Source organism: Tenrec ecaudatus, chromosome 6 (genome assembly GCF_050624435.1).
Source record: "Tenrec ecaudatus isolate mTenEca1 chromosome 6, mTenEca1.hap1, whole genome shotgun sequence".
NCBI classification, from domain to species: Eukaryota; Metazoa; Chordata; class Mammalia; order Afrosoricida; family Tenrecidae; genus Tenrec; species Tenrec ecaudatus.
Genome location: NC_134535.1, coordinates 108,969,474 through 109,113,652, shown reverse-complemented (window position 1 = coordinate 109,113,652; position 144,179 = coordinate 108,969,474). Strand labels below are relative to the sequence as shown.

Below are 144,179 nucleotides of genomic sequence, written 5' to 3'. Positions count from 1 at the left end.
CCCTCCATAGAAGTATGTGCTACAGAGGATAACACTGAACCTACAGGTTGGGGAGAGGGGCTGGCAAGCCACGCCCACAGGGAAGCAAACCAAGAAAGAAAGAGAGTGAGGGTCTGGACCCCATATCAGCACACCAAGCTCTCAGGACAAAGTCCCTGCTCAGGGCTGCTAAAGCATGGAGAGGACTGCAGGGCCGACAACAGCTCGAGACATGAGCGACCACCACTGGGGACACACCGAGGGGGAGTGAGTCCAGTCTGAACCCCACAGCGGGGCAAACCAAGAAGGGAACATAACAGATCAGCAACGGGAGCAAAGCCAAGTCTCAAAGCCCCTGAGGAGCTCCCCCAAATAGACTTCAAGCTAGGCGGGCCAGTTCCCAGAACGCCCCCCTCCAGGACTAGTGGGGAGATAGTCTAAAGATCAACGGCCAGACTTGGAGTTAGCTATGTTTTTTAGGGGGCGGGGAGTTTCTAGTTATTATTTTTCCTTGTGTATATTTTTTCTATTTATTCCATTTTTTGTTTTCTTTTTGTATTGTCTATGTTATTTTTGGTTAGGGTCCCTATATGAGATTGGCTTGGGGAAAAGCCCATGGAGAAAGCAACAGGACCAAAGGTTCCAGAGGGTCTCGGGGTGGGGAGGAGGCAGGGGAAGGGAGCAGTGAGCAAACAACGTCATAGACAGGTGAACAACTAGGAAATTAAAATCAATAATGAGGATGATGGAGAAATCCTGGGGGTGTTTGAGCAAGAGGAATTTAGCTGACAGGAATTACTAAGAGGCAGAAGAAGGTGATGGTGGGAGGAAGAAGGCAAAAAGAAACAGGAAACATCTAGGAAGCAAAGCTATTGATAGAGGTATAAACATAGGTGTGCACATATGTAAATATATTAATTCATAAAAATAGAAGTATTTGGCAGAAGCACGCATATTTATATGGCAATACATTAAAGTGAACAGACTTTGGACCTCTGCTCAAGCCCTCTTTCAATGCAAGAACACTTTGTTGTAACAACCTGACACTCTGTGATGCTCACCCTCCCAGCATGGTCTCTGAAGATAAAGCGGGTACATAAGCAAATGTGGTGAAGAAAGCTGATGCTGCCGGGCTATCAAAAGACATAGTGTCTGGAGTCTTAAAGGTTGGAAGTTAAACAAGCAGCCAGCTAGCAGGGAAATAACACGCCTACATGAAAGAAACACACCAGCCTGTGTGATCATGAGGTGATCATGAACACAGGAACAGCTAAAAACACAGGACACACAGAATCCAGGTCAGATAACGCCCTCAGGAAAAGACATGGGAGAAGTGCCAGGAGGGTAGGGAGATGGTGGGGCGAGAAGGGGGGAAGAAACCCACAGAAACTGGGGGAATGCCAGGAGGGTAGGGAGATGGTGGGGCGAGAAGGGGGGAAGAAACCCACAGAAACTGGGGGAATGCCAGGAGGGTAGGGAGATGGTGGGGAGAGGAGGGGGAAGAAACCCACAGAAACTGGGGGAATGCCAGGAAGGTAGGGAGATGGTGGGGCGAGAAGGGGGGAAGAAACCCACAGAAACTGGGGGAATGCCAGGAGGGTAGGGAGATGGTGGGGCGAGAAGGGGGGAAGAAACCCACAGAAACTGGGGGAATGCCAGGAGGGTAGGGAGATGGTGGGGCGAGAAGGGGGGAAGAAACCCACAGAAACTGGGGGAATGCCAGGAAGGTAGGGAGATGGTGGGGCGAGAAGGGGGGAAGAAACCCACAGAAACTGGGGGAATGCCAGGAGGGTAGGGAGATGGTGGGGCGAGAAGCGGGGAAGAAACCCACAGAAACTGGGGGAATGCCAAGAAGGTAGGGAGATGGTGGGGCGAGAAGGGGGGAAGAAACCCACAGAAACTGGGGGAATGCCAGGAGGGTAGGGAGATGGTGGGGCGAGAAGGGGGGAAGAAACCCACAGAAACTGGGGGAATGCCAGGAGGGTAGGGAGATGGTGGGGCGAGAAGGGGGGAAGAAACCCACAGAAACTGGGGGAATGCCAGGAGGTTAGGGAGATGGTGGGGAGAGAAGGGGGGAAGAAACCAACAGAAACTGGAGACAGCAGTTGGTGTAAGATATGAAAATTATAATTTATCAAGGATTCATAAATTATAATTTATCAAGGGTCGGAGGGGCAGAGGGAAGAAAATAGGAGCTGATACCAAGGGCTCAAATAGAACATAAATGCTTAGAAAATATTGATGGCAACATTTGTACAAATATGCTTAATATAACTGATGTATGGATTGATGTAAGAGCTATAAGAGCCCCCAATAAAATTTTCTTTTAAAAAATCACTTTCTTTAGCTTTGATGAAGAAAACTGTTGGACAGATGGAATGAACTCGCTAACCTATGTGCGATGCTTGCAATATCCATTTGAGTCAAAATCTTCCTAAGGCCAAATTATTTCCTTAAAATTGAAATGGCTGAACCATGTAAGATATTGCATCAGTGGTAATCTTACGATCTTCTTCCACCAGGTTCCAGGCTTTAGTTACTTCTATGAACTTCATCATGATCTTTCCTTTATTGACTTATCTTTGAGGTCTTTGCAACCTTCCTTAAAATATGGTCCATCTAAAATCTGTTGTTTGGTGTGGGGCAGCGTGTCCATAAACTTGTTGCAAAGTTTCATTTGGGATAATGGCCTCTTGAGTTTTGTTTAAAATTTTTCTATTAGCGCTGTGCTCATTAGGTTTCATATTAACTTGGGTGGGCTAGGATTTTCCCAGGAGATGATCTAGCATAGTATGGGCAACTCCAATTAGAGATCTTCTTTGAAGCAGCCAAGCAGTTGTGGGGAGCACGGACCTTTTTCATCTGGTCATGGGCTTGTAATGATTGAGAGAGGTTTCATTCCACTACTCGTAATACAAGCTGACAGTGTGTGGAAGCTAGCTGCTTTCTATTGCTGGATTTGGATCCTGCATCTGGTCCATTAAACTCTGGTTCTATCACCTGCCAATCCCAGGAGCCAACACCATTCATTCAGCACAGCTTCCTCCACCCTGGGGTCCTCCTGCTTTAGTTTCCTGCTTCCTGCTCATTAGCCCCTGCAGCTACAGGAGTCAGGAGAAGCCTTCAGCTGTCCTATGACCCATAGACTTGAACTGAATGAGGCTTACCCATTTCCACAATTGTGGTAGCCATTTCTTTATATAAATCATCTTCTATATACATATATATGTACAAACATCACATGTTTTGCTTTTCTTGAGAACCCAGCCTAAGAAAAGCCTCGACAGAAAAATAATTATTTTTCCATAGAATAAAAATATCCATTTTTTGGAAGACACCTTAACAGGACTGAGGAACCCTGGTGCCATAGTTGTGTGGCTAACAAATAAATAACTACATATAAATATCTATGTGAAGCCACCAGCTGCTTCACAGGGAAAAATGAGTTTTCTGCTCCTGTAAAGATTTGCAGCCTTGGAGACCCATAAGGGCCGAACCCGAAACCCTAAACCACTGCCATGAGGTAACTTTCTGGCTACCCACTTTGCCACCAGGGCCCCTTACACAGGTGAAGCTCTATTCTACCATAAACATCACGATGAGTCCGAATCAACTGAAGGGCAGCGAATTGGGTTTGATTTTTTATTAATGAGACTGACAGGTGTATTACTGAGATCGTTTGGCTTCGACCATACAGTGACTGCAGAGAGAGGTTTAAACATACCTTCGTTGTAATAAACACATGGCAAGTATGAACTGAAACATTAGTAGCAATATTTGTTTACTTACCCTGATACAAACTTTCTCCCTCTGACAAGCTTTCATGGGGAGTGGTATCATGGGTAGAATTCTAAGATGGGCTTCGAAGCGTGCCCATCCCTATGTTGTTCATGCCCTGCGACTAGGGATAGGGTGGGTTTTATGCTTCTGTATATGTTACGGAATAGGGAAGTGCTGATCTTTAAGAAAGGAGTGCGCCAAATCACTTAGTCACATGAGTGCTCTAAAAACAAGAGAATCTGCACTGGCCGGATATAGAAGAGGAAGTCAGAGAGAGTGGATCTGCCAAGGCCTGAAGAAAGCACGGGTGCCTTTTATGAACTGCCTCTGGGGACCATGGGAAGCAACCTGAAAACAGTCTCTAGGAGCTTAGAGCATCTCCAGGCTGACATTCAGCAAGTAAATAAAACCCACTGCCATTGAGTCCATGTCGACTCAGACTAACCCTGTGGTGGCTTCAACTGCAGTTTTTATAGTTAGCAGCTCAATGCTTAACTCCTATGCCGACAAGACTCGAGCAAGTAAATGGAAACTTCTATTATCTATCTACATGGAACTGAATTCCCCTCAGAGCCTCTAGGCCAGAGATCAACCCAGGCATCACCTTGATTTCAACACGATGAAACTCTAAGCAGAGAACCCAGTCACACCTGATGTAGTTCTAATCTACAGATCTGTGAGTGAATCAGTGGAGATTGTTTGAAGCCTGCCAAACTGCTGATATGACTCAGTACATGAAAAATGAATGCAGTAGGATTTGTGCATAGGTTCAGTTGGTGTGTGTGTGTGTGTGTGTGTGTGTGTGTGTGTGTGCGAGAGAGAGAGAGAGAGAGAAATTCAGGTGGTTCTGTAATGACCCCTCACAATACCATGCCAGCCTCTCACTTTCAGAGTCAGTGTCCTAAAATTACACTGTGAAATTAGGGCATTATAAATAATTACAACAACAGGAAATGGGAATAAAATGTCATGTGCCCTTGAGTCATCTCTGAGTCAGATCCAGTAGTAGCAGAGCCAGCACTCAAGTCGCCATTATTATTAAACAAGAACCTGTGACTGGCACACTGAGTTCTGAAGAACACTCTCGCTGCATTTCTTCCAGATAAAGAGACAGACTTGCTTCTGCTCCTGCAAGTCCACAGTACCTTCAACATTCTTTGCCAGCACCACAACTCAAATGCATTGATTCCTCAGTGTCCCTTATGCGTTGTCCAGCTTTTACATATATATGAGACCATTGAAATCTCTGAGGCTTGGAAAAGGTATGGCTGAATGACATTTTTGTTTTTTAACACTTTATTTTGCATCAATTTTGCCCAATGAACTGTATCATTTGATCTCTTGACTGCCATTCCCATGGGTGTTGATTGTGAACCCCTGTAAAATGGAATCTTTGACAACACCAATATATTCTCCTTTTATCATGGTATTGCTTATTAGTCAGATTGAGGATTTTTGTTTTCCTTGTGTTGAGGTGTAATCATACTGAAGGGCTATATCTTTGATCATTAATAAGTGCTTTATGAAGCCAAAGTGGGTGAACAAGTAAATGTGGTGAAGAAAGCTGATGGTGCCCGGCTATCAAAAGAGATAGTGACTGAGGTCTTAAAGGCTTCAAGATAAACAAGTGGCCATCTAGCTCAGAAGCAACAAAGTCCACATGGAAGAACACACCAGCCTGTGTGATCCAGTGGTCCCGAAGGGATCAGTTATCAGGCATCAAAGAACAAAAAATCATATAATTGGCTGCACACCTCCATGATAGGATCGCTGAAGACAAATGGGTGCATAAGCAAATGTGGTGAAGAAAGCTGATGGTGCCCGGCTATCAAAAGAGATAGTGTCTGGGGTCTTGAAGGCTTGAAGGTGAACAAGCGGTCATCTAGCTCAGAAGCAAAAAAACCCACATGGAAGAAGCACACCAGCCAGTGCGATCACGAGGTGTCAAAGGGACCAGGTATAAGGCATCATGAAAAAAAATTAGATATATGTATGTATATGTGTGTGTGTGTGTGTGTGTGTGTGTGTGTATATATATATATATATATATATATATATATATATATATATATATATAATATTGAATGAAGGGGGAAGTGCAGAGTGGAGACCCAAGGCCCAAGTGTCAGCCACTGGAGATCCCCTCATAGAGGGGTTTAGGAGAGGAGATGGGTCAGTCAGAGTGCGAGGTAGTACCGATGAAGAACACAGCTTTCCCCCAGATCCTGGATGCTTCCTCCCCCCAACTACCATGATCCGAATTCTACCTTGCAGGGCTGGATAGGGCAGAGGTTGTACACTGGTACATATGGGGGCTGGAGGCACAGGGAATCCAGGGTGGATGATACCTTCAGAACCAAGGGTGTGAGGGACGATGCTGGGAGAGTGGAGGGTGAGTGGGTTGGAAAGGAGGAACTGATTACAAGGATCCACATGTGACCTCCTCCCTGGGAGATGGACGGCAGAGAAGGGGGGGGGGCAAGGGAGACTCCGGATAGGGCAAGATATGACAAAATAACGATGTATAAATTACCAAGGGCACATGAGGGAGGGGGGAGCAGGGAGGGAGGGGAAAAATAAAAGAGGACCCGATGCAAAGGGCTTAAGTGGAAAGCAAATGCTTTGAGAATGATTGGGGCAGGGAATGTGCAGATGTGCTTTATACAATTGATGTATGTATATGTGTGGATTGTGATAAGAGTTGTATGAGCCCCTAATAAAATGTTTAAAAATAATAATAAGTGCTTTAAACAGTTTATTTCATCAAGCAAAATTTTTTCAAGTGCCTATCACAAGTTGTTAATGAGTCTTCTTCCCATCTTGATACTGCCTTCTTCATATATAGTCCAGTTTCTTGGATTATATGCTCAGCATTCAAATCAAATAAATAGGATAAATGGATACTCATATAATATTGATACACATCATTTCAAATTTTAAACCATGCAAGATCTCATTTTTGTGCTCAAAGGACTGCCTTTTGACCTATGTACAGGTTTACCATGAGCAGTCTGGAATTCCCCCTCATGATACTAGGATTTTATGTCAACTTCAAACCCAGCAGCATCTCTGAGGAAGAAGGATGAGGCTTTCTGCTCCTGTAAAGATATACAGCCTGGGGAACCCCAATTGAGCATTCTAGCCTATTCTATAGATCAAATTTAACCCTGTGGCAATGAGTTTGTTTGTTTGTTTGTTTTACCAAAACTATGGAGCAACCCTATATCATTGCTGGTGGGAGTCTAAAATGATATGGTCACTGTAAAAACTGAGTTTCGCAGTTTTTAAAAATGTTAAAACTAAGATTACCATCTGACTAAGCCAGCGGTTCTCAACCTGGTGGTCGAGACCTCTTGGGGGGGGGGGACGAACAACTCTTTCATGGGGGTCGCCCAATTCATAACAGTAGCAAAATTACAGTATGAAGTATCAATGAAAATAATTTTATGGTTGGGGTCATCACCACATGAGGCTCTGTATTAAAGAGCCACGGCATTAGGGAAGCTGAGAACCACTGTAAGCAAGTCTACATCTTAGCATATACCTAAGGCTGAAAGTGCATGTAAGTACACCATGTCCATTGCGGCATTATTCATAGTATGATACAAGTGTCCACCAATAGATGAATGGATACGCAACATGTGGTATATCCATAAAATGAAATATTATTCAAACATAACAGAAATGAAATTTGAATGTGTGCTACTATTAGGTAAACCTTGAAAATATTATTCCAAGTGAAATTAAATACAAACAGACATACATTGTATAATCCCATTTACATAATATATCTAGAATAGGCAAATGCATAGAGATAACAGTTTAACAGTGGTTATCAGAGGTAGATATCGTATTTGCTCCTGAAGTGGTACTGATTGGCTGATTAGGGTGGTGTGTAAGCATCTGGGTAGACTTGAGAAACAAATCCCCAGAAACTCATATGTATAAGAGAACGTTTTATATAAATGATAAGTGTACATTAAGAAAGCATCCCAACCTAGTCTAGTCCAAGCCCATATATCCGACATTAGGCCATATGTTTGACGCTAATCTACTAAGTCCTCTTAAAACTCACAAAACGCACGCAATGATGCGGACTGCAGGAGGAAGCTGAATCAGTGATGTGTACGCATCTTAGCGATGGCAGGGGTCTCCACACAGCTGCTCCAGCACCCAGGGCTGCATCGGGGTAGGTCCATGTTCTCCACAGGGCTGTCTCACAGGAAGTGAGCCTTGCCAGCAGAGGCAGACAACTAGCGAAGGCAGTTGCATACTGGTCTGACCTTCAGAGAGCAAGAGACTGAAAGGCGAGGCTCACCGAACCATTTATCTCTCTGCCCTTCAATTAATCGCACATGTGCTCATTGGCCTATCACAGGTGGTGTGCATCCTTAGAAACGGATGGCGGAACAACAAAGTAAATGTGATTGTTACGTGCTAGCATGTCAGTCCTGCCCCATACCTGCCTTATGAACAACGGAATGAAACACTGCATGGTCCTGTGCCATCCGCCAATTTCTTCTTGTGTCTGAGTCCGTTGTTGCAGCGCTGTGTGTCAATCCATTTCCTGGAGGGCCCTCCTCTTTTTCACTGCCCCTCCACTTTACCAAACATGAAGTCCTTCCCAGGGACTGGTCTCTCCTGACAGCATGTCCCAAGTATGTAAGACAATCTCATTAGCTTTGCCTCTAAGCCTGGGAGCACTCTGGCCATACTTCTCTCAAGACAAAACAGTTTGTCCTTATAGAATTCATGTCACTTAAAATGCCACTAAGGTCTCTTAAAATGACAAATTGTGTTGTACTCATTCATTTTAAATGTAGGAGGAGCCTTCAAAAAAGTTGTGGGAAAATAAAATTAAAAGATAATGGAATCTTCCTTGAATCAAATGAGAATGAAAACTGAAAGTGCTCAGAGAGCAATTTATTGCAATAAACATATTTTTTAAAAAGCACATTAACACAAAATAACAATGTATGGATTATCAGGGGCACATGAGGGAGGGGGGAGTGGGGAGGGAGGGGGAAAAAAGAGGACTTGATGCAGAGGGCTTAAATGGAGAGCGGGTATTTTGAGAATGATTGGGGCAGGGAATGTATGGATGTGCTTTATACAATTGATGTATGTATATGTATGGATTGTGATAAGAGTTGTATGAGTCCCTAATAAAATGTAAAAAAAGAAAAAAAGCACCTTAACCCAACATCTCCAACAATTAGAAAAAGAGCTGCAAAATAAGATGACAGTGACCAGAAGAAAAGAAATAGTAAAGAGCAGAAGTAAAACAGAAAAACATATGTGAAAGCAAGTGGTAGCTCTTTCCTTTTTCTCAGAGCCATTTCACATCAGTATATTTTTACCCTAGTTGTTCCTGGAGGGCTCATGTCATCAGCTGCATCAACCTCTGACCTGTGCCTATATTGTCACTTACTGACTTTTGGCCGTCTCTCTTTCTCATCAAAGACTTTGAGCCTAAGTACCCTACAACCTTTTTTATTACTTGGACGTCTTTCCTGCTGAAATTTAATTTCGAGCATACCACTGTAGGACCTTGATCTTCCTCTCAGTTTTTTTGCTCTATCATTCTGATGACCTCATTTCCTTGTGCACATCGAGACATGATAGCCCTTGACACACATTCCAACTGGCTGTCCCTCAGCTCCTCTTCACCTTTACATCCACTTCTGTCTAACTTACACTGTGGTGAGGTATCACGTTAGTCATTCTCCTCACAATATCCTCATGTTCATTCTTCATATCCTGATGTCATCGCATCCGACAGAACTTCAAACTGTGCCAGGACTACCACATAGAGGCTGAGCATTGTACAAGGGCACCCTCAGCGGGAACAAATGGAGTTCATGCCAACCTCTACACAGAGGACTGGGTTAATTATTTCCCAAGAGTGTGCCTTTTTCTAATCTGCCCATAGTTGAGTGCTAAGCCTCACAAACTTTGGGTCCATAGGCCAGATCTACCTGATACCTGTTTTCATAGGACTTGCAAGCCAACAATACCTTTTATATTAATATATACATATATATACACTGTGAATTTGGCGAATGTTTTCAGACAGATCAATGTTTTGCATTCAATAATTCACACATATTTTGTCTTATTCATTGCACTACTCAATATACTATCTTTTTCTCACTTTGTACATTTTAATGGTTGAAAAAAAGAATAATATTTTGTAACATATGGGAATTATTTTAAATAGAAATTTCAGAGTCCATTGATGGACTCGTTTGTCTACATTGCCTATGATTGATTTCAGATGTAGGGATATCAGTGCACATACAGACTGCAAATCCTAACATATTTAATATCTGGCTATTTAAAGAAGAAAAATTGCTTGCACCTGTTCTACCAGGCCTGTTGTTTTAGGAGATGTTTATATAGGAGCCCTGCTGTCATCGTGGGTTACAGTGTGTATTGTTATCCCAGAAGTCAGCAATTATAATCTACCCGGCACTCCTCAGGGAAAGATGAGGCTTCTGCTCCTGTAAAGATTTACAGCCACCAGGAGTCAGAATCGACTCAATGATAGTGAATTTGTTTTTGAAGTTTTGATTAATAGTTGCTGACCAGAAGGTCAGCAGTTCAAAGCCACCAGCCTTTCTTCAGAAGCAAGACAGGGCTTTCTATTCATGTAAGCAGTTAGCCTCAGAAACTCACAGGGGCAAGCTCTACCCTGTCCCATGGACTCACTGTAAGTTGGCATCGACTCGATGACAGTGAGACACTTTTACTGTAAGTATCATGGATTGACAGAAAACAAACCAATCTGTCTTAGAAGCAGAGCCAGAATGCTCCTTACAAATGAGGATGGCAACACTTCGTCTAACATATATTGGCCATATTATTTGGAGAGACTGGTCCCTGGAGAAGGATATCACGCATGGTAGAACAAAGGGTCAGAGAAAAAGAGGAAAACTCTCAAAGAAATGGGTTTACACAGTGGTTGCAAGAGTGGATCCAAGCATAGCAACAATTGTTGGGCGGCCAAGGATTGGGTAGGGTTTTTCGTTCGGTTGGATGTAGGGTCGCTATAAATTGGAACTGAGCTATGGCATCTAGAAGCCCAGATGGCATGGTGGTTACATGGTTGGCTGCTAATTGCAAGATCAGCATTTTGAAATCACCAGCTGATCCATCCAGAGGAGGAACGTAAGTCTTTGTGTCCCCTTTAAGAGTTATTGTCTCGTAATGGGGAATGGGGAGGGAGGGGGAAAAAAAAAGAGGACCTGATGCAAAGGGCTTAAGTGGAGAGCAAATGCCTTGAGAATGATTGGGGCAGGGAATGTATGGATGTGCTTTATACAATTGATGTATGTATATGTATGGATGGTGATAAGAGTTGTATGAGTCCCTAATAAAATGTAAAAGAAGAAAAGAGGTGGAAAAAAAGGATTAGGGCAAACAATGTACAGATGTGCTTTATACAATTGATGTATGTATATGTATGAAATGTGATAAGAGTTGTATGAGCCCCTAATAAACTGTTAAAAAAAAAAAAAGAGTTATTGTCTCCAGACGCAAAGGTGCAGTTCTAATCTATCCTATAGGGGCCTCAAAGAGCTGCCATCAACTCAATAGCAGTGAGAGTTTGATAACATCTGACAACAACAATAACAATCACAGGCTATTTGACAATAGTAATTTATACACGTATTATTCCCATGTGCGAAATAAACTCTCCCTTTCCCCCTGAGGATCTCATTGTATTGCTGTAGAGGCTCAAAGCCTAGGATGTTATTCATTTGAATCAGATCTAGATCAATATGAGGCTCCTCGGGTTCACTTCATCTTGATCTGGAGGCTTTTGAACTAAATGCACATACCATACCTTTCCACCCCCGCCATATATTGGTGAGAAAGATATAGGATAACAGCAAGAGATATTCATGTTGTTATAGATGAAGGACATGAAAGGCCTGTAGTTTCTGATCCATAGCAGTTCTGAAAGCTGACCAGTCCACTCCCTAATCATCAAAGACAGCTCCCAGTTCTGTTCTCTTAGAGTTTTCTTAATTCGTTCTTTTTGTGATTCTTGGCTTTGTCCTCTGTGGAAACTTGCTCTGCCAAAGCCACCATTCTTGTTCTGTGAGTTATCCTCATAATGTGCTTTCTTCCACTAGCAATTGAAAGTCCAAACCCTTCTTGTCAATGCTGGGCTCTCTGTCTCTCAGAAACAATGGTATGTTTGTTTAGACAAAACTCTCCAATAGTTGAGAGTTTTATATAAACATTTTTTAGGTTCACCTCATTCTGTAAAATCATATAGATATGTATTTTCCAAGACAATTTGTTCTCTATTTAGAATATATCAGACAGTCATTGGCAATGCTTTTATGATTCTTAAAAAATTGTCCCCATGTACTATAAGGATCTAAAATCTATCCCTACTCCACTGCCATAGGGTTGATTCTACTCAGAGTGACCATCTATAGGATTTCCAAGGCTGTAAATCTTGACAGGAGGACAGAGCTTCACATTTCTCCTGCAGAGCGAATGGTGGACTTGAACTGCCAATCTTGTGGTAAGCAATCCAATGTCATCTAACACATGGTATCTCCTTGAATCTCTCTGAGGTTTTAGCAACAGGCCTTATAATTGTACTCTTGGCATGATCTTGAGACCATATTTTACTGATCGAGCACTGGATTAAAACTATGCCCCAAGACGTTTCTTGCTCTGAGAATTTCTTGTTGCTTTTTCTTTTTTTTTTTTTTTTGCCAGCTGTAAACAATGTCCTGCTATGCAACCTCACTCTTTTAGTTTCCCACACCCCATCTTTCCCATGTAATATTCTATACTGCTAACACGTAAACAAACACAAAGACAATTGTTACTTTCAGACATCTATCTGGAAATCTCCATAAACAGACTCATGCTCATTCAGTTTTCTTCTCCAGTTTAGTACAGATGACAGCACTGCCATTACATACTTTCAGTCCCCTGCTCCAGTATCCAGTTACACTAGGGGGCATCCCCCCAAAACCAATGCTCATTTGGTTTTTGGTTTTTATGTGAGGGGGATAGTGCATTTGCAGTTTCTTCCACCAGGTCCAACTGCTAATCAAGCTTTCTATTTAGAAGTTCTGAAAAGATTGTTTAACAGTGTGTGACAAAAAAGGCCTGATTTGTGACAGACGGGGGACTGGTGTTGCCACCACAATACACGTGTTCATACAGTCATCTCAGTGCACGAGCTTTTGGCAAAAAACAGCATGCCTCTCTTGCCCCATATATCTTACTCACCTGACCTCGCTCCATGTGACTTCTCTTTGTTTCCGTGAATGAAGAAGGTCTTGAAAGGACAGCAACCCAATGAAGTAGAAGAGGTGAAGAAAAAAATGAGGGAGGTGCTGTCAGCCATCCAAACAGATGATTTAAAAATTGTTTCCAAGAATGGAATCGCAGATTTGACAAATGTATTAAGTATAATTGGTGAGTACTTTAAAGGTGACAAGATTGTTTAAAAAAAATTAAATGCATAACTTTAAAAAACAAATCCTTGGGGTTTGGGGGATACCCCCTTATAATTTGCTCATTGTCTTTCCAGTCCTCAGTAAATAGGACTTTTGTCCTTTCTGAAGTCTGTCAACAGCTTCATCTCGGTTTCCAATCTACTCTAACAATTTGAGGAGTTGGATTCATGCCAGGTCTGAAGTGTAATCTTTCAGACACAATTGAAAGGCTTTGCCTGGTAGACGCCTGTGAGAAAGCTGTCATCCCTAACCCAGACTTGGTGCACAGACACTACATTGTCAGCTTCTATGGTCATTTGCCAATTTGCATTTCTAGCCTAGGTACTTCCATTTGGAATTCTCTCTATGGAATGGGTTGGCTGGGAGGCTTTTCTCCATGCTGAGTATTTTTTCCACTCCTCCCGACAGTTTGGATCCCTAAAAAGGTAGGACCCTTTTGTTTGGGGTTCCCTGTCAGTGAGATAATTCCCTTACTCTAGCTTTGCTCTGCATGTCCTCTCACCCTTTCCTGATGCCTTTCTGGGGGGGGGGGGGGAATGGAGCACGAGGGAGTTACACCTTTTTATTTATTCATTGCCCCCTTTTAGTACTGTCATAATAAGTGAGCAAAGACCTAATTGTTATTTTCCGTTTGGCTCATTGCACTAATTGCTCTCCTTGACACCTGGCAACCAGACATAGTTTCCTTGCTGTCCTTTGATTGTCCACCATCCAGTCTCAAAGTCAAGTTGTGTATTTCAAGGTTTTTATTATGACTGAACTATATCCATTTGTGCCTGACGTTTCTATTGCTGAGTACCAAACCCTCTCAAAACATATTCTCTTAAAACAACACCATTCATAATTTCTCATTTCTAGGATTTTGATGAATTTCTGTGAGTTCAATAAGTTCGGGTGAATGACTTTTCTACTAATGATTTACTAGCTAGTGCCCCTCCACAATATAAGCGTTTTGGAACTTAACAGGCAGGAAGCACCAGAAGCTTTGTGTCTGCAGGTTATATATTGCTGCTTTAATAGGTAACCCAGAATGCCAGTGATGCAGGAGGACAACTGGAGAATTAGGTAAGGCACTGAAAAGGGGGGGTGCTACACTAATACAATCACTCAGCTCTCTCACAAATAGAAGTCTCAGAGTTGATGAATGCAAATGTAAGAGGTTAAGGAAATACCAGTTCTGAATCAGTTACAAGCTAGGCTCTCAGGACATTTGATAATATTCTTCTTTCTAAGTAAATGTTCCATCCAGCATTAGAGCAGATACCACATGTCTATTTTAGTACAGTGTTAGGAAATTATTGGTTAATCATTAACCATTCTTAAAGATGAAAAAGAAAGAAAGCAAAGGAGTCATGAGTGGCATGGATAGCCCCACAATACCCTGTATTCACCCCTTTCTACCTACATTGTCTAAGATCTACTTCTTTTTAGTAACAGCATTCATTGTAAATTAGTATGATTGCGGTTATTGGATGTTTTCAAGCTGGTCCTGACTTATAATGACCAATGTACAACCGAATGGAACATGCCCGGTTCTGCTCCATCCCCTCAATTGCTGCTATGCTTCCACCCACTGTTGCAGCCACTGTGTCCATTCATCCTGTTGTTTGTCAATTCATATTTCTCTTTTTTGCTGACCCTCAATTTTATCAAGCATGCTTTCCTTATCCAGGAACTGTGCCTTAAAGTACACGAGGCAATGTCTGTAACCATCCTTGGTTCTAAGGAGCATTCTGGCTATACTTTTTCCAAGACAAATTTGTTTGTTCTTCTGTCATTATAGTCCTCTCAATATTCTTCACCAAGCAAGTTGTGGAATGACATAAAAGACATCTTATATGAAGAAAGCAAAATCACTAAAAGTACAGGAAAGAAAACAGACCAGAATGAATGGCTGAAGAGACTCTGAAACTTGCTCTTGAATGTGGGGTAGCTAAAATGAACAGAAGAAAAGATACAATGAAAGAGCAAAGTAGAAGATTTTAAGGGTATCTCAAGAAGACAAAGTGTTTTAACAAAATGTGCAAAGACCTGGAATTGGGAAACCAAAAGGAGAGAAAAAGCCCATCATTTCTTAAACTAAAAATACAAAGTGAAGGAAACCCAGTTTTAATTGTGAAAGCTTCCATGGGGAAAATATTGAATGATACAGAAAGCATCGAAAAAAGATGGAAGGAATACACTGAGTCACAGAACTTAAAAGGATCGGCTGATGTTCAACCAATTCAGGAGATAGAATATAACCAAGATCCAACGGTGTTTCAATAAAGAAGTTTAAGATATACTAAAAGCTTTGGTGAAAAACAAGGCCCCAGCAATTGGTGTAATACCAATTAAGATGTTTTAACTGACGGGAAAATGCTAGAAATGCTCACTCCTCCATGTGAAGAAATTTGTGAGATAGCTACCTGGTCAACTGAGGAAGAAATCCCCAGTTGAACCCATTCCAAAGAAAGGTAGCCCAACAGAATGCAGAAATATAATTAATTTTTTTTACTTAGAGAAATTTAAATTTAGTATGGTTACTGTTGCTCGCCAGGGCTTGTGCAGTCATGTCCTACTCAAGAAATGAAACACTGCCCTGCCCTGCTCCATCCTCACCATTTTTGTTGTATTTGAGCCCATTGTTTCGGCTACTGTGTCAATTGATTGCCTCGATGAACTTCCTCTTTTTCATTCATCTTCTACTGTACTGAGCATGCTGTTCTTTTCCAGGGACAGGTCTCCCCTGTTAGCACGTCTAAAGTACATGAGGTGAAGTGGCCACATCAAGGAGTACTTTGTTTATACTGCTTCCAAGACGGATTTGTTTGTCCTTCGGCAGTCTACAGTGCTTGCAAAATCTTTGCTAACATCATGATTCAAGCTTATCTATTATTCTTCAGTCTTATGCACTGTCCAGTTTACACATGACTTTGAGGTGATTGGAAATACCACGCCCTGGGTCAGGCACACCTTAGTTCTCAAAGTAAAGTCTTTGCTCTTCACTACTTTCAGGAAGTCTTGTACAGCACTGTTGCCCACATGCACTACGCCATCTGATTTCTTGGCTGCTGCTTCCATGAGCATTGATTGTGGATCCAAGCTAGATGATTTCCTTTGCATCTTCAATCATTTCTCCATTTATCATGATATTGCCCATGGATCTAGTTGTGAGAATGTTGGTTTTCTTTACATTGAGTTGCAATTTATACTGAAGGCTACAATCCTTGATCTTCACCAGCAAATATTTCTAGTTCTCAGTTTCAGCAAGCATCCTTGTGTCATCTGAATGTCACGGGTTCATAAGCCTTCCTCTAATCCTGATGCCGTTTTCTTGATATAGTCCAGCTTCTTGGGCTATTTGCTCAGCATACAGATTGAATAATCCAAATCAAACTCACTGCCACCTAGTTGATGCTGACTCCTAGAGACTTTATAGGGCAGAGTCGAACTGCTCCTGGGAATTTCTGAGACTATAACTTTTTGTGGGAGTAGAAAGCCCTGTCTTTTTCCCAAGGAGCAGCTGGTGGTTTATGGTTAGCAGCCAAACATATAACCACTACACCACCAGGTCCCCTACAGATTGAATAAGTGTGGTGAAAAGATACAACCCTGATCTGCGCTTTTCCTGATTTTAAACCAAGCAGTATTCCCTTGTCGGTATGATTGTCTCTTGGTCTATGTGCAGGGTCTGCATGTGCACAATGAAATTTTTTGGAATTCCCATTCTTTTCCGTGTTCTCCATAGTCTGTTAGTATCTCCACAGTAAAAACATCAAACAGCAGTAAACATTTTCCTGGTGTTCTCTGCTTTGAGCCAAGATCCATCTGATATCAGCATCTGGTACCATGACCTATTCTGAGTCTGACTTGCATTTCTCATAGCTCCCTGTTGGTAACCTGCTGTAATTGTTGTTGAATTATCTTCAGCAAAACTTTGCTTGTACATGATAATAGTATCAATTTTCTTTGTAATGGGCATATGTGTGGATTTCTTCCAGTGAGCTGACCAGGTAACTATTTTCCAAATCTCATGGTATAGATGAGTTAGTGCATAAGGAACCCTCATAGCATGGTGGACTCAGTGTTGAACTGCTAACTGAAACGTTGGTGGACCACCAGCCACTTCTTTATCTGTAATCATAGCGATGTGCAATCTTGGAAATCCTAAGCAGTTCTTCTCTATCTTATAGGGTTGTTATGAATTGGAATCAATTCAATAGCATAGCAGTGGGTTCTTTTTACTTGGGGGCATTTTGTTCTGTTTTTGTTTCTTTGTTACAAGGTGCCCTGGTGATGTAGTAGATTATGTGTTGGGCTGCTAACTGCAAGGTCATCAGGGTAAACCCACCGGCCTCTGGAGAAAGATGAGGCTTTCTACTCCCATAAAGATTGACAGCCTTAAAAAAAGAAAAGAAAAGATTTACAGCCTCAGAAACACCTAAATTCAGTTCTACTCTGACTTTCATGGCAGTGATTGTTTTTATGTATATGCATCTTCATCAGGGTATATATGGATAATAAAGTGGGAAGGCTTCAGTTCTACAGATTTAGAAGAAGAGAAAGAAGATAAAAAACAAATCTGGCTGATTGTTAAGATTTGTTAAATCTGCCTTTTGTGTGTCTGCTTGGTTGTTATATCACTCTTGGTACCTCTCTGCATATCACCATCATTTCATTTTTTTCGAAGTTATGATATTAGCGTGCATGCCTAGTTCTAAGATTCTTCCTGATCTAAGGATCTTTCTCTTTTGAATTCACCCTAGTTTATTTTTCATTCCAGTGAATCAACAGGAGTGTGGCAGGGCAGAGGAAACGTGTTTGTGTGGCTATCCATAACCAAGGTACAAAGCCACGAAGAGAAGTATAGTGAGATGTAGGCAAGGTTTGTTGATAGTTCAAGGCAGACTATTACAGAGCGAGCAATAATGGCTCTTCCGGAGACGATAAAACCAGAAGTTCCCCCAAGGATCTGCATGTGACCTCCTCCCCGGGGATGGATAACAGAAAAGTGGGTGAAGGGAGACGCCGGACAGTGTAAGATATGACAAAGTAATCATTTATAAATTATCAAGGATTCGTGAGGGAGGGGGAAGGGAAAAATGAGGAGCTGGTGCCAGGGGCTTAGGTTGAGAGCAGATGTTTTGAGAATGATGAGGGCAATGAATGTACAAATGTGCTTTACACAATTGATGCATGTATGGATTGTGATGAGAGTTGTATGAGCCCCTAATAAAATGATTAAAAAAACAAAACAAGCAAAAAACCCTGAAGTTAATTGTTATAAGTATGATAAAGTGTTTGAATGTTGACACATGATTTCAATTTGTATGGCAACATAATCTGTTTTAGAACTACCTCCTTAGCATTATTCATACCATATCAAAAGGGTATGTCTTCAGAGTGTGTCCTTGGGAACCTTCCTGGTTCCCAGGTAAATCAATAATACCCCGGAGCTGCCCATGACGATTACTAAGCTAAGAACTACAGAAAGGAGGGGAAGAACACATGTCCTCTAATCAAATTAGACTCAATCTAGTGTTCAGCCTTCATATAAAATATGTTGGTAAGCAACTTGAAAAGTCCAGACAGATACAGAACATAGTCACTGCTCTTGAATAAGTTTTATTTTTGTTTGTATAAAGAGGATGGTGAAAGTGATAGAAATCCAGAGTCAGAAAAACTTCCCTGTGGAATAGGGTGCACAATAAGATTTCATAGGGGAGATGAGCCTTGAGATGGGAAATCAAGGGTTAGAGCAATTCAGGTAAGGAAATAAAATGGAGGAATAATCAGGATTTTGGATGATGAAGTCTGGGACCATGAATCAGATGACACAGGGATTTGAGTACTTTTGACTTTCACTATAACAGAATCCCACTTAGATTATTTATGTATTTATTTAAAGTACTGGAAATGCTCATTTGGACATAGGTTTGAACCAATGACCTTGCTGTTAGCTACCCGATACCTAACCCACAGCACCACCAAGGCACCTTGAAAAGAATATGCATGTTTCTTTCCTTACTTCCTTCTGTGTTAATTGAATGTTTTTACAGATGGAATTGTATTCCCATCCATCCACCCCACCCCACTCCCCAAAAAACATAAAATGTAGTGTAGTGGTTACATTGTGAGTCGCTAACTGTAAGGTCAGCAGTTTGAAACCACCAGCTGCTCTGTGGAAGAAAGATGAGGTTTTCTACTCCGGTAGAGTTTCCGTGAGTTATAATTAAGTTGATGGCAGTGAGTTTGACTTTTAAAAAAATATATTTATTGAAGTTCTGGCTCCTCTTCCTGTGAATATGACCATATTGAGGTTGTCTTTGAATGCATTATCAGCTAGGTTGACATAGGTTACATACATAATTAGAATGGGTCCTCATCCTATAAGACGGATGTTCTTATAAAAAAGAAGGGAGACACAGAAGCAGAGAGACAGGAAAAAGTGCCCTGGACATTGCTACGACAAGTCAAAGGATGCCTAGAGCTACCAGAAATTGGGAAAGAAGTAAAGAGCACATCCTCCTACACATAAAGGCTCAGAAAAAGGACCACAGCGGGCACCATGCTCTCAGACGCTCCCCCTCCAGCGCTGACCATGTAGTTGTGTTCTATAAGTCATCCGGTTTATGATCATTCACTGCAGCTTTCCCAGGCATCGATATAAATGCCTTGTGTTAAAGTCATTAGCCTAGGAGCCTCTTTCTCTGAGTTTATTTTATTTTAGGAAAGATGCTACTACGTCCAGCCACTGCCCCTTGGAAGAAGGAAGCCTGTATTGTCCATCCCACCAATATTTTCTAATTGCATATCTCAGAAAGGAGGGGCTGGGTTTATTCACTCCTCTATGCTCCCAGTGAGCAGGCATTTCATTCCAGGCCTTAGAGAGCTTGTGAACCTTGATGGAATGATGGTAGATATTTGCTGCCCCCTCATTGCATAGCTATGGCCTCTCTGTCCAGTTTCTATTTGTGTCAGAGTTGAACCGTTCCTATGACCTAGCCAAGGAGCCCTGGTGACACGGTTTGTAAGTGTTGAGCTGCCAACCTCAAAGTCGGAGGTTCAAGCCCACCAGTCATTCTGTGGGTGAAAGATGAAGCTAGCTGCTCCCCCAAAGAGTTCCAGACTTGGAAACTTGTATATGGTTCCTACACATTGAAAGTGCCTTGACAGCGTGGGGTATTGGAAACACTCTAAGAAGTTACCACCTGACACACGTAAAATTCCCAGAGTCCTGTGTGGCCAATCATAGAGAGTTCAAAGCATGAATTCTTTTCTCTTCTCTCCCTAGTTCCTGTTAGGTAGGTTTCTGGAGAGAGTTTTTCCTCGGTTCTTTGCTGCACACAGTGAAAGAATTCACGCTGAAGCATGTTTGGTAATCCCTATGAGTTTTTATGAAGGCATGGAAAAGTTTCAGGTTTTTCCGTCTCAAAACGGTACACACTATGTCTGGAAAGTGTGCCAAGCTCAACAGAAGCCACACTGGGGTTCATAACCGGGCATGAACAACCATGTGGACAAGTGTACCCCTACCTGTGGAATGGGGGAATCCCAGGGTCGAGAGGTTAAGAGAGCAAGGGGCAAGAGGGCAAGAGAGCATGCTGGATATGCTCCCTTCCTTTATTCTAGCCCACCCCTGACTCGGGGAGGCGTGGTTGAAAGTATTGGTTGGCTTCATTGGCTGAGTTATGCCCACCTGGGTGATGTCATGAGCCTGGGCCTAGTTTTCATACCCAGGTGGACCTCCAGCCTGGCTGGGGGCTTGTGTATGAGCATGCTCAGTTCTGGGTTTCTCCCATTGCTGTCTAATGGTTCCCTGATTTCTTTCCAACCTCCTCTATGACGGCCTTTGTGGGCATGAGAGGGACAACCCGCCCTTTCCCTAAGCTGGCTACCTAACATTACCATTTCCTACCACTATTTTTCAAAGATACTTTTAAAAACAATAGTCTTTTTTCTTTGGAATCCTGTATAGTTTGTTCCCTTCAGGTAAATCAATAAGAGGGATTTGTTCTTGTTGCATTCTGTCCATTTGGTTGCTACTCAGAAGGACCCCATTTGACAGATTAGAATTGCCCCCTAGGATCTTTATGGGAGCACATCATCTTGTCTTTTCTTTCTTGGAGGAACTGGTGGTTTGAACCACTAACCTGTAGGTTAACAGCCAAGTACTTACCGAGTTCTACCAGGGTTCCTAAAAAAGAAGCTGGGATAAAGGAAAATGATGCCTAAACAATATCCAAGGCTGAGGTACAAGAGTAAGAAGGAGGGTGAGATGGAAAGCAAGAAAGAGCTAGTGAAAACTCTGAGTCTCAGGAAGTCATTGTTGTAGTCTTTGCTTTTAAAACATTATAACTCGGTATTCCACTTACATATGCCAATTGTCAAAATATCTTAAATCTGATACTTCTGATAGGCATCTATTTTCCTCATCCTTCACTAATTAGAACATCTTCAGCTATCTGGAATTTATCTCTATTTTAAAAATAACTCTTCTGTGGGTTTGGGGTTCACACTAAGCCCTAGCTCCAACTTAAGAATAATTCATTCTTACATTATGGCCCTGCTCGATTCTCACCTTCATGAAGTGATCACTGAAGATAAGGGCACCACAGCAAAGTGTGGTGAAAAAGCAGATGGTGCCCAACTATTAATTGGAATAGTGCCTGGGGTCTTGAAGACTTGTTTTCAAATAGCTATCAGAGCGAGGAGTCAACTAAGTCTACACGGAAAAAGCACAAAAGTGGCTGTGATCCAAAGGTGACAATTACAAAATTAGAATATGGTGAAGAAAAAAGTATCTGAGCTAAAACTAGGAACACCCCATTTGTAGAATGCTATGAAGGATAGTGGGATCCCCAAACCCATCCTATGACTATCTAGTGAGACTGGGCTGTTGGGACTAAGCTGAAGGTCAGGACCCTGCAAATGCTTCCTTGAATGTCCCCAAAGGTCAGCAGCAGAGGGTGCCAGATAAGATAACCAGTGAAACAGATGTCCAGCGTTTGAAGAAAGACACAAGGAGGCCACAGCCATTCTCAGAGTGTCCAGAACCCCGGATGCTAATTGCCATAATTGCCATACATTCCTCACCACCTCTTTAAAATCCCACTTCCCCAGCTACTGAGCATGACTTCCCTGAGCTGTTGGCCCAGGTCACAGAGCCTCCTCTGTGAACTCACCCTAATAAAGCTATTTCTGTTTTTGCTCTCCCATGTCCTGTCAGTTATGTCTGTCTGTCTCCCTGTACCTCAGTTTCACCTTTACATTTGGTGCCCAGAACACAGGAGAGATAGGGACACGGACTCTGAGCCTTCACAGCCCTGCTTCGGCTGGGACATAGCCCACCCCTCCTCTCCTCTTAAACATCTGGTGCCTGTCTGAATGAGCGACTTCTGGTCAGTATCTTGCTGTGTATGTTCTGTTTCCTTTGCCTTCTTTGTCTTTCTGGACACCACAGAGCCGCAAACTCATATGGGATCTTAGGGTCCCTGTTTTTCCAGGGTGCCCTGCCGGGGTTTATTCTGCTACCCTAGTACTAAGAGGAGCTAGAAATAACTGCCTTTCCCCAAAAAGAGTGTGATGACAAGGTCAGTTTCTCCTGTCCATCTTTTCTCTGTGTCTATCTTCTCTCATGGGGACTCCACCTTTTTGTCTCTATGTTTACCTCCTGGGATTCCTGCTGAGAACAGGACTCCTAGCACTAGGCCAAGCAGTCACTACACCTTCTGACTGGACTAGAGCACAAAGGGTGTGTCTGAGGGTTTTCTACCTGTTTATGTGTTTTGCTTTTGTGGCTCTACAGTGCTTTCTCTAAAATTTTCTGCTTCTCCTTCCTCTCACCCTGAACAAAGAGCTCTGACCAACCTCCATTTTGCCAGCCATAAAGCCAGGCCTCTCCCCCGCCTCTACGGATTCCATTTTGTCTCTGTCTGGTCCAAGGTCCCTCTCTGCTGGACAAAAGCAACAGGCCTGTACCAGGGAACCTCCCTGTTCCGGAGGGTTCAGGACTCTCCCCTGTGTCCCTAACTCTGATCGGGACACCCGCAGGGTTACAGGACCACATTCTGACTTATGGGTGTGTATGGACACCAGGGGACACCCTTCTCCTCTGTCCGTGCCCCCTGCATTTTGAGACACCATGAAAAGTTCTCTGTCCCAGCCCCTGTAAGGACAGTCTTTTGGGGTGCTTACTGGCCAACCTTACTGAATTGGGTTTGATTCATGATCGCTGCCCTAAATGCCTGGTCTTTTTTTGTAACCAAGATTTGTCTCAATATCAATTGGGCAATGAGTGGAGCTAGCCAGAAAATGGCACTTTCGATTTTAACATCCTCAATGACCTCAACAATTTTTGTCTGCAAACTCACAAGTGGTCGGAATCCCATATGTTCAGGTCTTTTTCTTTTTCCCTCCTGTCCCTCTCTACGACCTGTCACTCTGCTCAAGTTCTCTTAGCCAAACGCTCTCTTAATCAACCCCTCACAGTCCTCATCTCTTGTCGTTCTCCAACCCCTCTGACTCTTTGTCTGCACCCCCAGTAAGGCCTCCTCCATATTCTGGGTGTCCCTCATGATCACCTCCCTTCACTACCCCCTTAACTCCCAAAGACTGAGGCGACTGTGCCTCTGACCCCCTCACTTCCCCAGAGCCAGACCCTTCAGACTCCCTGGAGTTGCTCTCTGTTTTTCTCTCTCTTTTCTGGATCCCTCCCTGCTCAGCCTCCACTGAGCCAACACTGGCAGCCTCTGACAAACCTCTCCCAGATGGGGAAGCATCCCTGAGACTGCAGGAGGGAGAGGTCAGAAAGCTCTGGGAAGTAACCACTTTAATTGCCTGCAGCACTTTTGATTTCAATATCCTCTGAAATCTTGACAATTTCTGCCAATAAAGTCACAAATAATCTGAGGTCTCATACATACAAGCCTTCTATTTTCTGTGCTACCATCCCTTTTTCTGTATTTCCTGCTCCCCTTCCCAAGTCCTCTTAACTGAAGACAATTCCTCCTCTCCTCCTGCTTCTGCATCCCCCTCTGGTGTCTACCTTTTCAGACCTGCCTGAACACCTTGTCTACACCCCAACTGACCCTTTCTCTATTCTGGTCACTCAGAGCCCCCCACGTCCTCTTCTCCGGATCTACCCACCTCGCTGGAGGAACCTGAGTCTGCACTCGCCTCACCAGGTAGTAAGCACACGCGATCACAGAAACCCCTTCTCCTCTGTCTGCTCCGGAAAGTGGCCGGGACAGAGAGAGTGGTCTGATTCATGTTCCCTTCTCTCTCACTTATTTATCTCAGGTTGAAAAGAATTTCAGCTCCATTTTTAATTACCCCACCACCTAAATTAAAAAGTTTCGATATTTAACTCAAGTTTATAATTTATTCTGACACGATACCTTTGTCATCCTTTCCTCTACCCTAACCGCAGATAAGAGAGAACACATTTTTCACACTGCTCAGCAGCATTCCGACCGGGTTCATTTAACCGACCCTGATCTAAGCGGCTCCCAGACAAAAACCTGGTTATCAAATTCACAATCAAGCATGGAGGGACAGGTGTGACTGCCGTAATAAAGTGCTTCAGTGTGTCCTGGCTTGGCTTCAGGCCATTTCTCATATAGGAGTCAATTTTAATAAACTTAAGATCACTCAAAAGCCTGACCAAAGTCCAGTCCCCTTTTTAAGCCGTTGCACTAATGCTTTAACCCGAAAGGCCATCAACCCCTGTCCGAGATTTGGCGAGTATGGCATTCGAGGTTTTTCACAGCCGTGAGAAGCAGGCAGAGTCAGCCCGTTGTTAGCTCCAGTAGGAAGTGAATTTTCAAACCCAAGCCTTTCAAAACCAAGTAGCAGCCCTTTGGCCGGCAATCCGGAACAAGGACCTCTACCTGGCACCCGCTTCAAGTGCAGAGAAAGGGGCAATAGTCACTAAACTGCCCCAGGCCTGGAACTCCAACCAAACCCTTCCTGGCCTGTGGTCAAAGCAGACACTAGAAATCCCACTGTCCTTAGAAAAGTGACAGGTTCTTTGCGTGTCCACATGGCAGGACTGTCCTTCCAGTTCCTGACCCGCCGTTAGCCCTGCTGGGATTGGCCAAAGTCTGAGGAGAGCCTGACTTGACCCTCCCATCACCCTTGCCAAAACTAGGGTATTGCTCAAAATATTGGGTAAATAAATTGTCTTCTTACACAGAGGCTACCTTTCCTAACCTGCCCTCATTTTCAGGGCTAAGCAGTCCTTCCTCAATCTCGGTCATGGATGTTGATGGCAAGCCCACCTGCCCCAGGTGTACTAGCCCTTTACTCATTCCTTCCTTATAATCCCTTTGTGTCCGGTCCCTCTGTTGGGAAAAGACATTTGAAATAAGTTAGGAGCCTCCTCACACCTTACTTTTGGTCTCACAGCTCCTCTGCTCCTTCCCCTCTTTTCACCTGACCTGGAAGAACTGGTCCTACAGATCTCGTTGCGTCCTGATGTGAACCCATCATACAATCCCTCCCTTCTAACAACCTCATTACACCTAGTCACTCTCCCTGCAACACTCCAGTCTAAAAAACCAAATGGTACTTATTGCTTGGTCCAGGACCTGTGCCTCATTAACGAGCCTGTTATCCCCATACATCCGGTAGCTCCCGCACCTATACTCTTTTGTCCCACATTTCCCTCCACTATTATGTCTTTTTCACCATCTCAAAACTCCGCTTGTCAGCATTCATTTGCCTTTACCTGCAGCCTCTCTGATGTAGTTTATTTTGCTAACCTTGCCGATAAACACACGTGGGGTTAATTAAAGGGTATAGGGATAAATGGCTCCATGAGCCTCTCCTTTAGAGTTCTCGGGTCTCTTGCTTTGTAACGGTCAGACCAGGTTGCAGCTGCCTTAGCCAGTTCCCTGCTTCAGCTGGCAAGGCTCACTTCCTGCAAGACACCCCCAAGGAGAAGCAGTATGGACCTACCCCAATGCAGCCCTGGCTACTGGAGCAGCCGTGTGGCGACCCCTGCCAGTGCTGAGATGCTTACACGTTCACTGATTCGACTGTCCATTGGCATTCGGCATCATTGTGCGTGTTTTGTGAGATGGAGGAGGACTTTGCGGATTGGTGTTGGACATAAAGCTTAATGTTGGATTCCTGGGTTTGGGCAGCACTGGGTTGGGAGGTTTTCTTGATGTGCACTTCACCTTTATGTAAAACTCTCTTATGTGTGAGTTTCTGTAGATTTGTTTCTCTAAAGTACCCAGACTATCACACCTTCATGAAACAGTTCTAAAGCCCAATTTCTAACTCCCTCACAGCCCAATTTCTATCTCCCTCCCAGGCACCGTTATCTCATTCCATGGTTAAATATTCAGGTCTGTACCTCACTCCCATCACTCAGGGTTTAACTCTAGATAGACTACTCGATAAAAGTCTAGATAGAGGTCTAGATAAAAGACCTCCAACCACCAACATCAGCTGAATAAGCATAGTTACTCACCACCCAAAAGTTGAGAAGAGCCGCATTCCTAATCCATCCTGGTCACTCCAGCCTCCCTGCAGCAACAGGTCAAGAGTGCTGTTATCATGATAATAAATCAGGACTGCTAAGGCAAAGAATAGCTGTGTTCCTATCCTGTCCCAGTAAACCTTCGTTTTGCCTCCTCCCTGGCTGTGGTAGAAATTTCTAGTAGAGCATTAGAGCACCGCATGCTCCAAATACAGAACTTTAGCAGACAACTCCATCTAGTCATGGACTCCACCTCAGAGTTTCTTACCTCCTTACAGTGACAGCTTACATCCCTGGCAAAGGTAGCACGTCAGAACTATTATGTATTCACAGCTGACAAGGAAGGTATGTGCATGTTTCTAGCAGGAGAATATTGCTGCTATATTAATGAGTTCAGCGTGGTTAAGCAAAATGTAAAAACCATGGCTGAAGAAATAAGAAGTCACCACTGGGGCAATGCAGCAACCGGTTACCCCCTGGTTCCAAAACTCCTGGGTCATGCCCCTGGTAGGACCCCTGGTAATAATTTGCTTGATGTTACTTTTAACCCCTTGTCCTTTTAAGTTCCTTCAAGAATGAATGAAAGACATATCCAATCTAACTGCTAACCAACTCTTGTTACATCTTTACAGCCCCCAACCTGCCAATGCTAGTCCAGACCATTCCAGTCCATAGCCCTCCTCCCGTTGCCCATATCAGCAGGAAGTAGTCAGATCAGATATCAATGCCCATTTATCTTAAATGGCCTGGAATGTTTGGACTAAGCTGAAGCAGGTCTGGGTACTGAACATGCTTCCCTGTACATCCCGGAGTTCAGCAGCAAACAGCGCCACATAAGATAACCAGTAAAACCAGATGTTCCGAAGGGTTTGAAGGAAGCCCAAGGAGTCGACAAACAATTCTCGGAATGTCCAGACCCCATATGCTAACTGCCTTAATTGCCATACATTCTTCACCATCCCTTCAAAATCCTGTACCCCAGCTGCTGACTTCCCTGACTTGTAGGCCTAGGTCATGGCACCTCATACGGGAGCTCCCCACTCATAAAGCTATTTCTATTTCTGATCTCCCTTGTCCTGTCATTTCTGTCTGTCTTTCTCCCTGAACCTTAGTTTCACCTTTACATGGGCCACTGACAGATCTTTTCTAGTTAAAGGCAAGCATCTCAAATAGTCTTACTATTGTGCAGAAATCATTGTCACTGTGGCCATGCTGGAGCAAACTCCGTACTTGGCCAGTTGGCCTTCCTGTAGACATGACCTGAATTTGTGCTGAGTGAGAGTATCATTTACTTGTTCCATGACAAAAATTTTCTTCCTGGATTTTCGAAGGTTAATGGGAGTCTTTCCTTGATACCCATTATTTATAAACTTGTCTTTATGCTATTATGATTTGATCCTTACCACCTAACTGTGATTTTGGTTTTTTTATTATTTTCATGTGGGTTTCCCAGCTCTGAAGCACAGGAGGAGTAGATGCATAATAACTAATATAAGAGGTTATATGTAATGCTGGGGGGGTGATAAGGAGGGAAAGGGGATTTAGGGAGTAAAAAATGAAGGTGGGAGGGAGGAAGTAGCCGTAGAACTGATTGCGACTGTACAACTTATTTTAAAGGCAATTTAAGCATGGAGGGTGACTTGGGGCGTGAGGATTTCTAAGATTGATGTGGTGGCGATTGTACAATTCTCCTTGATATTATTGAATAATTGAACTATTGAATTGTGTGATATGTAAATTATGTGTCAATAAAACTGTTGGGAGCAAAATGACTATTCCGAATGAATCAAGAAATAACATTTAAAAACAAACACACACATTATCAGAGGAAAACAAAACTTAGTTCTATAAAGTTATGTTGAATTTGCCTTCTACATAACGACTGATTTTAACCATATTATGAAAATTTCTAAATATTCACAAATGTGCAGAACAGTATAATGGAACTGTATATATATACACACCATTCAGATTAAAAATTTTTTGCCATTCCTACTTCACCTATCCCCCTTTCTTTCTTTTTGTTGCTAATGGAGTTTAAAGCAAATCCAAGACCTCATGAGACTTCATCTTATATACTTATAATTCTTATTTTAATTGAGTTATTAAGTAGTTAACAGGAAACAGGATCTTACAGGAAGTATCTGGGGAGGTGTGAAGTGTAGCAATTAAGCTTTTCTCGTTTAATCAGAGAGAGCAGCAGGGTTCTAGTCATATCAATTATGTTTTCAAATGAAACTTATAAAAAGGAATCAAAACCAAGAAAGCAAGTTGAGGTACTTTTAAGCCCTTACTTCTGTTGTCCCTCCTCTTGGCATATTCCCTATTAACCAGAGGTTATTTCAGGGAACCCATGATTCCTTGTGAAACCAAGATATTTACTTGTTTAACTAAGCAAGGGATTAGTCACGTGATAGGACAGAGTTCCAAAAGAAATTTTCAAGTTTCTGGCAAAATCCTAGATCTGGACTGGAAGGCCTCTGTGGTGTTTTGGGTTCATATTTTTTGTAGCTGTATACGTAGGAGTGTTTGAAATAATTTTTCTTGGTTTTGAAAGTTCCAATATTTGCTGTTTGAAATTTTGTTACCATGTTTATTACAAAATTATTAGGGTGGAAATAATCAAGCCTGTCCCTCTCTCTGCCACCAGAGAGAAAGCAATGAAGATCAGCAATGCAGATATCAAGATTGAAAAGTCAGAAAAAGAGGAATATCCAAATGGATTTAGAGCAATTTGAAAAATAACTGGCAGAGGGCAGTTGGAGAGAAAGATAAAATTGTTGAAAGCTGGGAAGTGAGGTTATTGACGTGTGGTTTGAAAATAAGAGGCCTCAGAATAGAGCTGGTTCACAGACATGAGAAGTGGGAAATGTTTCTCACAATTATGGGTTGTAATCTATTACTTTAGAAGAGAATCCGGTAGCTTATTATAATTTCTTTAAAATTTATAATATGGCTATTTGAACTGTACTTCTTTGAAAATGTTTCAATGTGTCCACTGTTTTCTCCACTACATTCATTCAGTTTGAAACTGTCTTTGTGATGAAAATATAAAGTTCTATATAGTGAATATACTATGATTAAAGTACCATTCTGCTGTAATTGAATTAATATTCTTTCAAAGGTTCTGCTATTTAAAGCCAGTGTGATTAGTATATCTGTGTTCCTATCTTCTATCTTGTTTAAGATAACTTTCACAGAAGTAGAATTTTTAAATAAGTTGTAAATATTTTAACTGTCAAATTTGTAATTTCCTGTTTAAATGTGTCGACTCATACAAGAGGGTTTCATAAAGTTCACGGGAAATGGGATTTCAAGATAATAAAATTTTTTCACCAACTTTTCCAAGCTCCCTCACCAGCAAAAGATGGGAAAACCCTTTCCAAGAGCCCTTGATCTGCCTTGGGCATTTCATTTCTTAATCTCTTGTATTCAATTCTTTTTCTAATTTTTGAACTTTTTGTCAAATTAAAGGTTGGATAAAAATTTCCTATTCTTATGAGAAACTGGTAAATCATTGAGGTAGTTAGTTTATTGTGCCAGCCTGGCAGATAAACACATGTGGGATTTATTGAAGGGTGGAGAGATAAATGGCTCAGCGAGCTTGCCTTTCTTGTCTCTCGCTCTTTGATCATCGGACCATTGTGTGGCTCAATTTGCAAGATACACTACCTGTGAACTGTGTCACTGTACTTTGAGGTTCCTTTAAGACTTCCTTCGCCATACAATGGAATTTACATCTCTTGAGGAGGGGACTGACTGTTGGTGACCTGGCTGACAGTTGGTGATCTGCCTTGCTCTTTGCTGCCTGTGCGGGGATAGGCTGGATCTCTCTACAGAGAACTAATTACCTGGCGGCTCTCAAGTCTTGAAGGACTGCCAGTGTCTCACAACTCTCTCACGGAAGTGAGTTACACTGAGCCATTTGTATTGCTTTATAATTTAACTGTTCATTTCTTGTATTATATATCTATCTATCTGCATATTATTTAACAGTTCATTTCATGTGTTATCTATCCATCTTTATATATATATATATATATATATATATATATATATATATATATATATATATAATTATTAGCAATCTGGTTTTGTCTCTCTAGAGAACCCTGTCTAACACAGGCCCTATATTTTTTTTTTACTATATATCTTGAAAAAATTGCACAGGGCTTGCTTTAATGAATGATTTTAGTATGTTCTAATAAAATCCAATGGGTACGAACCCATGCAGACATATGTCCCAGATGATGTTCCATCACCTAGACCTACAAGTCAGGGAAAGGTGTGCTCAGCAGCTGGAGGCGCAGGTTTTTAAAGGGATGGTGAGGAATGTATGGCAGCTATGGCAATTAGCATATGGGGTCTGGACACTCTGATAATTGCTTGTCGACTCCTTGCGGCTTTCTTATAAACCATAGCATCTGGTCTCACCAGTTATCTTACCTGGTGCCATGTGCTGCTGGCCTCCGAGGATGTGCAGGGAAGCATGTTCAAGGTCCCAACTTGCTTCAGCTAAGTCCAAACATTCCAACCTTTCTAGTGATAAAACTGCATGGATATCTGATCTGACTACTTCTTACTGGTATGGGGCAACATGGGGAGGGCTTTGGGCTGGAATGGTTTGGACCAGCATTGGAGGTAGGGGGATGTAAGGATGTAACAAGAGTTGGTTATCAGTTAGATTGGATATGTCTCTCATTCATTCTTGAAGGAACTTAAAAAAACAGAGGGCTAAAAGGAACAGCAAACAAATTACCAGGGGTCCTCCCAGGGGCATGACCCAGGACATAACAAGTTTTTGAACTAGGGGGTGGTTGCTGCACTGCCCAGCGGTGACTTCTCATATTATTTTGGCCATAGTTATTAACACTTTTACATTTTGCTCAACCACGCCCAGCCCATTAATGGAGTAGCAACACTTTTTCCTAGAAACATGCACGTACCTCTCCTGTTAGCTGTTAACAGACCCAATGCACACGATTCTGAAGGGTTACCTGTGCCAGGGATGTAAGCTGTCGCTGGAAGGACATGACAGACTCCGAGGTGGAGTCTATGACTAGCTGGAGCTGTTGTTCAAGTTTTGTGTTTGGAGCATGCAGTGCTGTAATGCTCTACTAGGAATTTTTGTTGCTGCCAGGGAAGAGGCAAAACTAAGGTTTACTAGGACAGGTAGGAATACAGGTATGCTTTGCCTTACTATCCCCGATTTATTATCATGATAACAGCGCTCTTGAGCTTGCTGCAGGGAAGCTAGAGTGACCAGGATGGATTAGGACTGCTGCTCTTCTCAACCTTTGGGTGGGGAGCAACCATGCTAATTCATACTGACCATATAGGATGAGCTGAGGAACCACCTACAGTAACTGGAAAACAAGGTTGTTCTGTGGAAAAATCTACACATTTAGTTATTTTCTCAGCAGAAGTTGGTGCGTGACAGTGCTTGATGGCATGGAGTCTATCTAGAGGGAACCCTGAGTGGTGGGGGCGAGGCACAGGCCAGACTAGATCATAGCAGAATGGGATAAGGGTGTCTTGGAGGGAGAGAGAAGTTGGGCTGTGTGTGATTTAGAACTGTTTTAGGAGGGGCTGCAGGTAAAGGCAAATGAATGCTGACAAGCTGGGTTAAGGGTAATGTTGAAAAAGATGTAATAGAGGCGGGAATATGGTGATAACAGCTTTGTTAATGAGGCAAAGGTCCTGGACCAAGCGATAAGTACCATCTGGTTTCTTACTGGTAAGATTGGATTGTTGTATGGAGAGTGGGTAGGAGTAATGAGGTGGTTAGGAAGGAGGCATTGTATGATGGGTTCACATCGGGAAGCAACAAGGTCTGTAGGGCCAGTTCTTCCAGGTCTGTTGAAAGAAAAGGAAAGAAAAGAGGAGCTGTGAGACCAAATGTAAGGTGTAAGGAGGCTCCTAACTTATTTAAAATGTCTCTTCCCAACAAACGGACCGGGCACGAAGGGATTATAAGGAAGGAATGAGTAAAGGGCTAGTACACCTGGGGCAGGTGGGCTTGCCATAGATTGAGGAAGGAATACCTAGACCTGAAAATAAGGGCAAGTCAGAAAAGATTGCTTCTATTTAAGAAGACAATTTACTCACCCAATATTTTGAGCAATAATCTAGGCTCGACGTGGGTGATGGGGGGTCCAGTTAGGGTTTCCTCAGATTTTGGCCAATCCCTGCACAGCTAACAGTGGGTCAGGAACTGGAAGGACAGTCCCCCCCCATGTGTGGACATGCAAAGGAGAGTCCCCCCTGCCCCCCCGCATGTGTGGACACACAAAGGACCTGTTGCTTTTCCAAGGATAGTAGGACTTCTAGTGTCTGCTTTGACCGCAGGCCAGGAAGGGTTTGATTGGAATTCCAGGCCTGGGGCACTTTAGTGACTATTGCCCCTTTCTCTGCACTTGAAGCAGGTGCCAGGTGGCAGTCATTGTTCCCATCTACCCTTGCCCCATGCTGCCCCTTTGGGGCATCGGGGGATCGCCAGACACAGGGCTGCTAGTAAGGCTTGGATTTGAACATTTACCTCCTACTGGAACCAGGCATCATAGGTTGACTCTGCCTGCTTCTCACGGCTGTGAAAAACCTCAAATGCCATATTCACTAATTCTCGGACAGGGGTTTGATGGCCTTTCAGGTTAAAGCATTAGTGCAACCTCTGCCCTATCCAGTCCTGCAAGGTAGAATTCGGATCATGGTAGTTGGCAGGAGGAAGCATCCAGGATTTGGGGGACAGCTGTGTTCTTCATTGGTACTACATTGCACCCTGACTGACCCATCTCCTCTCCTAAACTCCTCTATGAGGGGATCTCCAGTGGTCGACATTTGGGCCTCGGGTCTCCACTCTGCACTTCCCTCTTCATTCACTATGATATATACATATATATTCTTTTTTTTTTTTTTTTGCATGATGCCTTATACCTGGTCCCTTTGGCACCTCGTGATCGCACCAGCTGGTGTGCTTCTTCCATGTGGGCTTTATTGCTTCTGAGCTAGATGGCCACTTGTTCACCTTCAAGCCTTTAAGACCCCAGACACTATCTCTTTTGATAGCCGGGCACCATCAGCTTTCTTCGCCACATTTGCTTATGCACCCGTTTGTCTTCGGCGATAGTATCCTGGAGGTGTGCACCCAATGATATGATTTTTTGTTCTTTGATGCCTGATAACTGATACCTTCAGGACCACTCGATCACACAGGCTGGTGTGTTCTTCCATGTGGGCTCTGTTGCTTCTGAGCTAGATGGCCGCTTGTTTATCTTCAAGCCTTTAAGACCCCAGTCACTATCTCTTTTGATAGCCGGGCACCATCCGCTTTCTTCACCACATTTACTTGTTCACCCACTTTGGCTTCAGCAGTTGTGTCGGGAGAGTGAGCATCGTAGAGTGCCAATTTAATAAAAGAAAGTATTCATGCATTGAGGGAGTGCTTGAGTAGAGGCCCAAGGTCCTTCCACCACCTTAATATTGCATCTATAAATATAGACATATATATCTATTTCCCCATCCTCACATATATATATGCATGTACATGTCTTTGTCTAGACCTCCATAAATGCCCCTTGACTCCCAGCTGGTAAGGTGTTTTAAGATTTATTTTGGAATAAATTTTAAAATGTAACACAAAAACTCTTTGCCCTTGTAATAATCATCTTAACCACTGTTACCAATGCTGAGGAAACTCAGTGACTCACAAAGCCTCCGTGTTCCCTTCCATTTATCCTATTGTGTCTCTCGGCAATACAATAATAAAATTAAAGTATTCTGCTCAAATGTCCTTAAAATATCTGACGATAATTTTCCAAACATCTTTTCTCTGTGCGCTAAAAAACCTCAGGGATTTTCCAGAAGCCGCAGTGTTTTAGAAGTCTTCATTAACGTGTCCATCTTCTTTAGGCACGTTCTTCTACAGTCTTTCAGAACTGACAGCAGAATTTCAGAGACAGCAAATGTCTCATTTATAAAACTACAACTGAAAATCACTAAGCTCTATGTTAGAAATACCTTTTAAAAATGGATTCACACAATTGCTTAATATTGTTAAGTTTCTGCTACAGTTTTATATGTCTTATTTTTCCTGAAGAGAGTTGTCCTATGCACTCCTCATGGTTCTCTTTAAGAAAGTGATTGTGTATATCAATTAAATTTATAAAATATTGAGTACACTGCCTATAATAAGATTCAAAAAGTATTCATTCTGGATTAGTTATGAGTTTATTTCCCAGGAGGCACAGATATAATCAGCCTAAGTATTCCGGGTATATTTATCCACTCCTTCATTAAAGGAGTATTACCTTTTTGCCTTCATTTTAATGATTTTATACAGTAATAGCAATTCTATAAATAGAGTCTGATTTGAACTGAGTTTAGTGGAACTATTATTTTCTTACTCAGAATTCCCCTGAGATAGGAATTGTCTTAAATTAAAATTTACAAAGCATTTCTTTTTTATTTTCTTTATCTTCTGTGTGGAAATATATCATTTTGTACAAAAATATATAATTTAATTGCAATTCTGCTAAAATACTCTTAAATTATAAGATATTGAATTCAACAGGTCCCTTTTCAAAAATTCTTCTAGGAGTAACATATATATGACAAATATAGATTATTGTTAACTGGTTTTCCACTCAGCACTACTTTTGAAAGCATTTCAATTTTAGTAGTGTAAATTTTATCGTTGTCTTTTAAATTGTATACACTCTACGTGAGGCAACAGAAATGAAGGTAAACAGACATGACACATTGATCACTAATGACAGAAGGTCTTAGAGCTGTGAGATGACGTCAAGAACATCATACATGAAGAAAGCAAAAGGTCATTAAAAAGACAGGAAAGAAAGAAAAGATCAAAGTGGATGTCAGAAAAGACTGAAACTTGCTCTGGATTGTAGAGTAGCTAAAGCTAATGGAAGAAATGATGAAGTCAAAGAGCTGAATGGAAATTTTCAAAGTGCAGCTTGAAATTAACACTGAGGGAAATATGATGAGGACTATATCCCCTAACTGATAACAGAAGGAATCTGGAAAACTAGTATTCCATAGGAGGAAAGCCACCTTTGGTTAAGTGAGAGATGAAGTCCAAGTACATTATCCTGATTTAAATATTCCCACAAATTCTCCCCTATGCTGCCTTAAAGTGAGCACATGGTTGATTTTATCTCCCTACAGAAGCAGCCATCCTTTTGCTATCTCCTCCCTCCATGCCACCTAGACCCCCTCATACCTTCCCCCAATAGTGGATGAGCTGGTGGGGGGGGGGGCTTTCCCTACTGAGCTTGGATTCAAAATATTTGCCATAACTCAATTTTTTGGTTGGGCTGCATTAATATTGTCATTAATTTTGCCTTGGCAACTTTTGTTGTATGGAAAGGTTGCCCCTGTAGCTCTTTTGAATTTAATACAAAAAACAAAAGGGGGATTTGTGGGAAGCAGAAAAGTTATTCCCCAGGTTGTCCCCCCCTCAAAAAAAAACATGCCAAACCTAAGGTGCTGCTAGCTAACACATGGTCAATGACCATACACTTGGAGGTCAACTGCTTCCGGTAATCTCCCTGAGAATTATCACCCTTCTAGAGCAATCACTTCCCGTAGTCAGTTCCACCCTAAGTAGAGCCCACTCCCTTCTGATAAGGAGAGTGGATTGTTCCCCTGAAAGAGAGCCCAAAGACTAAAGTCAAGCCAACTCAGGGAGGACCAAGGTGAAGCTGCCATCTTGACTCCAGAATTCATCCATCTTGTCACATGTATGCCCCTAGTACCTCCCCTTCCTTGTTCCCTTCCTGATGCCCCCTCACCTAGCTTGTTCCCCTCCTGTTGCACACATGCCTATTATATAACCGCTTCCTCTTAAGATGTTATTAGGAGGCTTGCACATCCCCTGAGTATATAAGCCTTGTTCGGAAATATATTTGTGCTCTCTGCATGGATCTGGCTGCTGAGATCATGGCCATCCTGGAGGTGAGCAATTACATGCTTTTTCTTGTCTAATGTCTTTAATTTTACCCCTCAATTACACAACCACCACTTGGACCCTTTCAATTGTGGGGGCTGGTACCCCACAGGATATAAATCTATGAGCATAGGCCAATTACCAAATGTCTTCTTAATTACAAATCCAGGGAAACTCCAATCGCTGAGTTTGTATGAACTAACTCATGCAAAGTGTGCGACTTCTCTTTAAGAAGGAACTGTAAACTCTCTCTCTCCGGGACTAGATTCCAGCCTCGGTCCTTGGCTCCGCACGAGAAAGATTTCACGCTGAAGCCGGGCTTGTGATCCAAGTGAATTTAATGAGTGTTAAAAGAAGCTTCAGGTTTTACGTGGCACCCATAGGATTCCTCTGACCATGCGGCCTGGCAGAGACTGTCCCAGGTCACGCAAGGATCTCTCTCCTCCCAAGAAGACGACCAGACCACCAAGCAAGACCGTCTCCCTCTCAGTTCCTGCCTTCTTAAGGGTTCCCGGGGGAGGCATGGTGAACAACCCCAGGTCGATCCCATTGGCTGAATTGCAGTCACCTGGTCCAGGTGGGCTGCTCCAGGTGTAACGCCCATCTCCACCCACTGGCGGGATAATCCAGCTTTGTCCTTTGCTGGCTCTCCTGGGCATGCGTAAATGGACTTCCCAATTCCCTAGGCTAAACTACCTAACAGAACCACTGTTCCACCCATATTTGGTCATTAGAATTCCAAGATGGTTTAATGTGTGCATGCCTCATAACAGAAGTCCTGATTAAAAAATGTGGATTTTCTAATCCATAGCTGTTATATTTAGAAGCAACCTCAATTGATAGGGGATCTCCTTGTTTGTTTGTTTTATTTGAGACCTCTCTTTATATCCAATTTTCCTTATGCTGAAATCAGAGGTAATGAGAATAACTACAGGCTTAATTAAACCTGACCTTTAAGGCCCTAGATCCTTTAGGTTTTTTCTATACTGTCATATTTTTCCTGGTTAACTTCTCCTAGTCCTGCAATCTTGGAACCAGGAGGCCATTTTGAAAATAATGGCCACTCTTTGGACCACTGTCATGGATCATGGCTATGATTTTAGCTCCAGAATTCAATATATCTAAAACCATTTTTTCCCCAATCTCAAATTCCATGTGGGAACGTTTTTATCAACCATGATGGTGTCCCAAAATACTCCAGGACCTATGAGGTCATATTGCTCAGAAGTTCTTTCCCAAGTGGCTTTTATTTTGCTGATAGAAATGTAAGGAAGACAAATTAACCGACTTAAGCAATCTTCCTTCTTCATACACCAAGGTACTGTTAGGTAGCTAGCATAGGGACTGAGGCGTCCATTGTGAATGCACAGAGGTTTAAGCTTCCGGCCAGGAAGGGTGGTACACCTAAGTGGGTATTACACCTGGATTGGCCCATCTGGGCCAGGTGAATTCAATTCAGCCAATGGGGTCGACCAGGATTATTGAACACGACTCCCAGCAGAGGACCTGAAAAACCAGAATCCAGAGCCTTGTGGCCCTTCTACTTCTCAAGCTGCTCCTCAGACATCATGCATCGATCTCCTCTGGCTTCAGGACTCCATGTGTGGGGGCGAAGGGCCCTGGGGTGCCTGTATAAAATTGAAACTTCTTTTATCTTTCATAAAAGTAACTTGGATCACAAACCAGGCTTCAGTGTGAGTTCTTGCATAAAACTAAGGACCGAGGTATATGAGGTAGTTAGTTTATTGTGCCAACCTTGCCAATAAACACATTGGGGTTAAGTGAAGGGCAGAGGGATAAATGGCTACATGAGCCTTGCCCTTTTAGTTCTGGGGTCTCTTGCTTTCTGATGGTTGGACCAGGGTGCAGCTGCCTTAGCCAGTTCCCTTCTTCAGCTGGCAAGGCTCACTTCCGGCAAGACATCCTTGAGGAGAAGCCACACAGACCTAACCCGATGTAGTCCTGGGTGCTGGAGCAGCCGTGGGGAGAGCCCTGCCAGCGCTGAGATGCTTACACATTCACTGACTCGGCTTTCCTCCTGCAGTCGGCATCATTGCGTCTGTTTTGTGAGATGGAGGAGGACTTTGTGGATTGGTGTTGGACATTTGGGTTAATGTTGGACTTGTGGGCTTGGGCAGCACTGGGTTGGGATGTTTTCTTGATGCACACTTAACCTTTATATAAAACTCTCTTATACATGAGTTTCTGCGGATTTGTTTATTTAAAGTACCCAGACTAACACAGCAAATCTCTCTGATGAGAGATCTAACAGTTCTTCAGATTTAACCACTGCCCTAATTTTTTCATAATCCTGATTGATAACTCCAGTACCAATCTGAATACCTTGAGAATTTAGGTTGGACCTTCCTAATAAATGTTCTATAGTTCTTTTAGGCAGGGAACCCCAAATACTTGTTTTAATAATTTCTGGTTTGATTACAACTTTTAGCTTTTCTTCACAACTTTAAATAACCCCATTATCAATTTAAATGTCTTCAGTACTTTGGTTAAATTTCCCTGATAAAAGCTATATTACTCTTTCAAGCAGAGGCTTCTGAGCTTCAGTTTTAACAAGCTTCTGGGGGCACTTTTTAACTTTTTCTTGGCTAGTTAACATAGGCTGGGCTCTGGAAACCCGATTATGTACCTACCCTTTGCCACAAGATGTTGCCAGCACTTCTTTTGAAAATGTCTGATCTTTCCACCACAATATATTCTCTCTTAGGTTTGCTTTCTTAATTTTCCTTTTCTGCTACATATCTTTCTACTTTTGAAAGCAAGGGAGCTTCCTGGCATTGTTCAATAGCCTTGGTTTTACTTTTAGAATTAAATTTCCTCTAATGTGTTATCACCTTAAGGCCTTCACAGCCTGCAATTACTCAAGGCATAGAACAGCGGTTCCCAACCTGTGGATTGTCACCGCTTTGGGGGGTGAATGACCCTTTCACAGGGGTTGCCTAGGGCCATCAGGAAATGATCGCCGAGGACAAACGGGTGCATAAGCAAATGTGGTGAAGAAAGCTGATGGTGCCCGGCTATCAAAAGAGATAGTGTCTGGGGTCTTAAAGGCTTGAAGGTGAACAAGCGGACATCTAACTTAGAAGCAACAAAGCCCACATGGAAGAAGCACACCAGCCTGTGCGATCACGAGGTGCCAAAGGGATCAGGTCTAAGGCATCATTAAAAAAAATACCATAGTGAATGAAAGGGGAAGTTCAGAGTGGAGACCCAAAACCCATTTGTCAGCCACTGGAGATCCCCTCACAGAGGGGTCTAGGGGAGGAGATGAGTCAGTCAGTGTGCGATGTAGTACCGATGATGAATACAGCTTTCCCCCAGATCCTGGATGCTTCCTCCCCCCAACTACCATGATCCGAATTCTACCTTGCAAGACTGGATAGAGCAGAGGTTGTACACTGGTGCATATAGGAGTTGGAGGCACAGGGAATCCAGGGTAGATGATACCCTCAGGACCAGGGGTGTGAGGGGCAATACTGGGAGTGTAGAGGGAGAGTGGATTGGAAAGGGGGAATCAATTACAAGGATCCACATGTGACCTCCTCCCTGGGAGACGGACAACAGAGAAGTGGGTGAAGGGAGACTCCGGATAGGGCAAGATATGACAAAATAATAATCTATAAATTATCAAGGGCTCATGAGGGAGGGGGAGTGGTGAGAGAGGGGGAAAAAAGAGTACCTTATGCAAAGGGCTTAAGTGGAGAGCAAATGCTTTCAAAATGATGAGGGCAAAGAATGTACAGATGTGCTTTATACAATTGATATATGTATGTATATGGATTGTGATAAGAGTTGTATGAGCCCCTAATAAAATGTTAAAAAAAAGAAAACCCATTTCTGGTGATCTTAACAAAGGAGACCCTGTTCCTCTATCCATCTCCAGGTGGGTCCACCCACATGCGGATATGCCCATATAGGAGTACCGGTGTGAAGACTGTTACCCATGCGACACCATGCTTCAAAAAATTTTAAATTTATTTGTCATTAGAAATAAATTCATTCAAGAAAAATCAAGCCTCAAGTTGCATTATTGAAAGATTCTAAAGGCAAAATATTGAATAATGCAGGAAGCATCAAAAGAAGATGAAAAGAAAATAGAGTTGCTTTACCAACAACAACAGAAATTAGTCAGCATTGCACCACTTCAAGAGGTAGCATATGATCAAGAAGCAATAGTACTGAAGGAAGAAGTCCAAGTGGAGCTAAAGGCGTGAGTCAAAAGCAGCGTTTCAAGCATTGCTGGACTACTAGCTGAAATGTTTCAACAAGCTAATGAAGCACTGGAGGCATTCACTAAGCTGTGCTAAGAAGTTTGGGAGATAGCTACTGCGCCAACTGACTGGATGAGACCCATATTTGTACTCATTCCAAAGAAAGGTTAACCCACAGAATCCTCAAATTGTAGAACAGCAGCATTGATGTCGCATGCAAATAAAATTTTGCTGAAGATCATCGAATAATAATTACATCAATACATTGACCAAGAGTTCTAGAAAATCAGGCTAGATTCAGAAGAGGACATGGAACAAGGGATATCATTGTTGATGTAAGACAGACATTGAATCAAAGCAGAGAATACTGGAAAGATATTTACTATGCCAAGGCACTTGACTGTGTGGATCATGAAACAAACTATGGGTAACCTAGAGAAATATGGGAATTCCAGAACACTTCATTGTGCTCATGCAGAATTTGTACATGGATTAAGAAGCAGTTGTGTGAACAGAAGAAGGCAATACTGCATAGTGTAACATCAGGAAAGGTGTGTGTCAGGGCTTCATCCTTTCACCGATCTGTATGCTGAGCAAATAATCAGAGAAACTAGCTAATATGAAGAAGAATGTGGCATCAGGATAAGAGGAAGGTTTATTAACAAGCTGAGAAATTCAGATAACAAAATCTTGCTCGTTAAAAGTGAGGAGGATTGGAAACATTTGGTGATGAGATCAAGGATTACAGCTTTAATATAGACTACAATTTAATATCAAGAAAACCCAAATCCTGGCAATTAGACCAATAAGTAAAATCACGATAAACGGAAAAAATATTGAAGTTGTCAGGGAGATGATCTTGCTTGGATCCACAATCAGTGCTCATGGAAGCTGCAGTCGAGATCAAATGAATAAAATGGAGAGAGAGAGAGAGAGATCAAATGATGCATTGCATTGGGTGACTCTGCTGCCTCTTTAGAGTATTGAGGAGCACGGATGTTACTTTGAGGACTAAAGTCACCTGTCCCAAGCCATGGTATTTCAATTGCCTCATATCCATGCAAAAGTGGACACTGAATATGGAAGACAGAAGAATAATTGATGCATTTGAATTGCAATGCTGAAAAAGAATATTGAAAGTACCATGGACTTCCAAAAGAGCAAATAAATTTGATTTGGAAGAAATGCAATTAAAATGTTTCTTAAAAGCAAGGATGGTGCAATTTCATGGTATGTACTTTGGTCATGTTATCAGAAGAAACCAGTCCCTGGAAAAGGACACCGAGCTTAGAAGAGGGGCAATGAAAAGGAGGATGGTCCTCAAAAAGATGGATTGACACTGTGGCTGCAACAATGGGCGCAAACATAGCAACAGTTATGATGATGGTGCAGGACCAGGCAGTGTTTCAGTCTATTGTTGCTATAGACTGGAACTGATTCCAGTAGCACCTAACAACAACAACATAGCCTGATTTGTAATATGGCAGTGTTAAGTATCTGGAAACAGGAACCAGAGGTTATTCCTCTACATTCCAAGGCCTCTCCCCTTATGCCCCTTTACAAGAAGTTGGAAGCCAATAAAGGCTAAAGGGCATGCCTAATTCAGGCCCTTGAGCCAGGCTGGTGGTACATGTAGGTGCCAGGTGGGTGGTACATGTAGATGGGCAGTACACCTGGGTTGGCTCAAACTAGAGTGAGCTTAATTCAGCCAATGGGGTCAACCAATATTGTCAACCACACCTCCCAGCTGACAGCCCTATAAGGCATGCTGCAGCCCTGGCCTCAGGCCATCACATGTGGGTGTGCAGTTCCCTTAGGGTGCCTGTGTTCCCTTAACTGTAAAGCTTGAAACTTCTATATAAAAACCCACTTGGATCACAAGAACTGAGGTATTTCCCATCTGAGGAATCTAACAGAAGTATTAGCTATATTAGTACTAAGGCTCTACTAAGGCTCTACTTAGGCTCTAAAAGGTATTATAAAGGTGAAACTGAGATACAGGGAGATGGACAGACATAACTGACAGGAAAAGGGAGGACAGAAAGAGAAATAGCTTTATTGGGGGGAAGCTCCAGGACGAGGTTCTGTGACCTAGGCCAACAGGTCAGGGAAGTTGTGTTCAGCAGCCAGGGTGTGGATTTTTAAAGGGGTAGTGAGGACTGTAAGGCAATTATGGCAATTAGCATATGGCATCTGGAAACTCTGAGAATTGCTTGTCGACTCCTTGCTGCTTTCTTCAAACCCAGAGCATCTGGTTTCATGGCTTATCTTATCAGACACAGTCTGCTGCTGATCTCCGTGGATGTGCAGGGAAGCATGTGCAGGGCCCTGACCTGGTTAAGCTTAGTCCAAACATTCCATCCTTTTTGGTGATAAAGGACGTCAATATTTCATCTGACTACTTACTGCTGGTACAGGGCAACCAGGGGTGGGGAGTTATGGGCCAGAATGGTTTGGACCAGCATTAGCAAGTAGGGGGCCGATACCTTGAGCAATACCCCAGGCTTGAAGAGGGTGATGGGGGTCTAGTCAGGGTCTCTTCAGTCTTCAACCAATCCCAGCAGGGGCAACGGCGGGTCAGAAATTGGAAAGACAGTCCCTCACTACACGTGGAGATGCAAAGGACGTGTTGCTTTTCCAAAGACAGTCAGACTTCTAGTGTCCGCTTTGACCATAGGCCGGGCAGGGTTTGGTTGGAGTTCCAGGCCTTCAGGCACTTTTGTGACTAGTAGTGCCCTTCTTCTCCTCACTTGAAGCAGGCACCATTTGGCAATCATTGCTCTCGGGAGGGAGCCAGGAGGAAGCTGGGAAGGGGGGAGAGAGAGAGAGAGAGAGAGAGAGAGAGAGAGAGAGAGAGAGAGAGAGAGAGAGAGAGATACTCCATGGAGTCTGAAGGGTCTGGCTCCGGGAAGAGGACAGGTGTCGAAGGCACAGTCGCTTCAGCCTTTGGGAGTTGAGAGGGCAGCGGAGGGAGGTGATAGTGAGGGGTACCCAGAATATGAAGGAAGTTTTACTGAGGATTCAGACAAGGAGCCGGGGAGTTTGGACAAAGACGGAAGAGGAGTATTGTCAGAGGCCTGGTTAAGAGAGTGTTTGGCTAAGAGAACTTGAACAGGGTGACAGGTAGTAGAGAGGGATGGGAGAGAAGAAAAAAAAAGTCCTGGACATATGAGACTTCTCATTATTTGTGAGTTTGTTGACAAAATTATTGAGGTCATGAAGGATGTTAAAATTGAAAGTGCTATTTTCTGGCTAGCTCGACTCATTGTCCAATTGGTATTGAGGCCAAACATGGTTACAGAAAAAGACCAGGCGTTTAGGGTGGCGATCATGAAACAAACCCAATTCAGTAAGCACCCCTGTCTTTACAGGGGCTGGGACAGAGAACTTTTCACGGTGTCTCAAAGTGCAGGGGGTACGGACAGAGGAGAAGGATGTCCCCTGGTGTCCATTCCACCCATCAGTCAGAAAGTGGTCCTGTAACCCTGAGGGCATGCTGATCAGAGTTAGGAACATGGGGAGAGTCTTGGACCCTCTGGAACAGGGAGGTTCCCTGGCACTGGCCTGCGGCTTTGGTCCAGCAGAGAAGGACTTGGATCAGAGAGAGACAAAATGGAAGCTGAGGAGGTTCGGGAGAGTGGGGAGGCCTGGCTTTATGGCCGGTAAAATGGAGCTTGGTCAGAGGCCTTTGCTCAGGGTGAGAGGAAGGGGAAGCAAAACATTTTAGAGAAAGCACTGCAGAGCCACAAACGCAAAACACACAAATAGGTAGAAAAGGCACAGACATACCCTCTGTGTTCCAGTCCCATCAGAAGGTACAGTGACTGCTCGGCCTAGTGCTAGGAGTCCTGTTATCAGCAGAAATTCCAGGAGGTAAACACAGAGACAAAAAGCTGGAGGTCACGTGAGAGAAGATAAACACAGAGAGAAGATGGACAGGAGAAACTGACCTTGTCATCACACTCTTTTCTGGGAAAGGCAGTCATTTCCAGCTCCTCTTAGTACTAGGGTAACAGAATAACTCCCTGCGGCAGCACCCTGGAAAAACAGGGACCCTATGTTCTTATATGAGTTTGCTGGTCCTTAGTGTTCAGAAAGACAAAGAAGGCAGAACGAACATGCACAGAGAGATTCTAACTAGAAGTCGCTCTTTCAGACAGGCTCCAGAGGTTGGAGAGGAGAGAAGGGGTGGGCTATGTTCCAGTCAAAGCAAGGCCGGATGGCACGGTGCCCGTGGCCCTGCCTCTCCGAGTTTCAGACACCAAATGTAAAGGTACAGGGAGATGGAAAGACATAACTGACATGACAAGGGAGAGATGAAACAGCAATAGCTTTATTAGGGGGAGCTTCAGAATGAGATTCCGTGACCTAGGTCAACAGGCCAGGGAAGTCATACTCAGCAGCCGGGGGTTCTGGTTTTTAAAGGGGTGGTGAAGAATGTATGTCAATTATGGCAACGAGCATATGGGTTCTGGACACAGAATTGCTTGTTGACTCCTTGCTGCTTTCTTCAAACCCAGAACACTTAGTTTCACGGGTTATCTTATCTGATGCCGTCTGCTGCTGATCTCTGGAACCCTGCAGGGAAGCATATACAGGGTCCTGACCTGTTTCAGCTTTGTCCAAACAGGTGTGCCATCACAAAAAAGAATCTGTACGGTCAATTTTAGATTTATTTGTCTTATTTAAATTGGTCACTTTTTAAAAGCTTCACCTCTGCACCTGTGCTTATGGAGAATATTTCCATTACACATATTTGAGCATGTGTCAAAGTGAATTAAATCACAAAATTAAGTTCAAATGACAGCTTTCAAACCTGTCATTATCATATTTAAAGGTTACAAAGTTGCACACACCAATCAAATATTGGAGGCTGCATCTCAAAAGAAGTCAGATACAATGTGATACAATGATTTGCTTAATTTCTCTCTATTAGTCATAATCTTTGTAATTCTCACCAAAACACTGGGTGGGACAATGCTGCCCATTTGGCGTGCTTTATCTCCTTTCCTGCTGGGTCTGAGTAAGAGAAGATAGGTAAAGGTGCCATTAGACTATATGACTCAGTTGTGATTGTTAACAGTGTTCGCTGTGATTGTACAAACTTGGAATTATAAAGTAGGGATTGGTAAATTTTGCCATCCTGCTGGATATAAAATGAGCCATCTCTGAAGCAAAAATAAGGGACTTGACGGCCATCAATACAGAAGGGCCAGGAATAGAATGTGTCTTCTGGATCCTGGGATTCCTGTGTGCTGAAACTCCTTGATTCAGGATACAGACTGTGATACAATAGCAGCTTGGAAAAGTGACAGAGACACAGTGGCAACAGAACCAACAGCAGGAGACAAAGTAAAGGGGGTCCCTGACCATGGAGCAAGGGATGCTGAATGTCTGGAGACAATTATAGTAGCCAGATTTCTGACCCATGGAGCTAGAGACAAGCACCAAGCACTATGGTGATCTCTTGCTTACAATAGTAAGCAAGTAACTTTTGAGCATTTTCCAGCACTTCTATTATATTTAATATACATATTTTATATAATAGTTTATTTATTTACTTAACTTTTTTTTCCCCCTTCAGGGCAGAGGCCAAGAGATCTTTTGACTGAGAGGCTGAGAACCAGACAGAGCCCTGCCTTCTGGGCACAGCCGAGAAGAGATGGTTCTGACAAAAGGAATATGTCCCTGTGTATTCCTGATTATAACTTTTAAAAAATCATTTTATTGGGGGCTCATACAACTCTTATCACAATCCATATATCCATCCATGGTGTCAAGCACATTTGTATATTTGTTGCCCTCATCATTCTCAAAACATTTGCTTTCTACTTGAGCCCTTGATATCAGCTCCACATTTCCCCGCCTCCTTCTCTGCTCCACCCCCCATGAACCCTTGATAATTAAAAATTAATATTATTTTGTCATCTCTTACACTGTCCAAAGTCTCCCTTCACCCACTCTTCTGTTGTCCATCCCCCAGGGAGGAGGTTATATGTAGACCTTATAATTGGTTCCCCCTTTCTACCCCACCTTTGCTCCACTCTCCCAGTATCACCACTCTGACCACTGGTCCTGAAGGGATTATCTGTTCTGGATTCCATGTGTTTCCAGTTCATATCTGTACCAGTGTACATCCTCTGGTCTAGCCAGATTTTTAAGGTAGAATTGGGATCGTGATAGTGGGGGGGGGGGAATTTAAGAATTAGAGGAAAGTTGACTGTTTCATAATTGCTACACTGCACACTGACTGGCTCATCTCCTCCCCGTGACCCTTCTGTAAGGGAGTGTCCAGTTGCCTACAGATGGGCTTTAAGTCTCGACTCTGCACTCACCCTCATTTACAATGATATGATATTTTGTTCTTAGATGCCTGATACACAATCACTTTGACACCTCTTCATCACACAGGCTGGTGTGCTTCTTCCATGTGGGTTTTGTTGCTTCTCAGTGCTGCTTGCTTATCTTTAAGTCTTTAAGACCCCAGATGCTATATCTTTTGATAGCCAGACACCAACAGCTTTCTTCACCACATTTGCTTATGCACACATTTGTTCAATGATCATATAGGGAAGATGGGTACACAATGATATGATTTTTTTGTTCTTTGATGCCTGATTCCTGGTCCCTTCTACACCTCGTGGTCACACAGGCTGGTGTGCTTCTTCCATGTGGGCTTTGTTGCTTCTGAGATAAATGGCTGCTTGTTTACCTGCAAGCCTTTAAGACCCCAGACACGATAACTTTTGATAGCCAAGCACTATCAGCTTTCTTCATCACATTTGATTATACACATATTTGTCTTCAGTGATCATGTCGCGAAGCTGAGCATCATGGAATGACAATTGAATAGAACAAAGTGTTCTTGCATTGAGTAAGTATTTGAGTGGAGGTCCAATGTCCATCTTCTGCCTTAACGCTACCGTATAAATATATGCAAATAAATCTCTTTTCCCACATTCTATATAAATATATTTACATATGTACATGCTTGTATTTAGACCTCTATAAATGCCCTTTGCCTCCAAGTTCTTTCCTCTATTTCCTTTTACTTTCCTCTTGTCCCACTATCATGCTCAGCCTTCATTTGGGTTTCAGTAATTTCTCAGTTACATTGCCCTTGATGAATCCCTTCCAGGCCTCTCACACCTTCTGTGCCACTAATTTTGGAATCATTTGCTGCTCCCTTGCCCCTGAGTTGGTCAACACCACCTCCTTTTCCCTGCCTCCCTGTATGTCCCCCTGGAAGCATTGGTCCTGTTGTTTTCTCCTCCATACTGTTCATCCAGCCTATCTTATGTAGATGGATCTGCAGAGATAATATGCACCCCAAAAACAAGGCATAGCAAGACAAAGCAACAAAAGAGGACACAATGATGACAACAAAAAAGAAAACCAATGACCAAGAAAAGAATAAGTTAATTAAAAAAAGAAAAAGATTGGGGGGAATGGGGAGGGAGGGGAAAAAAAAGAGGACCTGATGCAAGGGGCTTAAGTGGAGAGCAAATGCTTTGAGAATGATTGGGGCAGGGAATGTATGGATGTGCTTTATACAATTGATGTATGTATTTGTATGGATTGTGATAAGAGTTGTATGAGTCCCTAATAAAATGTAAAAAAAAGAAAAAAATTAAAAAAGAAAGAAAACCCTGCAAATAGATCAAGGTCTGATTTTTGACCTCTAGGCATGGCCTCCAGTGGAGTCAGATGAGATGCCACCCTCTGGCCCTAAAGTCTGTCCTTTGCACTCCCTCGGGAGCTCCCTGCTCTGCTCCCTCCGTTGCTCAGCTGCACACCTTTAGTGTTTTTCCTCGGTGTGGTGGGGTCAGACGCAGCCAATCCTGACACCGAGTCTCCACTGTTGTCCTCCGTTGTGCCATGGGTCAGCGAGGGACACTGTGTCTCATAGTGGGATCAGCCATAGGGTCCACTCTGTGTATTGGCTGTTGGGAGCAGAGATATTGTCCTCCAGGACTTGTGGGCCAAGATATGCTCCACTCTCCCTTCTTCCCCATTCATTTGCTCCCATGTGCTCTGGTCAGACATGTCCCTCTCCCCTAGCTGCAGCTTCAGAGTCGTTCTCTAGAGTAAATTCTTCTGTGGGGCGGGGGCAGTTGTCCATGTAGCTTGGATTGGGGCCGAGCCCTCAGGCCCCTCCACTGGCTTCCCTCCCCATGCTGGCACTCTGCATTCACATCCAGAAACACTGGATTTAATTCTGGTCCCTCCTTCCCTGTGTAGACACAAAGAATACCCTCTCCTTGCATGGGTCAGTGCCCTATTCCCCCGCCACACATCTCTTTTTTCCCCTCCCCACTCCCCCTCTTTTTAATTGGCTACCATATGTACCCCTGTATTTGGTCTGGCCCCTGCCATACTACCTGGACCTCACCCATCAAGTGTTTGTATACAGTAGCTTTTTCCCTGTGCCCCTTTTGCATTTATCTTTTCTTTTTATTAACTTAGCTCAGTGGATTCATGTTGTGCTTATCCTTTTGTGCTTGGCTTATTTCACTTAGCATAATTTCCTCCAGTTCTTTCCATGTGGCAATATGCTGCATGTTTTCATCACTGCTTTTTAGCAATGCGTAGTACTCCATTGTACCAGTTTTTTAATCCATTCGTCTGTGGATGGAAATATGGGTTGTTTCCAACTCCTTGCAATTGTGAACTGTGCCACAATGAACATTGGAGCACAGATGTCTGGCTGTGGTTTGTTTCTTGCCTCTTCTGGGTATATGCCCAGTAGGGGGATTGCTGGGTCGTATTGTAGCTCAATTTCCATCTGTTTTAGAAATCGCCAAATTGATTTCCATAGTGGCTGTGCATACCTACTGGTCCACCAGCAGTGGATGAGAGTTCTTATCTTACCACAGCCCCTCCAACGCTTGTTGTTTTTTGATTTTTTGAATTGGGCTTTCTTTGAGGGTGTGAGGTGGTATCTCATTGTTGTTTTAATTTGCATTTCTCTTATGGCTAATGATCAGGAACATTATCTCATATGTTTATTGCCCATTCAGATTTCTGCCCTTGTCCAACTTCTGTTCAGGTCCTTTGCCCACCTCCTAAGTGGGCAGCTAGTTTTTCTTTTATGGTAAGCTTGCAAAGTATTTTAGATTTTGGTAATAAGGCCTTTGTCTGTAATGTCATTGATAAAGATGTTTTCCCAGTTGGTGGGCTCTCTTATTACTCTCTTGGTGAATCCTTTTTATGTACACAGGTGACTTGCCTTCAGTATATCTCACTTGTCTATTTGTGACTCCTCTGTATTTCTGATAACCTATGTCTTCCCTGTACCAAGGTTCTCATGTTTGTCCCAATTCCCTCATTAATGGCCCTAAATGTTTGGGGTTTTATCTCCAGGTCTGTGATCCACCTTGAGTTTATTCTTGTACAGGGAGTGAGGTAAGAGTCTTTATCCGTTTTTCTGCTGGTAGATATTCATTGTTTCCAGCACCATATATTGAAGAGGGCCTCTGCCTCCCATTTGATATTTTTTGGCCCTTATCAAAGATCATTTGCCTGTATGCTGATGTTTTTATTTCTGGGTATTCAGTTCTTTTCCATTGATCTGAATATCTGTCATTATATCAGTACCACACTGTTTTGACTACTGTGGCCATATAATACATGCTAAAATCAGGTAGAGCAAGCCCCCCTCCCCCCGCCACTTTGTCCTTCTTCTTGAGGAGTTTTCTGCTAGTTCTGGGCTTCTTCCCCCTTCATATGAAGTTGGTAATCCATTTTTACAATTCTTTGAAGAAGGATGGTGGTATTCATATTGTGATAGCACTGAACTTATATAGTACATTGGGTAGAACTGACATCTTTACTATATCGAGTCTGCCAATCCACAAGCATGGAATGTTCTTACATTTGTTGAGGTCACTCTTGGTTTATTGTATAGTGTTTTATAATTTTCCTCATATAAATCTTTCATTTTTTAGTCAGGTACATCCCTAGATATTTCCATTTGTGTTTGGTTAGTGTAAAGGGAACTACCTTTTTATTGTCTCTTCTGTGATCTCATCTGATGTGTAGAGCAGTCCAATAGACGTCTGTTCATTGATCTTGTATCCTGCCCCTCTGCCATAGTCCTCTATTGCTTCCAACACTCCGCTTGTGGAGTTTAGGGGATTTTCGATGTGTAGAATTATATTGTCTGTGAAAAATGATTATTTTGCCGCTTCCTTCCCCAGATGAATACCTTTGATGTCTTTTCTTTATCTTATGTTGTTAGCTAGGGTCTCCAGTACGATGTTAAATAGGCAAGGGGACAAGCTGCATCCTTGTCTGGTCACCATTTTCAGTGGAATTATTTTTGTCTTACTCAATGAACTACCACATTGGTAGTTGGTTTTTCATATATTGCTTGTATAATATTGAGGAATTTTCCTTCTATTCCTATATTCTTGAGTGTCTTAAACAGGAATGCGAATTGGGTTCTGTCGAATGCTTTTTCTGCATGTATCAATATTATCATGTGGTTCTTATAAATTTTCCTGCCAATGTGGCAAATAATTCTGATGGTATTTTGTATGTTGAACCATCCTTTCATCCCTGGTAGGAATTCCATTTGGTAACAGTGAATTATATTTTTTATATTCTTTGATATTCTATTGGCCAGTATTTTGTTAAGGAATTTTGTATCAGTGTTCATTAAGGATATTGGTCTGTCGTTCTCAATTCCTTCTTTATTCCCCCTTGGGGTTTTTCGGGGGAAAAAACAAAAACAGAAAACCTGCTAGACAAATTCTAAAAGAGCTGTAACACTTCGTTCTTAATTTTTGTTGAATATTTCCCACTTTGGTTATCAGAGTTATACTAGCTTCATAGAAAGTGTTTGGGAGTTTTACATCTTTTTCTATGCTCTGGAAGAGTTTGTATAGAATTGGTGTCAATTCTTTCCTGAATTCTTGGTAGAATTCTCCTGTGAAGCCATCTGGCCCAGGGAATTTTTGGTTGGTAATCCCTTAATAACCTTCTCTATTTCTACCATTGCTATGGGTCTGTTGAGGTTCTTGACAGCCATCTCGGATAGTCCAGGGAGGAATTGTGTTTCCAAATATTTGTCCATGTCTTCCAAGTTGATGAATTCGTTAGGGTATAGGCCTTCATAGTACTGAGTAATTATCCTTTTGATTTCATTAAGGTCCATTGTAATGTCCTCGCTTTCATCCCGCATCCTTGCAATTGTTGTTTGTTCCTTCCTTTCTTAAGTTAGGTTTCCCAGCTGTCTATCTATTCTGTAATTCTTTCAAAGAACAAATTTATAGCTGCATTATTTTTTCCCATTGTTTTCCCTCTCCTGTATATCAGCTCTGATTTTATTTTTTTCTATCCTCTTGCAATTAGTAGGGTTGTTCTGTTGACTCTCCTCTAGTTGGTGTAAGTTTTGTGCCAGCATATCATCCATGCGTCTCTCTTCTTTTTAATGTGTACATTTATTGCTATCAGCCTTCTTCTGATAAATGCCTTTGCATTATCCCAAAGGTTTTAGTATGTTGTATTTTCCTTCTCATGGGTTTCTAGAAGCTTCCTGATTTCATCTCTGATCTGGTTCAATACTCACTTATTTTGCAATAGAGAATTGTTCATCCTCCAATTGTTTGCCCTTGTGTTCTTCACCATCCTTCTATTAATTTCCAGCCTTATGGCACATTGATTGGAGTGAGACGTCTGCATAATCTCTATGTGTTTGAATTTACTCAAGTTCTACATGTGTCCCAGCATGTGGTCTATTTTCAAATATGTGCTATGTGGCCTTGAAAAGAATGTGATTTTCTTTTTGCATTTGGGTGGAAAGCTCTGAAAATATCTATCAAGTCAAGTAGTCCAATTGTGCTGTTTAGATCTGTAGCCTCCTTGTTGAGTTTTTTTTCCCAGTGATCTCTCTTTTTCAGAGTGTTATATTAAAGTCACCAACTATAATTGTTGAGCCTGTGATTTCATTTTTGATCTTTTAGAGTGTTTGATTTGCAAATTTTTGCGTCTCTCTCATTGGGCGTGTATATATTTATTATGCTCACTGGTTCTTGGTCTACTGTTCCCTTGAGCATTATATAGTGGCCCTTCTGTATCTTGTTATGGCCTGTATCTTGAGGTCAATTTTGTCAGATATTAAGATTGCTACCCCTTCTTTTTTTTTTTTTCATTGCTATTTGCTTGGTATATTTTTTCCCAGTCTTTTAATCTCAACCTGTTTTTGTCTGCAACCTTGAGATGTGTCTCTTGTAGGCAGCAGATTGATGGGTTGTTTTCTGAGCCAGTCTGTTAGCCTCTGCCTTTTAATGCCCAAGTTCAGGCCATTGATATTCAGTGTTATTGCATCTATCTGTGGATTCTGTGATGTCATCTTGTACCTTTTGTGTTGGGTACCTACCTACCTATTTTATCTACTTGTGTTTGGTTTATTTTTGCTTTCTTTCCACTATTGAGTCAATGCTATCCTGGGGGCTGTTTTCTCTTTGTTGCCCTAAGGGTGGAGTTTTTCTATGTGATGATCTCTTATTTGCCCTTGGTGAGTGTTGATCTTCGGTCCATTCTGGATCGGCAAGGATCTTTTTGTAGGGCTGGGTTTCTTTTTATGTATTCTTTGAGTTTTCCTTCTCTGGGAAGACTCTTACTTCTCCATCTATCTTAATAGATAACTTGGCTGGGTAAAGTATTCTTGAGTTTGAGTTGTTTTCCTTCATTTTTTTGAATATGTTACTCCATTCCCTCCTCTTCTTCATTGTGTCCACTGATAGGTCTGAACATACTATTATTGGGGTACCTTTATATGTTACTATTTGCTTTTCCCTAGTTGGTTTTATGATCTTCTCCTTTTCCTAATAGTTGAATAATTTGACTTTTATGTGTCTTGGTGAATTCTTCTTGAGATTCAATCTGGCTGGTGTTCTTTCAACCTCATGAATGGTTGCCTAATTTTCATTTATTAAACTGGGGGTGTTTCCCTCTAAGAATTTCCTTGCTATTTTTGCTGTTGACTTCTTTGTTGTGTCTTGTTCCGGTAGCTCACTTATTCTAATATTGTTCCTCTTCATAACATCATACATGGCTCTCAAGTTTTCTTCAGCTTCTTTGATTGTATTATTTGACTGCTTTTCCTATTTGCTGAGGTCTGCTTGGTTATCCTCTAGGTCACTGGTGTGATTCTCTGCCTTCTCAATCTGTTGGCAAAGTCTGTCTCGTATCCCTTAAGTCTTGTATTTCCCTTTGGTGTGTTGCCTTTATCTCCTCTCCCATTTCATCCTTTTTCTGTATTGCTTCCCTCATATTGTGTATGACTCCAAGCAGAATTCTGAAAATTTCTTTCTGTGGCAGGTAAATATCTGCTTCTTCTATGTACATCATTAGGTTCATGACTTCTTCTTCTGTCATTGACTTCTGTTTCTCCTGATTTTTTTCTTGAGGCTGTTAGGACTGGTTGCTCTTTAAATGTTGTTTTAGAGGAGCCTAGAGCCATCTTCCAGAGTTGAAGAGCACTGGGCTCTCACTTGGGGGACTCATATGAGTGCTTCTACGAACTACCTGCCAGTAGCTGTACTGAGGGGGTAGGCTACCGCTATATTTTCCTGTGGTTTCACTCTTACCCTAGCAGACCAGTATTCCATTATTTGGAATGTGAGTTGGATAGTTCTCTCATGTGATACTAGTCGGGGGTTTTTTTGGCCCACGAGGGTGTCACTTCATTTGCTGATCTCTATGTAAGCCTCATGGTGATTGGAGCATCTCGGGTGTCATGTGTTGTTTCCCTCTGCAACTAGAGTGTTGAGGAGAGCATGTGGGTGTACCCTTCTTGGTGTAGAGCACCGTTGCTGGCAAGGGGAATTACCCTAGTCAGAGAGATCACCTTGGAGGTTGGGTGAATGTTCCCGTAGCAGCGTGAAGCCCCACCAGTGGTGGGCAGGAGTTTCTCACTATCACTTGTAGGGCCTCAGGGTTTAGTCTAGAGTTCCCCCACTGTTTGAAGGGTAGAATACCCTGCTGCTTGGTGTATGGAAGAGGACCAGTGTGATTTCCCCAGCTGCATGTAAAGCCAACAAATGGGGGTAGGAGCTCCCCCAGTCGTGCCTTCACAGTTTCCCTAGGTGGAAGGGAGTGGCCTGGAGGCTGATAGTGACTTGTGAAAGGAAAGAGAGGAAGAAGAGAATAAAAAGAGAGAAAGAAGTAAACAAAGACTGGAGCAACAATGCCAAGCAAAGTAACACACACACACACACACACACACACACACACACTCACCAAATGCCTGATTCTGACTTTTAACCTGTTAACTTCACAAATAAGCCACATAATTATGAATGATGTCTGTGAGTTGTCATTGCAATGAATTATTGTACTCAGCAGATAAGTGGAGAAGGCTGTAGGAGGGATGGTTGGTCTCAGAATTGATCAAGAGAGTTGGAGAATGGAGACGTGTCTGGCCTCTGTCTCTTAAGACTCTGCCTTGGGCTAGCGTATTTTATTCTCCTCGGCCTTTCTGAAGTTTGCTCAACACTGCCCCATGTCACTATTAGAACAAGTCACAAGTGGCACAGCATTCTAATGGCATAAGAATGTAAAAGAATTCCCATTTCCAACCATTCATTTATTTAATTAACATGCATTTCACATTAGTTACACAAATAGTTAATGAGTTACTTGAGGAAGTCAAGCACTCGTGTAGAATTGCAAGCCCTAGGTCATATTCCACCATCCAGTGCACTATCACCTTACTGGGAAATTAAGATCTCTTAGAACTGTTCTTTGGCTTCCCGGTAATAAATTAGAACAGCCTGAACTAAATAGAGGGATCTTTTAAAAGCCAGCACAATTCAGATGTTTTTCATACTTTTTAATAGCTCTGTCAGTGTCAGCAGTTTGGGAGCAATAAAGTCAATTATCACCTCTGTTATGTAAATCTCCTTTAACTTTGTGGAAAAAGGTCCTAGTAACCTAACACATCCAGCACTTAAAAGTCATAAACATCAATGACTTTTCCCCAAATATGCTGATTTCCACAATGAGCAAAATTAATTTCAACTTTTCAAAGGTGAGGAATATATGTGAGTTATTTAATTAGTTAGTTAGCTGAATCATTTATTAAATGCTTATTGTGTATCCAGAACTGTGGAATGTAGGGACTGCAACAACATGATAAAGTTCTTATCCTTGAAGAAAACTGTCTTACTAGGGAAAACGAGGCATTAATAACTAACTAGACTACAATATAGTATGCAGGTATATTATTTGTATCTTTCCTAGAAGTAACATTTGTATGGGCCCGAACGGGAGTTTTACCAGGAAAAAACAGAAGAGGCACACTTCAGGTATGCTGTTACCTGTGTTATGATTCACTAAGCAATTTATAATGCACAGGTGATATTTCCTGTTGATGTAATATTAGGTGAAATTAGTGATGTAATAATGTTGCTATATTATTTATTTGGTATTAATTTTCTTATCAGGTGATTCATCAAAAAACTCCACTGCTATTAAATCCATTCCAACTCTCAGTGACACTGTAAGACACAGGAGGTCTGTTCCATAGGGTTTCCAAGGTTATAAATCTGTATGGAAGCAGACATATTATACATCTCTTTTCTTCTAAATTATGTGCTACATACATTAATTCTTTCTAGTTTTAAAGTTTATGAAATCTTTTCGTTTCCTAAAAGCTTCTCTAAGAATTTCTGCTAGAAAAAGAATACATTACTAGTTTACTAAGATGTCTCTTCGCTGCTGGATATAAACATAAAATTTCCTTTCCTAAATGACTTTATCATTTCCACCTAATCCCTCATAATCCATCCAATGTCATCTCAGGCAGATCCCATCAATTTCTCGTCTTTGGTACTGGCCTTGAAGTTGAATATTATATTAGTGTCACCCTTTTCTGCCTACCCAGCTACCCTCTTACCCTTGTACCATTTTACATCCCCCAAACCCACACATATCATGTTCGTTAGTTTGTGGACGGAAGGATTTCAAGTGGTAAAGAAATCTAGGTTCTTCTACTCCTTGTCAGACATCCTGCTGGGTAGGTATGGTATGATACTTTCTAGCACAGCAGTAATTAAATATAGACTGTGGACTCAGGTGTGTGTTTACAGGAAGTCACGCTCCCATTAACATATTTATTACCTACCATTATCAACCAAAGCTTTCCGTGATAATACCTGTGTGGTAGCCCATCGAACATTTTACAATTTGGAGCACGTGGTAACCTCTTTATAACTTTACAACAGTGCTAATTCAAGAAAGCATGTTTACGAATTTACTTCCTCAGGGTCAGAATGTGGTATCTAGGTCCGATTTTAGCATCAGAAACAAAACAAAAACAACGCACGTCATCTGCCTAGAACAACTTTTTAAAAAAAATCTTCCTAGTTTTAGTTGTCCAAGCAGGAGCCCTGGTGTGAGTTGGTTAGCCACCTAGCTGCTAACCAAAAGGTGACCTGTTTGAACCCAACGATTTCCTACTTCTATGAAGTTCACAGTATTGGAAACTCTATGGGGCAGGACTGCTCTGTCTTCCAGGTTTGCTAAGAGTTGAAACTGACTGAGTGGCACACAGCAGCAGTAGTTCAAACGTTATTTTTATTAATAGAAAATCAAAATTATTTGTAAGTGATTCAAAATTACCACTGTGATTGACAATTCAAGTTAACTTAAACTGACCAGTACTGGTAACAATAGCAAGCATGTATTAGCTACTATGTGCCATGGTGCTAAGTAATTTGCAGGTTTTATTTAATTTTGGTAATAATTTGATGAGGGCTTATCATCCCTACTTTATAACATGTATATTGAGAATTAGCCATCCATGAAGCAGCCCATTTTTACTTGTATGTTAAGTAAGCTGTATATATAAAATGGGGGAAAAATAAGGACTGTAAGTAATTTGTTTTCAGTTAAGGTTTGGACTTACTGCAAGTCAGTTTGTAGCAAATTCTCTCCCTCCAGCTCCAGAAAAACCACTAAAAAAGATTTTGGTCTCTATGCATTTGCTTAATATAGATATTTAATACGTTTATTGCACAATATAATATTTTGTCCTTTTAGGTCTGATCACTATGGGTCATACATTTGGTTGTTAATGGAAAGATTGGTGGTTTGAAGCCCCAGTGGATTTGTAGAGAAAGATGTGGTCACCTTCCATCAAGATGTACAGCCTTGGAAATGCTATGGGGCAGTTTCACTCTGTCTTATAGGGTTACTGTGAGAGTTAATGGCAAGTAGGTTTGGTTTACAGTCATTTATATATCTGCGTTGGAAAGATGCCTTTTTAAATCCTTTTCCCATTAAAATTTTGTTATTGCTTTGTTAGAGTTATTTATGTGAATATTCTGGATATTACACTTTTATCAGATATATGGTCATTAAGTATATTCTCCCATTTTGTTGGCTGCCTCCTAACTTTGTTGATGAAGTCTTCTTTTATATATGCACATGCTCACAATTCATTTTAATGAGGTCTAATCTATGTATTTGTTGTTGCTTGAGCTTTTGATGCCAAATCTAACAATTCATTGTCAAAATCCATGTAAAAAATATATATCACACTATGTTTTCTGGTGGGTGATTTATCATTTTAATTGCTGTATTTGGGCCACTGATCCATTGTGAGATTATTTTCATATACAGTGTGTGGCATGGGTCCAATTTTGACATGTGGAAAGCCAGTACCATTTATTGAAGAGAACATTTACTTGCATTATGTTACTGGCAAACAATTTTGAGTGCACCAGAGACTGCCACACAAGCAAATCAATTAGTCTTGGAAGTGCAAGAATGCTTCTGAAACTCTCAAGCGCTGCTGGTGATTCTGTCAAACAGTACAACCACTGTGGAAAACACTATGGCACTTCCTCAAACGATTGGTAATTGAAATATCATAGGACCCAACTCTATTTGGTCCACATTCTAAAGAAATAAGAGCTATATCAGGAATAAATGTATGCATACCCATGTTCACTGCAGCATTATTCACAGAAGCAGAAGAATGAAAACAATCTAAATGGCCACCACAGCAAGAATGGCTAAATAAGCTTTGGTATGTACACACAATAGAATACTATGAAGCAATAAAGAATGACAATGAATCTACACAACATGTCATAACATGGACGAACCTGGAGGGCATCATGCTGAGTGAACTTATTCAAGGATAAGGAGTCAAGAAAAGGTTTTTACACTAAAAGAAAGAGACTTTGATGGTTACCAGGAGTTGAAGGGGAAGACGGGGTTGAACAAGGAGTAGATGGGCCCAAAATGATGGAAACAAGACAAGACATTGGCTAATTTGATGACTTGCTAAATGTAAAACTGATGATTTGCTCTGTGAACCTTCACGAATTCACAATAAAATATTTTTTCTTAAAAAACAATGTACTCCTTAGAAGTGAGAATGGTAGGAACCAACCAACGAATAATTCCCATCCCACCTCCCCAGGGGTACAAACAACAGTAATGTGGGTGAAGGGAGACAGCAGGCGGTGTAAGATATGAAAACAATAATAATGTATAAGTTATCAGGGGTCCGTCAGGAGGGGAGTGTTGGGGAGGGAGGGAAAAAAATCAGGAGCTAATACCAGGAGCTCCAACAGAAAGAAATTATTTTGAAAATGATGATGGCAACATACTGGTGTGTACAAATGTGCTTGATACAATTGATGTATGGACTATTATAGGACCTGTAAGAGTCCCCAACAAAATAATTTGTTTTTTAGAATGGTGAACCTTTTTCTAAATTGTTGTGGACATGTTGTCAGGAGATACTAGTTTCTGGAAGACAACATCATACTCCGTTAAGTAATTTTATATGAATTTGAGGATTGACTTTTCTATTTATACAAAAAAATATAGATCACTTTTAGTAGTAAGTATCAATATCATTACAATATTGGGTCTTTCAATCTAATAACAAAGGATGCCTTTCCTTTTATTTAATAGGTCTTCTTTGTTTTAATATTTTATAGTTTTCAGTGAGCATGTCTCTTAACTCAGACTAAATGTATCTCTAGGTATTTCTTTTAGATAATTTATGTATGGAAATGTTTTATTTTGCTTGTTACATTGCTCATTGCTGATGTTTTGAAACATAACATTTTTGTATGTTGATCATGTACTTTGAAACTGCTGAATTCATATATTAGCTCGCGTAGCTTTATTGTAATAATAAAAATTGGTCATTTATTCTGTGAGTAAAAGTAGTTTTACTTTTTTAATAATTTGGATATCTTTAATTTCATCTTCTTAACTACTTGCTCTGGCTAGAATATCCAGTCCAGTTCTGAATAGCAATAGTGAAAGTTGGCATCCTTGTCTTTTCCCTGATCTTCGGGAGAAAGGGTTCTGACTTTCAGAACTGACCATGATGTATGCCGTGGGTTGTTCTTTAAAAGTTCTGTTTATAATGTTGGAGAATTTTCATTTTACTCTTATTTTGTCCAGTGTTCCTACCACAAAAGGATTTTGGGTTTGGCAAATACTTTATCTGCATTAGTTAAGATAGTCATGTGGTTCTTTTCTTTCCTCCTATTAATATATAGATTGATCTTCTTATTTTAAACTACCATTGCATTTCTGGGACAAATTCAATTTGTCATGCTTCATAATTCTTTTCACGTGCTCTGTGGTTCTTTTTGTGACATGTTATTGAGGATACTTGTGTCTACATACATCAGGGATATTGGCTTAAGATTTCTTATAGTGTGTTTGTCTTCCTTCGGTGTTGGTGATGTAGAATAAGTTAACTAGATTTTGCTCTTCTATTTTTGGGAAGGGTTTAAGAAGAATTGATATGGATTTTATATGTTCTACTGTAACAAGGTACCTTTAGTCAAGCTGAAAAGAGAGATTGATTTATGGGGCCGCTGACATACTCGCTCCCCGTCCTATACTTAAACTTATGAATTTACCTACCTACACATTTGAGTACCAATATAGGAAATGCTCATCTTGTGTCTATTGTTTTCTACAGAGCTATTGTATGCTTAGTTTCTTTTGACTCAGCTTTTATTTAGGAGAATGTTCATTTGTTTTTCATATTGATTCCTCCTTTTCTGAAGTCAAAATACAGGGTAGATCTGTGCCAGGTTTCCAAAGCTGTAATCTTTGGAGAAGTAGACTGCCACCTCTTTCTTCTTCCAAGAGGCTGACAGGTTTCAATGTTCACCTTTTGATTAGCAGCTACGTGCTTAATTGCTGCCGACGAGGGCTCATCTATCAGGATTAAGACACTTATATTATTTGGACTTTTCTACCATTCTACTCTCCCATCACACTCTTTATTTGTTCCCTCTGAAGGTATGTATATAGGCCACTTCTTATACTATTTATTTTAGAAAAGGTTTTCAGTCAAGAAAGTAGACCTTAAAAAAAAAGTAGACCTGTTTGCCTTATCTTTTTTCAGTGTTTAGAATTGCCATATGCTGTAGCTTATTATTTTTTTAGGTTTTGTTGACAAATAATTCAACTATCATACAATTCAATGGCTTAAATATGTTTTTTAAAAGTTGTGAAATCACCCCCATAATCAATTTTAGACATTTTCTTCCATCTTGTGCTCATTCGGATTAGCTCCTCATTTCTCCCAACCACTCCTACCATAACTCTAAGAAGCTATTCATCTAACTATTAATCTAGTGATCGTCCTCTAGAGTTACCTATCCTGGATTCTATATAAAGAATATGATATTTTTTAAAAAGTACACCCAATAAAAACTACACAAACCTCAATTCAAAAAAAAGCAAAAAAAAAAAAAAAAAACCCCTAAAATTTAAAATGGGTCAAAAGGGAAGACAAATGATAAGGTGTTAAATTTTAACCTGATTACACTTGCACTGACGAACCCTGGTGGTGTAGTGGTTAAACATTGAGCTGCTACCCACAAGGTCAGCAGTTTGAATCTGGCAGCTGCTCTGCAGAAGGGAGATGGGATTTCTTACTGCCACGGAGAGTTACAGTCTCCAAAACTCACAGGGCAGTTCGATCCTGTCCTATAGGTTCACCATGAGCTGGAATCAACTCAATTGCAGTGAATTTTGTTTTGTTTTAGTTAGTGGTCAGAGGGTATTCAGGGAGGCTTACTCCACACAGGCATTCTGCACATGGATTTGAGACTTTCACTGTCATCCATAGCCTTCTGCAAACTCGGTACTTAGGATTAAAGATCTAATACATTTCCCTCCTCTGGGTTTGGAGTTGATAATTTACAATCTTTGCCTTGAATAGGCTGGTGTGCTTCTTCTGTATGAACTTAGCTGACACGTCACTTAGATGGCTGCTTGTTTTAAGACAGACAAGCTTTTAAGACCCCAGACAGTGTTCTCCTGATAGCTGGCACCATCTCATTTCTGCACCACATTTTGCTTTAGCATCCATATCCTTAGTAGTCCCTTCATGAGGGTAAGTATTGAACAGGGCCACACAGCATAAGAACGGATTGTTCTTAGGTTAGGGCTTATGGTCAAGTGTGAACTTAGAATCAATTCACATATCTAAGATTTCTGTATGTCTCAGATTCGCTTTAGTGGCAGAATTATCATGTTTGCCTTATTTTTTGAGAACTGACTCAGAGTAGAAACTCCTATAGTTTTCATAAACTATTCCATTTTGTCACACACAAGTACATTAAAAATCCTTTGAACTCATCCCTAAAGAGGTCCATTTCATGTGTTTCAGTAATGAGATAGTTAAAGTTTGTTGTGCCAACCTGGCTGATATAACACATGTGGGGTTAATTGAAGGGCAGAGAGAAAAATGGCTCAGTGAACCTCACCTTTCTAGTTCTCGGGTCTTTTGCTTTCTGATGGTCAGAGCAGAATGCAGCTGCTTCAGGGTTCCAGTTCTCTGCTTTAGCTGGCAAGGCTCACTTCCTGCAAGACATCCCAGAGGAGAAGCCACATGAACCTATCCAGATGCAGCCCTGGGTGCTGGAGCAGCTGTGTGGAGATCCCTGCCAGTGCTGAGCTGCTTAGATGCTGATTAAGCTTTCCTCCTGCAGTCGGGTCATTGCGTGTGTTTTGTGAGTTGGAGGAGGACTTTGTAGATTGGTGTCAGACATATGGGCTAATGTTGGACATGTGGGCTTGGGCAGCACTGGGTTGGGATGTTTTTTTGAGGTGTTCTTACCCTTTATATAAAACTCTTTCTTCTACATGAATTTTTGTGGATTTGTTTCTCTCATGTACCCAGACTAACACAAGTAGCACTGGTACTGCTAACCATTTGGATAAGAAAACCAGTCATTTTCCTAAGTTGTGATATTGAATTGTAGACAAGATGGCCCTACTGTGTTGATGAGATGAGAGAATCACATTTTACAAAAGTCCAAGTAGAGTAGATTGACTCTCTCATGCTCCCTTATTATCATTAATAATCTGGCACCATGGCAAAAGTTTATTAGTACCATAGGCTTGATCATTTAATGCCATTGGGATTTTGCTTTCCTGTACTTCAAGCTCTTCCGGGTGGTTATTACAAGGTTGGGTGACCAATCTGTTACCTAATGGTTACACAGGAATCCAGTTTAAAAAAAAATCATTTTATTGGGGGCTCAGGAATCCATCCTTCTATGGCCAGTCTACATTTTTAAATTTAATATGTATGTATTTAAAATTTCTTATTAAAACAAAATTCCCCCAAACAAAAAACAACTAGCATTTCATTGAACCCTTTATTCATCTTCAGAGTTTTCATACCATAAATTCTCCAAAGTCATGGTCATCTCCCCTAGTCGCTAGTTTTGCGTAACTTGCAAATATTACCACTGAGCCGCCAACAATCATTCTGCTTCTTGCTACTGAGTTCTTTCCGGGGTCAGGTTACTGGAGCAGCTTTAGAGCACACAATGGGAAGAAAGCTGAGCAACTTGAGTAGACCTAGCAGATTACAAAGGGGAGGGGAAGGTGGGTCCTTAACACTCACTCTCTTTCCTGGGTGCATTCCTCTTTGACTTCTGCTAAATTTCCCCCAAGGAAAGAAGAGAGCGGCATTTCTCAAAGTGCTCTCACTACAAAACTGCAGATCTTTTCAGTCCCTGTTCATTACCTCTCTGAACTTTGAATAATAAGCTTTAAAGAACGAGGAAGCAGCCTTGGATGCTTTGGAGGCAGATTGAGAACCTTTGCTCGGAGTTGGTTTCTTACAGGCTAGAAGTTCATGAATACCAGGCTTTGGCCCTTTGTATTTTGTATACACAGGGGCCAGCTCTGAAATATTTTGAAATATCAAATTATTATAGTAGCCCAAATACTCATTATGATGCATTCAATAGACATAAAGATAGAGATATTAAAAGTTTAATTTTGGAACTAGTGCTAAGAAAATTAGGAGCAGTTACAAGGCAGATGGAGAATCCAGCTCATTGCCAGCCCGAGTCCTATTGCCATAAAGGCAGAGGCCAGACTTGCCTCCACACACCATCCTTGTTTCCCTTATTTGACACCAACTGTGACTCCCGCAGCCTTTTACTTCTCTGTGTGGCAGTGTGCACGCAGAACTCACAGACAGTACTCACAACCATGGGGTTTTATTAGGGCCGTTAACAGGTCACTACAAGTCTCGCTCAGGAAACATGAAAGATAACATCACTGACCCACAGGACATCTCTCCACAGCTGTCCGTCTCACTCCTGTTAGTGTCTGTTAGGGTTCCACCAAGGCAATATTTCCGCAGCCTGCAGTGTCTCCACATACAGCTAGCTTCCTGCGTTAGGTGCATTTGTACAGCCATTGTTTCCTCTGTACACTCCTGTACCGTTGCCAACAACTAACTATATGATTTAGCATTTGGTAAGGCGTGTTCTCCTTCATTGCTCATGTAAGGATTTAAAATGGTTTGAATGTTTAGAATTTAGGATTATGTGTTACATTTCTTTGTCTCATTAAATCCATGGTTGTATTTTCTATTGTGCAAGGCACTTCTCTGAAACTGTGGTGGATTAAAAAAAAAGAAAGGACAGAATTCCTGCCCTCAAGGAAGTAACCTAATACATGAAATACAGTTAGACTCTGGTCGAGGAAGGTGAAAATGAGGCAAGCTGGAACCAGCACTAATAAACATGTTTTATAGAATTAAATATGTATTAGTTCTTGTAATTGGACACACATATAACCAGCACAAGCATTCTTAGATATTTAATGTGGTCATTGTGGTAGGTTTATAGACTAGGAAACTGTCAGCTTCCTTAGGCTGTTTAAAAATTGTGAACTGCATAATAGGCACAGATTCATTCGATGGAGTGTCTCTGAGAATCTAAGCACCTAGATGATTTCCCTTTGTTTGTTTGTGTGTGTGTGTGTGTGTGTGTGTGTGTATAGGGGTGAGAAGAGGGGGAGTGTATGTCCTTGAGTCTCTGGTTTCATAGATGTTTGGGATTCTTGGATTTTGTAGTCATTCTCCAATGACATTAACAAAAGTCACGTCCTTGTAAACATAGTTTCGATTTGGTGGAGAGCAGTGGTTGTCAACCTTCCTAATGCTGCCACCTTTTACTACAGTTCCTGATGTTGTGGTGACCACCCCCCACCATAAAATTATTTTCGTGGCTACTTGCTGTCATTTTGCTACTGTTATGAATCGGGCAACCCCTGTGATAGGGTCCACTGGTCTAGAGGCATCACAGGCCCATGGAATCTTGTTTCATAGAGTACTGTCTTCTGGAAGCTCTTTAGTTTGTTCGTCTGGTAACTAAAGCTAACTCCATTGTAATATTTAAACATGTAAAGGCCAGAGCCCCTGGATTTATTTTTATATTCAGTGATCCTTTCATGCCCACACACAATACACTGACACATAAAATACTCATTATGTAATAAATTATAATCGTTTTACTAGGTTTTTATATGTGACACACTGCAGTTCTGAAATCAACCTTAGCTTAAATACAATGTTTGCAATGCAACCTTTATGATTTAAACCTATAATGTGGGTATCTTGAGACAGAATTTGTGTGTTCTAACAGATCTACAAAAGAGATTTAAATTTGGACTATGAAAACCCTTGGAAGGGGTTGCTGGAGAATTAAACTCTAAAGAATAAGAGGGATTTCAAGAAGCAAAGATAGGAAGGCAAATCTACCAGGTGTAGGTGGGCCTCAATGTCGTGTTAAATATAGGAACCCAGTGCCATCAAACCAATTCTGATTCCTCACAACCAGAATGTGTTGTGGATGTTAATCCTTATAGGAGTAGACAGACTCATCTTTCACCCAAAGAGTGTGGCTAGGGGTTTGAATCCTTGACTCTGCTTAGCAGTCCAACATTTGCCCAACAGCCACAATGGGCACCTAAAATGTGTTTGATTCTTCATCACGATTTTATATCATAACTATTGTGTCCTCTAGAAAGGTGGGGCAAGCTGCTAGTCAGTTTCACTGGCCTCCCATGGATAAGGATTTGTTCCAAAGCTAAATGCAAGAAGTGGGCTTGAATGTGGCCTACTAAGTGTCAGACTGGAAAGTTCAACACCGTGTGGTGTTTAAAACATGTAAACAAACAAGCCAAACTCACTGCCAGAGTAGATTCTGACTCACAGTGACCCTATAGGACAGAGGAGAATTGCCCTCTGCCAGTTTCTGAGAGTGTAACTCTTTATGGGGGTAGAAAGCCCCATCTTTATGCTAAACAGTGGTTGGTGCTTTTGAACTGCTGACCTTGCAGTTGGCAGCCCAACTTCTAACCACTGTTAGGCAACACAGTTCCTGACCGAGGGCTAGTCTTACATGCCAATGTCACCATTTCAGAGGATAACTGAGCAGGGTTAAACATTTACTTGTTGAATATCCTCTAAGTTTAAGGAGCCCTGGGCTGCTAACCACAAGGTCAGCTTCTAAACCATCAGTCTCTCCACAGGGATAAGATGTGGCTTTCTATAAAGAGTTACAGCCTGTGAAACCTAAAGGAGACAACTCTACTCTGTTCAACAAGGTCACGCACGATGAGTAAGAATCGACTAGCATTTTGAATTTAGGTCCTCAGCCAAGCCATAAATTAAGAGGTCAAATTCTAGTAAGAAAATTAGGAGGTCTCAATAGTTTATTTGTGTGTTATCGACCTTCGAGAGTTTCCATAACAGAGAAAATAGCTGCTATGGGAAATTAAGACTATTAGTTTTAAGGTAGTAGTGATGAGTCCCTAGCGCTCACCTGGGGATACGCTGATCCATGAACTCTAGTCCTGAGCCTCAAATATATTTCCCTTTTCATCTTCATCCCACACTCTAATTGCTCCTCTCGCCCCTACATGGCACTCGTTAGTCGAATACCTAACTTTAATAAAAAAGAACCCCACTAGCTAATTGTGTCCCCAATCCAAATGCCGTATGGTTAAAAGGTATATGGTTATATGGGTAAGGTAAACTTAGTTGCCAACTGAATTACATGATCCACAGTACACGGAAGATCCGGGACCAAGGCGCCCCATCAATCCAGATTCATCTCTCAGGCCAAATTCAAAGGCTGACCCCTGGGCTAGTGCAGAACTTTGCTCTTATCTCCCAGAAAAATTCAGAAGTAATTCCGAGCACCAGGACCCGCTTCGTGGGGTGGGCTAGAGTTTCCATGCTGTGTGGATCTTGGCACGCTTCGGCCTCTCTCTTCAGGGGGGGCCCTGCACTTCCCACACCCGCAGCGCAAAGGGCAGAGCGCCTGGTAACGCGCCAGTAACCAAGCGCACGAGCGTCAGCCCATTGTGCCCCGAGCGCAGAGCTCGGGCTCCGGCGCTGACGCAGGCGGAGGCCCCGCCCCGCGCGTGACGCCGGCGTCAGGCCAGTCCCGGCATGCTCTGCGGCGGCCGGCGGCGGAGCGCAGCGCGAGGAATTTTCTCCGTGGGCCAGCCCGGTCCAGTTCAGTTGCTGTGCAGACCCGGGTCGGCGTGAGGGTTCGCTCCCGTTGTTCTTCCGTAGCTCGCCCGCCCGTCTGAGCGCCCCCAGCCCTCAAGCGAGGGCGCCCCGGGACGGAAGGATCCACCAGCCTGTCGGCGCCCGCTGTTCTCGTGGTCGCCGTCGCCGTCGCCGTTGTGGTAGTCTCCGCCGTCGCCTGGGCCATGGCCAATTACATCCACGTCCCGCCCGGCTCCCCGGAGGTGCCCAAGCTGAATGTCACGGTTCAGGATCAGGAGGAGCAGCGTTGCAGGGAGGGGGCCCTGAGCCTCCTGCAGCACCTGCGACCGCACTGGGACCCCCAGGAGGTGACCCTGCAGGTAACGCCCACACGGCAGCCCAAGGTTTTTCCACACAATTCTTGCCGCACTCCCCACCCCCCCGCATCCCCTACTTCCCGGTCACCGGCGAGGACCTACGGGCACGTCTCATCCCACCCAACCCTCGGGGAAGTGACCCAGTATTTAGTCTCTCGGGCCTGGGAAGGTCGGTCACTCCCCCTTCTTTCTCAGCGAGCTCAATATTGATGTTGCCCGGAGGGCCAGTCTTCTCTTTCTAAAAGCGGGTACGCCAGCGACGCACCCATCTGCACACCGGGGAAGGTTCCTGTTGATAATCGCCCCTCCTCCCACTCCCCCGTCCGGTGTAACTGGAGCACGAACCCCATTTTACTGCCCGCGAAGGGGGTCTTCGCCTAGAGAGCCGAGCAGCCATCTCGTCTCTCTGCACAGATATCGTAGTAACTAATCCTAATCCTCTCCGGTTTTTTTTCTTTTCCCTCCCCTTTTCCGTTGGTTTACTCCCATTGATGCCTCACCCTGCATTTTATTTTCTCAGATCCTCGCATTGGCCCGAGCCCTCGAAGCCAAAATAATGACCATGACCGTGCATTACTAGATTGGGCTTTTAGGTAGCCAGCCCTACACATTTTTATGTGGATCATTTTAGAATTAAAAAGAATGCATTAATAGAAGGAACTACCTGATGTTAGCAAGGACTGTGGCTTCCGTATTTCCTTTCATGAGCCGCTGTAGTCAGAGATTTAAAAAAAAATGGGAGGAAAAAAAAATCCCCAAACACAGAAATATTCAATTAAATGTGAAACTTAGGGTTTACAGTGAGTGAAATTTGTTTTGAACGTCACTTTGTTCTTTATTTTTGAAGTTCTAGAATTTCCTTTCTCCTTTTTCTTTGCAAACAAAAAATTAAAAAACAGCAATATTTGGGTTTTATGTCAAATCCGAGCGATAGTGTTAGAAATATTTCTTGTAAAAGGCAAGTCATTGGCCTTGCTATGTTGATTAATTTATTCAGTAAGATTTATTGCTTTAATAGTTAACTTAGATTCTTTGCTAAACTAGCCACCTACATGAAGATGGATAAAACATGAGTGCCCCACAACCCAGAATAGTTGCTGACACTGGGGCTTTAATGGTGTTAGTTTCAGTTCTTACTGCCGAGTAGATTTTTCAGCATATTAAAAGGACTCATATGCTTTGGGGGAAAAAAGTTATACAAAAAGCTTCAAAATATTGAGGGAGTAATGTCAATCAACTATATAGGAGAGTAATTAAAAATGATCCCCGTATAATTAAAAAATTAATATGGCATATCTTTTAATTAAGGAAATGTCATCAAATTTGAAATCCAGTATTTCCTTAGTTTATTGTATTTAGATTTATTTGTAGTTTATTACAGAAGGTTTTAAAATTTATTAAAATAATTTTCAATGACTGAAGTTTAAAAGCTGTGAAGATTAATTTCCTTTGATGAATTTGCCTGCGGAGCAGTAATAATCGTAATAGTGCTGTGTGTCAGATTCTGTGTTTTATCACTTAGTCCCCAAAAACCTTTCTTAGGCAGAATTCAGGTTAAAAAGGACAAAATGTCATAATGTCAAATTGCTTTTGATTATTGGGAAGCAACTACTTAGATAATTAATCTTGGCTTTTTCTATATAGACATTTTGACAATAGTATTTGAACTCATAATCCCAATTTCTAATATATTTTATAAGTGAAGGTAAATACTTCCATTTATTTTGTCCAAGGAAGGGTATTAGTTAGAAATGTACTCTCTGGTAAATTTCAATGGGAATTTTTCTTGAGAGACTTTATCTTTTACTTCATTTGAAGTACAAAGTAAATTTATGTCTCACATTCTAGAAAGGGAGGTACGTATCATGTAGTCTATAGATTATAGCATAATTTAGAAACAGTATTTTCCCCTCAGTTTTTTCTTTTAAAATATTTCTGTGATTTTAAAATGTTTTAAATATACATTAAGAGCTTATTATAATAATACTCATACTTGGTTTACCAGGAGATAATTCCTGCAACTGAACTGTCTAGAACATATCAAAAATCCAGAAACAAGCAAAAAAGAATTTGTGATAAAGTATAGCAAATTTAGTTTTTGCTCAAAACTTCCTAAGGCACATGGAAGAAAAGATGTTATTTTAGGTAGACGTCTAACAAGTTACATTACTTAGTTTTTGTATCCTTACAAGATTAGAAGAGTCGGATATAGAGGGGTCAGATGGAGATTTTTGGAGTGTATACCAAAATTCACTGCCATCAATTTTGACTCATAGCGACCCCATAGAACAAGGTAGAACTGCCCCTGTGAATTTCTGAGACTAACTCTGCTCCAGTAGAAAGCCTCATATTTCTCCTGTGGAGCAGCGGATGGCTTCAAACTGCTGACCTTGCAGTTGGAAGCCCAACAAGTAACCGCTACTTAACTAGCGCTCCTAAAGTTGTCCAGTATTCGCGTATATGCTGGTGGTTCCTGTGTGTCATGGTAGAACTGTGCTTCATAGGATTGCAAATTGCTGATTTTTTGGAGGCAGGTTTCTAAACCTTTCAAGTGGACTTCAACCTTTGGTAGCAGCCAAGTGTGTTAACAGTTTGCACCACTCAGAGTTTCTAAATGATGCTATCATCTATAGACTATATGATCCATACCTCCCTTTCTAGAATGTGAGGCATGTGACTTATAAGACCCTAGCCATGGTGGTATAGTGATCAGCAAAGTTGACAGTCTGAAATCACTAGCAACTCTGAGGAAGTAAAGGGGCTGTTAGGGGCTGGGGGTGGGGGTGGGGGTGGAGAAGTACTTTTTTTAGTCCCATGAAGAGTTACAGTCTGGGAAACTCACAGGGTCCATTCTACCCTGTCCTATAGGGTTCCAGTGAGTCAGTATTGACTCAATGGCAGTGAGAAAATCTAGTTCTGGCATGTATTTTTTGGGATTGGATATAACACTGAATTCTGGCAGGAATGAAGAATGTAGGAGATAAGACTTCATACAGGAGGACCACTGATGTTTGAAGGAGATGTAAATTGATCAGATGGAAAGGGTCATTGTTTCAGGGAAAAGAGAACTTTCACAAAAGTATAGAACTTGGACTCTGGGCATATTTTTGACTGAATAGAATGGGTATGAATTTAGGGACAGGGTATTAAATATGAAGCTTTTATGTACATTAAGGAATTGCCATTTTATTATCTAGATTTCACTGAAAACCGTTGAAGTTTTTTAAGCAAGTGAGTTTCTTTTTTTTCGAGAAGTGACAGAACACATTGGGTAGTGGAAGTGGAAGTTAGGAAACAGATGGTTTAGGGCAGGGGTCCTCAAACGATGGCCCACGGGCCACATGTGGCCCGCTGAGGACATTCATCCGGCCCACCGGTTGTTTTTGCCCCATTTTGTTTTTTCACTTCAAAATAAGATATGTGCAGTGTACACAGGAATTTGTTCATACTTTAAAAAAAACTGTAGTCCAGCCCTCCAGCGGGTCTGAGGGACAGTGAACTGGCTCCTGTTTCAAAAGTTAGAAGACCCCTGGTCTAGGGCTTTCGGGATTGATGGCCATCACCGACTGATCCAATGCTACATTATAGTTGAGGTGATTATAGTTTTAAAGATGAATTAAAATCGGGTAGATAAGAGTCTTTCAAACAGTAAGGTAAATATATTGCTTTAAGAAATTTTTAGTTTGATGCAAAGGAGGTTGGTATAAAATCAAATTTAAAAATATTTTTATGGGTTAAATAAAAAAGTTTGAGAGTTAATGTAGGTGAGACAGTATGTTAGTCCAGGCAAGAGCTGATGGACCTCAAACTAGATCAGTAGCCTTGGAGATGGAAATAAGGGACAGATTTGACATCTTTGAAAATAAATGTGTAGAACTTGCTTGCCGCTAGGGGAAAAAGGGAAGATTATTTTACTTTTTTTTCCGGTTGTTAAAGGTAAGGAAGTAATACATATCTGTATGTAGGAATTGAAGTTTATATTCCTCTTGATTTTATCTTACAAGTTATATTTAACTATTTTGATATCTCATGTAGGCCATAAAAAGATGCATTTTAGCATCCTTATAGATATCGTGAGATACAACAAATATATTTAAAAATGCATAAAAGATGAATTGTTGTAAATCAAATACTGATGTTAATCCTACCAGGTAAAGAAATAAAATATTGTTAGCAATTCTATTTCCGTTTCTCTTCTTGGTTCTAATCCTTTCCCTCCCCCTAGTGGTAATCATAATAGCATTTGCTTTAAGTTTTTAAAAATCCCAACAACAACTTGAAATACTTTTATGGAGTAATTTCTATAAGAAAGTAATGTAAGTAGTCCCTAACTTGTGACAGGTGTGTTTCGATAATGCCTTCATAAGTTGGTTGTGACATAAATCATGTACCACATACAAAGTGTTTTTTTCATGCACAGTTTTGGCTTTTTATATTGGTATCTATAAATAGGATCTTTATTGTCTTTAGGGGTTGGAAAATATACATGTAAATAAACTGACATATATTTTAACCTGTGTGTAGTGTATATTGTTAATGACAAAATGTACCCAAGAAAATAATCCAAAAACAAATGGTCCTAAGTGCAGATGATCAAAACTTGAATACTTTGTAAGTAGGGGCTATCAGTACTGGAAAGAATGAGGCTGTAAAAAACCTTATCTAAGATAAATTTTTTTAGAAAGCAAAATCTGGATACTTTAATCATGTATTCAAAAGAAATAGAGTCCCCTGGGTTTTACAAAGGATTGCTTCACTTGCCTGCTGGCTGGAAGGTTGGAATTTTGAGTCTTTCAGAAGACGGGTCTGGAGATGTGTTTCTAAAAGATTAGCATTGAAAACCCCGTGGACCACAGTTCTTTTCTGACACACAGAGTCACCATGAGGAATCAACTTGATAACCATTTTATTGGTTATGTCTTCAAGTATGTCAGTTACATATATGAGAAGTACAAGGTTATAAACGAAAAGTTTTGAAAGTAGAATATGGATAATTGGCAATAGTGTCTTTCCTGTCTTAAGATTTTAATAATGGGATAATGTCTTTTTAGTAAAACAAATTTGTTTCATGTTCATGTAGTCTGTTGCAAAAGGACCTTCATTCATTTAATATACATGTAGTCCTCAAATGACTTATCTGAAACACGAGCAGGAATTGACTCGAAGGAAATGGTATATATATATTTTGGGGGGGGGCTGGGTATCATTAGTAATGTATACTACATAAAATAAAAGTGCTGTAGACTGTTAGAAGAACTAAGAAATCTGATTTGGAAGAAGTATAGCCAGAATGCTCCTTGGAAATGAGAATGGCAGCCTTTGTCTCACATACTTTGGAGATGTTAGCATGAGTGATCAGTCCCTGGAGACAGACATCATGCTTAGTAGAGGAGCAACAAAAAAAGAGGAAGATGCGCAACAAGATGGGTTGACATAGTGGCTGTGACAGTAGGTTCAAACACAACTATTGTGAGGATGACGCAGGACTGGCCAGTGTTCTGTTGTGCGTAAGGTTGCTGGGAGTTGGAACCTTTAGTGTCAAACAACAGCACAATGTTAGAATGCATCATTTGTTGAGTTTATTCTCAGAGACTTATCTTGGAGATGTTCAAAGGTACTATTAATAAAAGGCACTGGTAATGAAAATGTAAAAAAAGAAAGGTATTTCCCTTACTTCAGGATCAACTTAGCGTGAGGTAGCATTAAAGGAACCCCATTGTAACTTGGGGATTATCTATATTTGTATTGTGTTTCCAGTTCCTAGAAAAGGACATCATGCACCGTAAACTAGAAGGTCAGAAGAGAGAAAGATCCTCAGTGAGATGGATTGACAAAGTGGCTGCAGGGCAGGGCAGTATTTCTGCAGTATGTGGGGTTGCAATAAGCCGAAACCAACTTGGCAGCACCTAACAACACTATTATCCATATTCATGTTCTGTTTTCATTAAACCAACTTCCCTGTCTCTCTTTACCTTCTTGTTGCTTTCAGGCTAGTGTTAACTACTTGGTTTTTATATAATTGCTTATTTAAGGGAGCACAATAATCACTGGTTCTATCGTTAATTTTATAAGCTATGTAATTTGTTTTGTGGTGAAATGCGACCTTTGAGAGTGGTTTCAGTCATTCTTTAGCAATATTGTAATTTCTATCTTTTGTTATGACCTTTATTAAACCAAAATGTGCAAACTCAAGACCATCAAGTTGATTCTGATTCATGACGACCCTACAGGATTGAGTAGAACTGCCCCTGTGGGTTTCCTAGACTGTGAGTCTTTTAAGTGAGTTAAAAGCCTCATATTTCTCCTGAGGAAAGCCTGTGGTTTTAAACTGCTAACTTGTGGTTAGTAGCACAATATGTAACCCACTATGACAGAGTAAATTATATTTTGGATCATTTTTCTAAGTGTATCATAGAATAAATTCTATTAGTGGGATTGAAATCTGAAAAGCTGTTTCACATTTACCACTGCTCTGAGTTGCCTTTGAGTCAACATTAACTCATGACAACCTGACAAAGAATGAAGTTGATTGATCCTGTGCAAGATATATCTGAGTCCTTTGTTATAGCTTTCTCATATTTTATATGTAGAGAAAATTACACTAATTTATTTTACATAAAAATATATTTTTTTGAAAAGGAAGTATCTCTCTCTCTCTCTCTCTCTCTCTATATATATATATATATATATATATATATATATCTTGTCCAACTACTGATACCGCATTAAAATTTTTATCACGTGAGTATATAAAATAGTATTTTGTTTGCTATTACATTATTTTTAAAACAATCAACTGATGTATTTAGGTTTCCCTTTTCTAATAACCACCATCTGAACCAGGGATTGTAGCCCATCTTTGCTATATTCTATTAGCTTGAGGAAGCTCATTCTTTTGTATTTGGGTTAATCAGGTCATCATGGACCATATTTAAGGACCAGGAAGATTTTTATTTTATTTTTTTACATTTTATTAGGGGCTCATACAACTCTTATCACAATCCATACATATACATACATCATTTGTATAAAGCACATCCGTACATTTTTGCCCTCATTATTTTCAAAGCATTTGCTCTCCACTTAAGCCCTTTGCATCACGTCCTCTTTTTTTCCCCCTCCCTCCCTGCTACCCCCTCCCTTATGAGCCCTTGATAATTTATAGATTGTTATTTTGTCATATCTTGCCCTATCCGGAGTCTCCCTTCACCCCCTTCTCTGCCGTCTGTCTCCCAGGGAGGAGGTCACATGTGCATCCTTGCAATCGGTTTCCCCTTTCCAACCCACTCACCCTCTACTCTCCCAGTATCGCCCCTCACACCCCTGGTCCTGAAGGTATCATTCACCCTGGATTCCCTGTGCTTCCAGCTCCCATATGCACCAGTGTACAACCTCTGCCCTATCTACTCCTGCAAGGTAGAATTTGGATCATGGTAGTTGGCGGGAGGAAGCATCCAGGATCTGGGGGAAAGCTGTGTTCTTCATTGGTACTACATCGTACCCTGGCTGACCCATCTCCTCTCCTAGACCCTTCTGTGAGGGGATCTCCAGTGGTCGACAAATGGGCTTTGGGTCTCCACTCTGCGCTTCCCCCTTCATTCACTATGGTAATATATATATATATTGCATGATGCCTTATACCTGGTCCCTTTGGCACCTCGTGGTCGCACTGTCTGCTGTGCTTCTTCCATGTGGGCTTTATTGCTTCTGAGCTAGATGGCCGCTTGTTCACCTTCAAGCCATAAGACCCCAGACACTATCTCTTTTGATAGCTGGGCACCATCAGCTTTCTTTGCCACATTTACTTAATGCACCCGTTTGTCCTCGGCGATCGTATCATGGAGGTGTGCACCCAATGATATGATTTTTTGTTCTTTGATGCCTGATAACTGATCCCTTCGGGATCACTCGCTCACACAGGCTGGTGTGTTCTTCCATGTGGGCTTTGTTGCTTCTGAGCTAGATGGCCGCTTGTTTATCTTCAAGCCTTTAAGACCCCAGACACTATCTCTTTTGGTAGCCGAGCACCATCAGCTTTCTTCACCACATTTACTCGTGGTGACACTTTGGCTTTAGCAGTTGTGTTGGGAGGGTGAGCATCGTAGAGTGCCAATTTAATAAAAGAAAGTATTCATGCAGTAAGGGAGTGCTTGAGTAGAGGCCCAAGGAAGGACCAGGAAGATTTTATGGTAGTTAAGTAGCATTCTATATTTTTGTCACTTGTATATTGACATTGATATTTTGGTGTTTTTTTTTTAGTTATAAGACAGTGCCATTGAAAAAAGGTAGTATTGGTATGATTCAGGAGTTTTAAGATGACTCAAGTTGAATGATATCACTATAGCTTCCAATTGTAATAATTATTATCTTTTTGCCCAGAAAGTATTTTATATTGCTTCAAACAGCAACCTGTTTGTTACTGTTCGGTGCTATCCTGTTGGTTCCAACTCACCCATGTACAACAGAAAAAACACTATCAGGGCCTAGGACGTCCTCACAGTTGCTATGTTTGAGCCCACTATTGTAGCAACTGTGTCAGTTCACTTTTTTACTGACGCTGTACTCTACTGAGCATGGTGTCTCTTTTCACTGCCACCGTACTTCATGGAGCATGATGTCCTTTTCCAGGAACTGATTTTCCCGAACAGCATGTTCAAAGTACACAAGACAAATTCTCTTCTCAAGGGCATTCTGGATGTATGTCTTCCAAGACAGATCTGTTAGTTTCTTCTGGCCATGGTAATTTCAGTATTCTTGGCTAATGATGTAATTCTTATGACCTTATTTATTGTGGCGCTATCATATGCATATGAGGTATTTGAAAATACCACGACTTGTACAAAAAAGAAAGCTTGGCTGGGTCAGGCACTCCTTAGCCCTCAGCATGACATTATGTTAAACTGGTTTCTCTAGAGAAGGAAAAACATTGATTCTTGTGTGTGTGTATATATATATATATATATATGAAGAGATTTATATGTAGAAATAGCTCACACGGTTGTGAAAATGAGTTAGACTAGTTTGGTTCCACTCCATGAGTCGGATGTAAGCTGAAGGCTTCTCCTGACTCCTGACAGCAGGCTGAATGAATCCTGGTTGACAGTCTACTAGTGGCTTGCTTGGGTTGGGCAGGGTTTATAACCGGAGGTCCACTAACCAGATATAGGGTTCAGCTCTAGCAGTAGAAGTAAGCTAACTTCTGTAGACTGTCAATTTATATTATGAGTGGGCCACACCTCTGGTGAAGCTTCCCTCAGTTGCATCAAGAGTGTGACCAGATAAACTGCTGGACTGCCTCACAAATCCCCCCAGAGTTGACCACTCTGTTGGATCATACGGGAGAACCTGGGCCCATGTAAGTTGACATAAAACTACCACAGACATTTTTTGTTCTTTGACATTTTAATAAAGGTCTTTTGTTCCAATGCAATATATATAGCCTTTGGGTTTTTTGACCACTGTCTGTGGATCTAATTAAATGAAATCTTTGGCAAATCTAATTATTGTAATATTGTTTATTAGACCAGTTGTGGGGATTTTTGTTTTTCTTTACATTGAGATATAACCCAAACCGAAGATAGTAGTTTTTAATTTTTATCAGTAAATCCTCCAGTTGTCTTTGCTCTCAGCAAGCATCCTCTGCATGTTACAGGTTGTATGTAGCCTCGTAGTCTTCTTCTAAGCCAGATGCCACATTCTTATAGTCTAGCTTAGCCTACAGATCTACTAGGCATTAAACATTGATGAACATCTTTCCTGACTTTAAACCTTTTAATATTCCCTGATTCTGTTGGAATGATTGCCTCTTGGTCTTTGTACAGGTTCTGTATGAACACAGCCAAAAGTTCTGGAATTCACATTCTTTTCAATGTCACCCATACTTTGTCATGATCTGCACAGTCTAATACAGTCTACATGGTCAGTAAATGAACATCCTTCTGGCACTCTCTGCTTCCACTGAAAATCATAGGGCAGTAGCAGGGATGCTCTTCAGTCCATGTCCTCTTACGATGAGAACTGCATTTTTGTCATCTCCCTGTCGGTGTACTGTTGTAGCTCCTTTTGAATTTCCTTCAGCAAAATTATACTGTCATGTAATATTTATGATGTTTTTTTCAATTCTTTAATTTATTTATCATTGGCATTAGTGTTTGGTGTCTAAATTAGAATATCTCATCACACCATTACACTTAAAAATAAATTTTCTTTTTTTAATGAATGTGATGCCATTTCTCTTTAATATGTCATTACCAGCATAGTGAACCATAGGATTGTTCAGTTTAAAATGGCCAGTACCAATCCACTTCAGCTTACTAAATGAGTTCCATTTCTTTTTTAACAATTTTTAATTTTTCCTGAGTCCTATTCAGTTATTTATGGATGTCTGTAGCAGGTTCTTCTCATTTTTAATAGTGCCCCCTTAGCGAATGAAGGTAACTGAGGCATACCACCATCATCATTAAGGTTGACTCTACTTTGAGAAGGCAACTCTTTCCCAGTAGTGTTTTTACTGCCACCCAATCTGAGGGGCACCTCTGGCAGTATACCAGAAAATGTTGTTGTTATTCGTAAGGTTTACTGTGATGAATCCCTCAGAAGTGGCTCTCCAATTCCTTCTTACAAGTCTGTCTAAATGTGGAAGCTCCACTGAAACTCATCTACCCTGGTGACCTGCTGGCATAGCCTCCAGTATCACAGCAACACACCTGCCATCTATGACAAAGCAGTAGACCCAGGGGACAACTTGTGTAGGTTGAGGCAATTCTATAGGTTCCCATTTGCTATGGCCCTTTAATTGCCATCAAAGGATGAATTTGCATGCTTTTTCCAGTATTAAATAGGGAAAGCCATCTCATTAACTCATTAATTGTATAAACAGTACATTTTGGTAAAGGAGATGCCATCACCTTATGTAGCATATTCCATACCTCCAGTTTGCACCAAAACTTGCCCTACTGGAGCCTGAGTCTGGCTTCCCTTGTTATGGGGGAGGGGAGAGGTCCCCCAGGGCTTCCTCATGGGCAGCTGTCTCCTCCCCGCAGCCACATCCACAGCTGCAGCGCTCCAGGGAGTACAAATCAAGAGCAGCTCTGATAATGGTTGCATTTAAAGTAAAGAGAATAAAAGTCCATCTATTAACATAACTGAAAACACTATGGAGTCTCAGTACAAGTGCCGCCGTATGGAACAGAACGTTCTAGAGTGGCACCATAGTCTTTTAACAAAGGGGAAGCCTGTTAACTTTATCTCTCCATGACACTATTCGGAGGATCCTGACATATAACACCTTTTGGAAGAACATCTTCCTCATTGTGAGTGGTACAAAGTTCATATCCTACTTGTTTAATAGGCTTCATTGTTTATTGTCTTAAACGAGTATGAAGCAAGAAGTATAGAAGATTTTTCACTTACGGGTGAAATGTTTCAAATAATTAACAACATGGAAGGAGACAGAATGCTTATATCCTTAGCAATTATGTAGCACCGTCAGTTTCCATTCAGACAGAAAATTGGTATTTTGGCTAAATGGGTGGAAAAGATGTTGAAAGATTACTTCTGAATCCTGGGAATCAATGGGGTATTCTCTTAGTAAGAGTGAAACTACTAGAAGTGCTCGTTTCCTCTCTCTTTGTAATTGGGATGAGGTAAGGGATGTCAATGTGAAGCACTACAAACTTAGGTAACTGACAGTGATAGGTACTGGATCATAACTAGAAGATCATTTAAGACTGCGGAAATCAGTGAAAGACTACACAGAAGGTGCTGATGGTGTATGCCTCAAGTTAACAACTGTGTGTCAAACTGAAACCCCAGATTCAAGGTCTAGCAGATGATGCTTGGGAAATGACAAGGCTGTTTTGGTGAAATGTGGATAGGAAGATGAAATGGAACCACAAAAGTACCAATAAAAACACTGAAACTAGGTACAATGATACCTGAAGCTTTTCTTCAAAAGGTTCCGATCATGAAAAAATTAAGAAATGATAAACTTGTGCCATTATATGCTGTTTCTGAAGAGCTAAGTTACGCTGTCACTGAATTTGTCAAAAGAGAGCTATTAGATTTTCTTAAAGAACGAGATGGAAAGTTTGTGGTAGTTAGATAATCTGGTGTTAACTTGTGGACTTTAAGAGTGAAGGGGTGGAGTTTAGCCTGTCAATCAGTCGCAGCTTGATCTCATTTGGAGGCACAATGGAGATAAATCGTTCACTGGAAGCCAGGCCCACACTCTTTTTCATCTTCCTGCTGACAAGCCACAGGGAGCTATACTGATGGAGCCAGAGCCCTGGAGATGGAGGAGCCACATGGAGACCCCTGCCAGCACTGAGATGCTTCCACTGCCACTGAATCTACACGTTATCTTCCTGCATTCTGTGTTATTGCATGTGTTGCATGAGTCTGAAGAGGAATTTATGGACAGCTATTGTACATATAGGGTTTTATCGGACTTAAGGACTTGATATGGACTGGCCTGGGATGTTTTCTTAATATCCAATTGCTCTTATATAAAGCATTGTATGGTTGATTTATTATAAATTGTGATGTATATGGTAACAAAATGGTGGAGAGAGTGCCATATTCAGTATGGTGGACCATGAAATGCTGGAACAGGTGGAAAGTGGACTTGGGTTGCTTTGCCCCAAGGGCTGACTATGTCCCTATATGAATTGATAAGTCTTTGCGAGTTAAAGACTTATATGCACAAATCTTCCAAAATGGAAAGAACTCTGTAGACTTCTTATGTATAAGAGTCAAGAGAAGAAAATCATCTTTACTTTCCATGTTTTTTAATGGTAAGGTGAAATTACAGACGGTTGTACAAAACTATGTATGAAGTGCCAGTGATGAATTCTGCTATTTATTTCAGGATTCAAAACAATGTAGTTAAGACATTGATGACAGTATAAGTGATAGCTGGACAATGAAGAGCAATAAGCCTATTTTTATCCAAATTCAGAATTGTTTAGGGAAATTATCGTAGAGATAAAAAATTATACCATAATCTAAAATTTAAAAATTTCATGGAATCAAATAATTCCATTCCAGCTTTAAAAAAAATTTTGCATTCTCAAAAGTATTTTTCTAAGTTGAGCTAATTTTAATATCCATTTTTAATACTTGACTCCTTTTACATGGAAATAGGCTTTTTTATCCAAAAGGAATATTAATAGTAATAAAACTTTTAAGCTTTACCCTTCTTTTCATTTATCATGTGTTACCTATTGGTCCAGTTACAAAGCTTTTGGTCTTTACATTGAGTTACAATCCTTACTATAAAGGCTGCAATCTTTGATCTTCATCACCAAGTGTTTCAAGCACTCCTTGCTCTCAGCAAGCAAGGCGGTTCTGCATATCGCAGGTTGTCAGTAAACCAACTTTGATTCTGATGCCACATTCTTCTTCATATCCATTTTTTCTGATGAGTTGCTCAGCATACAGATTGAATAAGTGTGGTGAGAGGATGCAGCGCTACACATGCCTTTCCTGATTTTAAACCATGATTTAAAACCTTGGAACCATGATTTGAAGCTCCTGGTTTTAAGCTATAGAAAGTAGCATAAGAAAATTTTTCATGTGTGTAATTGTTTTTTAAATAGTTCAATTTAGAATAATAAAGGTAACTAGAAAGTGAGTTGATTTTTTTCCCCCCAACAGTATTATTGGCACATAAGTCATACGCCATACTATTGAGCAGTTTAATCAATTCCAAGGAGGAATTGTACAATCACCTCCACATCTCTCAGCTTTCCCGCTCTCAGGGTCATATTGCCTTCAAATAGAGCTGTGCAGTCACCATCAGTTCTAGTGCCCCCTTCCCCTCCTGTTCTCACTGTTGACTCCTGACATTCCCCTTCCCTCCCCATGGCCCATCGCCCACCCCCAGCCCTGCATCCCCTCCAACACCTTATATCAGTTATTAATTAATCATACATCCATTCCTCCTGTGCTTCCCAGCTGGGAAACCCAACCTCAAACTGCAAAACAAATCGCACTGAGGTTTGGTAAGGATAAGATCATATTTGTGTAAGGGTAAAAATACAAATGATGTATAAGAGGGAGCAGACCCTCCATCAGCAGTCAGTGGTCAAATTGATGATATGATTATTAGGCTCTTCTTTTAAGGATATTCAAAAAGGTTTGAGACTACCCAGCCACTCTGTGGGAGAAAGTCAAGGCAAATACAGTCTTGCTAACCTGGTCTACAGGGTCGCTACGAATCCACATAGACTCCATAGCATTGAGTTCAGTTTGTGATGTCTTGTCTGGCTCAGGAACAGGTATCATTCCCAGCCAAGTTTCTGAATCTTTTTTTGCGTGATTTCGATTTCGTTTTGTGTGCTTTTGTGTTTTGTATTTTTCCTTGGGGTAGACTCCTCACATGCATGAGGAAACCTTGACTTTGCTCATTATTCAGTGGGGGCACTTATTCAAGGCTTCTGTTTTCTCTGCTTCAGTGCTCTGTGCTGCAGACTCTAGCTTTCTTTGTTTTCTTGAACCCTTTCGTTTCCTCAACTCAAGGATTCCATTTGTCTCTGAGTTCTTCCCCTGCCCCATTAGGATTCGTTTCAAGGTATAAAGCTCGGGCAATTGTAGAGTCACTTTTGTTTCCCATTCTGGGATTATTTTTGTCACCTGGTGTCTACTTCCTTGAAAATTGTTCTTTGTATATTTTGTCTAGTTTTTGTTTCTGTTCTAGGGTGGAAGTAGAAGTGGCTCATCAGGTGATATACTGGTATTTATATCAATGCTTTTGCCTTTTCTCTAAAGTCAGAAACTTTTGCTAAAATCAAATTATATACTGAAGTCTAGTATGGTGAAGAAATGAAATCAAGATGGTGGTGTGATGTTTGTGTTCATATAATCCTTTGCTGCTTTGAGGAGATAGAATGTTGAATGTGTGGCCTACTATTTCCAGTCCTTCTGGTTTTCGCAGAAACCACCAATATAGAAATTATAAATAAGAATATTAAAAAAGTAAGAAAATGAGAAATATGGAGACAGTGGAAATAGAACTATTGGATAAAGAAAATTATAGGAATTAAAGGTGACATTTAAATTTGGCATTCATTTTTATATAAATGTAGAATTAAAATGAACAACAGAAAAACTTTCATATAGCTGTTTAGTGTTATACACGCCTTTTTGATCTAGATTCTGTAATTAATTTTAATGACCACATAGAACTGGGACGCAATATTGAAAGGTTTTTCAAGGAAGTGAACTGGTTGCAATGCAGGTGAGCAGTGCTCAGTACACAGTTCTTAAGTCAGGACAGGTTACAAAGTTGAGGGCTGCTTCTAATGCCCAAAGGGCATGCTACTCTGAAGTGAGCCTCAACCAGAAGGCAAAAAGCTCAAGCTCCAAGGGTCAGCAAACCCAACTCCTCAAAATTAGTGCCCAGAGACACCCTTACCTGACTCACCAAATGAGCTTTGCGCCCCAACGCAAACTTTACTTGTTCTGTGGACTGAAAGTCCACTACTGCTCTGTGTTGTGCTCTGCTGCTTCTTTGATGTCACTCCTGTCTTCTGGATCAAGGAGGCTCACTGCACAGGAATCTCAGGGTCCAGAGGATGTAGTCCACCCCTTCATCTTGCAAGTACTAAGGTCCCCCATTGTGCTTCTGAGAGGATTCATATACCCAAAAGGATGGCAGTCACAGTGAATGCTGTTAACAGTTGGGAAACGGAGTTGGTGGGAGTTAGAGGCTGTGGCTGGAAGAGCTACGTTAAGTACTTCATTGTCCCTGCAATTATGTGCTACAATTCTTTTATATGTTGGTGTGTATCTTTTAATCACCATGTATACTCATGTATAAGCCAAGTTTTTCAGCAGCAGTTTTTGTGTAAAATTAGGTGCCTTGGCTGATGTTCGGGACAGCTTATACTCTAGTATGTACGGTACTGTTTAGCACATTATTTTCATGTTATTTCCTGTGCCTTGAAAATACATGATTGATTGTTCCCCCTCTTTCTTCTGCAGCTTTTCACAGATGGAATCACAAATAAGCTTATTGGCTGCTATGTGGGTAACACAATGGAGGATGTAGTCCTGGTGAGAATTTACGGCAATAAGACGGAGTTGTTGGTTGATCGAGATGAGGAAGTGAAGAGTTTTCGAGTGCTGCAGGCGCATGGCTGTGCACCCCAGCTCTACTGTACCTTCAATAATGGACTGTGCTATGAATTTATACAGGGAGAGGCACTCGATCCAAAACACGTCTGCAATCCAGCCATCTTCAGGTACATTTCTTTAATAACTTCATTGTGAAAAATGTTAATTATCCTAATAAAATATTTTTCATATACTTTAAGTGCTGATAGTTGATGTTTGCTTTTGCTCATGTACTGAGATTGCTAAGTGATATTTGTACCATACTTAAATGGCCATATTGATTCTTAAAAATATGTACTCCAGTCACTTGAGGAATTTTAATGATTTAGAGCAGCAGTTCTCAACCTGTAGGTCGTGACCCCTTTGGGGGTCAAACGACCTTTTCACAGGGGTCTCCAGATTCATAAAAGTAGCAAAATGGCAGTTATGAAGTTGTAACAAAAATGTTCTAGTTGGGGGAAGGGTCACCACTACATGAGGAACTGTATCAAAGGATTCCTGCATTAGGAAGGTTGAGAACCTCTGCCCTACAGGTTACTTTCCAGAAACTGTATGCCTCCTGGGGATAATTTATAATGTCCTTCAACAAAATAATAATGTCTTTAAAGTAAACCAGGACTATCTAAACCATTACATGAATGGATTTTGGGCTTGCATTTAACTGTAGCCATAATTTACGAACAATAGTTTTTATGACATGGTCCTGCTCAGTACCTTACCCCCTTGAAGTGATAACTGAACATATGGGTACTATAGCAAAGTGTGGTAAAGAAATTATATGGTTCCCAGCTGTCAGAAATAATAGCAATCTGGAGTCTTAAAAACTTGTTATAACCAGTCATCCAAATGATGTGTCAACTGAGTCCACACAGAAGAAGCTCATCAGCCAATGTGAACCAAGGATTGTAAAAATAAAATGAAAACCCGGAGGTGGGAATGGTCTTATAGCTTAAATTCTGAACACCCAGTTTGCAAAAGGCTGTGGAAGACTGAAACCCAAAACTATTTGTAGGATTCCCCATCTGGATTAGCCTGTGGTGAATCTCCTCTGACTGTGAACCAGAGATGAGAAATGCTTTGCTACCAGACATTACATTGTAGGGTGCTTTACTGCAAATGTAGTCAGGCCACCTTCTGACACATTGTCATTGATTTCCCTCTCGTATAATTTTATCCCTCCTGTATAAATGTATAATTGCTCCAGTTTAAAATATTTTCTGTTTTCCATTGAGGTTTTTCCTTTTCATTCTGTCATTGTTGGGCTCTTTGCATTTTGTGTGTTTTAAAAAGTATGAACAAGCAATTTTATTCATTAAAGAACATTAGAGCAATAATTTTTGTCCTTAAGGTATCTTGGAACATAAAAGTGTTTTGAATTATTAGAGGGATAAAAATGACAGAATAAACAAAATCTGTGGTTGCTATATCTCAAGAGAGGTGATGGAGCAGTGGGAAGATACAACACAGGTGAAGGCTTGGTGGCGTAGAAGGTTATATGTTAGGCAGCAAACCATAGGGTCAGCAGTTGGAAACCAAAGGCTTCTACTTGCGAGAAAGATGAGGATTTCTACTCCTGTTAAGATTCACAGTCTTGGAAATCCACACCCACAGGGCAGTTATATTCTGTGCTGTAGGTTTACCATGATTCAAAGAATTGACTAGGTGACAGTGAGTAAGGGAGGAGGATCCTGCCCCCAGTGATGTCCATGGCACAGTGACCTGTAAATCACATTGGGAAAGTAAGCTAATAAAGTTACGAGAACATTGTTGATTCTGACTCACAGCCACCCCACAGGACAGAGTCAAACTGTTCCCTGTAGATTTCCCAGACTGTAAATCTGTTTTTATTAATAGCTTTATCATATATTTTACAGTTTAACCATTCAGCCATATTAAGATTTGTGGAATCATCACCACAATTAATTTCTGTTGTTTTCTCGTACTCTTTGTTAGCTCCCCATCCCCCCAATCCCCAGCCCTCCCCTGCCATGCCCCTATGCAGTTATGAATCTAATCACCGTCTCTACAGATCTACCTATACTGGATTTCATAGTCAGAAAACCGTACAAAACACAAAAAGGAAGCAAATAGACAAAACCCAACAATAATAACCAGACAAAACATAGAAAGGGTAAGGTAACGTAAAGAAGAGGTATAGCTGTAACCCAGGTGGGGATGGAGCATGGTGGTGGGGCAGGAGGAAAGTCAAGGGAAATAGAGGAAAGAGCTAGGAGGCAAAGGGCATTCATAGAGGTCTAGACAAAGACATGTACATTCAAATATATATATGAGGATGGGGAAATACATCTATGTGCCTACATTTATAGGTTTAGTATTAAGGTGGCGGAAGGATATTGGGCCTCTACTCAAGCACTCCCTCAATGCATGAATACTTTCTTCTATTAAATTGACATTCTATGATGCTCACCCTCCCGACACAACTGCTGAAGCCAAAGCGGGTGAACAAGTAAATGTGGTGAAGAAAGCTGATGGTGCCCGGCTATCAAAAGAGATAGTGTCTGGGGTCTTAAAGGCCTGTGTGATCACGTGGTTCTGAAGGGATCAGTTATCAGGCATCAAAGAAACAAAAAATCATATCATTGGGTGCACACTTCCATGAAACGATTGCTGAGGACAAATGGGTGCATAAGCAAATGTGGCGATGAAAGCTAATGGTGCCCAGCTATCAAAAGAGATAGTGTCTGGGGTCTTAAAGGCTTGAAGGTAAACAAGTGGCCATATAGCTCAGAAGCAACAAAGCCCACATGGAAGAAGTACACCAGCCTGTGTGATCACGAGGTGTCAAAGGGATCAGGTATAAGGCATCATCAAAAAAAAATCTTACCATAGTGAATAAAAGGGGAAGTGCAGAGTGGAGACCCAAAGCCCATTTGTCAGCCACTGGAGATCCCCTCACAGAGGGGTCTAGAGGAGGAGATGAGTCAGTCAGGGTGCGATGTAGCACTGATGAAGAATACAGCTTTCCTTCAGTTCCTAAATGCTTCCTCCCACCCCACTACCATGATCCGAATTCTACTTTGCAAGCCTGGATAGAGCAGAGGTTGTACACTGGTGCATATGGGAGCTGGAGGCACAGGGAATCCAGGGTGGATGATATCTTCAGAAGCAAGGGTGTGAGGGGCGATACTGGGAGGGTAGAGGGTTGAGTGGGTTGGAAAGGGGGAACCGATTACAAGGATCTACATGTGACCTCCTCCCTGGGGGACGGACAACAGAAAAGGGTGTGAAGGGAGACGCCGGATAGGGCAAGATATGACAAAATAATAATTTATAAATTATTGAGGACTCATGAGGGAGGGGAGAGTGGGGAGGGACAGGAAAAAAGAGGACTTGATGCAAAGGGCTTAAGTGGAGAGCAAATGCTTTCAAAATGATTAGGGCAAAGAATGTACAGATGAGCTTTATACAATTGATGTATGTATATGTATCAATTGTGATAAGAGTTGTATGAGTCCCTAATAAAATGTTAAAAAATGTAACAAAACAAAACAAAAACCTCAATCAAAAAGAAAGCGGAAAACCTGAAACAACTTTAAAATGGGTTAAAAGGGAGATCAAATGTAAAGTATTATATTTTAACCTAAGTACATCTGCCATAATCAACTTTACAGTGGTCTGTCTGATAGCAAGGGTATGCCCATCTCTGAACTGTGAATACAGGGAAATCCCCAGAGGCTTAATCCATGTGGGGACCATGCACGTAGATTTTGGGCTTCCACTGTCTTCATAGCCATCCAGAAAGCAGGTGTTCACGGTACCATTCCTTCAGATTTGGGTTTTATTATTTATAATCCTTTGATCATATTGGCTGGTATGTTTCTTCCATGAGGATTTAGTTGACTTCTTCTGTAGATGGCTGCTTGTTTGAAGTCAAGTATCCCAGATGCTATTCTTTCTGATAGCCAAGCACCATCTGGTTTCTTCACACTTTCCTATAGCACTCATATCTTCAGTGATCTCTTCATGGGGGCAAGTATTGAGCCAGGGTCATGTCATAAGCACTAATTGTTCCTAGATTGGGGCTAGAATTAAGTGTAAGCCCCAAATCCACTCATTTATCCATGGTTTATAATGCCTCTGGTTCACTTTAGAAACATCGGTATCATTTGATAATAGAGAACATTACCAATCATCCTTCGGGGGCATGAGTTAATTCTATTGTTGATGTCATTAATTTAGCCAAAGCACTGTTGAGAAAAGGAAATTGTACAAGTACAGGTCAGTTCAAGACACAACACAGGAATTGTTGACTGGTGCAGATTAAACTCTTAGTGACTGGATACTCCTTATACAATGAGAGTTGGTGATGGGGCAAAATTTCAAGTAACACTCATTCACTAAGGCAGAACCATGCCTCCCAGATTAATAGATGTCATAAAAAAGCAAAGGGGCATTAAAACATATGGCAGTCCAGGGCCACCTTTCATTGGACACCCTCAAAGCAAGAGATCCAAACCAGACTGCCAATTCCATAACCTTGGGATTGTAGTCATCTGCTTCATTTCACACTCTAGATCAGTGGTTCTCAGCCTTCCTAATGCTGCGACCCTTTTATACAGCTCCTCATGTTGTGGTGACCCCTAGCCATAAAATTATTTTCATTGTTACTTCATAACTGTAATTTTGCTACTGTTATGATAATGTAAATATCTGATATGCAGGATGTATTTTCATTGTTACTAATTGAACATAATTAAAGCATAGTGATTAGTCACAGAACAATATGTAATTATATATTGTGAAATATTTATAATAACAAATAAAGGTTTGTCTTGAAGCATGATGTAAAATGGGTAACAGTCTTAATATAACAACAGTAGACTGCATTCTACATGTGGGCGGACCAACCTGGAGATGGATAGAGGAGCGGTGTCTCAGTTCCTAAGACCATTGGAAATGTGTGTTTTCCAATGGTTTTAGGCAACCCCTGTGAAAGGGTACTTCTATCTCCAAAGGGGTCATGACTCACAGGTTGAGTACCACTGCGCTAGGGTGTCTGGGCCTTAAGTCTAAGGGAATATGTTGGTCCCTTAAATTTGCTACAGGTGAGTTTAAAGTAAATCCCAGTTTACTTAATGGGGTTTCCACATTGAATCCTTGTGGTGTGGCCTATAAAGGATGTTGTGTGCCCCCAAAAGCCAAAGTCAAAAGGTTCAGTACTTACAGCTTATGGCTGGGTCACAGTGCTGGATAGAAACTAGGTCAGAAAGATCCAGTTAGGAACATAATTACCATACTCCTTTTCCCCTTGGGTTTTAGATAAGTATTGTTAAGTTTTTTTTTCCCCATGGGAAGTTGCTTGCCTGGTTTACTCAATAACTGAAATGAAACCACTTTCTCTGAGACATATGTCCACCCACCCCCTCCTTATCTTGACTTGAATTTCCAGTAAGGTTGGCTTATCACTCTTGTTAGGAGTGTGCTGTTTTGGGGTGACTTTAGCACAGTGTTGTATGATAGCAACTGAACAGTCTTTGCCCTTTCCCTCCTTCTTGAAAAGCTGACCTAGCTAAAGTGTGGTCATCTCTCTTGAAGTGGTTTTTAAGATGTACTTATAAAGTGGTTCACAGGTAGTAAGCAGGATCTCTTATCTTGTTACTTGGGAGATTGGATTAGATTACATTCCCTGAGAGTAGAAGCTTGCCCTCATCTTGTTGTTTATCCTTATAGTAATGGACTGATTCAATATGTGTACTTTTGGGATTCACTAACTTCACTCAGCATCATGGTTTCCAGGTCTTTCCGTGTCATGGTTTCATCACTGTTTTAGGGATGCATACCTAATACCTGTGTGTATGTACTAGAGGTTTTTTTGTTTATTTTTTAATCCATTCTTCTACTGATGGGCGTTTGGCTGTTTCCAGCTTCTTGCTATTGGGAACTGTGCTGAAGTGAACATGGTGAGAGCATGCATCTGTCTGTTGGTATTCTCTTTCAGTTCTTTGGTGTATATGCTCAGCAAAGGTATTTCTCCAGTTTTATGCAGTGCCATATTGCTTTCCACAATGCTGGTACATGTTTACAGTCCTACCAGTAGGTTATAAGAGTCCCAGTCTCTCTGCACTCTCTCCAGCATGTGTTGTTTTCTTTGGATCTGCTCTGTTGTGGGTATGAGGTGTTATCCCATTGTTACTATGATTACATCTCCAAGATGACTAAATGATCATGAGTATTTGCTCTTGTATTTGTTAGCTATTGGAGTATCATCCTGTGGGAATTCTCTTTTTGTGTTTTTTGTCCATCTTTTGAATGGATTATTTGTTTTTCGTTCATTGAAATGTTGCAGAATTCTATAGATTTTAGTAATTAGTCACTTGCCCATTGTGTGATTGCTAAAGATTTTTTTCTGAATCTGTTTTACTCTTGATGAAGCCTTTTGATGTGCATAAATGTTTTATTTTTAATAGATGCCAGTCATCTGTTTTGTCTTCCTCAGGAGATAGGCTGGGCTTTCAACTCCCGTAAGCAGTTACACTCTCAGAAAACCATAGGGGGGTTGCTATAAGTCAGCCTTGCCTCAATGGCAGTGAGCTATTCTGTCTTCTGTTTGTACCTTCTTTATTATGTTTGATAGTCCATGTGTGCCCTGCAATAGAGCTTTCACTTTCCCCTGATTTTCTCATTTGATAAGCCTGACAACTCTAGGGTTAACATTTCGGTCTCTAACCCATCTTAAGGTCTTTGTGCATGGGGTGATGTATGGATCCTATTTCATTCTTCTAGAGATGAAGATCCTTTATTTTGTCTTGATTTTTTTTTTTCCTTCTGTATATGAAACCCAGATTAGGCAAACCTTTAGAGACAACAACAGAATTAACAGATTCAAGAGTACATGGTAGGGAGGCTGGTGGCAAATGGGAGCTAACTGCGTGTACAAGGAAGAAGAAATGTCCTGGAATTGATTGTGGCGATGGTTACACAATACTTACAAATGTGATCAAGCTATTGAAATGTATGCAACATGCAAATGCAACATGAATTGCATGTTGGTGAAACTTTCAAAAATAAAGTAATTAAAAACTACACTCTTAATAAAAAGAACGCTGCATTAAAATATGGGCAAGTGAAATGAGTAGTTACTTTCACTGTTAAGTTAAAGATTATATCATAATTCTGTTAAGCCATTTTCATAGTTTAGTATATATTTTTTAATCACTATGAAACATCGCAAAGCAAAATAAATAAATAAAAATGGGTCAAATGTACATTTGAATTCAAAGTATTACATGTGAAAGGAGTATGGTTTTATATTTTCAAACATGTACAGTGAAGTACGTTAAAAATATTTAATGGCAGTTGATCCTATAGCTGAAGAAGATACTTGGAAATAAGGCTGGAATTTGGGATCATATGCATATTGAGCTTTTCTCCATAAAAGAGGAATTGGGTATATTTAGAGGACAAACGAAATTTTGATTTACTAGTTAGTAAGTGCTAATTGCCAATTTGAGTTCATATTTTGAGCCATTGAGTGAACTTTAATGCTTGAGTAGTATGCACTTTGAGGAACTGTTGTATGTTAGTGTACTAGTCCCGGTTGACTAGAGAAACAAATCCAGTGACACTCATATGTGTATAAGCAAGAGCTTTATGTAAAAGAGCTATTGTATATTGAGCGAATACCCCAGCATGTCCAGATCAAGTCCATAAGTCCGATAATAGCCCTTATGGCTGATAATGGTCGATAAATTCTTCTTCAGACTCATGCCACACATGCAAAGATACTGAATGCAGGAAGATCATAGGCTAGTGGGTAGAAAGTGTTGTGGATCCAGTGGCAGTGGAAGCATCTCAGCTCTGGCAGGGGTCTCCATGTGGCTGCTCCAGCTCCAGGGTTCTGACTTCATCAGCATAGCCTCCATGTGGCTCGTCAACAGGAATGGGTAGCAGAGAGAGTGTGTGTCCCACCTCCAGGGAGGAAGACAAGGAGTTTCCAGAATCCTCAGGAGAAGGCCAGGCCCAGACAGAGGCTTCATTGGCTGTAACCTGATTGATAGGCTAGACTCCACCCCTTCCTCAATATGACAGTAGATTATGTAACTGCCAGAGTCAGCTTAATATGCAGCCAACTAGCTGGATGAATCCTTCCCAGCTTAAGTAAATGTTGATTGAACCTTAGATCAGTGTTCACAGTACTCTTTTGTTTAGAGTAATTCAACTATAGTTGCAAGGCTAATTGAATCAAAGCTATCTGCTTTGTATGTGAAAGGTATTGGTATATGTTCGTTTGTTCTACTCTTAGGAGGAAAAAGTCCAGTCTCTGCTGTCCTAGTAATTTATCGTCGTTGACAGATAATAATCTTGGAAAAAATAAGGCAAATACTATACAAAGAAGGACAGAGAAAGTTTCCAAAGAAGGTACAGGTAGTTTACTGTGTCTCTAATTGGGATGTTGGGCAATTTTCCACAGAGATCACATTAGAACTTGACGTTAAAAGGTTAGCAGAGCCCTGGTAGCTGCTAACCATTAGCTCAGCAGTTTGAAACCACCAGCAGTTCCGAGGGAGAAAGGTGAGATTTCCTACTCCTGGAATGAGTTTCAGTCCTGGAAACCCACAGGGGCAGTTTTCACCTGTCCTAGAGGGATACTGTGAGTTGGCATCGACTTGGTGGCAGTGAGAGAGAGTGAAAAGGATGAGGCAGAGGTGGAAAAAAAGGTTGATGATGGAATAAGAATAGTAAAGGCACAGAGTTTAATTGCACTCAGTTAATGCTTAACTAGTAATTCATTCCACTTAGGGAAATTAGTCGTGATCTGTTTTTTTTTTTAACAATTTATTGGGGCTCATATAATTCTTTTCACAGTTCATACATATACATACATCAATTGTATAAAGCACATCTGTACAGTCTTTGCCCTAATCATTTTTTTCTCTTTTCTTCTTTTACATTTTATTAGGGACTCATACAACTCTTACCACAATCCATACATAACATACATCAATTGTATAAAGCACATCCATACATTCCCTGCCCCAATCATTCTCAAGGCATTTGCTCTCCACTTAAGCCCCTTGCATCAGGTCCTCTTTCTTTTCCCCCTCCCTCCCCATTCCCCCCTCCCTCATATGCCCTTGGTAATTTATGCATCGTTATTTTGTCATATCTTGCCCTATCCGGAGTCTCCCTTCCCCCCTTCTCTGTTGTCCCTCTCCCAGGGAAGAGGTCACATGTGGATCCTTGTAATCAGTTCCCCCTTTCCAACCCACTCACCCTCCACTCTCCCAGCATCGTCCCTCACACCCTTGGTCCTGAAGGTATCATCCACCCTGGATTCCCTGTACCTCCAACCCTCATATGCACCAGTGTACAGCCTCTGTCCTATCCAGCCCTGCAAGGTAGAATTCGGATCATGGTAGTTGGGGGGAGGAAGCATCCAGGATCTGGGGGAAAGCTGTGTTCTTCATCGATACTACCTCACACCCTAATTAACCCATCTCCTCTCCTAAACCCCTCTATGAGGGGATCTCCATTGGTCGACACTTGGGCCTTGGGTCTCCACTCTGCACTTCCCCCTTCATTTAATATGATATATATATACACATATATACACATACATATATACATATACACATATATACACATACATACACACACTTATATATATATATATTTTTTTTTGTATGATGCCTTATACCTGGTCCCTTGGGCACCTCGTGATCGCACTGGCCGGTGTGCTTCTTCCATGTGGGCTTATTTGCTTCTGAGCTAGATGGCCGCTTGTTCACCTTCAAGCCTTTAAGAAGTCGTGATCTGTTTTATTTGAACTTTCCTGTACCTATGAAGTATTTCAGACATCTTAGAGTTCATTTTTGAAATTCTCAAATGATTAGAAATTGTTTTCTCTTTTTCTTCTGAATGATATCTAAAATTTGCTTTTGGTTGCAAGTTCTAAATCACTCAGCAACAGACCAGTTCAGTATAGGATTACTTACTGCACATTTATCTAATAAAAAACATAACTTAAAAAATGATGACCTCCAATGTTGAAGGTGGTGTTGCTGTTATTAGTTGCTTTCCAGTTGGTTCCAACTCCTGACGATTATCTGTGTGCAGAATAGAACTGCTTTATGGCATTTTCAAAGCCATCACTTTTTAGAAGCAGATCCCCACTGCCTGTCTTCCTATGCTTCTGGGTGAGTGTGAACAGTCAGCCTTTCAGCTAGTAGGTTAGTGTTTAGTATTGAGTTGCTTAACTGCTTATTGCACTCCTCACACCAAGTTTTAGCCAGTGAGTAGGTTCTACCTCATAGGGACCCTATAGGATAGGGTAGAACTGTCCCTTTTGCCTTCTGAGGCTGTTAATTTTTTTTTTTTTTAATCATCGTATTGGGGGCTCATACAACTCTTATCATAATCCATCCATTCATCCATTGTCTCAAGTACATTTGTACATTTGTTACCATCATCATTCTCAAAACATTTTCTTTCAGCTTGAATCCTTGGTATCAGCTCCTCATTTTCACCCCCTCCCTCATGAACCCTTGATAATTTATAAATTATTATTATTTTGTCATATCTTAAACTGTCCGAAGTTTCCCTTTACCCACTTTTTGTTTGTCCCCAGGGAGGGGGTTATATGTAGATCCTTAGAATTGGTTTCTTCTTTCTCCCCCACTTACCCTTACCCTCCTGGTATCACTACTCTCATTATTGGTCCTGAGGGGTTTATCGGTCATGGGTTCCCTGTGTTTGCAGCTCTGATCTGTACCAGTGTAGTTGCTCTGGTCTAGCCGGATTTGTAAGATAGAATTGGGATCATGATAGTGGGGGATGGGGTGGGGCGGGCAGAGAAGCATTAAAGAACGAGAGGAAAGTTGTATGTTTCATTGTTGCTGCACTGCACTCTGACTGGCTTGTCTCCTCCTTGTGACCCTTCTGTAAGGGGATGTCCAGTTGAGGTGTGAATCTTTATGGGAGCAGAAGTCTCTTTGTCCCTTAGAGATGTGAATTGTAACTTGACCTTGTAGTTTAGGAAGTTGCTCTGTTCCATTTTGGAGATTAAGACAATTTTTAGAGGCAAGTTATTATAAGGATTTTGGATAGTTACAATTAGAAATCCTTCATATTCAGACATAGCTAGAATATATCAGTATAAAAGGAATGATAATTTTTAAGATTGTCTAAAATAACTGATTCATTGATAAGTGTTTGAAAAATCAACATAAAGCTTAACTGTGAGTACAACTAGGAAATAACTTGCTTATGGAAAAACAAAGGAAATATGTAAAAGTGAAATTCTGTAGGTTTATTTTTCAACTAAAATGTGGAATGTTTTTATACTTAAAAATTTAAAAGCTAAGAAGGGGCTCAGTAGTGCATACTAGAGAATATTTCATGAATTGGGCATTGACTTGATGGCAGATAACAGCAGCAGTGAGTATTTGAGGAAATTTTCAGAAACGTGAAAAATGTCGAACACAGCAGAGCAGCCTTGGAGTTAGTGTAGTAAAACAGCACTTAATGAAGCTAATTAGAAGGACCAATCTATGGTTCAAAAATCAGAGATCTTTAAGTAATGTTTATTACCTCCCAGTACATGAATATTCAGAAGCATAAATTAATGATTTTAAAAATCATTCTAAATTATCTTTAAAAAAATCATTTTATTGGCAACTTGTACAACTCTTATCATAATCCTTGCATCCCTCCATTGTGTCAAGCACATTTGTGCATTTGTTTCCGTCATCATTCTCAAAACATTTTCTTTATACTTGAGCCCTTAGTATCAGCTCTTCATTTTTTCCCATTCCTCCCCCACCCTCCCTCTCTCACTAACCATTGATAATGTATAATTTTTTTTCTTGCTTTACACTGTCCGGTGTCTCCCTTCACCCATATAACCCACAGGGAAGGGGGTTATATGTAGATCATTGTTATCAGTTCCCACTTTTTCCACCACCCTCCCCCTTTTCTTACTCTCCTGGTATTGCTACTCTCATTTGGTCCTGAGGGATCATTCCAAATTATCTTAAAGAAGGTTTTAAAACATTTCCCCCCATTGAATATAAAATTTACAAATAGGAAACAATTGAAGTGCTCTTTCAAATTTTTAAAAACTGTTGTTAACAAATCTTTTACCCAGATTTAATGTTTTCCCCAAGCTAGTGTATCAAAACATTTTATCTCCCTAGTAGTGATATTGTCCCCTTTATAGGTTCTGTGTAGTATTTGCCTGAGATTTGAGCAGCAGGGGTGAGTTCAGTTCCAGACCTGAAAGATAAGCAAAGACCATAATCTTGTGGGTTGTACTAGTCTCTTATCTTGACTAGTGAGCCTGCGTTTCTTTCAGTTTTTGAGTTTTGTTCCACATATTCTTCCACTCTATTCAGAACCCAGTAGTGTGATCTCTTTTAAGCAGTCGGTAATGGTAGCTGGCACTATCTAGTTGTGTTTTCGAAATCATGGAGACTGGATGTTTTGTGTGATCTTGGACTAATTGTTGGATTGTGTCCATATGTTACTGATTATCCTTACTCATCTTTCCTCTGGACAGGGAAAACCAGTCATTGCATTTTTGATAGCCACTTGCGAACTTCAACACTCCAGTTGTTACTCACCAAAGCAGGATGAGGATTTTTGGGACTATGTTATGCCAGTTGATCTCAGAACCTCCCAAGACTAGGTACTTGAGCTTCCAGGTGAGGGATTCATTCCCTCAAGGGTTTTGGTTATAGCTGAGAATTTTTTCCCTCTGTTTGCTCCACCACATTGATGGATATATTTGCAACACAGGCAAGTAAATATCCACGTACAAACATCCTCTGTCAGATCCATATGCCTATAAAGTGGCATATTCCCTCTCTCTCTGGAGTCCATTCAGTCTTTATGTCTATCTATTACTGTAACTGCAGGATTGCTAATATATACTATTATCTACATATACACAGTATCTACTAATATATACAGTATCTACTTTTGTTTCTTTTCATTCTTGAATCTTTCCAGACCACAGTCTTTACTCACCAAAGTAGGATGTAGGTTTGACAGAAAATATTTTACATAGGTATTTCCTATTGTTGCAAATATATCTATGAATGTTATAGAACATACAGGGGGTAGAGTTATGAAAAGTTTTTAGAAATAACCATCAGGTAATGAATGAGGTTTAGGACCATAGTCTTAGGGGACTGACAACAAAGTCAATTGGTTTAACTTTTTGACATATACCCTTGTATGTTTTGGGAGAAAGATGGAACTTTTTACTCCTATAGGGAGTTGCGGTCTCAGGAATTCACCGTGACAATTCTACCCTGTCCTACAGGGTGGTTACGAGTCAACATCAACTTGATGACAGTAAATTTGGTTTTTTGGAGGGGAGGAAGAGGGGTCTGTTTCATGTTTAACAAATCAGGTCCAGAAACATGGATTGAAAATGAAAAGAGAAGAAAAAAGAAGGAAAAAAAATCTTACCATAGTGAATGAAGAGGGAAGTGCAGAGTGGAGACCCAGAGCCCATTTGTAGGCCACTGGAGATCCCCTTGCAGAGGGGTCTAGGGGAGGAGATGAGTCACTCAGGGTGCGATGTAGCACCGATGAAGAATATAGCTTTCCTCCAGTTCCTAAATGCTTCCGCACTCCCAGCTACTATGATCCGAATTCTACCTTGCAAATCTGGATAGAGCAGAGAATATACACTGGTGCAGATAGGAGCTAGAGGCACAGGGAATCCAGGGCGGATGATACCTTCAGAAATGGGTGTGAGGGGCGATACTGGGAGAGTAGAGGGAGGGTAGGTTGGAAAGAGGGAACTGATTGCAAAGATCTACATGTGACCTCCTCCCTGGGGGATGGATAACAGAAAAGGGGTGAAGGGAGACTCCAGACAGGGCAAGATATGACAGAATAATAATTTACAAATTATCAAGGGTTCATGAGGGAGAGGGAAGCGGGGAGGGAGGAGAAAAAAAGAGGACTTGATGCAAAGGGCTTAAGTGGAGAGCAAATGCTTTCAAAATGATGAGGGCAAAGAATGTACAGATGTGCTTTGTACAATTGATATATGTATGGATTGTGATAAGAGTTGTATGAGTCCGTAATAAAATGTTTTTTTAAAAAAGAAAGAAAATGAAAAGAAATGCTGTTTTTATATTTATTAAAAAAATCAGCACATAAAACTAGTTCTTATATGGATCTCTTTTTGAATCACCTGTTGAATTTGTTGAGTAAATATTCTGAGACATAGTATTCTGTTTACAGAGGGATCCCTTGAGTGTTATGTAATACAGATTATAGTTCTCCCCGCTTTTTTTCCGCCCCGCTTTTGAAAGCTTTCAAATCAATTCTTACTCTTCTGTTTTCATTTGCACTAGTTTTGATTTTGCTCTGGCTTGTTTTTCCTTGGTGTTAACCTGTCGCTTGGCACTGTACGTTCATATGCTTGTAACTTCCTTATGAGCATGAATGAGAGTGATGCAAAAGCAGAATTTTTTTGTTGTATTTTTATAGACAAGAATATGTGGATTTTGGAAAGGGCAGTGGAACAAAAATTAATTTATATAGATGTTTGCTTTCTCATGTTTGTTTAAGAGGTATAGACTAAACTGGACCAAACCACCCATAAAGAAATTTTGATAATGTAGTAATCAGGATTTGAAAATTCAAATGGATTTTTTTGAGAACAATTTTTTTCGTTGTCTGCATGGAGAATACTTAAAGTTCAATCACAGATCGGTCCAGGGGCTGCACCAGTGCCATAAGGGTGTATTTCTTCTGTGTTAGCTTTAGTTTGGGGCAGAATTTCCTTAAGAGTGGCAATAACATCTATCAGCAGTGTCGGGCTTATGTAACTACTTTAACCACTTCTGTGAGAAAGGAAGGAAAACTAATAAAGTGCTTCAACTAATGTCATGTATTTGAGTTCCATTGACCTCATGTAGGTAATATCCCCAAACCAGTCACTAAAGGACAGAAGAAGTTGGGTAACTCTGTTATAATGGCTACATATAGTGGTGGGAGTGAAATAGGAATATAATTGAAATCAGCTCTGCATGGGAAGTTTTTCTAAATTAAAATCCGGACTTTTGTTCTCTAGAAGCTAGCTAGTTAAAAGAAAGAATATTTACTATTGTTCAAAAAATATAAGACTGCCATGTAAGTAAGGCTGGTGAAGAATCACTACGTTGTTAGTCTCTCTGTGCTTTAGTTGAATGCTTCTCAATCTTTTTTTTGAGATTCACTACAGTTCTAAGATCCCTATGTGCCTTAGTTGACTAGTTCTCAAATGATTTTGCATATTAAAATAATCTGAGTTTAAATATCTCAAATGCCTTTGCTGCACCAATTAAAAACAACTTTGTGAGGGTCATAGGCAGGCCTCTTTTTGGGGGGGGGGGTGGCATTCAAGATTTATTTCTGTCTACAGCAAAATTTGAATCAGTGCTTCTCTCAATTTAGGATAATACATAAGACCACCTGGAGAGCTTGTTAAAATGCAGAAGGCTGGAGTCCTTATGTGGAGATTCAGATTGAGTAGATCTGAAAATGGGACCTGAGAATTTCCATTTCTAAAACATTCTTGGGTGATACTGAGGCTGCAGATTTTAGGAATATATTTAGCTAGCATTATATTGGATTATTAAGCATCTAATTTGCCAGTGCAGTAGTCTTTGGCTTATGCCATATATATATATATATATATATATATATATATATATATATATACACACACACACACACACACACACACACACACGTATATCGTATATCGATATATAGGACAGGCCTTTACTTGTTGTTAGGTGCCGTTGAGCTGGTTACAATTCACAGAGGCCCTATGTACAACAGAATGGAACACTGCTTGGTTCTGCTTCATCCTCACATTTGTTATGTTTGAGCCCATCATTGGCATCTCCTGTGTCAGTTCACCTTGCTAAGGGCCCTCTTGTTTTTCATTGCCCCTCCACTTTACCAATCATGATGTCCTTTTCCAGGGACTGGTCTCTCCTGATAATATGTCCAAAGTTTGTGAAATGAAGTCTTGCCATTCGTTGCTTCTAAGGAGCATTGGCTGCACTTCTGGCATCCCATGGTACTTAAAATATTCTTTGCCAGTACCAAATTCAAATGCATTGTATAATACTTTGTCTTCTCCAGCCCCATACTTCTAATACGTGGATTGTTCTGTGGTCTTCCTTACTTAATGTCCAACTTTGACATGTATACAAGGTGATTGAAAATACCATGGTTTGGGTCTCCTTGCTTTTCAATATTTTAAAGAGGTCTTGCACAGCAGACTTACCCAGTGCAATGTGTAGTTTGATGTCTGGACTGCTGCCTCTGTGAGCATTGTTTAGAAGATCCAAGTAGATGAAATCCTTGATAACTTCATTCTTTTCTCCATTTATCATGAGGTAACATATTGATTCAGTTTTAAGGCTTTTTTAAAATTAAAAACAAACAAACATCAAATTGTAATCTGTACTGAAGCCTGCATGCAATCTTTGATCTGCATCAGCAAGTGCTTCAAGTCCTCCTCACTCTTTCATGAAGTCACGTGGTCCTTGGTAGTTTATGTTCATATGCTTGTAACTTCCTCTGTGTGTGTGTGAGAGGTGGGAAAATAAATTCCCCTTTTCTGATTTTTAAACTTTAACTTTTAATTTTTTTGACACATGGTATTTGAGCAGTAGATCAATAATTTACATAAATAGATGCTTGCAATTTTGATAATTTATCATCTTATATTGCAGGTTGTTAACAGGCCTTCTTCTAGTCTTGATGCCACATTCTTCTTCATGTAATACAGCTTCTCTGATTATTTGCACTGATTGAAGTGTATGTTGAGATGATATAACCTTGAAACATAACTTTTCTGTTTTAAACCATGCGCCTGTCCTCTTGTTCTGTTCGAATAGCCACCTCCTGATCCACGTGTCAGTTCCGCATGAGCCCAGTGTTGTGGGATTCCTATTCTTTTCGAGGCTATCTGCAGTTTGTTATGCTCCACACGGTCAAGTGGCTTGGTATAGTCAATAAAACACAAACATCTTTTGGTATTCTTTGCTTTGAGCCAAATCCATTTGACTTGTGCTTCATCATTTCTGCACTTAGGACTGTCTTAATTTCCCCCCACATTGTATCATCAGTAATATGTACTACATCAGCATTATAGAGCATAGAGTTCACGGATGTTATTCGATGTTCACTTACTTGTGTTCAAAGATCAGATGTATAAGTAAGGTGAAAATTAAAAGTATAAAATAATGAAAACTTAGACAAAAAAGATAGATGATTTATATCAGGACACATCAGAATGGAATTCCATCATGAGCTAGGGACTAACTAGGTAGTTTTCAATACTTCAGTTTGAGAATTAACTGTTGATATCTTCTTGCTGAGTTTCTGTAATGTGTTTTGTAAATATATTTTTGAACAAGTTTCTTCAATTTGATTGCATAGAGACAAAGATGGCAATGTACATAGAGCCTCAAATTGTTTTTTGTTGTTTCAAGAAGATGATTGTGATTCTGATATTAAGTCCTAAAATTTTTTCAGGAAATTAGCCTGCATAATTACCTTTCCACTTTAGTCCTTTAACCTCAGTGATAATAATTCCAACTTATGGCCCTGTGTTAGAGAGAATTGCTCCACACAACTGTTTTGGCTGTAATCTTTATGGAAGCAAATCTGCAGGCCACCTTTGACACTAGTGGGTGGGTTTGAATCACCAACTTTAGTCAGTCAAGCTCAAATCTTTTGGGCCGAATCATTTTTATTTTCAATATGTTTCATATATGCCTTAAAATTATTTATAATTGTGTATTATTTTGCTAGTCTCAAACACTGTTAATCAAGTAGGTCGCCTGCTTCTAGGCTCACAACACCTTTTAGACACAACATTTGATTGTGATGTTAGCTGTAGGTTTATATTCACTAGTGCTTCATTTATTTGTCTCGCTTTGTGAGAATTGACTTGTCAACTGATTCTGAATATCATGACACTCAAATTAGAGATTCTACAGGGCAGAATAAAACTGCCTCATGTATTTCCAATGCCGTAAACTTTTATAGGAGTAGAAAGCTTCATTTTATACCTGTGGAGCAGCTAGTGATTTTGAACCACTGACCCATGGTTAGCAACCCAACACATAACCCACTATGGGATAGTAAATATTAAATCATTTTGCATAACATAAGTGCACTCTAGGTACATTCAGTCTCTGTGGGTAGACATGAATTTTAAAATGCTTAACTTATTTTTATGTTGCTTTGTTTTTAAACAGACTAATAGCTCGTCAGCTTGCTAAAATTCATGCAATACATGCACATAACGGCTGGATCCCCAAATCTAATCTATGGCTAAAGATGGGAAAATATTTCTCTCTCATTCCTACAGGATTTGCAGATGAAGACATTAATGAAAGGTAAAATTAGTTTTATATGTGAAACTATTTTCTACATGGCTTTTTCCAAAAACACGACAAGGATTCTACATATAAAATCTGTCTTAGTTTAGCTATTTGTCTGAAGTGCAGTAAATATTGATTTACTTGATTTTCACCTCAACCCTTGATTAAAAAAAAAACCAGAACCACACCAAAACATTAAAAAGAATCAGTTGAGGCCATAAGCATGTATATAACATTTTTGAGAAGGGAGATGTCGGAGAGTGTAAGATATGACAAAATAATAATAATTTGTAAATTATCAAGGGTTCATGAGGGAAGGGAGAGTAGACAGGGAGGGGAAAAATGAGCTGATACCAAGGGCTCAAGCAGAAAGCAAATGTTTTGAGAATGAAGATGGCAACAAATGTACAAATGTGCTTGACACAATGTATGTATTGTGATAAGAGTTGTACCAGCCCCCAATAAAATGATTTTTAAAAAGTAAATAAATAGCAATGACTCTGTAATCCCATTATATCGATAGATTGGAAACTGATTTTGGTAGCAATTGTACAATTCTGCTTGACATGCTTAACTATGGAATGATACATGCATTAAATCCCAATTAATAATAAATTAAAAAAAAATCTATTTTTTAAAAAGGAACATTTTTTAAAGTAAGGTAGTATAAATACCTCTGTAAATGAGCACATTTTTGAATGGTATAAATTTGTCTTATAGATCTCTCTCCCACCACCAGAGCTATTTTGACTAGGCTTGAAGATCAACATTAAGACATTATGTCAATATCGGGGTATGAAAAAATTTGAGCCTCATTTACTAGATCTTGAAGTTAAAAATGTAATTAGTGGAGTCTTGTCCAGCTTTTTAAAACTGACTCCCAGGTTCAGATTGACTAAGGCATTTTATTATATTCTATATAAAAACTTGGAGATTAGTATTCAGATTCCAAGTAATTACTTATATGATAAATAACTAATTCTAAAATTGGAAATCCTATCTTGTTTTTTATATCTAAAGCATTCTTGAAGGTTATATCTTGCTATTCAGGAACTCTTTCAAGAGCAGAGAACAACAAGGCGTGTACTTTCTCTTGTTTCTCATTGCAACGCAGCAAGAGAAAATACCACTATTGCTGCATTGAATTTGATTATTTCAAAACTTAGTTGGCTTTACTCTGAATGTGTTTGTATTTAAAGTCAGCTTGTCAAACATTGACCCCTAGAAAGTTAATTGTAGACTTCAAGCTGGTTGTCCACTCTGGAGGTATGTCTAGTGTGTTTAACATTCAAGATACTACATAGAATATAAAACTAGGGAATGCTATTTTGAAATAGATATTTTATTGAAGATTTTTGAGAGAACCACTTAAGAATATTAAAACATGTTGATTTTGAGTGAGAGCTTTTAAAAGGTTTTTCCCCCCTATATATCAGGATTTACAGGCAGTATGAGTCAAAATGGTCCTGATGCCAAAGGGGTTGTTTATAAAAGAAAGAACACCCCAATGCCCCCCAAACATACAACTAGAAATATTTAAATATTTTTTCTTTTCTGTGCTTTTACATAGATTTTAATTATGTTCATACTACTCTGAATACTACATTCCACACTTCTTGCTCTCTTTTTAAAAATTTTATCATTTTATTGGGAGCTCTTACAGATATCCTAACATTCCATAGTTCAGTTGCATCAAGAGCAGTATTATACAAATGTTACCACAATCAGTTTTACATTTTCTTTATTCTTGAACTCCTTCCTATCAGTTCCCTTTATCCCCTCCCTCCACTATTGTACCCCCACAGGAACCCTTAATAGTTTTTTCCCCCATATCTTGCACAATGCAATATATCTGTTCACATCCAATTCTGTTGTTCGATCCCATTGAGTGGGGTTATACAGTCACCAATGCTATCTGCTTCCTATTGCCCCCCTCTTTACCCTCAGAGAACCATTACTCCTATTACTATTGCTTTCGTGTACTGAATTATCTTACATATACAATTGAGTATATATAAACTTCACATGACTGATGAAGTAAAACAAATAAAACTGTAATAGCAAGGGGAGGAATTATTAAAGAACTAGATGATCGTTATATGGTTCATCAGTACCATACTGTCCCCTGGATTTATCATCCCTTTTGTCCACACTTTTTTTATTGAGTGGTCCTTGAACAGAGCTATATCATTTTGAAAAGAGAATGTGTAGCTATCTAGTATGAAATGTTGTAGCAGATTTGTGTATTGGAAAAGGGAATACTAAGGAATAATTTAGGAAAACCTATGAAGGGAAGCCCTGAGAGATCTTTACTTATAAAAATATTTGATGAAGAAGAAAAACAGTCAACCAAGAGTGATTTTATAGTCTGGTGGTACTAAGAGAAATTAATGGTAGCAGTCTATTTCTGTTTCATTTTATTTTTACCTAATAGAAATGTAACAGTAATACAGAAGAATTTAGGGGGGAAAGCTAATTTGCCACTCTTCCTTCACACCTTTCCTACATCACATTATTATTGAGGCTATTTCTGTATTAAATTTGTTTTTATGATAACTCAAAACAAAAAGCAAAAAGGAAGCAAATCTGCCATTGCCTTGATTCCAACTCATATGACAGGGTAGAACCTACCCTTCCAGCCTCGGCTGGTTTCTGAGACGGAAACTATGGAGTAGAAAGTGTCATCCCTCTCCCTCAGTGAGGCTACTGGTTTCACACCGCTGACCTGGTGGTTAGTAGCTCAACTGTGTATTGCTTTGCTACCAGGGCTGCCCTTCTATGGGAACTCAACTCGGTCATCTCTGCTATCAAGCCAATACCGACTCTTGGTGACCCTATATGACAGGGTAGAACTACTGTCCCCTGTGGATTTCCGAGATCCAAACTTCTTACAGGGAATATAGAAAGCTTTATCTTTAGCCCGCTGAAAGTGGCACTTGGTTTTGAACTGCCAACCTTGCCAATCATAGTCCAACATGTAACCACTATGCCACCAGGACTCCCTTTATGACAACTAGATAATGTAAAAAAAAAAAAAAAGCGCCAAACTTGTCACCATTGAGTCATTCTGCCTACTGATTTATCGGTTATTGACAGAGAGAAACTTAGATAAGAATTTTGCTGGTTTACATTGCGCCTACCCTTCAAACTTGAAATAAATGTTTTTGGGTCTTTAATGGCCTGTCTTTATAATTTTAAATAATATCTTAAATTTTTTTTTTAGTTCTTTGTGCCTTTTCTCCTGTATAAAATGGAGATACAGTGTACCTATGGTAATATAAAACATTAAAAAATAGTGCTTAGTAAAGTTAGTTGTCAACAATATGTATGTACTCACGCCCACCCCCAATTTTGTAGAAATATATTTTATATTTTCATGGTTCACCTTTAACTGCTGCAGTTTTTTTCTCATTCAAGTTTAGATTCATATAAATGATTTTCTTTGTTTCAACTTTTAGAATAATTGGCCTGTTGTTTTAAATCAAGGCTTACTTAAAATACATTTAAGCCTTACTCAAACTCAAAAAACATGTCAGTAAGATAAACAGGATATAACTCTTCTTTTAAAATGAAAAGGTTCCTAAGAGATATCCCAAGTACTCAGATTCTTCAAGAGGAGATGGCATGGATGAAGGAGATGCTTTCCAACCTTGGCTCACCAGTTGTGCTTTGCCACAATGACCTATTGTGTAAGAATATAATCTACAATGAGAAACAAGGTAGGCCTTTGACCTTATCAATAAGTAAAATTGATTTATGTTTTGAATGGTCTTTGATTTAACTCAAATGCAAAGATGAAAGGCCTTTATAAAGTCTTAAAGTTAAAAAAACTTTTAGGGTATAAAAGTTATGGTAATGGTGATACATTAGGAATATATTTTCCTGTATATGCATTTTAAAATTGGGTTATTAGAAAAAGTTTATGATTTCTGATAGTTTTAAATGTAAAATGATAAAGTGACTCTATAGATTGAACTGTAAAATTTACTGTCTAATTCATGACAAGAATAGAATGTAACCTGCTGTAGTGGTGATTATTAAAAATAAATTGACATTGCACTGCTTTGTACATGTAGGACTTTTCTAATAATACAGGGAGGACAATATTAGACTAGCTTTCCTATTATCTGTGTACTATGTTGATTTGTTAGACATAATGCTAAAGGGAGAGCCACATTAGAATGGAGTGTTCTTTGTAGGGGCTCAAATTTATATCTACTAAAGTTACATTCAAGAAACTATGGTAGTTATTCATATTTTCTGAGGTAGACAGTGGTAATGTGATACTCTTTAGTGGAATTATTTTGTGATTGTTCTAAACACTTGATTGTATGATAATGGATAAAGTGGTATGAGGTTTGGTTGCTAAATGATAGTTGCCCTTCAATACTAATTTCATTAAAAATATAATTTTGATTGAAGGATTAGTACTACTTGAAATGTATGCTTGAATCTATGAAACTATTATACAGGAAACCAATTTCAATGATAGTGATTACAGTTGGAAGTGCCTATTTTACATAGAAAGTGCTGTTGTGAAGATACTAAAAGCCAAAGAATTTAAATGAACACAGTCTAATTATATTATGTTAAATTACCCTTTATGACCTTTGTTATCAGATTTTAAGTTAGCATTAGTCTTTAAGTATTAATATTCTAATACTAAGGCTATTAATATTTATAGTTGTCTTTAATTGGGGAATAAATCAGATGAGCAATGTCAAGGGTTGTATCCTTAAATATGTATTTTCAAAAATATATTTGGGTATCTTTTTATACTCATACTCATTGCTGTTGAATCAATTATGAGTCAGAGGGATCTTTATATTTGATATTTTTTTTGGACTAGAGTCTTAATTTCAAAAGTAAACTGAGCTGGTATTTTTATTTTTGAATTTTCTTGAAGTGTTTGTGAGGAATAATTTTTCTTTTCTCAAACTTTAGGTGCACGCTTAAACATTAAGTGCTTGATGGTATCCTTTAATGTAGTAATGCCCATTTAGTATATATAATTAGTATATCTGCACTACACTATATACTAGTAACCAAATCTCAATGCCATTGTGAGGTGAGAACATTAGTTAAAATAATGTATTAGCTTTTAAAGTTTACTAAAAGACCTAATAACACGTTTTATATAATGGAATTTTGAGTGAGGGACTTCATCTTACATTTGAAGTGGACACTCAGCTTTATTTTTAACTGCAAGTTGATCAAAGAGACTCTCATTTTCTTTGGAATATAATTTTAATGTTTCATATTTTTATTTTATAATTTCCTTTTGCATATTCATTTCATAAAACAAACTTGTTTATAAATTTTTTTTAAAACAGGACCAAAAAAATCAGATTACTTTGTCTTCAATATTAAAATACATTCTTGTATATTTAAACAGTTACCTATATCTTAACTACTGGTCACTAATTAAGAACATTTTCCATATTTTAAGACAAAATCTCTGTTTCATTTTGGCTCTAGGAATTCAGAGCAGTCATTTGTTTCATTTATCAAGAGCTACCTGAGTTGTACTTTTGTGTTTGACGCACCCTAACATAGGATAAATTTATAGCTCAATGAAACCATATTTTTAGAGTCAACCCTTTTTTGTAGAAGACAATGTTTTACCATTTGTTTCTTGTCCACGTTTGTGTGTTAGTTGTGGAATGTTCTATTGTTATTTTTTCCCCTTCCTTTCTCCTTGGTTTTCTAGTGTTGGTTAGGAAGGCTACGTGTGCAACCTGTGGCATCTTGTATTTTTTTAAAGCTTCCTATGTGGGTAATTGATACTAGAGCAATGCAATACAGCTGGATTATTATTCAGGTAAATTCTAAAACTCACGAAGGTGACAAATTGCCAGTTCTAGTCTTTACTATTAAATACCTTAAAAGGAGTAGTTATAGATAATTCAAGCAGCAAGATTTATAAGTCTTATAAGTAGAAGATAGCATGCCTCATACTTTAAAAATATGTAAATTTTATAAAATTCATAAATTCATTAGGCAAAAATAGTATTTTTGATTGTAACAATGCTTTATGGCAACAGTCTTTAAAAGGGTTAAGAAAATTGAGAGAATTCTGGCTACCATTGAATTGATGCCAACTCATCGTGACCCTAGAGGACAAGGTAGAACTGCCTCTGAGTTTCTTGAGACTGCTGGCTCTTTGTGGGAGTAGACAGCCTGATCTTTTCTCCGACAAGTGACTGGTGGTGGCAGCCCACTCACTGTTTAACCACGAGGCCACCAGGCTCCTTGAGAGACAATGCTACAAAGTTCTTTACTTTTTTAACTGGTTACTTTGTTACATAGAATTCTAAAACAGGCTCTGAATAATTAGGTATTGGCATTTCACAGATGATAAATGATTAACCTGCATATTATATTTGTGTTTAATTATTTCTTTATAAGTCATTAATTTTACTTGAACTTGAGACTGTTTTTCACATTTATGAGATACATGTGTAAAGATGAGGAAAGCCAAGGGATTTGCTTTCTTATCATCACGCATAATATGTATGTCACAGACCTTTAATTCCACAAAAATACAAATATTAGGTGAATTTTATGGAGTTATTTCGTATCATCTTGAGTTCCCTCCATGTATTTTTTAACTTTAATAAAAAATTTATATGGAATAGATTAAAAATTTCTAAGTTACTCTTAAAAGCAGACGTATTAATGCTTAGTTATAATCAAGAGAAGTTAACAGGTGTGCAGATTTGGAACCAGTCTCACCTGGATCCAAATATCTGTCAGCCACTTACAGAGGTAAGTAGTATTAGACAAGGCATTTTATATCTTTGTAAATATTTTTATTTGACCCTTGAATGTCTCCATTAGAATCACCGAGGTAGCCGGCCATAGTGCAGAATTTTGGGTCTTCCATCAATATGAAGAATTTCGATAGACGAGCTTAAGAATTTGAATAGGCAATTCTTATGTCTACTGAATTTGTGTACTGTTGTTAGTCTAGAACTTCAATTTTCTTTACGTTAGGGTTAGCGGTAATATGCTTTCGTTAGATGCTGAGAACATTTAAGTTCATTTTTATAAAGTGCATAGTACTGGGCTAGGTTCTTACTTAGTCCTTATCAATTGGAGCTATTATATAATATGACAATTTGGCAAACTTTTTGTCAAGGGCCAGGCAGTACCTATTTTGGACTGCGTGAGCAATAGTATACAGTGTATTGCAACTGTTTACCACTTGCAGCAGGAAAGCTGACACAGTCAATGCGTAAGTAAGAAAGTTAAAGCTCACATCGATAGTTATTTATAAAAACAGATGACCAGGCCAAATATGTCTTATTCAGGACAGTGTGCCAACTTTTATATAATAATTATAGAGTATGCTTGTTTAAAACATATCTCTGATTATGAAAAAATGAAAGATGGTCACTATATGCTTTGTTCTCTGATTAGTGGAATTAATGGATCATTAGCTATGGGAAGACAGTTCAGGATATCTTTAAATGCATCTTAATTACAGTTTGTATTTTGGGGTAACTTAAGTGACTAGCTTAAAATTTAAGAAATTTATATGTGTGCATGTATACATAGTCACATACCATGTTCTCTTACTTTCTTACACACACTCTTACTTTCTTACACACATGTTTTGTGAGCACTCTGCGGTTTATGGGCATTTTTACCTGGGAATGCTGCTGGAACTGGTAGCCATGACAGGAAGAAGTCCTGCCTCTGCTTGCTCTCTCCATGTCAGTTGACAGGACTCATGAATACGGGAAAAGAATAAGCTTCCTTTCTGAAGGTCGTGGTAGCTGTCAAGATTTTTGAAAAGGTAGTCAGTGCCAGGATTTAGACAGTTGTTGGTAACAGCAGCCCATTCCTTGTCTTCCATGAAATGACATCTTAAAGAGGTAAGAAAAGAATATTTCATATTATCATGGTAGAATTTGATGCTACAATAAGAAAAGCTAAAAGCAGTGCACCACAGATGTAAGAGAAAACTTTCCAGTCACCTTTAATTTCATCAATGAATACGTAGTAAGTAACATGTACTAAGTAGGATGAATTGTGTTATTGCTTATTGACTAGCATTTCTCAAATTGAAGATTTCAGTTTTGCTAATCTTGTCACTGCTGACGTGTCAGACACAATTGCTAAAGCTTTTGAGACTGTTGTTTCATGTCTTTGTCCTTTGTCAGAATGTTTATTGGTCTGATTATTTTTAGTGGCTGTTTCATTAACTTTCCCCATTTCTTCATGAAAAGCTCAAATAAGTATCTAATATAGAACTTTAAATATCAGTAATGGAAATTATTGGGTTTTTTTTCTTTTTGGTGAACAAAATACAAGAGGCTGCTTTGCAGCTCATTAAGGAAATTCAAATCAGTAAAAAGAAAGAAAAGCTTTTTCTGGGAATTAATGACCAGGCTTTTCTCAAGAATTTTATTCATTAAAAATAGTAGTTAGTCACCAATTTTAATTCCTTGATTTGTTCTAAATCTTAACTACTCATTACTCATAAAAGGTACTTATGTAGTTGAGGTTGTTTTATTAATATTTTAGTGACTTATTCATATTCAACAGTTTGTTAGTTTTAAAAATTAAATTGCCATAGTTTTAAAATATGGTAAGCTACCTTTTTCCAGGATGGAATTTTTATGGAAGATAATCTTAACCCTATTTTAACTTGTTTTTCGTATTACTATTTAGCATAAAGTAAGTTAGTGGCTAAATCAGGTAATAACAGCTAAGATTCTAAAGCGAAACTTACTACCATTGTCAAGTCAATTCTGATTCATAATATCCCCTGTGGGTTCCAAACCTGTTCATCTCTCTGTGAGTAATGCTTTTTCTCCCTCCGAGCAGCTGGTGTCGAACTGCTGATCTTGTGGCTAGCATCCCAAAGTTTAACCAACTATGCCACCAGGGTTCCTTTGTAGAACATCTAAATGAACTGTAGAAACTAACTTTTTATAAGTTAATATAATCATTAATTAAGACGTTACTAAAATAGTAGCATATAGAATTAATTAATTTAGGTTTTCTCTGCCCATGCATCCACTCACACCGAATGTTCAACAAATACTTGAAGTATGTGAAAAATGTCACACTTTATTGAATATTTCATGCCTATTTTAACCCCTCCTTTTAGGCATGTCTGTTGTAATTATATCTCAGTATTAATTGCAGAAACTTCAGTTATTTCACTAGTATCTGAAGATTTCCCATGTTGAGGGATTGTCTAATGAAAGAATGAAAGCCTCCTCAGAGGCCATGTGCCATGTAGTAGAGAAGTCAAGTCATAAAGTACGTGCCTCCATTCAGCATGGTGAGCGCTGTGGCCAAGGCCTTTTTCTGTGTAGGATTCCTGGGGGGTGCTTAGAACAGATACACTTGGTTGCTAATTGTAAAGTTGGAAATTTGAGCCCACCTAGAGATGCTTTATAAGAAAGCTGCTTAACTACTTCCGAAAATTCAGCCAGTGGAGACTAATTTGGAGCATAACACAGTTCATGAATATTCTGTGTAAGAGAGAAAGTGTTTTATTAACTAACAGTAGTACAATTATAGGATCTCTATCCTCATCATTGTCTTTCCACTCTACATAACATTGTTGGCCTAGCAGAGGGAGATGGAAAGATTTTTCAGGTTCTTATATGGATTGGGCTACTGATTTCAAGGTTAGCATTTTGAATGTACCAGCTACTTGGAGGGAGAATTAGGAGGCTAGGTCCCCATGGAGATCTACACCCTCCAAAGTCTCAGGGAACAGCTCTACTCTGCCTTATAGAGTCGCCATGAGTTGGTATTTATTTGGCGGCAGTGGATTTTTGATCATATTAGTTATGTTTTTTCTAATGAAAGATTTTTTTTTCTCCTGAAAACAACAAAATAAATGATTCCTGAGAAATATATCATGTAAGTGTCTATAGTAAGTTATTTTTTTCAGTGTTAGTGTGCTTTAAAAATGAATAGCTACATTGAGATTTGAACAGACTTGTAGCAGTGCTGTGGGTTTCATTAATATAGCAGATATACAGTCTATGAATAGCAATAAAATGCACATCCACATACAATTTTGTATGCAGTTTCAGGGAACATTCACATTGCCTTCCCAGTTAAACTCAGTTAAAATATATGATTAAAAGTATTAATTAGCAAGATAATGCTATATAAGCTATTAATTAGTGATAATGTAGAATTTCCCCTAAATAATTGTAGAAATGACAGAAATGTTAAATTTGTAGAAGACAAGAAAATTTAGTTATCGTCGGGAAAGCATTTCCAAGCATGGTAATTTGATTTTTCTGGCACCTGAAATAAGGAAAGTAGGCCGTTTTAATTTTACTTTGTTGCAGAAGATTAAATTTAAGGTTGAGTTCCACTTTGCTTGCAATAGTTTGAACAAGAATAGTTAATGCAGTTTTTTTTGTTTTGTTTCTTTTAAAAAATTTTTTTTCCTTTTAAGCTTTGTGTCTTGTAAAATGTGAGTTTGCCAAATTTTCTTCATCTGCTACAGATTAGGTATGCCATTGTTGCTGCCATGTGGCGGCGCGCCCCGTGCTTCTTAAACGCACTGACTGGAGGGGTATCGCATCACTTGTTCACTTGCACGGAGCCTGGTAACAGCCTCATCTGTATCTTGTTAGCTTCGTTTTCTTATTTTTTTAATTTCATTGTTTATAAACTCATCATAGCATTTAAAAATAAAGGCTAGCTTTAATGATTAATGCTACTGCAAAAGTCATTGCTAAACTTTTCATACTGAAACATGTTTTAACTTTTAAGTGATCTATGCTTTAATTAAATTGTATTTACTCTATAAGCAGGCATGTTTTACCTGCCAATTTAACTGTATTTGCCAAATTCTAAATGTGATTTAGAAAATATAAATTGGAGCTTTTACTTAGGTGGCAAAGTAAGCTTCAGGACTGGGCTGTGTATTTTTACTGGCATTTAATTAACAGTTAGTATGAGCTCTACAAGAATTTGTTTAAAGGGCTAAAACAATCAACAGCTGAAAATGTTTAAATGACATTAAAACTCTGCTTGGTTCAGTTGTATAACTAGGTAAATCTTTTCATAAGAAATGTATTGAAAGTTGAATTTGGAGGGATCTCCTGCTATTGTTTATTGTGGACAGTCAGTTTTGTATAAAGAATTTACCATCTTATGGTAATTTACCATTCTCTTAAATGTGAAATTGTAATGGGTTTGGAATATAATAAACATAAAGGAAAAAACCTAATCCATCTATTACCTATTTAAAGAACACATTTGGAACATTTTGATTTGTTTCGATCCAACTTTTCCCTCCCTACTTCTACATTATCCATTTTTATTCTCTTCAGGCATGTTAATTTGGATCATATTAGGCATTTAATATTTTGTATTTTTTCTTCTAATAACATGCTATAATACCCCTGGTGATTAAAAATACTTTTGAAAATGAATTTTTTATGGCTATGAAGTGTTTTATTGGGATGATCATCATCACCATCTTATTCTTATGTAAAAAAAATTGAACATGTTCTGACTGCCAGTTCCTTAGTGTAGTTAAGTGACTGGGCGAGCTTGAAGGCTGTGTGTAGGATAGTGTCGTTTACTGTGGGTATACTGCTGTGGCTGTTGAACTATATTGACCTACTGAAAAGTCCCCTTTCTAAAATCTTAGATTTATTACCTAATATGCATATACAGTTTTATAACTAAGATTTGATACTTTGATAATTTTCACTAATCTTACTTTAGACAACTATTATTTATATAAGTTTGAAATGGTACATTGAATGCAATTACATTACTTTTTTTGCTTTTATAATTTGCCATGTAAATTTTTTATGACAATGTTTGTCTCTGTGTTAAAATGTAATTAAAATACTTGTCCAAATTAAACATACAAGTCTACTTCTAGACTTAAAAGTTCAAAAGCTGCTTTATTTGGGAAATGCCAATGTATATATAAACATAGTAAGACATCATTTAGTTATCTCAGCTTGATGTTTAAAAAGCAGTATAACTGGGTCGATGTTACTCACTTTTCAATATATGCAGCTGTTAATTATAAATCATCTGTGCCCCTGTAAATTGGTGATTACCTGTGTAGTCAAGTAACTCATGTACCTTAAAAAACAAACTGAACTTCATTTTTACCTCATTCTTTTTCTTCTTAAAAAAAGGGACCCATGTGGTTGTCAAGTGGATTCCTCTCTAATCTGCATAGAAAATGAAAGTTCCTAAGTAGACATGCATAGATTGACATGGTCGCTGCAACAACGGGCTCAAACATAGTAGTGATTCTGAGACTTGCTCCTGTAGGCAGTGTTCTGTTCTGTGTAGTGGTTATGAATCCGGATGACATAGAACTGTGCAGCGTTTCTGTTCTGTTGCGCATAGGGTTGCTATGTGTTATAACCGACTCGATAGCACCTAACAACAAATAGCATGATCAGAGCCTGCTAGATAGCACCTAGAAAGAAGAAAAAGTGTAGGCTATAATCCTTGGGCAGGAGAAATAAGATTGTCTTTAGAGAATTATAATTAAACACATATGTAGCCTAGAGTAGGAATCAATTTCATTAGTATAAAATTTTCTCAAATTAAAAACATTAGAAACCATACCTTTGTTTGTTAGAAAGATAGAGTTACACTAGGCACCGTAATACTGTCCAAGTATGCTATTGGAAATGTTAGTTCATAGCACTTCAGGAAAAGATGAGTGTGAAAGCAGCTAACATCTCAGCATTTAAAATATTGATAGAAGTTGGTCAGTAATGTTCTTGTAGCCTAACTGCAAGGTACATAATTGAGGTTTTTGAAGAATCAGAGTTTAAATATAAGTATTTTTAAGCTTCTCGCACTTTATATTTGATTTCCACATATAGATAAGTTTGTTAGTTCACTCTTGGATTATCATAGGTAAATTCTTTGTTTAAATGCAAGTATGTACTAACTTTTTCCAAAGAGTTTTCATTTCTAGTTACCTTTGAAATTTTAAGTAACTGTTGCCCCCATGTGGTGAAAACATATTCTGCTTGCAGTTTGAGAATGACATACTTGGGTTTTCTTTGATGGTCATGGGCACTGAGGTTTATAAAGAAGCTGTTGACCAATATGCACAATTTGAATATTGTAAAGCTCATCGCCATAAAATTCACAGCCTTATCCTTTTTGCCTCAGAAGTGCATGTAGCCCAAGCACGAACAATGAGACAGTGTATTGGGAGCTATTTAATTACAAATAGTATAGGGATTTTGCGATATTATGTGTGATTGCTTATGTCTTTGCTTTTGTGTCTCACATAGGTGATGTACAGTTCATTGATTATGAATATTCTGGATATAACTACCTGGCATATGATATTGGGAATCATTTCAATGAATTTGCAGGTAAAATACAAGATTTAACTTGGAGTTAATATTCTAAGGACATTTGTTATTTAAAGATGATCATCAGCTGGAAACAGAAGACACCTTTTCCCATTCTTTGTTTTGGTTTAGAACTCAAGGAAAGAAAAAGTTGCCGGTAACTAAAATTTCTCTCTTAATAGCCGTCAAATAAAATGGACCAGAGAATCATGCTAGTGGCTTCTTCTGTTGAGACATGTCAGTTTCAAGTGCTCTGTAAAATGTCATTTCATTTATTCTTTTCAAGAATCGCATGCGCTGTGCGCTGTGTGCTGTCGCTGAGCATTCTGAGGGGCTCCTTCAGGACAGAGTAGAGCCGCTCTTGGAGGTTGCTAGGGCGGCACATCCCCACAGGGCGGAAAGCCCCATCTTTCTCCAACAGAGCTGCTGGTGGCTTCAAACCGCACGCCTTCTGGTGACCCACTACGCCAACAACATTCAGTGTGTTCCTAATTTATGCACAGGGAAAGTAATTTACCCAGGGCCAGTAAAAATTTGTGAAAGTGTTTCCATTGCGAACCTGGGCTCTGGGAATATTGGGCTCCTAAAAGAGTTCAAGGTTTTATTTTGTTTTGGTTATGAATAACTGAAAAGTTGTTTGAAATGAATCCGACTAGCACAGGGGTGTCAAACGCTATGAAAATGCAGGCCATTGGTGCAGCAGGCGAGATTCACGTGGGCCACAGCACGTTTACAAATTTTGTTATATTTTGAAGTGAGGATTCAGGAATATGGATAGGATAATTAAAACACTGTATAATTGCTTTCATTTAGACTTATATTTCATTTAATATAGTTATAAAACTAAAATTACTCTTTCTGATCTGAAACTTGCCAGTGCTTTCTTCCTACTAGTTTTCGCTTACCTCTTATGTTGTGACCAGAAAAGATAACAAAGTAACTAATGAGAAACACAAAATATTGGGCAGGTGTCTTCCCTCTAAAAATGTTAACTAGTGCTACCACTAGGTATGATTCATAACAGCACAACCTAGAGTTCTTTTTAACGTTTTCACTGTTGGGATCTGTTTACGTCACACTGAGAGTGGCAGACATATCGCTTCCAAATGTTGCCGGCACCGAGTCAGCGCGTTTATGCACATCCACAGTCCCCCAGGAAAGGCACTGGGCCACATGTATACTCGTTTTCAATAAAGGGTTAACGAGGGAATTGTGTGTATGGTTCCCCTAAGCACTATTTTCTTCATAACAATTTTTTCTATTTTCAGTATATTTCAGAGTATCGTGGACCACAAAAAATTATCTCTGGGTCCACATGTGGCCCACGGGCTGCCAGTTTGACACCCCTGGTCTAGCATAACAGTTTTAAGTTTTTTATGTATTGGAATTTAATCTGTAATGACTGTCAAGTATACAAGTGTTAAGTTTTTTTAAGTAAGTGGAATTTAAAGTTCATTTGCGATTCTGTACTTTGAAACATGACATGCTCTGAAGTTAAAGATTAACACTTGCTCTGGATTGCTTATACCAAGTAGGTAATTCCATTGCTGAATTTTGTTTGTGTGCACTGATGTATCCGTATATTTTAATATACCTTTGGCTGCCAGATGAGAAAGGAGATGAGAAAATGTAAGTTTCCACTTAGCAAGTTTGCCCTGTAAACCCTAAACTCACTGAGTCAAGGGGAGTCCAACCATGGCAACCGTGCAGGACACTCTAGGATAGAATGGAATAGAACTCCCACTGTGATCTTCCAAGACTAACTCGTCACAGGCGTAGAAAACCTCATCTCTCTTCCATGGAGAGTCCTTTGGTTTTGAACTGCTGACCTTACAGATTACAAACCATTGTGTAACCACTACACCACTACTCCATTGCTATATTCACACAACCAGTTCATATGAATTTTCACATCACTTCACCTGAGAGGACTCACATGGTGCAGATTCTACTACTACTACTGCTGTGGACATGAGAAGGGAAAATCTACCTACCTTATTTGGGCTGGAAAAAAATTAGCTAAGAACTTCAAGGTTAGGTGGACTTTGGATGTGTGTCTATAAGAGAAGAGAGGATCCCACTAAAACTGCAGGCTAGAAGTTAAAGTCAAATTTGCAGAATAGTGACCATCTTTTAAAATAGGTTTTCAGAGAATGGAGAGAGAATATCAGCAGCAAATGAGTTTTTACTTTGTGCAACTTACCATCAGGGGTGTGTGTCTCCGCACAAAATGCCTTTACCCTGGGTCACAATGAAAGGTTCAGAGCCATAGTTCTGGGCCGAGCTTAAGCTGTGCTTAAGAATTCTCTGCTCAGGGTCCTTAGTAAAATGCACGTTTGGGGCTTCTCATGCATGTGGTTCATGCTTTGAAGTAAAATGGAAACAGTGATCATTGGTTTATTACAATTTAAACTGCAATATACAATAATGTTTGAATCATTTTAATTAATGTTACCTACTTAGCATTATCCAGTGTTTTAGCAAAAGTGGAAGCATTTTATAATAATTATAAAAAGATAGCAAAAATTGTTAAGGAATGTAGTAGAGAATTTTTATATTCCTAATAGTATTTTTCTTCCACTTTAGGTGTGAGTGATGTAGATTATAGTCTCTATCCAGATAGAGAACTACAGGGACAGTGGCTGCGCTCTTACCTTGAAGCCTACAAAGAATATAAAGGCTTTGGAACTGAAGTAACTGAAAAAGAAGTAGAAGTTCTTTTCATTCAAGTCAATCAATTTGCATTGGTAAGTTTCCAAAACCTAAACTCATTTCTTCAACGAGTCAATTCTGTTTTAAATATCAAGAACTGATCAAAAAATTCTTAAGTATAATTTAAACATTTCTAAAATTTATCATCTTTAAAATAGTAATGTCCCGTGTAAAATTTTTTGAATCTCTGTGAAGATAATGATTTAAAAAATAGTGAATTGGGGGAAAGAAAACACCACCATGATCTACAACTCCCATTCGTATATAAGATACCTGAAGACCAAATTTTGTCAGTCTTAGTACTGTATCCTCTAGAACAGTGCCTAGCCACATTGGTAAGGTCCTTACTAATAATTTGTTTAATGACTGGATTCTAGTTCGGGTTAAAGTTCACGTTGGAAGTACTTTTGAAAATGTTCTTTTCTCTTTTTTTTCCACTCTGGAAAGCATATAGCCAAGCCCAGATTTAAGGGAAATGAGGTATTCCACAGCTTATTTACTTACCTCATCTTAATGCTATGATAACCAGAGGTTGAAAAACCAGTGGTATTATTATTATTATTTTCATAGCTCTGCCAGTGCATTGATATATTTTGCCTTTTTTCCCCTACAAGCAGTTATTTTAAGACTCTTTGAGATTTTTATGCTTACATTAGTTTAAAATTTTATTTATTATTTTTTTGATGCTTATTCTTAAGACCCGCTTTTTACATGCATATAATTTTGAAAACATTAAGTTATCTTGTGAGATTGACATGATCACTTAAACTGGGATTTTTGCTTTCAGGTAAAATATTAGACAAATGTTTCTTAGCTGTGTCTTGGATGCTAGGTTCTAATAACTACTAGCCTTACTATAGCTACATTTTTGTTTTAATGTGATTATGTACAATTGCCATGGTAGACTTACTCTGTTATCTTTACAAATCCTCATGTGTGTGCGGTTTCATAGTCTTAAAAACAGTGCTTTTTCAGAGCCATTCAAAATACAGCTCAAGTGAAAAGATGTACTGAAATGTAGTTTTGCCTGCTGGTCTGACATCTGTTTTCAGTACAACTATTGGCTAAATTAATGGCATGGTCTTCACCTGCTCCCTGGAATGTGTGCTTTTTCTATTTATTTAAGTTTGATCTTAAAGGAGAGAATATAGGATTTTTTTTCCTACCTCACCAGACCACTTAAGTAGACTTCAGGATCAACTTAAACCCTTTTAGTCTATTTCTGTCTTAATGTGCAGAATATTACTGTTTTTGTAGTTTGTCTTTTTTTTCATGTACCCATTTAATTTCTAATATTCCTAAGGTTTTACATTTCTCTTCATTTTCACAATAGCTCCACTTACATTTTCTTAGTAATATCATTGTTTACTATTAGAGAACTAACGTGGGTTTCTTTGAAACCTTTGATGATGTTTAACACAGGTTTTGGATATTGTTGTTGGTTTTCTACATGGCATTGGAAACTGCTGGTTTTTTAATCACAATTATTGTCAATCAGCTCTACCAACTGCCCAATCCCTGTATAGGGTTTCTAAGGCTATTAATCCTTTTTGCGAGTAGGTAGCCTGGTATTTCTCCCATGGAGCAACAGGTTGCTTTGAACTACTGAATCTTCAGTTAGCAGTCCTGTGCTTATCTGACAGTATCACCAGAACCCTTGATTTAGGTCGTACAGATTAGAGGATTAAAGAAAGAAGTAAGACATGTTGCATTTCATCAAGCTGCTTATAATTTAGAAAGTCAAATAAGATGTAAAAAGTAGTTTTATTTTGATAATTTCCCCCTCTAATAAAATTCAGCACCCCTTTTAATTTAAAATACACAACAGATTTTTAGAGTTGGAAGAGAACTACCAAGTTAATTCCATGAAACATAGCACATTTAATACTCAATGAAATTTTAAAATTCAGTAGAAGATCTGAAGGAAAAATTATAAGAAAGCGTTAGTGCTGTTTTAGTAATATTTATTTCCCGTTTAAGGAGTCATGATGTAAGGAGTCATGATGTAAGGAGTCATGATGTGTTCTGAAGTTCTGATACCAATTCCTAGTTTTTCCTCATTGCCAGTAGAAATCCTTCATTAAATAAGCCAAATTTTTGTCTGAATTCTTTTTTTGACTTAACTTCTGTTCTGTGACTTTCTTGCCCTCATCTTTCTTCTCTTCTATGCTGAGTTCTTGGGTCTGGGCTTCGATTTCAGCATAGAAAGAATATGGCAGAAACTTGCAAGAACACTCATACTGCCTCCCATTTGATGTTACCAATTCATATGAAAACTTTACTATTTTTATATATAATTTACTTATATATTTCTAGCTATAATTGCTACTGATTCTTGAATTTTTTCTTCTCTGAACTCTTTTATACCACTTCCCCTTGGTCCTTCTACTGTTTTTCCTTTCCTGCTTAATCTCCTAACATAGCTGTTTCTTTATCTCCTCCCTACTGTCATCGCTTCTCTTAGTGTTGTGTTTGGGCTCCTTTCTTTACGATTTATATACACTTCAGTTTAGGTAATCTGGCTCTGTGGCTTTAATTGCCTTTCTGTTAATAATTCCAATTTGTGTATTTATCCACCTTTGAACTTCAAATCAGTTCTCATTCTGACTTCTAGTGGGTGGCCTATTTGTATCTAACTACAATATGTCTAACCATATACCTTTTTCTCTACCTGATTTTCTCTCTCTATCTCTCTCTATATATGTATATATGTATATATATATATATTTAACAAATCATTTTCTTGAGGGCTCTTAAAGCTCTCATAACAATCCATACATCATTTGTATCAAACATTTGTGCATATGTTGCCATCATTTTCAAATATTTTCTTTCTGCTTCAGCCCTTGGTATTAGCTCCTCCTTTTTCCCTCCCCCCTCCCTACTCCCACCCTCAAGGATCCCTGATAAATGAATATTAGTTTCATATCATTCACAGTCCACTGTCTTTCCTGGCCGCTCAGGTTTCTGCTGTTCATCCCCCTGGCAGTTGTGGGGGTATACGTCTATCATTATAGTTGGTTCCCCCTTTCTCCTCCTCCCCTTGACCTTCACCCCTACCCTCATGGTATCACTACTCCCATTGCTGTTCCTGAGGGGTTTCTCTGTCCTGGATTCTGTGTGTTGAGAGCCCTTATCTGTACCAGTGTACATGCTCTAATCTAGTCAGATTTGTAGGTAAAACTAGGGTCATGATAGTGGAAGGGATTGGCGGGGGGAGCACTAAAAAACTAGAGGAATGTTGTGTGTTCTGTTGGTGCTGTGCTACACCCTTGCTGTCTTGCTCCTTCCTTGTGACCCTTCTTGGCAGGAATGTCTAATTATCTACAAATGGGTTTTGGATATCCACTCCGACTCCCATCATTTGCATCTATATTTTTTTGTTTTGGGTTCTGATGCCTGGTCAGCACCTCGTGATCACACTGGCTTTTGTGCTTCTTCCATGTGGGCTTTGTTGCTTCCCTGCTAGGTGACTACTTGTTTAACTTGAAGCCTTTCAGACCCCAGATGCTGTATCTTTTTATAACTGGGTACCATCAGATTTCTTCACCACACTTGCTTATTGTTTTACTTTGGGTTGACTAGAGAAACAAATATAGACACTCATATGTGTGTAAGAAAGAGCTTTATTTAAAAGAGTAATTGTATGTTGAGAAAACATCCCAGCCCAGTCCAGGTCAAGTCCATAAGTTTGATATTACTCCATATGTTGCTATAGTCCATAAATTCCTCTTTAGACTCATACAGCCATGCAATGATGCCGAATGCAGGAAGGTCACAGGTCAGTGGGTGGGAAAGTCTTACGGATTTAGTGGTGGAAGCATGTCAGTTCTAGAGCGGGTCTCCATGTGGCTCTTCCAGCTCTAGGCCACTGGCTTTATCACTATAGCTCCATGTGGTTTTTCAGCAAGCTTTTCAGCAGGGAGTGAGTATATCTGGCCTCCAGTGAGCTATTTGTCTCCGTTGCGCCTCCAAACGAGGTCATCAAGCTGCAACCTAATTGACAGGCTAAACTCCACCCCTTCACTTTTAATAGTCTCAAGTTGACACCATATTATGTAATTACCACCCCTACACACCCATTTTGACTTCAGCGATTGGGTCAGTAAGGTGAGCATCACAAAATGCCAGGCTATTAGAACAAAGTGTTCTTGCATTGAAGGAGTACTTGCGTAGAGACACAGTACCCATCTGCTATCTTAATACTTAACATTTAAGTGTATGTACATAGACCTTTATCTCTATGTTATATATTAATGTATTTACATATGTGCATGTCGTTATTTAGACCTCTAAAAATGTCTTTTGCCTCCTGGTTCTTTCTTCTATTTTTTTTTTTTATTTTCCTCCTGCCCCAATATTTGACCTTTTTGATTCTCAGTACTTTCTCTTGGTGACATTGCACTTGATCAACCCCCATCAAGCATTCTATGCCTTCTTGTCATCAGTTTTAGATCTCTTGTTCACTTCTCCCTGGGTTTGTTGGGTACCCCTCCCTTTCTCCCACCACCACCTCTCTCGTGTCCCCCTGGAGCTGTTGGCCCAGTTTTCTTCTTGGGATTGGTTATCCTGCCTATCCTATATGAATAGACATGAAAGAAAGAAAGAAAAAGAAGAAAGGGGGGGAAAGCCTATTTAGAGTTCCTGGTCTGCCTGCTGACCCTTCTGAATGTTTTCCAATCAGATTTCGTGAAAAGCCACACCCTGCCCACCTATTCTGTGGTCTTTTTTTGGAATTCCTTGGGTACTTCATTGCTTTGTTCCCCTTGCTGCTCTGTTGCACTCCCTTCAAGTTTTGCTCTGGTGTGAATGGGCTCAGAACGGGTATACTTTTCACACTGTTTTCAGTGCTCTCCCCTGGAACCCTGTAGTTCAGTCAGGGGTCTTTGTGACTTATGGTCGGGCCAGTCCCATGGTCCTTTCTGTGCATTGGCTGCTGTGAGCAGGAAAGTCATCCTTGAGATGTTCTCTCTCTCTTTCTCTCTCTCTCTCTCTCTCTCTCTCTCTCTCATATTGATGGAAGTTTTTGTCGGTGTATCAATCATAAGTCTGTCCTCTTCTTTCATGTGTGCATTTATCACTATCAAACTTCCACTGGTAACTGCTTTTGCTGTGTCCCAAAGGTTTTGGTATATCATATTCTTATTTTCAATTGGTTTCTAGAAACTTGCTGATTTGGTCTCTGATCTGGGTCAATACCCACTCATTTTGCCGTAAAGTTATTCATCCTCCAATTGTTTGCTCTTGTTTTCTTAATCACCCCCCCCCCTTTTTTTTAATTTCCAGGCTTATGACATTGTGGTCCGAGAGGGAAGTCTGAGTGACATCTATGAGCTTGAATTTACACAGGCTTGACTTGTATCCCAGCGTGTGGTCTTTCTTCGAATATGTGCCGTGTAGGCTTGAAAAGAATGTGATTTAATTTGTATTGAGAACTCTGAAAATGTCTAATCAAGTCAAGTTGCTTAATTGTAGTTCTGTAGCTTCCTTGTTAAGCTTCTTTCCCTGTGATCTGTCTTTCTGAGAGAGCAGTGTATTAAAGTCACCTGCTATGATTGTTGAGCCTGTGATTTCTTTTTTCATCTCTTGGAGCATTTGATGAATTTCACGGGTCTGTGGTTCTTGGTCAGCTGATTCCTTGAGCATTATATAATGATTCTCCTTATCTCTTGTTATGGCTTGCACCTTGAGAGCAACTGTGTCAGAGATTAGGATTACAACGCCCACCTTTATTGAATTACCATTTGCTTGGTATATTTTTCTCCAGCCTTTGATTTTTCTGCCTATTTCTGTCTGCAAACTTTAGATGTGTCTCTTGTAGGCAGGCAGCAGCTTGATGTATTGTTTTTTCTTAGCCAATTCACTAGTCTCTCTTTTAATGGGTGAATTTAGTTCACTGATTTTCAGAGTTATAACGTCCCTCAGTGGACTCTGTGATGTCATCTCGTACTTTCGTGTTGGGTGTTTTTCTACCTCCCTTTTTATTAGTGTATTGTGTGAATGAGTGTGTGGTTCATTCTTGCCTTCTTTTTACCATTGAGTCCATGTATCTTAGGGGCTTGTTCCAGTGTGTTGACCTCTGGCTGGTGTTGCCCTATGTGGTGGTCTGCTGTTTGTGCTCGGTGAGTGTTGTTGTTCTGGCCACACTGGGTCGGCGAGGATTTTTTATAGAGCTGGGTTTCATTTAACATATTCTATGAGTTTTTCCTTGTCTGGGAAATCTTTTACTTCTCCGTCTATCTTGATTATTTGGCTGGATAGAGAATTCTTGGGTTTGCATTGCTTTCTTTCAACCTTTGGAACATGGTACTCCACCCTCTCCTCTTCATGGTGTCTGCTAATAAGTGTGAGCATATGACTGCCTTTTCCTCCTAGTTGCTGTCGTGATTTTCTCCTTTTCCTCAAAGTTGGATAATTTAAATATTATATGGTTAGGCAAATTCTTCCTTGGATTTAGTCAAGTTGATGTCCACTCTGCTTCCTGGATGGTTGCTTGATTCTCATTAATTAAGCTGGGGAAATTTTCCTCTAGGAATTCCCTCACTATTTTTGCCGTTGACTTCTTTGTGGTGTCTTGTTCTGGTAGTCCAATTATTCTAATGTTGTTCTTCCTCATAGCATTCGACTTTGTTCTCAGGTTTTCTTTGGCTTCTTTGATTATCTTGTTTGACTGTCTTTCCAGTTGGTTGAAGTCTTCTCAGCTTCTTATAACCTTCTTCTAGCTTGTTAGCTTGTTATTTGATTTTGTTATCTCATCCCTTATCTTTTGTATTTCACTTTGGTGCATGGCCATTATCTCCTCTATTGTTTCATCCTTTTTCTGTAATGATTCCCTCATATCCTTTATGGCTCTAAACAGCATTCTGAAGATTTCTTTGTGTGGTAGCTCAACTTCTGCTTGTTTTGTGCACATTGCTAGATTCAGGACTTCCTCTGACAATGAGTTTTGTTTTCTCCTGTGTTTTTTTTTGTGAGGTTATGGGAGGTTGCTGTCTACGTGTCCTTTTGGAGGAGTTTAGTGCCTTTTTCCAGGGAGTCAAAGACCCCTGGATGCTTTCTTTTTGAGACTGGTAGGAATGCTTCGGTGGGTTGCCCATAGCCAACTTCCCTGGTGAGTCTGGCTACTTCTTTATCCCGTTAGTGTTTTACTCTCCTTAGGCATCCAGGATTCTATTTGGAGGACAGGTCCTGTAGACCTCTCAGGACATATGGGAGGGTCGGTTGCAGGCAGCAAATGTAACTCTGTGCATAGGGGTGCCAAACAATGGTCAGAAAGGCCCCACTGCCACGGGATGGGGTTCCAAGTGACACTAGTGGAAAATCCCCACTACCCCTGGTGGAGGTGCCCGTCTACCACAGTATAAGCTTCACTGCTGTGGGTGGAGGTGCTGGGCAAATGAAGGGAGGGCCCTGAATAGTGAATGATGTTCCTTGCTTATGTAATTTGGATTACATAAGAGGAGGGGGTGCTGGATGACAGTATAGAAAACCCCACTGCTACAGGGTGGGAGCACTGGACACTGGTGGGGGCAGCTGCCTCCTGGCGAGTGGGGGCACCGCATGGGTGGGGGAGGGGCCACAGCTTTATTTCACTATCTCGGTTTAATTAAAGTATCAAATCAGGAAATTTCCTTTCATGTATTTCCTATCTTCAACCTTAGTATTTTTTTCTTTTGCCAAGTTCTGTTACTGCTGGTTCCTAAAATGTTCTCAATTCTAGCTCCTCCTGTTCAATTCTTAATTTTGTGACCTTTGATTAAGCTTTAACATCCTACTTACATTATTAGCCTTTGCTTCTCTTTAATTCATATTGTAAATTATAATATGATCTTTATAAATAGAATCTCATGATATGATTTCCTACTTTGTCTCCTTACAACCTACAAAATGAAATCTAAATAATAGTAACTATACAAATTCTGTCTCCTGTCTCACATTGCTTATCTCACATTTTTGCTCTAAGGTATTTACCTTCTTGTTTTCTGAATAGTGAATGATGTCCCTTGCTTATGTAATTTTCATACATTGTTTGATCTCTGTAGATTGCCGTTCTCTTTGTATCTCTTAATATCTTAGCAAATTCTTCTTGTTTCATATACATATAAGGAATATGCATAGTGTAAGCATTATTTATTCCTCTATGGATCATCTCCTATAATCATTTGTCTTTAAGAAGCAAGTAAAGAAATAATACATTATAAAGCTACATTCATTGATAAGGGTTAAAAATAATGAGGTCTGCATAAGATCAGAGTGTCCTCTGAATGGTTAACATAGAGATATTCTTTCATAAATGGTTAATACATCCTTTTCAGGTCATGATCCAATTTCTAAAAATTAGCAGACTTCACTTGGTAGTAGTATACTACAGAAATCAGAAAGTATTTTTCTTTTTTATAGTTAATGTTAATAAGTCATAGAATACTAGGTATTTGTTTTATAAAACTAAATAGTGTACTTGCCAGGTTTTTGAGCCATGAGGCGTGTTTTGCAGCTATGCAAAGGATTCTTTCTGAATAAAATTTGGGATTATAGAGAGCTTTTTCAGAAGATAGAGTGAATGTTTACTTATTTTATTTTCCCACCTTCAAGCTTTTAGTATTTCTTTGCAAGTAGGGTGAGTAGCCTGGAAATTAAAATCCTCTTGATAAAAAGGAACCTACCCATATCCAAATCTGAGAGAAATAGTGGCAGTAAGTTATGTAGTCACATTATGATTTTATTTAGCATTAAATATTCTTCTCTAGCCTTTTTGAGAATGTAAGTGATGAATGGATGTCTTGCAAGACATCCTTTTACATACACTTGTATGTTGTTTAGAAATGTTTCACCCAGTAAAAGGGTGAAATAAGATCTTCCAAAAGGAGATATGTATGAGGATTTATGCTTCTTTAATGTAGAACTGTTTAGTTAATTTGTAGTATTTCATTAATGAGAAACACAGTCAACTAACCCCGTGAAAATGCTGAGAGGAGCTTTGATCTTTGATGTTAATAGTAGGCCCAGAAGATCATGATTTCACAATCTTTTCTGTTACACGCCATGCCGCGGAGTTGATTCTGACTCAAAGCTATCCTTTATAGTCTTTCTGAGGCAGTAAACCTTTACAGGAGTAGATAGCTTCAAGTTTCTCCTGCAGAGTGGTTTTGTAAAAGGTGTACCTTATGGTTAGTTGCTCAACATTTACTTAGCAGTGCCACCAGGGCTCCAATTTAATGGAAGAAGAGATGAAGAAACCATCCACAGATAGTTTTATGTTATTTAAAATACTCCAAGATGATTTTGCCAGGTGATTTTCAAACGTTTTGGTCTCAGGACTCCCATTGCACCCTTAAAGATGTTTGAAGACCTCTATGAGCTTTTGTGTATTGGGACTATATCAATGTTTATCATATTCAAAATAAAACGCATTAAAATATGCAAACTAAATAAACTAAACTCACTGTTAGTGAGTTGATTTTGACTGCGAGTAACCCTATAGGACAGGGTAGATCTGTCCCTTGGGTGACTGAGACTGTAACTTGACTGGAGTAGAAAGCCTCATCTTTTTCCTGGCATACTAGCTAGAGATTTTTAAAAATTCTAATAAACTTATTTTAATGTTAACATGAAATCCCCATGTTTAAAGTGGAAAAAATAACTTTTCCATAACAACAACTGCAACAATACAATTTAGTAAGAACAATGGTATTATTTTGTACTTTTACATATTTCTTTAATATCTGGCATAATATAGTTCAACTTTAATATCTGCTTCTTACTTCATCTGCTACAACATACAGTTTTAGTCAATATGTGTGAAGAAAATGAAGTTTTACAAATTTATGTTGTTGCAAAAGACAATAGTATCTTGTTGTTTTTAGATAATTGTATATTCCTTTTTGGTATTGTACCAAGTGGTAGTTTATTAAAGTTTAGTTGTATCTTCAATCTGAATATACCATTTTACTTTTTAATTTTGAATATATTTAAATCCATTGGCTTATCTTGTACTTTGAGTCTTGTTAGCCAGAGTTATAAATGCATGAAACTAGCCATTTTTAATTTTTTGAGTCCAGATTTCCCAGTGTGATCATATTTCATCATATGGCACTAAAAATCACATTTTTTGATGCCACCACCATTATCATTAACCAAATTTTAAATATATTAAGAAGCTACTGAAACTAATGGGCTCAAATACGAATCTTGCAAATTCTAGTTTTTGGTTGAAAGCTCAAATTTTATCACTGGCAATAAATATGGTGAGATGTTTTCGTTGAAGTGTTATGGTCTCTTTTTTTAGATTGGGAAAATGTCAAGCATTCCAAATCTGATTCATATGTCAGTTGTTACTTTTGGTTGAAATGGTGTTCCATTATGGGTGTTGAGTTCCACTCAGTTTAGTCACTTTTAGACAGTCTTTGGGATATGCAGCAGATATGTGTTATGTGTAGAGTTGTTATTTATAACAAAATAATAAGTTTTATTATTTATAACAAAAGAATATGAAAACAGCAAGGTCAAGAGTTAATAAAATTGGTAGGTTTAATGCCTTATCTTTAGTGAGACTGTGCGTTACTCTGAGTATGTGCTACAGAATAGCACTGCTCTGAACCCTTGAGAGCTAACACTTGATGGGCATTGCAAGCTTCCCTTCTTTGACATGGTACAGTTTTACCATCTTCCTATGACTTGTTCTAGTGAAAAAATGTGGGGTTTCCTTTTCTGACAGGTTTCTGCCTTATACAAATTTTGACTTTTGCAGATATTACTATAGTGCTTTGGTTCCATTGCTTTGACTTACCGTTTCAGCTGCCACTATTTTATCCACTATTGCCTTTGTATCAATGCAATTGTCTAGATAAGTGCAAAAGGTAAATGACATAATAGTATTATTATGAAATAGTTTTGGGCCTTTTGAACCTCTCAAGAGGTTAAACATGGGTCATACTTTAGAACCATTGATTTAGGAAGTCATTTCACTTCATAATTCATTCTTAGTCTGAGCTACTTTCTTCAGTAGAAAGAATACCATTTGAAACTTTTTATCATTTTAATTGCACATAATAATAACTAAAATTGTATTGGATATTTGTTAAATGTTGCTTGTCACCAAGGAGCTCTGTTGGCATTATCAGCTAAGTGTTGGAATGGTAACTGAAAGGTCAGTGGTTCAAACACACCAGCTGCTTTACGTGAGAAAGGTAACCTGCAGTCACAGAAACTAATGAGCCAGACTTGACTCATGGCCATGGGTTTGGTTTTTGGGTGTCTTTGTTATTACTTATATTTAAAGATTTTAAAGGCTAAGTCTGTTCTTACCCATAGCGACCCTAAAGGACAGTGTAGACTCAACCTTGTGACTTCCCAATACTCACTTGTTAGTGGAGAAAAGACCTCGTCTTTCTCCTGTGGAGTGACTGGTGGTTAGCAGTCCCGTATGTAACTAATACGACAAGGGGTTAATTAAAATTCTTGAAGTCACATAATGATTTTTGCATTCTGACTTGAGTCATTTCTTTTAAACCATTACGTTTCTTGGGCACATAGGCTTAGTTAGCTGTTTTCCTAATAGTTTATTTTTTTGGTCTAAACTTATGTCTGATTGCAACAAGACTAAGGCAAAAAAGTATTGCTTCAAAATCATAGAAACCTTTCATTAAACAAAATTAAAACATTATTTCTAGTTTTTTCTCATAGAGTGTAGTGCTCTTTTGATATATATGATTTATATCACTTCATTACAGCAGGTTTGTCATCCTCAAGGGACCCGAATCATGTTGCTTTGAAATGTTCTTGGCGTTTGGAGGACAAAAGGAATTCAGACTTTCAGGAGCAAGATCAGGACTGTAGGGTGCATGAGATAAGGTTTCTCAGATCCTCATAGGACAGCTCTTAATACCTTCAAGAAATGAACAGCTCTGTTGTTATGAGGGTGGTGAGGGGGGATTTTTAAAAATCATTTTATTGGGGGCTCTTACAGATCTTATCACAGTCCATTTATCCATCCATGTGACAAGCACATTTGTACATATGTTGCCATCATCATTTTCTTTTTCCCCGCTCCCAAAGGAATGTTATTTTATTTTATTATTATTTTAAATAGTTTTATTGGGGGCTTGTACAACTCCTGTCACAATCCATACATCAATTGAATCGGGCATGTTTGTACATATGTTGCCCTCATTCTTTTCTAGACAGTTACTTTCTATTGAGCCCTTGGTATCAGCTCTTCCAGCTCCCCCTCCCTGCCCCAGGACCCTTCTCCCCCCACTCTCATACCCTGATAGATTGTACATTGTTATTATTTTCCTTTCTCATGCCGATATTTTATTATTTTTTAAATCATTTTATTGGGGTCTCGTATAACTCTTATCACAACCCATCCATCCATCCAGCCATCATCATTTTCAAAACATTTTCTTTCTACTTGGGCCCTTGGTATCAGGTCATTTTCCCCGCTCCCCCACCCTCCATCATCATGAACTCTCGATAATTTATAAATTATTATTATTTTCACATCTTAAACCTACTGATGTCTCCCTTTACCCACTTTTTTTTGTTGATCATCCCCCTGGTAGGGGGTTATGTGTCAATTGTTGTGATTGGTTTTCCCTCTCCCCCTCCCCCCGCACCTTCCCCTTACCCTTCTGGTATTGCTTTACTCATTATTAGTCCTGAGGGGCTTATCTGTCCTGGATTCTGTGTGTTTCAAGCTCTGATCTGTACCAGTAGGTGTTATCTATCTGTACATGCTCTGTTGTAGCCAGATTTATAAGGTAGAATTGGGGTCATGATAGTGGGTGGGGAGGAGCCATTAAAGAGCTAGAGGAAAGTTGTATGTTTCATGGGTGCTATACTGCACCCTGACTGGCTCATCTTTTCCTTGTGACTCTTCTGTAAGGGAATGTCCCCTTGTCTACAGATGGGCTTTGGGTCTCCATTCCATACTCCCTCTCATTTATATTGATAAGATTTTTTGTTCTGGGTCTTTGATGTCTGATACCTGATCCCATCGACACCTCGTGATCACACAGGCTGGTGTGCTTCTTCCATGTGGGCTTTGTTGCTTCTCAGCTAGATGGCTGCTTGTTTATCTTCATGCCTTTAAGACTCCACACACTATATCTTTTGATAGCTGGGCACCCTCAGCTTTCTTCACCACATTTGCATATTCACCCATTTTGTCTTCAGCAATCATATCAGCGAAGATGAGCATCACAGAATGCCGGGTTATTAGAACAAAGTGTTCTTGCATTGAGGTTGTACTTGAGTAGAGGCCCAATGTCCATCTGCTTCCTTAATACTTAACATATAAATATATGTACTTAGATATATTTCCTTATGGTTACATATAAATACATTTACATATGTACACACCTGTATTTAGACCGCTATAAATGCCCTTTGCCTCCTAGTTCTTTCCTCTGTTTCCCTTGACTTTCTTCTTGTCCCACTCTCTTGCTCAGCCTTCATTCGTGTTTTAGTAATTCCTCTCAGCTATATTGCACTTGCTCAAGCCCCAACAGGCATCCTACGCCCTCTTCACCATTGATTTTGGATCACTTAGTGTTCTCTTGTCCCTGAGTTTGTGGGCAGCCCACTTCCTTTCCTGAGTAGGAGGAGGACTTTTGGTGCAACTTTCCTGCCCCCCCGCCCCTCCTTAGGGTAATTTTGAATTTTCTGAAGATGCCTTTCTATTAAGCATCACAATCCTGTGTCTTATTAAGGCCCTGGTCCTGTGCCCTTTAAGAAAAAGATATTACCCCTTGGGAATCCAGTGGAAGCTGATTCCTCTGTCTTGCAGTCCACTTGCCTAGCAGATTCTTTCAGAAGGTTCTGGTTTAATTGTACCTATTTTGGTTGTTTTTTTGGAAGACACTAATGAAACTGAAGTATTATTGATAGAACTTGTCTGCAATCTTCACTGATCACTCAGAAGTGTTTACACCTGCTCTGTTTGGAAAATGTTTGATTTGGAGCCTTAGTAGTAATACTTTTTGACTTAGCTTCATATGCATATTTATTACGTTTTTAAAAGGAAGATTTAAACAAAGTACAATAGTAATATCAACATAGGCTTTGTTTACGATGTTTTAGTGTATAAAGCTTTTTTGAAACATTGTTTTCATTAATCTTTAAAAGAATCATGTGGAATACAGAATGGCGAAATGTTGCTTCCATGCACTGAGCGATGTATGAGACTGAGAGTTGATGACTATTGAAGGTTGTAAAGTGACTTAGTGATAAAGGCTGACTTGAATTCCCATGCCTCATAGTACAAATTAGAATCATTTTTTAATGCTACACTTGCATGATTCACCTAAAAATTTTGGTTTCTTTTTAAGTTTTATTTTTAAGTTGTTGAATAAATTTTATCAGAGTGAATTTAGCTGAAATAAGAATCTTGTCTTTACGAATGCTTTTCTCTAATTATGGTGTTTCATAGAAGTGAAATTTAATTAGTCTTATCAAATGTAAAAATTTAATCTTGTTTAGCTGTAAAAAATGGAAAAGCACACCATAGAGATTTTTATTTCTCAACTACTTCGACATTTTGTTTTTCTCTTTAGTGAAAGAGCTTAAATAAAGTGCTATTTCCTTTGTGTTGTGGTTGCTTATACTGAATAAAGTCAATAAAAAATGTTTTTCAGCTGAATGTCATCTCTTGATTGTCACCTTTAAATATATTTAATTTTTCTGGAATTTATAGTTTCAGTTTCGCTTATATTTTTATGTCAACAGAAACAGACTTTTGATAACAACATAGAACAGATTGTTAATCGATTGTTATAAAATATTTTTCTATCAATTTTTATATAAAACTTGTATATAAGGTCATAAGTATGTATTTTAATTTTATTTAATTATAATTTTTCTTTTCTGGTGTGGGCACAAATGTTATATAGTCATCGAGATAAACATACACTGACATATTTTCTGTATTTTACTTATTGCATATAATAAAAGCAATGAAAAAAATATATATGGAGTTGATAAAAAATGTTATCTTTCACAATTTTGATATTTATATGCAAAGAATTGCCTTATACTGACTCTTGAATTATTCCCTCTACCCACCCCACCCCATATTCTGTTTTTTTAATTTTTTATTTAGGCATCTCACTTCTTTTGGGGATTGTGGGCTTTGATTCAAGCCAAATACTCTACTATTGAATTTGATTTTCTTGGGTAAGTCCTAATATTATATAGTATGCATTACATTTGCCTTTATTAATTTGGATTAGCATTGAGAATTTATATGAAACATTGCACTTGATTTTGCCAGTTAAATGTATAAAGTGTGCAAATATCTGGGGTGTGACTCAAAAATCAAACTGACTGGCATCGACTCCTATTGACCACTACGCCACCCAGGCTCCTATTTGGGCTATCAAGAAATCTAAATGTTCTCTGTATTAGAAAAAGTATCCAGTAGGTGGAGCAATAAACTAAACATAAGCCCTTTAAAATCTTACAACTTAAAAAACAGTAGTTTAGTTGGAAGAGTGAAGAATAAAGGAGAGATTCAATTTTCAGTTCTGACTAATGTTTTTGTTCATTTTTCTCACTAGGTATGCAATTGTTCGTTTCAACCAGTACTTCAAAATGAAGCCCGAGGTTACTGCTTTAAAAGTGCCCGAGTAATAAGGAGATTTAATTATTCTCAAATGTTTGACCAATCCTAATGGATCTTTTCTTAAAGAAACTCTGAAAAGCCAATATTTGTTACAATTCTGTTACTTAATTTGGTTATCTTGCTTTATAAATTATGCCTTTCAACAACCAATCTACTTTTTAAATAGACTGAATGATGTAAAGAAACATACCTACCGCTGTCAGTATGTAGTAGACTAGAAATTTGTTAAATCTACAAAAAGCTATAAAGATGTCAGTTTCATCCTTTCTTGTAAAACTAATCGATGTTACATGTGAGTTATTTATTATAAATTCAACCTTCTGTGGCCGTTTTCATCTTTTGAGTATAAGCAGTGTAAATGCTCTAGAGTACCGATGATAATTTTTTCTATTAAGTTGTACTTTAATGTGACCAACTTTAGTAAACAGTTTAGACATTCAGTGTCAACATTAAGATTGATGCACTGTAAGTAAAATGAATCATTTACACTTGAAATGGCATTTACTGGTGTAGATAACTTTTGGCTGTTATATAAAAATACCAGTTTGGGAGGGTCAAAAACGTTCATCTATGTTGATGGTCTGTCTTTTTGCATTAAATATTGGAAAGTATTTCTTTTTGGTTATCTTACAAGTAAATTCTCTCCCTGCATAGTTTGGCAGCAGAAATATTAACGAGCACCATATAATCCTAGAATAGATGAAATGACTCAATGTTACTACAATTTGTTTCAAGTAATATTTTCATATGCTAAATATGATCATCTGAAGTATTAGTTTTTATTTTTGAAATTTCATCACACCAAATTGTTCTAACCAATATTCTGTTTTTCTTGCGGTCTTTTGTATTTTGTTTTAAACGAATAGCTAGTACAACAGTTGTAATTTCTGAAGAAGAAAAAATTCAATTCTTGTTTCCTTTCCAATTTCATTCCTTGTATTTGTTGCAGTTTGATGCCATGTCTTTAGATGAATGGTACTGACTGCTGGTACCTGTGACAGTTGAAGCTGTTCAAGGACGAAACAAAGAACTTCTAGGACACTGATCTATACACTTCAAGTCTGACAGGAAAATGCGAACTAAGCAGAAATACTCCTGCTAGGAGGATTTTTGTTTTTATGTTTTGTTTTGTCTTGTTTTAATTTAAGTGTATTTTAAATTTTGTTTGGAGTTAGGCAATTACATGGAAGGAAGTTGGATATTTGGGATGGATACGTAGCCTTCAAGTTTTGAAGATTACTGTGTGGGATTGAACAGTCATGGTAATTTTACTTTGGAAGTTAACTGGACAAACTTTGCACTTTGGTCACATAAGTGCCCATGAACAAAGTTGGCCGAATGGATCTGCATATTCAAAATATGCAACTACAAATTTATCCTCTGAGAAATCTTATGGGGAGTGTAATGGATTATTTCAATTGAATTATCATATACTCAAACAAGTGCTTTAAGATACTTGGATTATTTCAAGATGTTTAAAGCTAATAAGTAGAAACACTTAAAGGCTGTTTTAAACTGGTAAATTCTAGTTAGGAAATAGAAACTTTAAGTCTGTTTGTATCTATAACAGTGTTTGACCATGGTTTGTTTTCTACCTCCCCAATGTTACAAATGCTCACTTTTGTTTTTTAAAACTATTTCTATAGGATCAATAGAATTTTGTCCAGTTGACTAAGCGAATAGAACCAATTTAACAACTAATAGCTTTTTAAATGTGAAGGTGACCTTTAAATATTGATTTAGATGTACTTTTCATTTACGCTGGGAATATGTTCGTAGAAGATATAACATACTCTTGATTTTTTTATTTCTTCTTGCAATGTAAAAGTATATATAAATAATGGAGTATTATGGGAACAAAGAAGATAATTTATCTTCCTCCATAATCTTACTTCAAACTATTTTGAATAGAGATTCACTGAGCCAGTGCTAGTAGACTGTGAGTAGTTACTAGCTGTGACACTATGTGAAAGCAACTTCAGAGTGATTTGTATAGAGGTGAATATAATGGGAAATATGGGCTTACTTCCGCCCCAGGAGTCTACAGTGGGGCTGAGGTGATATGAAGCTATGAAGTAAACTATTTAGTATTTTGCCTCTATACTTTGGCAAGGTTTTAAGTGTTGTGATACTTCTAAATTGGCTTTGGGGATGATGGCGCAGGCTAGGAATAGGGGCTTAAAATTGCTTCCTTTTATATTGCCCATTTGAGAGATTTTAAAAGGAAGGTAAATCTCAACAATCTCAAAACAGTCTTCTAAAATTTGTTTTGTGGCTTGCTGAGATGTCTGTTGCCTTTTTATGTTAAGCTAAGGAACTTAAATGCCTTACCTAATAACTCAATTGGTAGTAAGCCCATTTTGTAAATAGTAATAGAAGTGGCATCCATGTATATTCAATGTTAGCCAGTAGACCATAGTGGCCTGGATGCTATAACAAGCAGAACTTAATGCCCCTCCCTCTTTTTCTTTACATACTTGTATGCTCTTACTTGACCAGTGATGTCTAATTGCTAGCCCCTACCTTCCTACCATCATTATAATCCCATGCTACTACCACTTTCTGAAAATCAAGATGTGGTCATAAATCATACTGGTCACATAGTCATCTGAGATCAATACGAGCACAAAACTCAACTGTGTCTGCCTAGATTGTATATAAAGTAGTGTAAATAAAAACTTGTAAATTAGTGTGTATTGTATCTTGCATATAAGATTGTGTTTTTGTTTCGTTTTGTTTTTGCAAGGAAACGATCCGCTCTTTGGTTTTGGACTGGAAATGGCCAACATTTTGGCTGCCTGGTGGAATAATAAAGAAACTGGGAAATAGAGTTTATCAATTTCTGTGTTGATGTCAGCACTTATCTGTTAACCTCTCAGTGCCTAATAATAACTTTTTTTTTCAATTCTTCAGTTGGCCATTAGTATTTGTGAGATTAGATTCCTTAAAGTAGTGAGTTAATATACGGTTACATTAATAGAGCTCCATTCTTAAGAGTTACGATTCTAAGGTAAAACATTTCAAATTAATTTAATGATTGGAAATTAAAGTATTATCTTTTCCTATTTCTAGTTTTGTTAAAGTTCAACTTAAGTGTATTTTAGTTGTCTTATCTAAATGGAGTTTTTCATTATGAAAATTTAAAAGACGGAAAAGATACAAGTAATCTTTTAATGATAACCATTTTTATTTTAGTTGAACTAAAAACCATTTGTTTTTAGCTTAACTTTATCTTCATAAGTATAAATTAACAAACATTTCAGGTTTCATGAATTTTTCCCCTCACACACTCTTTAATTAGAAGTTAGAAACTCCACTTCTTAAATTATGAACATTTCTTTTTAGATTATATATAAACTTGTAACATTCTATGAGTTCCTTAGTTTCGTAATATAAATTAGAATATTATCTAGTAGCTTGATTTTCTGTTTTAAATTTCTTTTAATAGCATTTTGTACTGTATCCCAAAGTGTTAGAGATTTAAGCTTTTAATATTAGTCATTGGGTTAATAGAAAAACCTAGAAATGCTTTGTGCAATGAGGAGGTTTTTCTGTAGCAGCAACTTGTACTAATTTACAGAAAAAAAGTCAAATACACAGAGAAAAAAAGAATTCAGTCTGTTGTAAAGCAGCCTTCTCTCTATTTAAAACTTGATTAGCTTTGACTGCCTCCTCCTCCATCATGAGATCATAGAATGTCCTTTGACTGGAAACTTAGTCATAGAGTAACTAATTTACACATTTGCTTTTTAAATTTTTTAAGAAGATATTTTGTTACATCACCCCTCCCCTGTCATCCCCATCACATACCATTAACGTGATTACAGTGTTATGTCTTGGATTTAATGTCTTTGGACAGAAAAGTATATCAGCTATTCTAAAGGAATTTCCCCCCATCTTTGAAGCTGACTTTATAAATGTTTAGCTATAAAACAAAATCGTTTGTGTTACAAGTGGAATATTGGTACATCTTTTTTCTGAAGTTAATGGTATATTGAAAAATGAAATCTGGCAACGTTTTTGTTCTAATACCACATACTGAAAACTGAAATTAATAAGAACCTTACAGCCTGGATTAGATTTTTCTGAACAGATTTTTCGCCACATTTTACTTTGGATCATAATTTTGGATGGCTTGATGTAACATTTTCTGGAGATTTGGACTAGTTCAATTAAAAAATGACAGTGCTATTAGAAATCATACTTTCATGTTTGAGAGATACATAATTCAAGTTGTTAGTCGGTTTTGTCCTGAAATCTGCTTCTTCTTCATTCCTATACTTTTTATAGTGTACCTACTGAACTATAAACATTCATAGTTAAGATAACTTTTTACCTGAGTTCAATCTGAATGTAAAGCTTTTTCCAGGTAAGAAAACAAACAAACTCTAAAATAAATTTACACTTTATTATGTTTACATCTTATCCATTAATGCGTATTATGAAAACCATCAATTATTTGCTAAAATACTGATAAAATGTTTATCAAAACTGACAGCATTATATATTGTATTTTAACTAGTTAATGATGAAGAAAAATAAGGCAAAGCCAACTGATTTGAATTGTAGATGTCCTGTTAACTAGAGATGTAAAATCTTTTCATAAATGGATTTCCGCTGATTCTGTGGTGTCCATTATAAATTAGCTTTTGTAAACTAAAAAAAAAAAAGACCTCCATGAAGCCGTGGAGATGATGACAGTGTATATTTGCCATAATTGTGGTTGTGTGCTGCTGCTACTTAATGTAGATAGGGACACGCCGAAGTGTATCCTGTCCAGTAATCTGAAGTGGTCTCTCGCACTTATCTGTGCACTTAAAACTCACCTTGCTGGACACTGCAAGGAGGAAATTTTGGGCTGCTTTGTAATTTAGGAACCTTTGTACAACTAGGTCAATGTACATGATAATGTGAAGTAATTGACTTTCAAAAATACACTGTTACTTTCAAGAAAAAGATGTGGCATTACTGCTTTTACTTAAATTATAGTTTTTTACTCAGTTTCGGTAGAAAAAACGCACACCAACCCATTACATTAACAGTCTGTTGTATTTGGCAATTGTTGCATAAAGCTTCAATTTGTGTTAGCCAGTGTGAACCATAGTAGTCGAATGCTGCTTTGTAAATACTGTAAGTGCTACCAATAGTCTCAGCACTGACAATGTATGGACGCCTCGCAAATGAATGCACCTTTGGGTGTAGGTGTTTTGATGTGCTCAGAAAGTACCTGAGTGTCGGAGAACTCGTTCATCTGTTTGGTAATGAAGATACTTCCTGGTTTTTGTTGCCTGTTTTCATGTTTCTACATTTTACAGTTTTACTGCTGTTAATTTAATTCAAATTTGTTTTGTGGACAAAATGGGGTTGTTTGTGAAGAAAACTTAAAAACCTCATTCACCTAACTGCTTCATTTAAAATACATGTTTGCTCTGTGTTCATACACTCTTTTGGGGGACATTTCCTTGTGCTTTAGGTGAATGCTCACAAACTTTGAATGACACTGTTTATATTTCTGTTTATGTAAGTGAAACTTAAGCTTTATTTCTGTTTAATAAGGCCTTTTATCATTGATTAAATGAAGGAATGTATCATTTTGAAGAAGTTTATATTCTGTAAATAAAAATTGGCTGTAACAATAAAGTTGGGTTCTAACTCCAGTGTAGCTACAATTTTATTGTCACTTCAACTTATTTTTGAGGTTTTCTTTTTGTAGAATATGTGGGGGGAAAGCTTTTAAATAGTTTTGAAAAAAATACTTGTGGAAATGTGTTTGAGATGAGAATGAAGAGTAATATTTAACTTAGGAACAAATTCTATTTGCCTAGTTTTAAGAATTATTATTTTAATTACTAAATTTGTGCCTTCTCTGTACTTGGAGCTGCAGATAGGAAAGGAATAAAGACATTATCTGGGGCTTAGAGTCTGCTTAACCACGAAAAAATGAAATCACCATCGTTAAGTCAAACAGCAACCCTGTAAGACAGCACCTTCCCATTGAGTGTGCAAGGCTGTACAGCTTAAGGGAACAGAAAGAGCCTCATCTTTCTCACACAGAACAAACAGCTGGTGGGTTTGAGATGTCAACCTATGGTTAGCGACCCAATGTTTGAGCCACTTTGACATGAACGCGCCTAATCTAACAAGGAGTGTATTTAATAAAGCAAAGTTTATTAAGCTCTTAATGTCAGATACGGTGTAGATGGTGAAGATACAAAGATAAATAATACAAAATAATGGAAAACAAAAAGTCTCTGTCTTCAGATGTTGTCTCATGACAATCAGTTCATAACCAAAATTGTGTGTGTAATTTATGGGATGTTTTAAAATGTGGGTTTGTCTGAGGTTTTCCATTGTTTAGATTGAAGTTATATAATCCTAACCAAAAAATTCCAAAAGTGTACCGCCCATCTTAGGATCTGAAGAACCCCATTGGAGGTAAAATGGCTTTTTATTTTATTGAATTTTTATGTATTATTTTTTTTTCATGCATTATTTTTTAAATGTTTTATTAGGGGCTCATACATCTCTTGTCACAATCCATACATACATCAATTGTGTAAAGCACATTTGTACATTCATTGCCCTCATCATTCTCAAAACATTCGCTCTCCACCTAAGCCCCTGGCATCAGTTCCTCATTTTTCCCCTCCCTGCCCCCTCCCCCTCCCTCACGAACCCTTGATAATTTATAAATTATTATTTTGTCATATCTTGCCCTGCCCGGCGTCTCCCTTCACCCACTTTTCTGTTGTCCGTCCCCAAGGGAGGAGGTCACATGTAGATCCTTGTAATCGGTTCCCCCTTTCCAACTCACCCAGTATCACCATTCACACCACTGGTCCTGAAGGGATCATCGGCCCTGGATTCCCTGTGTTTTCAGTTCCTATCTATACCAGTGTACATCCTCTTTTCCAGCCAGTAAGGTAGAATTGGGATCATGACAATGGGGGAGGAGGAAGCATTTAGGAACTAGAGGAAAGTTGTATGTTTCATCGTTGCTACATTGCACCCTGACTGGCTCATCTCATCCCCAAGACCCTTCTGTTTGGGGATGTCCAGTGGCCTACAAATGGGCTTTGGGTCTCCACCCTGCACTCACCCCCTCATTCACTGTGATAAGATTTTTTGTTCTGATGCTGCCTGATATCTGATCCCTTTGACACCTCATAATCGCACAGGCTGGTGTGCTTCTTCCATGTGGGCTTTGTTGCTTCTGAGCTAGATGGCCGCTTGTTTACCTTGAAGCTTTTAAGACCCCAGACGCTGTATCTTTTGATAGCAGGGCACCATCAGCTTTCTTCACCTCATTTGCTTATGTACCCATTTGTCCTCAGCGATCATATCTTGGAGGTGAGCACACATGATAAGCTTTTTTTGTTCTTTGATGCCTGATAACTGATCCCTTCTGCACCTCGTGATCACACAGGCTGGTGTGCTTCTTCCATGTGGGCTTTGTTGCTTCTGAGCGAGATGGCCGCTTGTTTACCTTCAAGCCTTTAAGACCCCAGATGCGATCTCTTCTAATAACCGGGCACCATCAGCTTTCTTCACTACATTTGATTATTCACTTGCTTTGTCTTCAGTGGTTGTGTCGGGAAGTTGAGCATCATAGAATGCCAGTTTAATAGAAGAAAGTATTCTTACATTGAGGGAGTACTTGAGTGGAGGCCCAGTGTCCTTCTGCTACCTTAATACTAAACCTATAAGTATATGCACATCAATCTATTTCCCCATCCTCATATATAAATATATTTACGTATGTACAGGCCTGTATTTAGACCTCTATAAATGCTCTTTGCCTCCTAGCTCTTTCCTCCTTTGACTTTCCTCTTGTCCCACTGTCAGGCTCAGTCTTCATTTGAGTTTCTCTATATTGAATAACTTTGCAGGGCACTTTGAGCCAATCTTGGTGACTGCTACCAAATCACTGGCTGGAACAATACAAATGTGAGACGCTTGTCATCTATCAGGGTCATAGATTGCTAATCATGTAAATGATGCCATTTGGAATCACACATGTGGTGTGTCACGTGCGTGGATCCCCTGGTTGATGAACTGTGACTTCCCAATAAAGGCTGAGTCACACTCCTTGCACACGTGGATTTTCACCTTTAGACCTTTGCCTAAATGCTTGCCCACACTGCTAGCTCACGTGTGGCTTTTTCCCAGAGTGCCTTTTCTGGTGCATGATAAGCTGTGACTTCAAACGAAAGCCATACCCACACTCCTTGCACACATGTGACCTTTCCCCAGTGTGTCTTTTCTCATGTTTAGTGAGCTCTGCCTGCAATGTGAAGGCTCGCCCACACTCCTTGCACACATGTGGCTTTTCCCCCGTGTGTCTTCTCTCGTGTTTAAAGCAATCTGACAACCATCTGAAGGCTCGCCCACACACCTTGCACACAAATGGCTTTTCTTGAGTGTGTGTCCTCTGGTGTTGAAGCAGGCTTGACTTGCAGTTATATACTCATCCACACGGCTTACGTACATATGCCTTCTCCCCACTGTGTGTTCTCTGGTGGATAAGGAGCTTGGACTTCCAGCGAAAGACTTGCCCACACTCTTTGCAGACATGTCTGGTGTTCCTTTAGATTTGCCTTCCGGTTCAAAGCTCGCCCGCACTCCTTACACACATGGGGCTTTTCCCCAGTGTGGATTTTCTCGTGTGTAAGGAGGTCTGACTTCCAAAAAAAGGCTCGTCCACACTGTTTGCACACATGCGGTCTTTCTCCAGAGTGTCTCTTCAGGTGGACCAAGAGGGAGGATATCAAGCTATAGGCTTGCCCACACTTGTTACACACATATATCTTCTCCCCAGAGGGTCCTCTGGTGTATGATGAGCTTGGACATCCAAACAAAGGCTTTGCCACACTCCTTGCACACATGTAGATTCTCCCCAGAGTGGGTCCTCTCGTGCACATAATCCACATAGATACAACTCAATAGTTTGGTCATATTGGGAAGATTTTTACAATCATTACCACAATCAATTTTAGAACATTTTTCTTCTTCTACTCCTTGTTTTTGTTCCCCATTTCCCTCCAGCCTTCCATTTCATAGCCCCAAGAAACCATTAATCTAATTTTCCATATCCAATACTGTGTCTCTAGATTCACCCACCCTGAATTTCATATACTAAAAAAAACTAAAAAGAATAAAATGAAAGAGAAAACCCTCAATCAAAAAGAATATATTAAAAACTAGGACTATTTTTAAATGGTTAAAAAGGTCCTCAGGGCAAGTAGAATTAACCAATACTTAAAACTAACCCTTAGCAAACTGACACAAGAGACTCAGATGAACTTAAAAGATGCAATGCACTGCCAATAGCTTTGTTACATCTCAGAATTGCCCCACAGCACCCTACGTGTTTAATCCCCTATGGAGTTTTATCTGGGTGACCTTTTCTTGGGACAGAGCCAGCTGTAGATGCAGAAGTGTCCTTGACACAGCCACATGCCATAAGAGTAGCCCAATGTCGAGAGGTCTTCCAGCAACATGGCTTGTCCAGGCCCAAGGGGAAGAACAACCTACCCGGAAACCTAATTCTTATAAAAGCTGAAAGGGCAGGTCTTCCAATTCTCAGTTCCAGCCAGTCTGGAAAGGATAAAGGTCCCTTACAGCTCCAGGACAGAGCACAGGTATCCACCGTTCACAGGGGAAGCTGTGGAAGCCTTTGGGACCAGCTCCTTCCGACTAAGATCAAATGGAGCAAGATAACTATACAGAAGTCATTTGATCACTCCTGACAGTGTGCCAGGTTCGCCATCCCCAGGGTCACCAGTGCCTGGACCCCCTCAGCCCCATCCACCATGGGCCCCTAAGTGGATGACTGCCCTCCAAGAGAGCAGGAAGGGTGTGGACCCTAAACCCCATTCGTGTCCAGGAATTAGCCAGAGACCATCTCCACCCAGT

At 39.5% G+C, this 144,179-nt stretch overlaps 1 protein-coding gene and 2 pseudogenes across 2 annotated transcripts; 2 read left to right on the top strand and 1 right to left on the bottom strand.

The window, feature by feature from the left end:
* Positions 1-51,622: 51,622 nt before the first annotated feature.
* Positions 51,623-51,692, bottom strand: LOC142452106 (U7 small nuclear RNA; annotated as a pseudogene).
* Positions 51,693-67,694: 16,002 nt separating this feature from the next.
* ETNK1 (ethanolamine kinase 1) lies at positions 67,695-137,103 on the top strand. Of its 2 annotated transcripts, XM_075551994.1 has the most exons (9): positions 67,695-68,109; positions 84,091-84,350; positions 102,468-102,608; positions 106,170-106,312; positions 115,868-115,951; positions 118,517-118,677; positions 133,743-133,816; positions 134,200-134,268; positions 135,214-137,103. In XM_075551994.1, exons 1-9 carry the CDS (start codon positions 67,954-67,956, stop codon positions 135,230-135,232), a joined length of 1,107 nt encoding a protein of 368 aa, XP_075408109.1. In that variant the 5' UTR covers positions 67,695-67,953; the 3' UTR covers positions 135,233-137,103. The 2 variants fall into 2 exon arrangements, with proteins under 2 accessions (XP_075408109.1, XP_075408111.1); XM_075551996.1 differs by having other exon boundaries at positions 134,200-137,103.
* On the top strand, positions 79,124-80,212 carry LOC142450574 (tyrosine-protein kinase Yes pseudogene; annotated as a pseudogene).
* Positions 137,104-144,179: the final 7,076 nt, after the last annotated feature.

What these genes read in the sequence shown, in the direction of transcription:
- ETNK1 (XM_075551994.1), top strand. Translation starts at nt 67,954, where the DNA reads ATGGCCAATTACATCCACGTCCCGCCCGGCTCCCCGGAGGTGCCCAAG. An exon ending in TGCAATCCAGCCATCTTCAG is followed by an intron (nt 84,351 to 102,467) that starts GTACATTTCTTT and finishes GTTTTTAAACAG; the next exon opens with ACTAATAGCTCGTCAGCTTG. An exon ending in AAGTCAATCAATTTGCATTG is followed by an intron (nt 118,678 to 133,742) that starts GTAAGTTTCCAA and finishes TTTTTTATTTAG; the next exon opens with GCATCTCACTTCTTTTGGGG.